The 144,179-nt window shown below is 36.7% G+C and overlaps 4 protein-coding genes and 1 non-coding gene across 8 annotated transcripts; all 5 read right to left on the bottom strand.

The window, feature by feature from the left end:
- Positions 1-33,448: 33,448 nt before the first annotated feature.
- Positions 33,449-85,990, bottom strand: LOC580814 (histone-lysine N-methyltransferase EHMT2). 4 transcript variants are annotated; one of them, XM_030997990.1, is made up of 24 exons: positions 85,925-85,990; positions 65,125-66,481; positions 63,914-64,021; positions 63,109-63,191; positions 61,953-62,048; positions 61,158-61,246; positions 60,469-60,523; positions 59,624-59,931; positions 58,634-58,755; positions 58,124-58,190; positions 57,289-57,371; positions 55,825-55,979; positions 55,178-55,252; positions 54,657-54,758; positions 53,802-53,906; positions 52,136-52,263; positions 51,548-51,586; positions 50,711-50,878; positions 49,171-49,315; positions 48,290-48,367; positions 47,202-47,404; positions 45,909-45,987; positions 44,703-44,878; positions 33,449-34,295 (listed from the first exon to the last, which is right to left on the bottom strand). In XM_030997990.1, the coding sequence occupies exons 1-24, from the start codon at positions 85,970-85,972 to the stop codon at positions 34,133-34,135; spliced, it is 4,032 nt and encodes a 1,343-aa protein (XP_030853850.1). In that variant the 5' UTR covers positions 85,973-85,990; the 3' UTR covers positions 33,449-34,132. The 4 variants fall into 4 exon arrangements, with proteins under 4 accessions (XP_030853850.1, XP_030853851.1, XP_030853853.1 ...); XM_030997991.1 differs by having other exon boundaries at positions 58,634-58,752; XM_030997993.1 differs by having other exon boundaries at positions 63,109-63,170; positions 85,925-85,989.
- Positions 85,991-89,146: 3,156 nt separating this feature from the next.
- On the bottom strand, positions 89,147-89,228 carry TRNAS-CGA. The gene has a single exon. It is a non-coding gene; the product is annotated as a tRNA-Ser (tRNA).
- A 6,317-nt stretch (positions 89,229-95,545) lies between these two features.
- On the bottom strand, positions 95,546-100,295 carry LOC100892740. The gene is made up of 6 exons (XM_030997069.1): positions 99,473-100,295; positions 98,824-98,949; positions 97,925-98,067; positions 97,346-97,426; positions 96,576-96,814; positions 95,546-96,063 (listed from the first exon to the last, which is right to left on the bottom strand). The coding sequence occupies exons 1-6, from the start codon at positions 99,903-99,905 to the stop codon at positions 95,928-95,930; spliced, it is 1,158 nt and encodes a 385-aa protein (XP_030852929.1). The 5' UTR covers positions 99,906-100,295; the 3' UTR covers positions 95,546-95,927.
- A 14,493-nt stretch (positions 100,296-114,788) lies between these two features.
- Positions 114,789-123,381, bottom strand: LOC762429. Its single transcript, XM_030997829.1, has 6 exons — positions 122,120-123,381; positions 119,250-119,375; positions 118,045-118,187; positions 117,598-117,678; positions 117,102-117,337; positions 114,789-116,475 (listed from the first exon to the last, which is right to left on the bottom strand). The coding sequence occupies exons 1-6, from the start codon at positions 122,835-122,837 to the stop codon at positions 116,373-116,375; spliced, it is 1,407 nt and encodes a 468-aa protein (XP_030853689.1). The 5' UTR covers positions 122,838-123,381; the 3' UTR covers positions 114,789-116,372.
- A 4,083-nt stretch (positions 123,382-127,464) lies between these two features.
- Positions 127,465-135,603, bottom strand: LOC105444623. Its single transcript, XM_030997828.1, has 6 exons — positions 134,851-135,603; positions 133,683-133,808; positions 130,195-130,337; positions 129,489-129,569; positions 128,979-129,208; positions 127,465-128,406 (listed from the first exon to the last, which is right to left on the bottom strand). The coding sequence occupies exons 1-6, from the start codon at positions 135,527-135,529 to the stop codon at positions 128,154-128,156; spliced, it is 1,512 nt and encodes a 503-aa protein (XP_030853688.1). The 5' UTR covers positions 135,530-135,603; the 3' UTR covers positions 127,465-128,153.
- Positions 135,604-144,179: the final 8,576 nt, after the last annotated feature.

Below are 144,179 nucleotides of genomic sequence, written 5' to 3'. Positions count from 1 at the left end.
TAAGTTGAATTTGATGATGTAGATACCTTTGTGTCAATTGTGTATGATTGATGTTCTATTTGTATGTATCTTCCAATGAGCCAAAAACAATTTAAAGATGGGTATTAAAGGAAATGGAACTGATAATCCTAAGTAATTAAACAATAATTCTTAAAAGTGTGTGGCGAGAACCAGAAGGGCGTTATCTCAAAAGTAAAGTGACATGGGTTGACGAGCACCCGTTTGCCTCCCAAATGCAGAAAAAGTGGGGCTTTACCCCCCCCCCCCCCCACTCAGTGTTATTTAGGGTACGCATATGCATGTTCCCTTCTTTTGAAAACACCCCCTAAGTACGGTGTGTAAAATCAATACTGGCCGGATTTTTGTGTAATACGAGTCGGACTTTGGTGCGTGAAAAGTACCCCTTTACCAGACATTTTGGTAACACACATGGTATCCCTCCGTTCACGGAGTGGGGAGGGGGGGGGGGGGGCTTTCAGACAACTTGATTTGGTTACAACGTTTCATCAGTTTGGTATTTCAAAACAAAACATAAAACCAATGACTGTACGATCAACAATTCAGAATGACATTTAAAAAAAAACGGTTTCTTTCGAAAAATGGTTCCACACAACGACTTGTGACACGAGTTATGATACATTTAATCATGTCACAATACAAATAGATCTCGAATTTCATGCAATAAGCGCACACTTTCATCATGCACCTGGCCTAATCACTAGAATTCTCTGGTTAACTATTATTAAAACTTTTATCCAGGCCGTTCGGATTTTTTCCCTTTCCCCGTCACTATAGCAACGGCATGCGTCAAATTATTCACATAGACAAATACAGGCAAACAATAGTGTTGTTTTACAACTACGCCTTGCCTCTCACCCTTTCACTGCTTACATCATTCTCTTTTTCTTCTCCTTCTTCCTCTTAAAACAAAATCTCAATGTGACCTACATATAAAAACACGATAAAGCCTCTGTGACGTCATCATCAATATAACAGGGATTAAGATACTGTATTTTCGAAAGTCTTTTTAAAAGAATCAATATGAGTAATTATAATACTGATAATAGTATTGAAATTTGTATTAAACGCGCCATGTCTGTCAAAATTGATACTCCTGAAGCGAATGGGAGAAAATGGTATACATTATGTGGGCATACGTATGTAAAGTTATTGGAGATAAATAAAGCAAAACAAGTATAGTCCCAATTGTTCTTTATCAGCATTTCTCTCTAGATCTATGCAAATGGGAAATTCAAATATAGCTTATAATAGACTTGATTAATGTATCAAAGTTGATTTTTCTCTATATTGTGTTCTGAAGCATGTATTATTAAATGTGGAAAATATAAAAATGTTTCTTTAACTTTGTGTATGTGAAATTTTATATGCATTTTTTTTAAAGAGAGGAAATAATATAAAGTTACAAAAACAAAAACGGAAAACCACCTCTCTAACAGTAACGTTAGTATTGAAGCAAGTCCCTTTCCTCTAATCGAATGGCGAAAAAAGAAAAGAGAATCGAAAGTAAAGACTGGGATCAAAAGAAGTGGAAAGGCGGAATGCAACGTGAAAAAGGTGATACGATACCCACCCGTATCCTCCCCTTACTCGATCGCCTTATTCGCTCGCATTTTCTCTACCTAGTCCGGTCCGGTCTGGTTGAGCATATACGCAACGCCTCTGTGTACTATTCAACGCAAACCCGGATGCACTAACACACTCTATTCAAATTATCCAATGTTCAGACGGTAATAAGTAAACAGGGTCGCAACTACCTTCGAAAAATTAATTGAATGCAATCTCAACAGCTCCGCCCATCACCTTTTGAAACATGTGATTACATAATCAGAACAAGGTTCCTATTTGATTTACAATTGGGTACTGAAATTGCCCCTGGATGATTTATCGAAAGAAGTTGCGATCATGTGGGAACATGCTGGGGGTGATGACAACAAAAATAAAACAGATAAAAAAACGACAAGTAAAACAATTGAAAGTGGTATATACTGCAAGATATTCAAGGAAAACATAGAATGAAGTAGTTATCAATCCTCTTTTTCAAATAAACAAGGCCATTGTTTGTTTACCTACATGTACATACTTTGTTTGTTGTTTTTGTTTTTTCCGTAATAGAATACAAGAGTAATAACCTACATAATTGAATGTGCGTTTCAAATACGGCGGATAGCCCATTTCATCTGTTAATGGCAGAGAACAGCTGTCCTTCCACCTTAAGTTTAGCATCACCGTGTAGTTCCAGTAGCCACGCCATTCTAGAGTTCATTTCATATTTTTCATATCATTCTCAAATCATAGAGCTCAGTCACAAATATAATCACATTACACTCAATCGCATGACACGCGTCAATTGCATGCATACCCAGCGGTTACCCGTATATTTGTGACAAATAAATCTAATAAAGTAACTAAATCCCCAATATGTTTTTGATCGTCGGGGCGATAAATCAATAAACAGACTATGGGATTGAGCAAAGCTTGAGATTTCCAATATTTGCCGGACTGCGTGTGAATGCAGCAGAACAGTGAATGATATCTATCATATTCCACAGATATTTTTCTCTCATTCGCAGTACAGGGTGAACAAACAAAATGAGATACTTACTTTGGAACTATAAAAGCTGTCAACTGTAGCCAATGAATCATACACTAAGCTATTTATTAATGAAAGTAGACCTATGCCTCGTCTTATAAACAGTTGCAATTAATCGCAACTTATTTGCGCTTGATATCAATCGGAATTATGCACATGAGAAATAAACTTGCGATGAATTCGACTGATTCGGATCAATTGCAAATCTTTGTATAAGACGGGGCCCATGTCTTAGATTTATAGTGAGGAGAGTCATGGTCGGGAGATAAATACATGTATATAACTATATAGGACACAAAATTTCATTGACGATAACTGCATTCAAAATAAGCGAGATGTATTTTCACCAGACCTCAATGTAGATCGCAATGTATATCAGACGTTATTGATGGAAGTCATGCACTGATGAATCGAATGATGTGTGTGGTTGAAATGAGATGAGAGGTGAAGAAATGATTACAAAAGACCATCAAACCAGGGAAGGATGAAATTAATTCAACGCCCTTCTGGCTCTGTAGTTTAGGTAAAGTTGTTCAAAACTTTGCGGTTTAGAAATTATGAGGAGTTGCCAAGGGGGTGACTTATTTATCGGGGTTGTGTTTTACTACTTCTACTTTCAGTAGAAGTAGAAGAAGGATTCTTCGTATCATCTCGATGCATAATTCATAGCAAGATTCAATCATATTAAAACTTTAATCTACCGTGCTTGGAAAGACAACTTGACAAGGCAATTAGTATTCAATTAACACTGTGAACTTTCCTCAGCTACGAGAGTAGGTTGAAATTGATTTTGACACAATGACGATCTCCCTCCTCACGTACATTCATTTAAATCTTCGCCTAGAATGAAATTGGAATGGTTTTCTGTGTAAGCATTGTCCAAAGCTTACGCGTGATGTTGGTGCAGGGAGTGCAAATTAGATAAATTATTTATGCATCATAAATCATTGGAAAATGTTTGGGGTATCAAGATAAAGTCTGGATGCAAATATCGAGGGAACATGCATAATGATATTCCTATGTCTGAAGTTTCCAACTTTGTTTTTAAGAGCCTTTTTAACAAATCTAAGATCGATTTATCCCTACCATAATAAATTTTACTTCCAATAAAAAGATAAATACTTTTAAAGAAGATCAGACCATACTAGTCGAAATGTCGCGAATCAAGAGTTCATAGCGGAGCTCCCCAGTTCTTTTCAGGGCTCTTAGTCCTTTACCTACAACTTTACCTACAATTTTAAAAATATACATGTTAAACAGTATTCGTAACTCCTCGTGCAATACAAATTTTAATTGTGGGAATGATTCAATGAGCAATTGATGAAGACCATCATCTAATCACATCTTAAGGACGAAACGTAATTTTAAGATTTACTGGAGATATCCCAGAGATATCAGACAACCACTCGTGTAAGATCTATTCCTATATGTATACGTACGCATTCTGCAGATTGCCCGCCGTCGTCTATACGGAGCCTTGTGTTTGAAACTCGTCAGCTGATCTTCCTATTCATACCAGACATCCAAATAAGATCAAGTATCCAAGACAATGTTGATCCTAACAAAAAACGATTTCGTGATCCTCAATCTACTTCAAAGTGAGTTCTCCGACTTCTAGAATTCTTGTGTATTCCTAAAAGGCATGGTAACTATAAAACTGTGCTCCGGTGCTTGTTTTTGTCATGTTTGTGGCGGAAATTGCAATGTCAAATATAACCCATCTTTGAATTTGGTTTAAAACTGTTTCTTGTCTTCTGCGAAGTTCATATCAGTTTATGCCTGAGAAGTGTATTGAAACACCATATTGCCAAGGTAATGTTTGAAATAATCACAAACGTGATGTGATGTGATGTGTATTGGGTTAGGATCCTGTGTTCAATTACCTTTGCTCGAACAAAGAAATGCAAAGGGTTAATTTTGAATGATCTCATTATCTGCGCTGTTCCATTGCAGACATTTCGATTGCACCTTCTGGCAAGGGAAAAGTACACGTAGCTTCCTTCTCACACCACAGATCTGTCCTTTCCCCGCAGATTCAGTTTTGCCAACAGAGCGTTGACATGTCTCAAATATTATTCAGCATTGACCGTTGCCTCAGGAAACAAACCATAAAACCACGATGATATACAACTGAATAAAGACATGTGATATGTAGAAAGCATCATCATCAGTATTTTGTGGAAGAGAAGGTCTACTCCTGTCAAAGTTCCCGTTGCTTCTTCTTAAGGATGACAGAGTAATTTACTTGGAGGGCTGTAAGCGAAAGTGGGATCACGCGTTAACATAATGTTAAAGATATTCGCATTACGAAGTTGTATCCATTAAAGTATATATCCTTTTTCACATCAGTACCACGCCAGGCTAAGACTCGAGGCATGGACAGTGATGGGCAAATTGATGGAACCATGTCAAGAAGAAAACACAGAACCGAGGTCCGTTAAGAACTCTGGAAGACATCGGTACTACAGTAGTAGATGCACCATGCGGTGAGCTATACGCAGATCACTTTGGTCTCTAAACACATGGTCACTCCAATTCGACCTTTGCCAAGCACTTGAAGAAGAATGTCCACTCGATGCCTGGTGCTACTAAAACAGGATAAACCACAAAAATTGTCAGATTCGAACAGAAATGATCAAAGATCATATACTACTTCTATCTTCAACCTAAAGATATCACATGTCTAGTAGAGACTGGTATAGTATATATAACGTATTCATTAACCCCAGACATACCATGGAGAAACAGACTAGGACGGTCCTTGAGCTTTCGATTCCAATCATTACTGGGCCTCAACACAGCTTGAAAGGAATGCATTGCCGTCATTGCAATCGTCAGCGTGTAAGATTGTTACGTAATTTCAATTAAGTATGTAAATAACATTAAGTGGCAAGAAATGACAAGGTTTTACTCCCCTTCTTTCACTAATTACTCTCACACACGACGTGTTTATATACCGTCCACTTATATCATTAGTTTTTAAAATCCGCTTACTGGCCTGGACCTATACCAATTTCAATTAACACTCTTGAATAAAATCTTAAGTGATATATTTCCTTTATGCAAAGTAATTGTCTGTTATATTTATTTAAATTGTTACGCGTAGTACCTGGAGAAGTTGTTATTGGCTAACTTCCGAAGCTAACCTGGTAGCTTTCCAAATAGCAACAATAAAGGAATGCGATTTATCGCGGAACTATGGAACAAAAATTATTGTTAAGAAGCTCTGATTCACTTCACTACTTAAGCAGAGGAGAAGAAGCATGACCAGTTTACTAACATATTCAAATTCTATGCATAATTTTTAACAAAGGTTGTTATTGACAAGCTAAAAGCTTGCCCGAGGGTTTGTCCGACATAGCAACATACAATGTATGTAGACTGGATTCGCAGAATTGTAGTTCATTCATCAATAACCGGTTATTAAAGGCCCACTGCACTACTTGTAGCTACTTGCGCCCTCTATATAACAAACAATGCATAATCGGTGACCATTGGTCCCCCATGATCCTCTTTTTCTTATGTTAACTGAGAGCTGAGTTGATGAGATAACCACCTGTCCAGTGACCTTGCAGGGCAGTCTAATCCCTCCTGTAAACTATGGCAGATAAGCTTTAAAATGGCTCGTCACTAGGTCCCCAGGAAAGAAACATCCATACATTTTAGCATGTGAGTAAACCAATCCCTCTTTAGTTTTAAAGCATGCTAAACACTGAGAAAAAGAATGTACAAAAATAATTATTCTTGAACCTCCTCAATAATTGTTAGGAATCCAGAAGTATGTAGCAAAAAATATTATATTACTTTTTTACTGGACAGGTTCGTCTAGGTGTATATATGTAAATTAATGTCTTGTCAAAAGACAATAGTGCCGCGGCGGGACTCGAACCGCCTACCATGTGATCCACAGTCAAGTACGGTGACGTACCTACTAGATCATGACACATCTACTGTTAATACTGGTTTTGATGTTTAACTGAACATAAATGTAGTAAGGTTCTTGATTGGAAAGGCCTCTTGTCTCGTGAATTCCAAGAGCCTCTTCACATCTGATGATTATTCGCTATCAATCGCCATTAATATCTAGTGCAAATCATACCGTAAATATACAGCTAACAATATAATGGATGAAATGTAGATTATTCTGTACACTGGTTACGGCGAACTTGGTATCAAATTGCAACATCTCAAATCGGATGCAATCAATGTCAATGTCAAATGTCAATTCTTGACTTTAATTCAGCTTAAAATAATATACACGATTCAATGTCAATTTGTCCGGGGATGTACTGTCCGAGGGGTATAGTCGTCTATGGAAAGAAGTGTTCAAACAATGCGATGTGTTAAAATACTTTGCATGACAAATAGTCTAAAAGAAAATGTTACAATCCATACTATCTTCAACTCCTCTCATTTTAAAAGCGCTTTGCGCCTATTAAACCCCTTTCCTATTTGTCTTATATATCAGTTAGATATGTTTATAGGAATGTAATAAGTGTATTCTGGTATTAGCTCAAACTGATCAACGAGCCCTTGTTTGAAGTTCTCCCAACCAGCGAAAGACCCGGGGAGCAGGTGGGGTAGACTCATGGTGATCAGGGGGTCTTCACACCCTGAGTTCATCAGTGCTTTACTGTGTCATCTCGTAACACACTCATCTAACTGAATATAAATTTAGCGGCCGCTAAAGCTTAGATAACAACACTAACTCTGGGTGTATGCACTTTGTGGGGTAAGTTATGATTTTCATTCATGACGCACTTGGTATAGAGAGAGAAAGAGAGAGAGAGAGAAAGGGAGGAAAAGAGACAAAGAGGCCAAGAAAATAAGAGAGGACAGTGTAGAATGGACTGTATATGGAGAGAGAAGGGGAAGAAAGAGAGAGAGACAGAAAGAGAGAGAGAAAGATAGAGAAAAAAACGAGGAGACAGAGAGTGAGAATGAATTAGTGAGAGAAAGAAAGAAATTAGAAAGGGAAGGCGGAGAGAGAGAGAATATAGATCAGAGAAAGAGAAAAAGAAAAAGAACCATCATGAGAAAGAAAAGTAAAATTTTTCGTCTCACATCGAGAAATATTATCAACATTTTTAAGCAAAGAAAGATATATTGATTAGTGTGCCATAATATAATTTGTCTACATTATTTTATAAATTAAATATCACGTACGGGCGACATAAAAACTACTCAAATACAAAGGGCTAACATTAATGTCCTAAATACGGTAATTTTCTAATATTTTTATTTACCCTTTCAAACAAGAATAATTATGCTTGATTTCAATTCATTCACTTCATGTAATCAATTAAAGAAAAATCAACTGCATTGCTAACATCAAAACAATCACGCTCACACAAACGTAATAGATACTCAGTACGTTCATGTTACCTAAGTATCAAATTAGAAACATATCGTCTTGACTTTTAAATTTAAAAAATAAAATTGTGTCACGTCTTTTGCCTCTTATTTTGTAATATTTTGATTTCATATTTTCTTATTTTCTAATTTCGTTATTAGATTATAATTTCACGATCTTACATTTTATAATATTTTCTACATAATGTAGCAATTAATTTACCACATATTTTTTCCATAGGTGTACCAACTTAAACATAACGAATAGGATGACAATATAAATATTACATGAGCAACTGTAAACAAATGGAAGATACATGTATTACAGTTTCACTTCACCGACGGCCCTTAGTCAATTGCCGACAGCAAAAAAGTACAAACAAAAACGTTTTAGTGTAACATGTTTCATGAGTCAACATCATTATAATTCCCCTAATGAGGGAAATATTCAGCCTCGAAATCGAATAAATGCGCATAATCTGAGACAAGAAGAAACGAGAGTGAAAATGATTATGATGATGTACAGAGTGCATTGTAGAAGGTGTATGGTAAAGCTATTGAAACCATTATCTCAAAGCAGACAAGCAATAAGACGCGTGAGGCTATTCTCAATTTATTTTATTAGCCCCCAAGAAAGTGGGTTAGACCTTACCAAGCGCTATTGTACTTTATAAAAGGCGACGCATCTTGAATCGAATAAAACGTGGGAAGCTTTAGCTGTCAATCAACCCAAACCCCCTCCAGATACTTGGTATAATTGTGTATGTTGATCCATTATGTATTACTTGACGTTCTTAAAGTCGTTCCTCTATACCTTTTGTCACAAACACGTAATTTGATAATCTTGTTATCCTTTTTTGACTCGTCCAATATAAAGAGAAAAGGGAAATTACTCGCTCAATATAGTACACGGACGTGAAACATGATATGTTATTGTGTAAAACAGGGGTTGCACCATCCTATTTTATGCAACAAACATCCCTCGATAAAAGAATATTAAAAATAATTATTTTGGGTTTCAATCCACTTCTTTCTTGTATTTCTAAAAGGCTTTCCTCCCCGAAGTTTCACCATTGTGATAACTCTAACGAATATAATAAACCCATAGAGAAGAGAGAGAGAGAGAGAGAGAGAGGGAGAAAGAGAGAGAGGGAGAAAGAGAGAGAGAGAGAGAGAGAGAGAGAGAAATGTGACAAATGGCCTGGGATTACCAACCGTTTCCATGGCAACACGGAGAATGGAGTTCATCTATATTTTTTTTGTTCAAGCCATATAGTTACGCAAGTAAGGCAGTAATTCGGGGACAGAGCATGTTTGTCTGGACTGCATGATTTGGACGAGTAGAGGGAGATGGAGAAGACGGAAAGGAGGAAGGAGGAAGGATGAGGTGAGGAAAAAGAGAACAAGGGAGGGGAAGACAGGAGAGGAGAGAGGACGGATAGGGAAATGAGGAAGGGGAGATATAGATAGAAGTGGAGGTAGCGAGAGAGGGAGGGAGAAAGAGAGAAAGGGGGAGGGAGAGGAGAGGGAGGCAGAAAAGGGAAGAGGGAGTGAGGGAAAGGATAAGGGATAGAAGGAAAGAAGAATGGGATAAATGGACCGGATATGATGTAGCGAGAGAATAAGAGAGGGGGAGCAGAGAGGATAGGGATAGAGGGAAAGAAGAATGGAAGAAATAGACCAGATATGATGTAGCGATAGAAGGGAGAGAGAGAGAGAGAGAGAGAGAGAGAGAGAGAGAGAGAGAGAAGGAAAGAAATAGGACATGTCGTCAAGAGACCAACAGAATAATGTGGTCATGTGTCGACTAGGAGGAGAAAGTCCTGTTAGAATCATTAATACAATGTGTTGATGAGATCTTCATGAGTAGCTACTCAATTAGCTGTAGTACCATCAGATTTATCTCTTGTTAGAAAACCATCTGCAGACGATGGTAAAGGGTTAAAATATTCCTCTCATATCTCTCTGGCATACACTCTTTGCTATGGATCTATCTCCAGTTTTGGTATGGCATTCATCGGGTTATATAATATGAAGAATACTAAATCATATCGCTTAGATCCTCCTGATGTGGTATGAGCTATCAAGTGTGTAGTTACTGCGCGCGCCAAAATGAAAAATCTTTTTTAAAAGCATTTGGAAAAACCCAAAGATATCGTCTAATTTCTATTCATGTGCTCACTAAAACGCTCAAGCCAACTAATAGAATGGGAATAATGCAATTAAATTTGTGAAAATCGATTTGTCCTGATTTATGTTTCTTGAGAATGTGACATATTAAATCTTACATCTAAAAGTATTCAACCAAGGCAAGAATTCAGCCAGTCCACCTTTTATTCCTGAGTTACGAAAACACCACAAAAACTAACTGCATGTTTATATCATGTAAATTATGTATACAAATACTATTTAAATACACAAAAATATTTCCTGGACTACCACTACCACTCCCAAAATTACAGAATGTAAAATTATATCATTCGCCCTTAGATATTTCAATGGCCTGGTGTAAAGCATGATGTAATATGTATACAATGTTGCAAATCTACAAAAGAAAATCCTTTTGTGTTGGACTGAGAAAACACAGAAATGGACCTTAATACGTTCTAATCCATTTTCCGCCCACGACACGAAGAAGTATATCACCCTTTAGCACACTGGGGACTGGCTTTCTGCAATAGACAAAAAATAGTATGTGCAGGAATACGTCATCATCACGAAAAATTGATCAAAAATTATCTTTAATCGGTCACAGGAGTATGCGATTTCATAATGTCGTCCTATTTCATCTAATTCTCCCCTCGAGCGCTTCTAAAATACCTAATTCGATCATTATGATATAACAAAAATTTGATGGCTTACACATGGTAACCCCCAAAACAATCAATAATTGCATGTTTTTTCAAAACGTGACTAAAAAGGCAAAGTTTAGTCTTAACATTATCAATTTATGCTAGAAAAATGAAGAGTAACAGTGCCTTTTATTAGTGTATAAAACAAGAAAGATATATAGACCGAAATTACGAAAGTGTGCGACTCACTGCATGGAGACCGTGTCGAATCATTTAGGGCGTCATGATACACTATTGAATGCAAGACAGGATGATATCCACGTAGATGCTAAAGAAATATTGATAAATTAATCTTATAGGGACAAAAAAATACAAACAGAGAGAAAGAGATAGACAGAGACAGACAGAGACATACAGACCGAGAGCCGGCGAGAGAGAAAAAGAGAGACGTACATACAGACAGACAGACGGACAGGGAAAGAATCTTTGTTTTAAGTATTCTTAGTATAAGAAAATCAAGGATATAAGAAGCCATATATAATTATACATGACTTTATGTTCCCAGAAAAATCAGATCATGAGCTTGGGAAAGATTCTGCGTGATTAACATGGAAGTGAGGATTGCATAAAGCAACACCGTTACTTTTATGCAACGTGATTTGTAGCATAAAATCATAACGATATTTCATAAAACTTTCTTTTTGTCCAAGTTTGGATGAGCTACTTGCGCAGTTTGGAGTTCGTGTACATGTATGTATATGTATCGGGGCAACAACAACAAAATATATATATATATATCGAAAAACACCCCCCCCCCGAAAAAAAAACAAAAAACAAAACAAAAACACCACAACTAAGAGGTTGAATGTATTAATAATTCCTTAAATGTTAAATGTAATTTTTTGGGGTAAAAAATTATGTGCTGAATTACACGGTCGTCGAATATAGCTATAAGATTAGATAACATTTGTTGGTTCGTCGCTACTTCTCTCTCGATCTGTCATTCGCTGCGGGATCCAAGGAGGAGAAAAGATGGAATAAAATCCAGCTGTGATGAGGTCATACGTGTAATTGCTCTCGACATCGCTTCTGTAGCTCATTATGAAGCATATTAAAGCTTGCTTTTTTTCGTATCCATCAAATGAACTGCATAAGAATTACACACAATCGACATTATTACATTCATTTATTATCAATAAATTGTATAAAGAGATTAACTTATTTAAAAACCTGTTAGTGTGATTTTTATTTGCCACGACGAATGCTGTTGACATTTATCACATATTTAAAATCTAGTCGGCCATGTTGGTTGTTTACGAGTGATTGATAATTGATTGTGTTTCATGGAGAAGCACCTGTCTTCATCTCTTAACGGAAAGAAATTGAACTTACCATCGCTGTCAACCGTCGACCCCCGCCCTTCCAGTAAGTTCCCGCCATTTGCAAACTCCCATGTGCTGGCTATAGACGATCGTCTGCTGTGTCTTATCACCGGCGTCCTCATACTTCTGATTTTAGGCGCCAAACCAAACAAACTTTTCCGCGCGAAACAAAAACATCTTACAAACACGATTTAATATCGGGATTATACGAGCCCCTGCACTACGCGATCGGCGCTCTCCGATAGTGATAATTCCAGTTTAGATATATCCATAAATCCATAAGGCAACGGAGTCGAGAGATGTTGTTGTGAAGATGTATTGAGATATAACTCTAATGAGTTACCGTGCTTGGTTGGTAGATGGTGCGGCGTAAAGTACGATTTGACTACCAGAGTGAACTGCGCATGCTCGTAGCAGACGACATGACCAGCCAGGTGAAAGCTTGACAACAATGACGCATTGTGGGAAGAGTAGTCTTAATTATCAAGCCTGGCTAGTTAGCTGTTGAAATGTTCAATCACATTATCACTCAAAATGCAAGGCCACTAAAATTTCATTTATTACGGGTTGTTTCCTTTCTGAGTATTAGCATGGATTTTGCAGAACAAAAACTATTTTGGTTGTATCCAATCAATGAAAACAATTCGATATTCATACGTCTGGTGCTTAAAACATGCTAGCTATGGTGTGACGGAGAAGCAAATCGCTGCTCAATTGCCAGGGTTCAATTAGACTACAAATCCGTCGACAAATGAGTGTAAAACGCGGCAGGGAATAAAGAAAAAATATGGCGAGTGTTCGAAAGAGAGAAGGAAAAAAAAAGGCAAAATTAATGTTATTCACTAGCCTAATTACTAGTGCGACAAATGATAATACCACTGATAGCTTATAACACAACGACCTTGGTTTGTAATAGTGAATTTAGTTTTAAATAGTAGCCCTCATCTCTCTTCGATACAATAATTTTGTTGATGCAAAGCTTTTGAATGAGAGCGCAAGTGCATATAGCTGTTGCAAACATTGGTATAAGTATGAGACGAGCCAAACACAAGAAACTAGGAACCGACCAGCAGGTCAAGTTACCTCAAATAGGAAGATGTAACCTTGAAGGGGAAGAGAGAGAGAGAGAGAGAGAGAGAGAAAGAGAAATAGAGAGAGAGAGAGAAAGAGGTGGGGGAGACAGAAATTCGATGATTTGAGATAAAAGATGGGTTGCATTATTCAGTGTTATTCCATTGATACGCTGGTAGAACCACAATCCAATTCTGTTCTAAACCGCAGATTGGGTTTTCTTCTCCCCACATCTTCCTAACACAACGTCACCTGAATCTGCTAACCGAAAGGGATTCTTGTGTATATTTTTCTCTCCATCACGAACCTTTTCCATCACAATACAATGTATATCACGGCTATTCAGTAAACCACCTTGTTACCTCATTCTCGCTTCAAATTCCACATTAAGGTTCTGTATTGTTGTTTGTTTATCCCTCATGATTATAACACGTCCTTCTGGCTGCAAACTTTAGTGCAAAATTAGTGACAAAAAAGTTAAAACTCTTTAAATGTAAATAAGAACCACCGAGTACAACCATGTTAACTATGATTGTGGAACATATTGTTTCTTTTATTTTATTTTTTTGATTTATTTATTGGTTTTTGGTAGTAGGTGTTTTTTGATGCATTCTTCATTTACTCATCTCTGTTATGCATCTAAACATATAAAACCGTTCTCTAAATCATGAATCCCTTTGTCCTTATAAAAAGCAAACAAACCTTGATCTCTCTCCGTTTTTTCTTCTTCCTCTATTCGATCTTTTCCTCTCAACCTCCTCTTATCACGTTCTTTAACTCCTTCTCCACCTCTTTCACTCTTCTTCCTACTTCTTCATCTAACTGGAATCAATCACAATTGTAAACAAGTATTATTAGCATTCTCTTCTTTTTCTATTCTTCATTTCTTACCCTCTCCCGCTCCTCCTGAACCCCTTTACTTCCACTTATCTTTAATACTATTACCCGTCCCCTCCTCATATCTTTCCAAACTCCACCCCTTCCCATTATTCTCCCCCTTCTTCCCTCCACTCAATAACAATAACGAGCAAGGCAAAGAACTCTATTTTTAAATCCCTCTTCTTTAACCCCCCCCCCCCTATTCCTCATACTCTCCTCCTTCAGCCTCGCCTACCTCCTTCTATACTTCTTTGATCTCCTTCTTCTTCTCTTCCACTCAATCACAATACCGAGCAACGCAAGGCACTCTATTATTAATTCCCTCTTCTTTCAATCCCCCTATCCCCCCACCACACTCTCCTCCTTCTTTCCTCCTTTCACCTCCTCCTCCTTCCTTCCCTTTGGATTCTGGTCATATTGGTGAGCAAGGCAAGGCACTCTATTATTAATTCCCTCTTCTGTCAATCCCCTTATTCCCCAATCTCTCCTCCTTCTCTCCTCCCTCCTTCTGTCCTCCTTTCATCTCCTCCTCCTTCCTTCTCCTCGGATTCTGGTCATAGTGGTGAGCAAGGCATGGCACTCTATTATTAATTCCCTCTTCTGTCAATCCCCTTATTCCCCAATCTCTCCTCCTCCTCTCCTCTCTCCTTCTGTCCTCCTTTCAATCTCCTCCTCCTTCCTTCCCCTCGGACTCTGGTCATAATGGTGAGCAAGGCTGGGCACTCTATTATTAATTCCCTCTTCTGTCAACCCCCCCCCCTACTCCCCGATCTCTCCTCCTCCTATCCTCCTTCTTCCCTCCTCTCAATCTCCTTCTCCTTCCTTCCCCTTGGATTTTGGTCATAATGGTGAGCAAGGCAGAGCATTCTATTATTCATTCTACCACCTGCCTCAGTCTTCGCCTAAATTGAATGTCCACCATGGTTACAATGTCCCATGTATTTTGCAGCTGGCGTGGAGTAAGGGGAATTAAAGAAAGATTCTAGTGTACTTGACACATTGGCTTAGAGGGTGCGATTGTTCCATATCTACTCGAGATGCTGGTTCATTATCGTTGATGATGGGTGTGGGGTTAATACTGGGAGTGGGGCGGGGGGGGGGGGGGCTGGTTCCTTATCGTTGACGATGGGTGTGAGGGTAATACTGGAAGTGGGGGTGGGGGGGGGGGCTGGTTCCTTATCGTTGATGATGGGTGTGAGGGTAATACTGGGAGTGGGGGTGGGGGGGGGGCTGGTTTCTTATCGTTGATGATGGGTGTGGGGATAATACTAGGAGTGGGGGGGGGCTGGTTTCTTATCGTTGATGATGGGTGTGGGGATAATACTAGGAGTGGGGGGGGGGGCTGGTTCCTTATCGTTGATGATGGGTGTGGCGATAATACTGGGAGTGGGGGGGGGGGGGGGGCTGGTTCCTTATCGTTGATGATGGGTGTGGCGATAATAATGGGAGTGGGGAGGGGGGGCTGGTTTCTTATCGTTGATGATGGGTGTGGAGATAATACTGGGAGTGGGGGGGGGGGGGCTGGTTTCTTATCGTTTATGATGGGTGTGGGGATAATACTGGGAGTGGGGGGGGGGGGGGGTCTCTTATCGTTGATGATGGGTGTGGAGATAATACTGAGAGTGGGGGGGGGGGCTGGTTTCTTATCGTTGATGATGGGTGTGGGGATAATACTGGGAGTGGGGGGGGGGGCTGGTTTCTTATCGTTGATGATGGGTGTGGAGATAATACTGGGAGTGGGGGGGGGGCTGGTTCCTTATCGTCGATGATGGGTGTGGGGGTAATACTAGGAGTGGGGGGCTACTCGAGATGCTGGTGTCTTATCGTTGATGATGGATGTGGGGATAATACTGGGAGTGGGGGGCTACTCGTTTATTAGGTTTTAAATGAGTAATGCATTTTGAGTTAATAGTATTTGGGGGAATTTTTTCTGTATTCGATGCAACACTTTCATAGAATGCAGTTTACTTCACCAAAACCTTTCCCAAGCAATCTAATTTGATTCTCATGGTTCTGGAATGAACGTGATGTTATTTTGTGTCCTTAATTTCCATGTTTAATTGTCATTTCCAGGTGTGACGTATAGCATTGTTTTATATTTACACTAACATTTCCGATGATTACATCAGGAATACACCTGTTTACTGCTTAGGGCCAATTGTAGAACGATTTAAGACGCCCTTTTGGGAATTCTATATTCAATATTTCTCAACAGCAAATTAGCTTTTGTACGAATCGAAATGAGGAAAACATCGCGCGTCATTATTGCTGTAAAAAGCTCTGTGATTACGATAAAAGCAAAGTAGTGATCACGTGTTACATAAAGATCTTTTAGATCGTCACCACACTACCTAAAATCATTCATCCTCTATAGAGGAATCTCACTCCTTTAAACTGTGATAATAATCATTTAACTACACCCCTTCCAAGCCTTTCCCCTCCCCGGTATTCTCGAGAGTAAAATACCCTGGATTATACACTACATTTAAATGTCATCGAGATTAGTTCCAGCAACGAGAATCAGAAGGAAAAAAATCATGGCATATTTCATTGATTATCAGAAATATTTGTCATTGTACGATTTGTGCTCTTCCGAAAAAATAAGTCGCATCCTGTCCATATCAGTCTCTTTATGGCTCTCTTTCCATCTCTCTCTCTCTCTCTCTCTCTCTCTCTCTTTCTCTCTATCTCTTTCTCTCTCTCTCCCTCTCTCTCTCTCTCTCAATCTCCCCCTCTCTCTTTCTTTCTCTCTCTCCATCTTTTCACCTTTCCACCTCTCTCTCCATCTATCTCTATCTCTCTCCCCAACTCTCTATATATATATATATATATCTCTCTCTCTCTCTCTCTCTCACTCCCTCCTCTCTCTCTCTCCATCTCCCTCTCTCTCTTTTTTTCGTTATCTTTCTCTCCCTCTTTCCCAATCTCCCCCCCCTCTCTCTCTCTCTCTCCATCTTTTCACCTCTCCACCTCTTTCTATCTCCCTCTCTCTCTTCATCTCCCCCTCTCCACCTCTCTCTATCTCTCTCTCCATCTATCCTCATCTTTCTCCCCAACTCTCTCTCTCTCTCTCTCTCTCTCTCTCTCTCTCTCTCTCTCAATCTCCCCTCTTTTTCTCTCTCTCCATCCCTCTCTCTGTTTGTCTGTCTGTCTGTCTCTCTCTCTCTCTCTCTCTCTCTCTCTTTCTCCGTCCCTCTCTCTGTCTGTCTCTCCCTCCCTCTCCCTCCCTCCCTCTGCCGCCCTCCAGAGGCTGACATTCTGATTTGACATTTACAACTGCAGGAATGCGATCAAGGGGATTCATACGTTGATATGATATTCAAAAGTGAAATTGTTATTGGTGCATTCACATCCACTTACGTATTGATAAATAAATATTAGGCGTAGCAAGCTGAGCGCGAGGGGTCGGGCAAGGGGCGGGGCGGCGGTGGTGTGTCGAATTTACTATTTACCTGTATTTAAAGATAAAGAATTATAAAATACGATCAGTATCAAAAGTGTTTAATAATAGAGAATAGAAGTATATTTTTATCCATTTTTCCTGCATTTTTCCAAATTCAATAACTGAAAAACAGAGAACATATAAACGCAAGGTATACTAAAATATGCTAACAATGATAACTTCATGGCAAAATATGATTGACATACATATGATAATGAACTTCATGTTTCTATAAAGCTATTATGAATTTAAAGTATTATGCTAATTTCCTGTGGAAAAAGTGCAGGAGACCGCCATTATTAGCTAATCCTTGGAACTATCTGACCATGCTGACTGTTCACTCAAAATTTAAAAGATCTAGAGAACACCCGAATACAATATGTTGTTCTCGCATTGATGTTGCTGTAAAGGATAATGCAGATATAAGCAAAGTACGAACACAAAACTACAATGAATCAGTGTTTTTTAACGTATACTTCACGTATTCAAGTCAGCAACACATTATGATAAAGCATGAACCCAAACAATAATCGATCGTCAAAAACCTTGACGTAAAACGGTCATCGATTATGTAGCTTTTCCCCACTGACCTAGTTTCCGAGGATGACACAAAGACGAGGATTGCGTCGGGATGGGACGGTGTTTGTTTTAGCCTCATTGCATAAGGTCAAGAGCACTTAGATGCTAAAGATGACGAGACGGACTTACCCAAGCAGCTTATACGATAATGTGAAGCAGAAATAGAGAGAGAGAGAGAGAGAGAGAGAGAGAGAGAGAGAGGGGGGGGGGGGGGAGAGACGGACTTACCAAAGCAGCTTATACGATAATGTGAAACAGAGAGATAGAAAGAGAGAGAGAGAGAGAGAGAGAGAGAGAGAGAGAGAGGGAGGGAGAGAGGGGTGGGTAACGGAGAGGGGGAGGGATGGGTATCGGAGAGGGCGGATGGGTAGAAGAGGAGGGGGTTGGGGGGGGGGGGAGATTGGTATAGTAGGAAAGGGAAGGAGAATGGAGAGGGTTATTGAGATAATGAAAGATAAGGGGCAGAAGAGAGAGAAACAGAGACAGGTAAAAAGGTATAGTATATTTGGATTTGATTTTTGATTTTATTTTATTTTCTTCTGCATTCATATAAGTACACAGTTTTTCGATAAGAACAGTAATATCAAATACAATAAGTATTTTCTGACAGTGAATCATAAATAAGCAAATTATATATCAATTGTTATTTTCAAAAACGAAATGATTAACTGTCATAAATACTAAATTTCATCAAACATTGTAAAATTGTTGTTTGCTGAAGAAGGACCGTCATTGTAAGCAGATTGCTTGAAAATAAGACACCCCAGACAAAACTCATAAAATAGATTAACAGCTTTTTATTAAGCAGAATAGATAAGTAATTGAAAATACACATTATAATAATAATAATAATGATATCGAATATTTAGGAGCGCTAAAAACAAAAAGTACCATAGCGCCTACAAATACAAATAAATGAAAAGAGGACAAAAAAGTACAGTACAGGAATCACATAGATCATTGGGGGGAAAGGGTGAGTTTTGAGGGATCTTTTGAAGGTGGCAAGACAGGTAATTTCCCTTATGGAAAGAGGGATGCTGTTCCATGTCTTTGATGCAGCTACTGCAAAGCGTTTGATGATGGTGATGATGATGATGATGATGATGATGATTTGAATGAAGGAAGATGATAAGGATTGAAGAGTTGATACAGAAATTTTACCTTGAAAATTCTGATAATAACATCGTTTTAACTTTGAGTAGAGGGAGCAACATTATTTAATGGATTCTGGGAGAATTTAATAGGATGGGAGGGGAACGGGGAATTATTGTTATCATGAAAAAGAGGGGTACAGTAGAGAGATAAAAAGAGAGCAGTAAAAATAGAAAGACATAGAAGAAAAGAGAAACAGTGGCGAAAGACTTAAGGATAAAGTCAGGTTGAAAGAGAGTGTGTGTGAGGGAGGTAGAGAGAGAGAGAGAGAGAGAGAGGGGGGGGGGGGTGGGTGGGGTTCGTAGGAGTAGCTCAGATAGTAAATTCGATGTTGATATGTAAAATAGATATCAGTGATAAAGATAGTAACGATTTATGAGGTGATTGGAGAAGGACTATAAGTTGATAGAGCGTGTAAATAACGAGGTACGATTTACCAGATAGCTCTTTAGGACATCACTCTCGTTATGCTTGAGGTTGATATAATAACTGTCTTAGATTCATAATCATACTGCTCTCAAATGAAGCCTGCACACTCAAATTATGATTCCAAATACTTATTCTTATATAGAGCTTCTTTATTTTATTTATAGAGAAACCTGATTTCTCTGGGGAGCTTTTAAAAGGAAAGTCGGTGAAATATTGAGGATGTATTTATAATGTACACAAACGATTTAGTTTGCACCTGCCTTAAGGTGTACGTGACAGAGTATACCACCCCTCCTCAAGCCCTCCTTCTCCTCCAACCTCCCCCTCTCTTGCTCTCTCTCTCTCTCTCTCTCTCTCCATCTCTCTCTCTCTCTCTCTCTTTCTATCTCTCTCTTTCTCTATCACTCACTCTGTCTCTCTTTCCCTCCCCCCCTCTCTCTCTTTCTCTCTTTCTCTGTTTCCTCATCTCATTTTCTTTTCAAAGCTCGTAAACTGAAAGAGCTTCCAAACCCTTCATCCTGCGGTAGTATACTCCCTAGTGTGTTTTCACCCCTCCCAGCCATCTAAAACTCAGCCACATATACTGCGCTGGAGTCCGGTCATGACGTCTCAAACTTCATACGACCCGCTACCTGGGGAAATACCGTCAAATAAATACGCGGGACTGAAGAGAAAAATAAACTGTCATGATTTTGTCCGAAAAGCAAAATCTATGGCGAGTTATGACCTAGATTTTTAGAAGATTACGAACCATTAGGAATTGCAGAGAAGAGTGAGGACTTTTCGGTTAATATTATTTTGGTGCTGCAAGCGATAATTTACTTTTTTTTAATCCCTGTTATTATACATCCCACAATTTGTAACGGTTGTATCTGAGTTTTGGTTCAAATTAAATACAAATGTCAAATTAATCGCGTGATTTCTTTTTCAAGCATAGAATAACACAAATCAATTATGTTTCATCTTCTAGCTCATTCTTATAAACGCATGATGAGATAAATTGTAAGTTTTGAGCAAACCTGAAATTCAATACTTTTAAACATCGAGATATCTATCAATACCGCATTAAAAACAGTATTTCACGTCCTACCCGAGAGGACTGGCTAGAATAAAGAGTGAATAATGCCATTGTATAGAATGTAAGAGTAATATAACTGTATACAATCGCAGTGGTAGAATTTTTTAAAAATAAAAACATACCGACTAGTCTTATAAATTGTTTGTGTTGTTTTTGCATACAACACGTATCTGTTTTGTGCAGATTAGATTGTAAGATTGTACGTGTGTTATACTTGTAAACATGTTTTTTAGTGGTGAACTCACACCCCAGAGGGTATCGAAAGGACATTTCATAATTTTCGTTGATTACAAGTATAATATAAATATAAATGTTGCGTCAAGTTACAGAAAGAAATCGTTCACCTGCTCAATTAAATTAATGAAAGGAACTCGATTACCGCAAACTCATTTCCATCAGAGCTAGAGACCAGATTCATACATACCTTAGGGCATCTATTTTGATGGTGAAATGAGGAAAGTGAAAACAGGGAAAAAAAATCATGACTTTCTAGTATTAAAGGGAGTAGTGGCATCGAACTAACTTCAGGTTATGGGTATATAGGGACAATCAAACCAGAGCAATTAGCCCTTTAGGATACACAATACAATTTTATAGCTATTGTAAACTCATTCAAAGTCTTATTCAAAAACTCACCTGTTCAAAACTGCTTTTTATTAATTCAATATTTTCGCATTTCATCTTTGTCATTCAAGTATATTCCTTTAGTGTATCTTTAATGTATCTGCAATGTACTCTCTTTTACTCTTTATTACATCGTTCGAGTATGCTGTTTCGCAATTTACATTCAATTATATATTTAATTTTTATTTACACTGTCATCGACTTTAGCATTTTGCGAAAGGATATGACGTTTTTCAAGTACTTATTATTATCATTTTTATTATTATCATTATCACTATTATTATTATTATCATTATTACTATCATTATTATTATTATCATCATCATTTTTATCGTTTTTTAAATCATTATTTTAATCATTATTGTACTTTATAATCAATAAGGGGTAACCAGCTCCTGTGCCCCACCCCTCCCTCGAATCGTCATCCCTGTATGTGTTAGCTGAGCATAAGAAAGAATAGGTAATTCGTATCAGACACGTCGATGGTTAGGAACGTAATCAAATCTAGAGTGAATTGAATTAGAAAACATGAATACCATTATCGGGATGGTGAATAATCGAATCAAACTGTAACTGTAACCGGTGATCAAGAGAAGGGATATCCTGTCGTAGCTCATTTCTTTATTCACATTGATCTCCCCCTCTCTCCTTCTCTATCTCCTTCTCTCTCTCTCTCTCTCTCTCTCCTTCTCTCTCTCTCTCTCCCTATCTCTCCTCTCCAAGTTAGGGGAGACGGACGGAGTGAGCGTGAGAGAGATAGTGGGAGAGGGAGATATAGAAATATAGATAGGGATATATAGAAATATAGATAGAGAGAGAGAGAGAGAGAGAGAGAAGGGGGGGGGGGAGATGGAGAAATTGATATATAATATAACAATAAGCGGGAATTGTAATGTCATAGATGGTGAGGATATCACGTTGACTGAGAGGAGAATAGCAAAATAATAGAAGGAACAGAACTCGATTAGCACAAAAGCCATTTCCGGTTCATCAATCGTTTCATACTTTGCTTTGTATACGTCACTATATAATAATAAGGTACGTAGTTATGAAAGTAAGTAAGCAAATGAATACGTAAGCAAGCAAGCAAGAAAATCAGCTAGCGAGCATGAAAGCAAGCTATACAAGCAAGTAAATAAGTAAGTAAGTAAAGTAGGTAAGTGAGTAATTAAGTAAAGTGAATGAGTGAATAAGTAAGTAAGGAAGTAAATGAGTACGTTAGTAAGTAAGTAAATATTAAATTAAGCATGCAAGTAAGAAAAGTAGGTAAGTAAATAAGTAAGCAAGTAAATAAGTGAGTAGAATACTTAATTCAGTAAGTAATTAGTAAATAACTAAGTAAGCAGGTAAGTAAGTAAATAAGCAAGTAAGTAATCAAGTAAGAAAAGTAAGTAAATAAGTAATTAAATTAATTAATACAAATTTAGTAAGTAAGTAATTAAGTAGAGTAAGTAAGTAAGAAAGTACGTAACAAAGCAACGAAGGAAGGATTATAAAAATACTATCTTTAAATTTAGTCATCAACAAGTCGACTGCGACATATTATGCGGTAAGTAATACTTACCTCTCTTTATGAACAAAAGTGATATGGAATGATGATAAGAAAACTGCATTTCTACACGGGCTGCTTTTAAGCAAACGAGTTATTTCCGAGAGGAAATTAAAATAAGTAACAACTACTTGGGACACTGTGGTATATTGGTGAAGACTTTAAATCGACCCTCATTCGAGAGGTCCTAGGTTCGATGCTTTACAGCCATGGACAAGGTGTTTTGCCCACATTATGTCCCTCTTGAACAGGTTTCAAATGGGTAAATGGCAATGATCGGGTAATAATAATAGCAGGGCCCTCAAGAAGAGAAGTATTAGTAATGACGTGGCTACCCTTAGTAAATAAGACGAAATTGTTATTATGTCTTAGAGCTTGCTAAAAAGTCGCTGGCAAGAACAATGAACGAATCGCATTTCATCATGTGAGACGGAGTGTTTTTCAATCGATAGGAACGACTATCTTGATATTCATTCTGTCATTACTCTGGTATTTCAAATTTTCTACCCAGATTGTTAAGCAGACATAATAATTTGATGATAGTCATGACAATTTAGTTAAATGTTTTATGAGAATAAGGTACCGTTAAGACCAGAAGTGAAAGTACCCATTAACTATATTTGTTTAACTCTCTATCTTCGTTATGAGCTACTGTTACAATGATTTTACACATTTAGGAAAGATCTATAAGACGCCCGAAGACATTCAAGGATCTCCCAAGACTGGTAGACAGAAGGTGGAAAAATAAAACGTGGTTGTCTGTTGATAACATGTAAGAGGACGGTTCAGAAGCATCTAGATGCAATGGACCTGAGCTGGGAAGGTGCAAAAGCTCTTACAGAAGACTGCAGAGGATGGAAAACCTTTGTCGCTGCCTAATGTTCCAAATGGAATAGGATGAACTAGGTCTAAATGTAAGTATGAAAGGTCACCTACAGATATAACTTTATTTTGTTTGTCAACGATAAAAATAGACAACTGCATAATTTTACCATCTCTTAGCCATGTCAGCCAGCTACCTACGTATATAGCCATTAATATCATGATGTTAAAGTAATACAGATGAATATATTCCGCGTCGAGTTTTTCCCGCTTTTAAATGTCGCTTTTCCTTCTCCTCTATACCTGGGTCGTATCAAACCAGCGCGTTACCATAGTGATTTATTCTTTTCATCTTACCTTCCCAGATCCCTCTAGATTCACAGCTTGACAACATCCAATCCATCAACGGATTTTAACATGCATTTTAGACTTGTAAAGAGAAATACCACACTATACAATAACGGAAATCAATATACACACAAAGTCCATATCTTGATCGTAAGGGCTATTCATTGTATTTCCGTTAGGTTCATCTCTACACAGAAATTATACTGTTCAAATGATGAAGGAACTTCCTGGGCGTTCCTCGAGTGTCAGCGAGAGATCTAGAAGAGGATTGGATGAAGAATAAGAGGAGGAGGAGATGGGGAAGAAGAAGAAGAAGAAGAAGAAGAAGAAGAAGAAGAAGAAGAAGAAGAAAGAAGAAGAAGAAGAAGAAGAAGAAGAAGAAGAAGAAGAAGAAGACGAAGAAGAAGAAAGAAGAAGAAGAAGAAGAAGAAGAAGACGAAGAAGAAGAAGAAGACGAAGAAGAAGAAGAAGAAGAAGAAGACGAAGAAGAAGAAGAAGACGAAGAAGAAGAAGAAGACGAAGAAGAAGAAGAAGAAGAAGAAGAAGAAGAAGAAGAAGAAGAAAGGGAGAAGAAAAATAGGAAGAAGAAGAATAGAAAGGAGGATGAATAGAAGGAAGAAGGGAGGAGTAGGAGGAGATGGAGGATGAATAGAAGGAAGAAGGGAGGAGTAGGAGGAGATGGAGGATGAATAGAAGGAAGAAGGGAGGAGTAGGAGGAGATGGAGGATGAATAGAAGGAAGAAGGGAGGAGTAGGAGGAGATGGAGGATGAATAGAACATGATAAAATATTAGATTTGTGATCATTTGAAACCCTGTGGAAGATCGGTCACCTTTATAGCAGAACTGTTAAAAAGAAGGGGGAAAAAACAAAAAATATGATTTTAAATGTATATCGTGAAAATAATTGTATTTCAAATTTATCATACACAATTCTATCACATCAAATGTTTCCTTATCTTATGGTTCCTTGAGAACTCATGAGCGCAACCTATAAGAAAATATTGTTACAATAGTGTAATATGATCAATCACCGTGCTTTAAAACAAAACAAACCAAAGAATTAAACCATCCCTCGTTCAGTTAGAACTGAAACCATTGACCCTGATTGGTGGACATCAGATATGTTGCATTTAAATGTAAATGTTCTAGCCAATCAAAGCCTACCATCGAGTTGAAATAATGTTATTGATCAGAATTAATAAATGAGAGAAATGTTAAATTCAATCGTGTATTGTTTATTAATCAAAGTTATGATTGATATCTCGTTTGTGACAGGGGCTTTAGCACGGCTACCATTACAGTGATGGAGCATTATTTTAAAGGAATTAATTCCTGCCGAGTACCAGTTTATCTCTACTGGGTGGACTGTGGCCAAAATGTAGTTTAATCGCTTGCAAAAGGACATTAGAGCTGCGACAGGGATTCGAACCCCGACTCTAATCGTTCACAGTCCGGAGACGTATCCACTGGACCACGACAATGGAATAATTATTGGAACAATTACCGGTAGGTAATAAATTTCACAATCGAGTCTTATAATAGGTCTCTCATCACCTTCTTATATATTAACGAAACAGACACATTTGACTACCATTTTGTCTTCAGTACACCTCGCATTATTAATGACATTAGAGAACAATTCTGCCATGATCACCACATTGGCACATCGTATGAAAATCTCTAGCTTAGACTGAGATACAACAAGCAAACCAACAAGAGAAAAATATTACAACATAAATACCTCAATAAATTATTGACATATTCAACTCTGTGTTTTCGTTTCGAGATTTCTGAATTCATTGATTCCATTAAAACATAACATGTTTAACCAAGTAGAAAAAGAAATCCCATGCCAACAAGCAAACTAGAATAATATAGGGGTTATGATTTGCGATTTGAAGTTGACTTTATATTTTCCGGCTCAATTCTCACATGCGATCTATGGGGATGATATTATACTGGTGGAAGGTGAAGGAGAGAGAGAGGGAGAGAGAGAGAGAGAGAGAGAGAGAGAGAGAGAGAGAGAGAGAGAGAGAGAGAGAGAGAAGGAAAAGGAGGGAGAAGAACTGAATTACGACTCGATTCGATTCGCCTCACTGCACAGTATCAGAATATCGGTCAACCAGGCGAGACGTCGGGTTACGGGAGGCAAAGGGCGGGGCGGTGGATCATGGGGTTATATCATCGCAGACGATAAAGAGTGATGAAACGATAGTGAGATTGAAAGAGACATTGACGGAGAGAAATAGAAATGCAAAGAAAACAGAGAGGGAAATTTATTTCATATGAGTGTATACGACGTCAGTAGAAAGTCGCAGAGAAAGAAAGAGAGAGAGACAGAGAGACAGAGAAAGAGAGAGACTGAGACAAAATAGAGAGCAAAACAAGACATGTGGAGAAGAAAGATGAATTGAGTTGAGAAACGGAGAGAAAAGTTATAGAGAGGATAATGATAGATTTATAAAAAGAGAAAGATTGAGGAAGAGAAAGAGGGAGAGGGGGAAGGTGAAGAAAGAGAGACTAGGAGGATGAGGAATGGAAAGGGGAGGCAGAGAATGAATCAGTTTTGAATAGGATGTCGCAAAATGTCAAACATGAACCCTATGCCAATTTTCACATTTACCGACGGGCAAAGACTGTCGAAAGATGTATGATGAATGATGTATGAAGTATAATGAAAAAAGAAAAAAGATGCAGAAACCAATAAATCAAATCAAATCAAATCAAATCAAAGAGGTTTCGAACATATTTTTAAGGCATTTTTTGAGAGGGCAATATAAATTCTAGATTTCCTGAAAGATATTTTTGAACAGAGGGGGTGTCATCTCATACCCACCCCCAACCCCCTCTTACCTAGCGACGCCCTTTTATCCGAGTCATGATTGCATCAATCCTGCATTCTACAGGTGCTACAGCCCTCAATCTGGCTCGCCACGATAAACTCTGAATATTGACTATTCGGGCATGAGGGCGATTGAGATACGCAGACAGGGTGCAACGAAAGGCCACTACGGTTGAAATATTCAACATGCGACACTCTTCCTAGTGCATGTACCAAGCAATCTAAATTATATTCACTTTCCAATTGATTATAATTATTCCACATTTAAATAATGACAAGCGACTATCATTTTTATCGTGAAGGTGTCTACTCATAGAAGAAGAACAAAATGCGTTGTGGAGGCAAAAGCACCCCCCCCCCCGCCCAGCAGTTGATGCTTTGGTAGTGATGAAATAATAATAATAAACCAAAAAAAAGCATAAAAGAAAGGAATGAAACTCAGAAAAAATGGTAAGGGAAGAGAGAGGGAGAGAGAGAGAGAAGGGGTGGGGCCGGGAGAGGAGGCAGACAAGACAGAGACAGCATGATATCGTTTGGAGGGGCTCTCAGTGTGTACACCATTTCATACATGTAACTTTGAAAGGAGGTGACGAAGGAACATCAAGGTTTACCAGTATCCACAATGAGCGAGAGGAAATACATGATGAGGGAGCCGTGGGGGGGGGGGTGGAAGAGAAATGTGCGATGTGATGATTACCATAAACTGCCCTTGGAATATTGACCACGCGGGTGTGAGAGGGGACGAGGGGCATTTTGATAGCAAATTATCGGCGAGTTCTGCTGAAAACCTAGAAAAACAATGTGAACCTCCCTTTATGTTGTTAATGCATTGCAGTACATGGTTGAAGTGTGAACAACCTGAATTTAAAAGGACATCACCCAAACCTGCTGAAAATCACATTAAGAAGAGTATACTGCCAGAGACGTTCCACAGAGAGAATTCGTCCTCCATTGACAATTCAACCGAGATACTCATCTCCCTACTTATAAATACTGTACATGTATAGACAAATGAGATTTTAAAATCCAACTTTGGAAATTATCATTTACTTAAAAATCAGGTTTCGTTGAATTCTGTGTAATTAATTTCTTGCCTTTGTCAGGGTGTATCAGGAGTGCTCCGGTCGCTACGGTTTGATCTTGTAATTGTAAGAAAGCCCAACCTTTTCCATCCATTCCAAAGAATTTTCCTTATGTAAAAAAGGGAGAGTATTGCTAAAAACGCAAACTCAAAGAGAAACTAAGCTAAGCAAAGCACCCGGAACTCTTAAGTTTGCTAAGCAGAGAGCTGAATAAAAGCAAGAGCCCAGAGCAATTATGAATGTATTCGTATTGAAAAAGTGTTCCCCGACATGCTTTTAGGAAGGTTTAGCTTAAAAATGGAATATATATTCCACTAATCCTAACAGCTAACACCACCGAGTCTGCCGCGGCTCTTCTTCTTTCCTTTTCTTCTTTCTTCTTGTTCATCTTCTTATTCTACCCTTTGTCCTTCATTCTCTTACTTGTCCTCTTCTTGTCCTCTTGTTCACTTTGTATTTTGGTAAACCAACAACAATTTATGCGATTTGGTAGCATTTATGCTAGTACCAAATTATTTAATAAATTGCCATGTCTTTCACGTGATGAGCAAGATTACAAACAATTTGTTACAGCAGTTCAATATTACGGAAGAGATCATTAATATGCCATTTAAAAAATGTTTTGTTGTAATGTTTGTAATGCTTTTTACCCAATATTATTGTGTATTGTAAATGTTGTATTCCTTTCGTTCTATCTTTTACTTTCTCTTTTGTCGCCTTTCCTTATTTAGTTCTCTTCACTTTGACTGGTAGCCTAGTCATATCTCTCTTTCATATTTCTTTTCTTCTGCTAAATGTAAGCCTCTATATAATTAATCATTCATTGATATGTAATGCCTCGTTTTTAAAAATGTTTGTACTGCATGTATTTGATCCTTGTATGGTAATTTTGTTGGCTAATTCATTTGTGTAATACCATACACACGGACATACTGAGAAACAGCCTTTTTTGGCTGAAAGTGCGTTTTATACCGTGTCTAAATAAAGTAAACAACAACTTCTTCTTCTCCTTTGTTTGTTCTTCTCATTCTTCTTCTTTTGGTCCTTCTCCTTCATGTATCCCTCCCCAATATATTAATATCTTATATGACGAAAGAGCTGTTCTTTTTAGAACCCTGATATGCTAGTCTACTGTCAAAGTTAGTTCAGACCCTGCAAGTAGTTTTACTCTAACAAGATGTCGTGTCTGCAAAGAAACCTCCAAACCACATTCAACCTTCTCATACGTAATCCTCAATCATATCCAGAAACAAAACCACACATAAAGTACTTTTTCAATGTGTCTTTTAATCGATTGTTATTCAATACCTACACATATACATCGGTCACTTAAAAAGCAAGTCGCACTCAAAAACAAAGTCAATATTACACAATTACTATATTCTTTCAAAGCACGACAAACGGTGGCATTTAACTATTCTATGATACACCTATACACACCCACGGGTTATCTTCTACAACACATCTTCATAAATAGACTGAAAATTATAAACGGGGGCGAGGGGGTGCACAAGACGCATGCCTGTCAGGCCGGGGTATGGGTAGAAAGCAACAAGTGTATTCTCTCCAAAAAGTGATCCCCTATGCATATGACATTTCAAAGCGTAATCCTTAAAGGCAAATTATATTACTGTCATGAATAAATTTAACTCACCAGAGCTCCTGTCAAATATACTGCTTTTAGCGTCTTAGAGCAGAAAGACAGGGACAGAATACTAGGGTACGGCAGAGAATATTTAAATTATCTCTTTATATACACAATGCAAAACAAGTCATTTCTCTGTCTCTCTTTCTGTTGACCTAAATAAGTTTTTAATTTTCATATTTCAAATATTCTCCAGAGGCACGAGCTCCATAAATCTTATGGTACCCTTCCATGTATCAATCTAGCTTAATGATACAGGTAACAAATAAATTATTCATACCCCTTGTCAATTTGATGTATTTTGTGTTTTTCATGAACAAAGAAGGAAAGGTGGACTGGTTGGAATAAGGCCTTTTTCAAATTTCAAATAAAAACAAAAGTCATACAAATATTGTTTTGATACTAAAATGTATAGGAAGTTAGGAAAAGGCCATATTTTATCATTCTCAATACAAAATAAAAGGATAAACAATTATCAATAAAACCCATTATGACATCTTTAAACAACTCTTCACCATAAGCAAATACATGTCATCTTACATATCGTGTTGAAACGGCTTTGCAGTTCACAAGCAAAATATACAACTCATTTTCACAGAGACAAATACAATCTATGATAAAATAGTAAACAAGGTATTAAAATTGTTTTTTACAATCAAAGATTGAATGGTCATGAGTAAAGTCTCTTAGAGCTTGAAGGGGTTGATTAAGAGCAATCCAACCATAGTAACAAGTTCATTTGTATTAAAGTGGACAGATTAGAGAAACAGAATGGTGAAAGTTGAAATAATAAGGGAGTTATGAAGGTTTTAAATACGAGATCACTAAATCACTGTGAATCTCAAATTGGCAATTGGGTTAGTGGATTATGATAAACAGCTGTAGTCATGTACAACTCTCCAATTTGACATGGGTAAAAAAATATCATTATTTTCTGTTTTTCTCCATAGTGCTTTCTCCATTACTTCTCATCACATGTTATGGATAGTTTTTGATATAGGTCCTTAGGTCCTCTAAAAAGAAATATCCTCCCAGAGCCATAAATTTTAAGACACATCATGAGTCGAAACAAATGGGAAAGGTGTCTAGCACTCCTTTACAGTGACATTACCGCTTCAGCCAATTCGAAGTGCAAATACATATTGTGATAATAACTTTCAAAAATGTGTTACTTGATTTTTTTTCCTTCAGTTCATTCAGACTTTCACCAATCTGCATTTTAGATTTTTCTGCTTTCTTTTAGAGTAGTTGACTATTAAAGAGATTTCCTTTCACTCTCTCATGGTTGGCAGCTGACAAAATGGACAAAAAATGTTGCATTTTCAGAGGACTGATGTTAGACTGTAAATTCATCATGAGCACATAATGAGCAAAGCATAGCGTGTTCATTTTTGTCTGCTGAAAGCAAGAAGGTCATTAACTCTGTATTGAGAGTAAATGAGTTAACGCCCTTCTGGCTCCAAACATAACATCATCTGCTACATGTGGGAGCCTGAAGAGAGTAAATTAATAGCATTTTAGCAAATTAAATGCCCTTATGGCCGTCAGCAGACAATAAGATGTTTCTCTGAATGAGGAAGGAGGGAAAATTGAGCACAAATAACCCAATTTGCAACTGGGAATGAAATGTCAGAATACATTAATGCAGACAATGATGACTGATTTCTCAGGTGGTGAAGCAGGTTTGGATAAGTAATAAGGAAGGCACTTTATAGCACGTAAATGACTGGAAGGATGAATGGATGACAATTACAAAACAAGTGATGTGATCATTCTATGTTCATGCAATGACAAACTGGGAATATATTATGAGAAAGAAGCTCTGCCAGTAGCACGATGCAAGATGTTACACAAATTAATCCAAACCTGTGTACATTGAGGCAAACGTACAAGATAAGTTTGAAGTAGCCCTCGTTAGCCTGATGTTGTTGTTATACAAATGTGAGATATAGTCATGAATACAATCTGTAGTTATATATTACACTGTACTTGTTTAACAAATTACTTGAAAGTCAAATCTAAACAAGTGGACAAGTGTAACATACAATTCTTGAGAGTAAATCCAATATCAGACTGAAAGAAATCAGTACCAAAGCTCATTTGTGACTTACTCTCTCAAACAATTAGGAAATATGACAGCTATAAAAAAGCTACTTTTGTGAAAACTCTTGTGAGGTAGTGTTGATGGAATTTCAAAAGTCTATTTCAACACAAAAATGCCCAGACCACACACAACATACACATGTTCATAATTCTTAGTCATGCACACATAAGCTTTACAAGTTACACATTGTTGACTATACATCTGACAAACTCTCCATCCTTCATTCCCCCCTCCCCCTATTCCCTCCGTTCAGTATTATTTTGTCAAATGTACTCCCAAGTTCAGAATCAATCATAATCTTTCAAGATACTACAAAATCATACAGTGAAATAATATACATACTGGCCTTAAACCATAAATATACTTGAATTAAAAATCAGTTTTCTTTGTTTCCAGCCTCTCATGTAAGGTATTAATTTCAAAGGAGTCAAAGACTTGGGATAATCATGTTAAAAATTTGCAGCATGATAATTTTTTGAGGAGAACCACTTGATAAATAGTATAGTACACGGTAAAACTTCAAGAAAAGTAGCAGAATTTGTCACCAATTCTTTACTTATCCATGAAATGTATGGAAACTGCCCAAAGTGGGTTGAGATTTATTTTATTACAAAATCCTGAATAAACCTACCCACTCCCCAAATGCTGTCTTCTGTTCCAGCTTTACTCAAAGAATACAATATCTCTTTGTGCAACACGACATACCACAACAGCCCGACAGTCCAGCTAACAGAAACCCTTAAAACAGTGCAACCAAAACACATCATGATCAGAACACTAGAACAAGTGCATGGATGAGGACGTCAATGGTATTTAATAATACGTGGTTCCATATTTACAAAGTGTTGTAGATTTTTTAACAAAGGTTAACATCAAAATCAAATGTGTCAATTCATTTCATATTTGGTCTGAAATAAGCACTAGTAAGGCTGTTGACTTGATACAATTATCAGATATATTAAAATCTGATCTGAGATGTGCTCAGTATCGTATGGGAGAAAATAGCTTGGACTTGACTTGACTACAGATAAACAAAATGTAACAGCCATATCTTTGTGGTTTTCAAACAAAATGATGTATGTTTACTTTGTGAATAGCTTGATTGTGATTTCAGTCATTTTGTCGCTGTTTTCACGAAGTTACGGTAGTGAAAAAAAATTGCATCCACTTTGCGTGACGATTTTCCTCACTACCGTCACTTGGTGAAAATAGGGACGATTTAACTTAAATGCATGAGGTAAGGGCCCACACTCTTCCTGTCTCAATCTGAACCAGTTGTTATGCCTGCAACAACCGCAATTTTTTGTTCTCATTTCTTTCAGTTAAATCAAATACCATCCAAGTTCACTTTGTTCCAGTCTTCATGCAGATTTCCATAGTAAAGCACTTTTTACACATACAACCAATCAACAATCGATTTCAGAGAATAACAACACAATTACAAATATTACAATTAAAATTGTCAGTAAAAATCACTTTCAATCATTCTCGATCAATGTCAACGAATTTCTCATGGTTTAAAATGACTTAATAACAGGTAATAAAAATATAGGACTATAAAAAAAGAGGCATCTTTGATTAAAATGCTTCATGGGCTCTTTTTCTTTTACAGAGCTTTTTTAAAGACCAAATTCGATATAAATTTGCCAGTATCATCTCTGTCCCCTTCAACGATTTTCCACTCTGTGGTATTAACTGTAAAAAAAAACTGTTCTTATCTACATTTGAGCTTTCTCTATTCATACAGTAGGATAAAAAAAATAATATCAAATATTCATTTATGCGAGTCCAGCTCACAAGATTCTAACTAACTTCTTTGTCTACTCAGTAGATTTGACACCATCCTCCCAGAATGTTTTTATTTGCACCAAAAATTTCTTTTTCATGAGCTACAATGTTTTAACTATGTATATCTAAAGTAACTATTAAATGGGAAGTATTTTCTAGTAGGACATTATTCTATTAATTCATTAAAATGATATTAAAAAAAAAACACTTTGTTATGATGACAAAGGTAAAGGATAGTGAAGTGTATTATAATGAATTACTCTGTTACGTCACTGCTGAAGAGAGAATCTACTAGGCCACTTGTTCTTGTATGCATTGATGAACTTTACATAGCTCATAATCATCAAAAGCTTCCTAAATTAAAAGTACGTAGAACCTTGGAATGGGAAGGAGTAAGGAAGGGCGTGGGAAGGGGCGAGTGGAGGGGTGAGAGAAGGGATGAGGAGAACAAAGGGGTTGTGGGGGAGGGAAGGGGTTGATGGAAGGGGGGAGACTGGGTGAAGGGAACGGTGGGTAGGGTAGATATTACATATTAAATATCACCCATGTATAGACTCTCCTCATTTAGAAGAAGTTGGTGTTGCCATAGGAGTTGCTGTAGTGGTAGCAGTCATGAGGAGGTTCATGTGCATCTTATTCCCTTTATGCTTGCAGATCGCGGCTCCACAACCACACACAAAGTATTTGGACTTGATCGCCCAGAACTTGTCACCATAATCAAACCTGCACAAAAATAAATAAGAAATGAATGAAAATAATGTTAATAATTATTATATATAATTGCATGAATGGCAACATAATTGAATAAGAAATAAATAAAAGAATTAAATGCAGAAAGAGAGTAAGAGAGAATAGGAGAGAAAGGGGAGGGGTGAATTTAGAGGTATATGACAGGAAGGTCTGAAGAGGATTCATGGAAATATGCAGTGATGTAGAAAGAGGGAGGGAGAGAGAGAGAGAGAGAGGGGGAGAGAGAGGGGGAGAGAGAGAGAGAAAAAAAAAAAGAGAGAGAAAGAGAGAGAGAGAGAGAGAGAGAGAGAGAGAGAGAGAGAGAGAGAAAGGATGGACTAAGAGATTTGTCACTTTTTCAAAGACATCAAATCTGTGTTAAAATATATGGGTTAATATCCTCCTGGCTCCAAACATACAACATGAGAGAAAGAGGGATTGGTACAAAAAGGATTTATGGAGAGAAGGCAGGAAGGAAAGAAGAGAGAAGGAAGGAAAGAAGAGAGGAAGGAGGAAGGAAAGAAGAGAGGGAGGAAAGGAATAAGGAGGATGGGATAGCATAGAAAGAAGGAATAAGGGGAATAGAAGCAAGGAATGAGGAGGATAGGAGGGAGGATGGGAGGGAGGGAGGGAGGGAGGGAGGGAGGGAGGGAGGGAAGGAGAGAGGGAGAATGTGTGCTTTCGGATGGTAAAGATCACAAAAGAGAGGATTATAATAAGATCATGAGGTGTTGACTCTCCTGTTTAAGGTCACTCCTCTCTGATGGCACAGAGCAATGAATGACAGCCCCGTGGATGTGTGTGCCTGTGCAAATCCTCCACTCATCCTTAAATGTAATTATCACAGTACATCCCACCATATTTGCTTTTCACACTGTCATAACTCAACGAGCCAAACAATCATGCCATCCAATAGAAAGGGGAAGGAAAAAAATCAAAAGTCCCTCGACGTGGGAGTAAAAATTGAAGGAATAACATGGAGAATCAGACTCAATGCACCAATCCTACACTAAATTTCCCCTGATGATATTCCCCACATCACTATGGTAGTCATGGCAACCAATGACACAGACCCCCCCCCCCCCCCTCCACAATTCTCATCAGGAAACTCTCTTTCCCAGGTACTTACACAATCTTTATTTCTTTTTCTCTCTGATTCTTCAGCTTTCTTTAAAAATCCGTGACTCCATGTTATAATATTATTAAAATATATTTTCATTATTCTGAAAGGCTTTTAGATACCATTCAGTATTTTGGAAGTCATATATTATCAAGTTTTGCAGTTACAGATCCAATAAAGGATGAAAAGCTTCTTGCAAAACCATCAGAATCAAGGATTTCACCTTTCCTACAATTATAGTCCACTTAAAAAAAAAACATTTAGAGAAAACAAATAGAAATATGCTGCATATAAATTTTCTTTCATAAAATAAAATACATATCACTTGATCTATTATATCTAGCTGCTCACAACACCCTATGACTGTATTGAAATAATTTCATTATAAACAATATAATCGTTGCGATGATTGAAGAAGAAGTGCTTGATATAAGGTATATATAATGCACATTAAATACGACTTATTTGCGGTTCAGTGGTTGTGAAATTCAATATCGAATAGAATTCATAAAACTTGACAAAGCTTTAAGATGACTAAATTCATCATTCACGTAAAAGGTCGACATCCAATGTATATGCTATCTAAGTATGATGTTATATTATCATGATTATTAAAGACAAACTTTTAATTTTTATATTTCACTGGTTCTACTGCAGGATAAACAATCCAGAGGAAATCATAACAATTTTTTCTCAAAATAAGATTCCCATAACAGAGCTCAAGATACTTTAATGCAAATGAATGTAGCTAGAGCTTAAAGCAGAAAATTTCTTCTGAGCTGAATTCTACGTTGAATTTCCCCGCAAAGATCACGATGACCCGTCTTGGGAAACTGACCCATCACCAAAATGACCCATATATTTTCTAAGCACACATCCCAAGTCATTAATGGATCATATAACCCTGGAGTTGTAATCTATACACATCTGATATCTCTCACACACACAAAGGAGAATTGTCTGTTTGGCGCCAGAAGGGCATTAACTTGCATACTTCAACAGATCTAATGCCCTTCTCGCTCTCAATAAATGAAATATCACAATCACAGCCAGAGAAGAGAAGGCATGGGAACTCTCTCTCTCTCTCTCTCTCTCTCATCTAGTCGAAATCTTACTCAAGCGAGACAACCATTTACCAATCCAAACACTACAATAACTTCCCATCATGCCGTAGGACTCACAGCAGAGAAGACGGCGGCCAGGGATGGTTTCATATTGTATGACTGTGAGAAACATGGCCATACAACGCAAATACCACCCCACACCGGATCAATATCGACGGTAAACACGGGTCTGGCGTCGGACTGAGCGCCGCTGCCGCAACGAAGATCAAGAAAGCAGCGGATTTGATGTCTAGAAGTACAAGGAACCTTGGGCTGGATCAATGTTGGCTCTTGGGTGTCTTTCACATTGCGTTCTGTTTTCATGACTAAACCGATCTCTTTATCTGAACCCAATAGAGAGTTAGAATTCCCTTTATTATTTCTGGGTTATGAGTTTAATTCTTTGAATATTTCCAATATCCTTTACGGTTTGCACAAAAAGAAGAAAAGGAAGAAACAATCCATGTAAATTTGAAATCACTGATTTAAACATGTTTTTTAAAAACAATGATTTATATTGCATTTTTTCTAAATTGATTTAATTCATAAATATAATCCAACAAATTTGAATAAATAAAGTATGGGTAAAAATGGGTCAATTTTCATTTGTGAACCCTGCCTTCAAACATACAGGGGGAGGGGGGTAGAGGACGATGCATAGATTGACCACTTTTTCCTCTCTGAAAACCCCATTTAAAACTTGGGTAGAGACTAGAGAGTGTCAAATATGTATAATGTCCTGCCGAGGGATGTTGGCGCCGGACTAGGATTCGAACTCTCAACCCTAGGATTGAGAGTCGAGTGAATGAACACTTTACCACAACACTTCCACAATAGAATTGTAACATGGGCGATACGGGTATTCATACATATCATTAACTATAAAGATCATCATCATCATCCCTGCTTTCTTAATTCACATGCTCTCGTGGAATCAAAGCAATCTCGATCTCAATTGGAAAGTTACTATAACCCTGATTTGTTTGAGCATTCATTCAAAATGTTTCTAAGACACTGTCAAGAAACTGCCGCCCACTGTTTGTTTAGCATTCAATGACAAGGCTTTAATGAACGATTTCCAATTAAAGAAATCAATCTCAATCCCATTGATTGGAAAGTTACTATAACCCCTGATTTGTTCGAGTATGGTATTCTGTCCAGAAAGTCAGAAACCGTCGCCCATTGTTTGTTCAAGCATTCATTGACAAGGCTTTCATGAATGATTTCGAACCAAAGAAACCAATCTCAATCTCATCGATTGGAAAGTTACTATAACCCCTGCAATTTTAACCCTCTGTTTGTTTGAGTATTCATTAAAAATTCTTTCTAAGACACTGTCAAGAAACCTTAGCCCAATGTTTGTTTAGCTTTCAATGACAAGGGTTTCATAAACGATTTTCCATTCATGATTAATGAAACGGAGAGTGGAACAAAGAGAATCATTTTCACATCAGCAATATGATTCACTATAATCCTCTGGATAGCCACAGAGAATGGGACTCTGATGTATCATTGCCATCTTTAAAGATAAAGTCGAGTTCTGGTCATGTGATTGCACTGTGAAAGAAACAGTGTGGAATCTATCAGAAAAGGTTGATCATCTAGTATATAAGTATTTGTGTGTATTGCAAGGTTCTGGAATCATCAACATGATAAGAAATTTGGCCAAATCTTGGCAAAGTTACAAGCACTGTACACAGAATGATGTATATGGGACTACACAAGCACATGGCGAAAAAAACCTACCCCCCGATTTTTACTATGTTTCATGTCATATTTAGAATATAAAGGCATTTGAATAGCCATGCTTTTCAGGGAACAAGTTTAATCTGATGTTCTTCCACCCTTGCATAATAACAATAATAACGCTCACAAATTATTTTGTACCTCTTCCCAGAACTCAACCTTCACTTTAAAGGTCCTCAAGCAAAGGTTACATAGATCCTTGAATTTTTTCTCCAACTATCTTCGACATGAAAGACAGGAGATCTATACTGATTTAATCTTTTTAAAAGACATATCTCACTAATTGTGGAATATGTGGAATCTTTAGATTAATCATGTAATTTATTGTATAATTGATTGTTGTAAAGCGCTTGGAGAATTTATCATTATGCGCTATATAGACTTTATTATTATTATTATTATATGACAAATTTAACTTCCCCATTGACTGGTCTTCTCAAAGTCACTTTAAAATTTATTTTAAGGACAAAAATGTGGTATTCAAAGTCCTAGCACTATCCCGTTACAACAGTTTTAATCAAGCTGAAATGTTGAATATTGGATACCAGGATACAACTCAAAATAGACAAAGCATAAAGGTTTTTGCACGATTAGTCCCCTCCCATGATTAGACAAAATAATCCAATGAATACTGATTTATAGGCCATATGGTACATGGAAAACATTACTGCTACTGTGAAAAAGATTTCACTATACAACAGCACAACCTACACTTCAATCTTTCAAAACCAACAATTGCTCAGGGCTTTTAAAGTCAATGTTCGGTCATTTCCATTCGTAAGAAAAAAATAAAGTAAGAAGATAATAGACAGGACACAAAACAAGATTCCTATGAATAATGAAGGTCTTCTATACAGCTTTCAACCTTCATCAATGCGAGGAATTTCCTGATACAGGGAGAACAGAGAAACGTGACCAATTGAATTTATGAAAAGGTCACCTTGCAAACAACCCGATTGTGTACAATTTAACTGCGCATCATCACAGCTTTAACGGAGGGATGCATCTTTTAATCTCGACTACATCTAAGAAAAATATGATGATGGCAGCCAGAGGCGGAGGAGCCGTGGGTGCCCATGTTTTCCAACCTCCCGCTATTTGCTGTCCGCCTCTTCATAGAGTAAGAATAATGACTCTAGTGACTTGGCAACATCATCACGGCGGCGAGGTCAAGCTATAGGTTACCATGACAACAAGGTGCACGCGCTGGCTGCAGACGATGGAGGAGAGGGAGAGTAAGACCCAACTGTGCAGTCACCCGGGGTGGAAATCGTTACAAATGATGATGTCATCTCATTATACCACAATGTTCCCCTGAAGACTGATGCTGGTTTGTCACATCCATAGATGCAGTACTTACTAATCAAAGAACCTCTCTCTCTCTCTCTCTCTCTCTTGTAAATCTTGGGCAAACAGAAGCAAGCATGCCCTCAAACTACTTCCCTTCATGTCACTAACCTACGCACAATAATCAAATAGCATTCAAAGTATGTTGGAAAAAAACCTGTGTGTACTATTTTGTGAGAATACAAGAAATAATTGACAGTGGTACATTTTCCTTGCAATTATGTTGTGCAAGAATTCCTTTTTTTAAAACTTACTGCCATTTCTTGAAAAATATACCACATTTTAACATAGTATCTTTCATTATATTAATATTAATAGTAAGAACTTAAGAAGCACATTATCTCAACAGTACATGGTTTGAGCAATTTTTATATTTCAATATTATTCCAATCTGGATTTCAAATTTGTTGTTGCATTGATATGCCTTAAATGATGTTAAATTGCAATCGGAGGAACAGAAACGTGAGAAATTGTAAAGAAGACAATGACAAATACATGAAAATGTACATTTCTAAAGCTTTTCAATGACAAAAAAAGAAGATTTGTTTTAAAGAAAAGAAAAGGAGAGAAGGATGGAGATAAGGAGAGAAGGATGGAGATAAAGAGAGATGCAGAGTATTTGGTGCGACACATTTAGAACTAAGTCAACTTTAAGGAGTGTCATAAATGAAAGGTAAAAAGATGGAAATATGGTTGCATAAAAAAAGAAGGAAAAAGGAAGGAAAAAGAGCAGAATAGAGCCCAAGGCTACGAATCCCGGTCCATATGGCGTTCTATTTTCTCACCACACAAACAAATTCCATGCAAGGTTTGCCAATGCTTCACACAGTGTACGGAGGTGACTATATAATGAGACAGAGAAACTGCACAACAAAATTCATCACAAGATTAGGTCGCTATGGTAACCACTAATGCTTGAATTTCAAATTTGAAATAATCTTTCAAGATTTCTCGAGGTAAACCCAGTTAATTGCATTGCACATCAGTCAGGATTTGGAGGCATGATAATGTCGTTCATAAGGCACTACCTTAACTTATTCATTACACGGCCCAAGAACGATGGAGTTGGGGTATTAGGAAGAAGATGGGAATATCTTCTTGACTCCATAAACTAAATCCATATAAAATGGCCATAATACTGTGGTCCCACTGCCAACATCCCAGCAAATTTAATTCCTGATAACTTATAACCTTTATCTTGAGAATACAGCCAAAACTGTCTTAGTGGCCACCTCCCTATGAAGACCATCTCTCTTTTATAGTGGCCATGTACTACGGCTGTGCATAAGCGTGAAATGATGTACTCGAGTACACTCCTAGGCTTACAGGCGAATACTCGGACGGCATGTTTATAAAAAATACTTTGAGTTGCAGTTGATGGCGCAGATTTAATAATAATAAGAGAAACAATGCTGTTTTTAAAACCAAAGATGACAGACTAATTTTCCTCCGAGTCCAAACAGAAATCCGGACAGTTGGTCCCAGCTTCTGACAGTGATTGAGCTTGGAAACATTTTTACCCACGGTACCATGCCGGCACTCTCCCGGGCACGGGTAAGCGTCGGCCTGGACAGTGCCAGGTGAACAGGGGAAGAAAAAAAAAAGGCGGCAGAGTATTCAAGTACAAGAAATTGTACTCGAGTAGTTGTCAACAGTGCGAGTACTCAAGTATTTGTGTACTTGTCACAGCCTTATGCTACGGTCACAAAGGTTCGTACGAACGATAATTTCGTACGAATCTCCGTTTTTCAGTTCGTAATGGCATTTGTGACCGAGGCTTTAGACAACAGTGGCCAAGTTTTCTGTTTCCCTAGGGTAACCTTAATAAACAGGTTTGACTTTTTACAAATGCCCTTACCCTTATAAAGCATGCAAATTTTCAATCACAACTGGAAATGTAAAATAAATATAAAACAATTAAAATGAGCATAAATCATACAAGCATGTCCTTGGGACCAAGGGAATCACCTTGTTATATATCAGGGTAAAAAAACAAAAGAATATAAAGGACCTGGGACCAGCTAAATCAATTTGTTATAACAGCTACCTTGTTACATCAAAGCTCTTCATAATAAGGTTCTACTGTATTTGAATACTAGAGATTATTTCTATTTCAATCATCCATTTTAAATGTTTTTAATTTTCATCCATACTCTTACCAGCATACAGAAAGTTTAAGATCTTTCTCATATCAGTAACCAAAATCGAATTCATTGTCCATATTTTTGTCTGAAAATTGTAAATTTTATATCTACACTGTAACTTATAAATCAAGACTCAATATGGATAGATGGAAACTAAACATATGTACATGTAGTTAACAGACCTTTACATTTTTGTGAGCAGTAGATTATTTCCATACAGCATTTACTATTACATCATTGAAAGTTAGCATTAATTCAGGCACAAACGAGTGAATAGTTTTTTTGCTTTAATCCACATTATATTTTTTGTTATATCTAGCACACACTCATAATGCAGTTTGTGCACATTCTGGATAAAAGAGATCATCTCCTCATCCATTCACATTGACATGCAAATATCAAATATAATCATTGGTGTGCAGATTTCTACAAACATCACAAGAATTAATTGGGTAGAATTATAAAAGAGGTATGAATTTAACCCACCTTCTACACAATTTTTTTACCCCCCCCCCCCTCCCCCCACAAAATAAGAAAGCATAAATAATTGTACAGAAGCGTATACACTTCCCATTCATGTGTGTGCTATTCATCTAGAGTTTTAAGCCATGGATACACTACTTTCATCTTGAGTAATTACATATAAAAATTACATGGACACTGCACATGTATTAAAATAAAGAAAGAAAGAAAGAAAAAACAGGAGTTAAAGTGAAAAAAGAAGAGGAAAAGGAGAAGGCTTGGAAAGAAGAGATAAGGAGAGGAGGGAAGAGAAAGACGAGAAGGAGGAGAGGGGTACACATGTAGGAAGACAGAAAACATCAACAAAAATTGTCCAAGAAAATGAGTGGTAAATCTTAATTACCGAAGAAAGACTTACAGTATAAGTGTATAAGTTCCAAGAGCAATATGTTCCCAAACCAAAAGGAAAGGGCAAATTAAATGTAGCCTCTCATTAAATCTAGCTATTCTTTGCCAGAGCATCACATTCAGCAATGCTTTTCATACAAAGATTTAAAGGAAAGTTGGATTCAACTTCCAAGAGTGAATTTCCCTTTCTTTCTACACAAGACTGTTTTTCCAGAGATTGTTGATTTTGAGACAGATGGTCATTGACCGTCACCTCTCATCTCCTACTGACTGGGGCCGTAGGGGTTAATAATAAACAATGAACCTTTCATTACCAGCTGGATGAACTAGATGATAGATCAGAATCTAACCCTTTCAATGCTATCATAAACTGGGCCGGAGTTGTTTCGGTTTGTGGGTTTGCCCAAAGTTTTTCCTGATGTTTTAACAAAGTGCGACTATATTTCCAATGACCTCAACTAAATCATGGCAACAAATATACTTTGCATTAAAAATGTTTGTTATAATTATAATGTTAATCTACATCTACACAGTTCAACTTTAGTTGATGCAGTTAAAAACGATTGAGCATCCCATTTGGCTTTTCATATTTAAGTCATTCGTAGAGTCCTGCGTAACTTTATGAACAGCTTTATGAACCCACCCCCAGGTCCTGTCTGTGACCATAGGAGCCAGGACTTAATTTCTCTCATCCAGTGCACTGATTTCTGTGCAAAATTTGTACTGTTGTCTCTCATGTAGGAACATTTTGGGGCCCGACTGGTTTTAAGCCATCAGAACTGGTTTCCAGCCATCGGGACAGTTTTTTTTTTTAATGTGACAATTAGAATAAATACATTCAATTAAAATACATAACAAGTCAGAATTTAGCAAAGACAATATAATCTGGAATTGTAATGGGAAGTTATTCAATTCAGCATGGTGAATTATGGCTAATATCTCATGGAGGAGAGGAATCTATGTAATAGTGATATATTTTGTTTTCAGTTCACTGTGTTCCTGCTCTAACCGGTCAGCAACAGAGTGGGAGAACTGCTGTAAGCATTAGATGACAGATTCGAATTCAACTACTCACCCCTCCATAATACGGTAAACACAAAATTGCTGTAGAACAAAGCATTGATGTTTAACAAATTTGTACTAGTGCATGAAAGAGTTATGCTTTCAAAATAGCAACGAAACAATAATGAGCGCACATGTGCGAAGCGGGCACTCAATTAGTCTCTTCACGAGACTCACTAAGTAAAATTTGACTCATTATGAAATTAATACAATACTGTATACAATACTTCAAGGCTGTATCAGCAATTTGCAACCCATAAGATGAGCTAAGAACCACAATCAATCTAAAAATATTTGAGCAGGAGAACCGCAAACCCTATTACCTTATGATCATGGTATTTAGAGGATATTTTGTCTTGTGAAAACAAAATTAATCACATAGACACAGAAATGGCAATTCACATACATCCTACATTGAGAATGTGTTTCATTTTAACTCTCACAAACTTAAACCTGTGCGAGTTTGATGTCAATTAAAAAGCACAACTAACAAACTTCTACTTCAAAATCCTATGGTAGATTTTTCCAAATTTGTACTCTATTTCACAAGTAGAGTATAACTGTTGAAAAACAATAAACCGAACAAAATGAATAAGAAGCATTTTTGGAGCTGTGAATCAGCTAAGTATCAAATCTACTTCATTTTCACTCTCGTCAACAATTTCATTATCATCAACATCCCCATCATTATCATAATCACACTTATCATAGCCATTGTCATTATCATCATATTTAACACCAATATTACCATCCGTGTCGTCACGACTACTATCATCACTATCACAATCGTGATCATCATTAGTACCATTATCCCTGTCATTATTACCATCACAATCATTATCATAAACATCAACACCTTCACCATTACATTTAATTAAGATCACTATCTCTCTCAGATGCTTTAGCTTTTTTTTCATGATCTTTCATCATCATCATCAATATCATCATCCTTATTGTCAATTCTTTCTTCAATTATAAACCTAAAAGTCAATGACAGGTTTCCACTTACCCTAACTCCTCATAAGCCCTGATATCCCTTGAAGCAAAGAAAGCAATCCTTGGGAAGCGAAGATCCTGATGGTCAATAAACACTCGTACTGGAACTATGTTGGGATCGCATCGATGGTTGATGAAACGGCTTACGTTACCATAGAAACGGGCATCGATGCAGTACACATCACCCTCCTGGAATGAATCATTTTCATAAAAATTCTTTGAATTTGATGAAGAATAACATGGTAAAAGATGAAAAGCATGCATGATCGCTTTGATGAACGATATGAGATGTGCAAGTGTTGTATAAGCCAGGCTTTATAGAGATACCATAATGAACGCATACATCACAGGTTTGTGCTAGTTTGGGGCACTACAATAATCATCATTTGGGGCGCAATACATAAATATCCAATAAGATAATACAATAATCTAAACATATTTCTATACAGAAATATCAAAGAAATCCTACTTTACTATTTGTCATAAATTTAAACACATTTTTTTCATGCACTGTAAATGAAGCCAGTTAAACACATTAATTTTGTTTTATGGTTTCAGACAGACAAGAATCAATTCCTCACAAGCACGCTGTTTTCGATACACAATGCCAGGGGGGATTCCAGAAGTTTATTCATAAGAGACATTGTACTTTCTGCTGTTATAATTTGATAATTTAGATGGATGGTGAAGGAATTTCTTTTCTTCATGTTAGGTAAAATTTTAGGTACGTACAAATTCAATGCAAATCTGTACTGTTGTCTCATATGTAGAATTTTTTTTGACATCAAGGCCCGACTAATTTCTTTTATCTTTGAGCCATCGGGCTTCAGGCTACAGCATAGTTGCTGCAGAAGCAAGTTGCAGGAGCAGTGTCATACAACCATTGCTGGGGGTGTTTCACAAAGATCCTAAGTTGAACTTATCTCTCAGTTGGACTTAACAATTATGGAAAGCCGTTAACATCTTTGAAAATATTTTGTAAAAGTTATTTTAGAAGGCATCAAATGTTGATTTAAATCATTCATATTTTCAATTATCATGGGAGATTTCATGTTCTTGATGGGGAATTTATGAAATGTCTAAAATACTTCAGTTTTTGCTTTTGAATATATTTTATTTTAAGGCTACAAATGGCTCTCCATAAATTTTAAGTCCAACTTAGAATCTTTGTGAAACACCCCCCCCCCCCCTGGTAACTGTTGAAGAAGAGATCACTTACCCTGTTATCAAGGTCAAAGAGGTAGGAATCATCTTGTCTTTGGTCTGCATCAGCATCGGATAAAAGCTCTCCTGCATATCTGGACAAACATACATAAAACAAGGCAAAAACAATATTAAGCTAAGAAATCCTTGATTTCATACAAATACCAAAAGAATTCAATAATCTATTACTTGACATTTTCACAATGCAATCTTTGTCCTGGTTTGTGCTTATCAACACTGACTTCATTGGAGGAACCTGCGGCTCCATATGTTTTTTAAAAACAGAAGTATGGCTCCATATCAATACCGTGAATCATCATCACAATTAGTTAACAGCTTATGTGAACATTACCATAAAATAGACCACCAATGAACTAATGAAAATCCCAATATTTGTAAGAGAAACCTACTTCAGACAAACTAAGAATAAACAATTTATGGATGGTATTTGGTATGGTTAGAAGATTCTTTAAAACAATTTGTTCTTCTCTTTTTCCCCCACATTATATCTTTTATTTTATCTAGCACACTCTCATAATGCAGTTTGTGCACATTCTGGATAAAAGAGATTAACTCTTCATCCATTCACACTGACATGCAAATATCAAATATAATCATTGGTGTGCAGATATTTACAAAAAATGAAAATCGAAAGCCCCCTCCCCCTGCAATATAGCAACTTACAGAAGCGTATATACTGAACGTTCATTAGACATGGGTACAAATGTGTGCTATTCATAAAGAGGTTTAAACCATAGATTAAGATGCACTGCTTTCATGAATTCAGACCCATTGACTGAAGCTTGTTGCCTCACATCAAGTTACAGCGAGTTACATTCTTCTTTTAAAGCAGGACTGCACTACTCGTAGCTACTTGCGCCCTCTATACAGCAAACAATGCCTAAGCGGTACCTGTTGGTCCCCCATGATCCCCTTTCTCTTATGTTAATTGTAAGCTGTTTGATGAGATAACCACCTGCCAGTGACCACACAGGGAGGTCTAATCCCTCCTGGCCAAAGTAGTGCAGACAGGCTTTAATATCGATCAATAACTAATTGTGGAGCGCCAGGCACAGGCGACACCGAATACTTAATAATTATTATTACTATTATTATTTATATACCGCGATTTTCCCAGAGCGGCCCAAAGCGCTTACAACAAGAAGAATCTTACAAAAAATGAAAATGAAAACTTACAGAATCCTAGAAATCTGGATTACAAAAAAGGAATGTTATAAGTCCCTTTTTGAATATTAACTTTAATATCATGAGCGCTATATAAGAACGCACTATTATGATTATTACTTACTCGCATATAAATGATCCCCTAGGCACATCCTGCATGACCCGTACAGCCCATCCCATTGAGGGACTACGGAAGACCTGCATGTGCTTCTTGAGACCGTTCTGGACGACGCGGTTGCGGCAGTTCCTCCAGCACCTGCAGGCTCTACTACATTCAAAGATCATGGGAGGCTCCTGGTAGTTGAAGTCTGGCATCAGACGCCCATCCTAAAAGATAATAATAATAGTTATACTAGTAGATAATATTTATAAGGCACCAAATCTACTTAAAATCAAATGCTCAATGTGCACTAGCACAAAATGATGAAAGAAATGAAAACATCCCATTTTTGGGGGTCAAGAGCAAGAAGGGCACATACAATTTGTCATCCTACAGGAGGGAAATTAAGGAATTGAAAACCTAGCACTAGCTAAAACATTTGTCAAATCTAGAGAAATCCAGGTTCAAATATCAACATTTACCATCAAAGAAATGTGTCAATGTTTTCAAGTCCTACAGATTTGACCTACAGAGCTTCACATTTTTGTTAGCAACAGATAATTTCAATACAGCAACATTTATTATTACATTTTTGTAATCTGTACTAAGTAATCAACAGGTCAAAGTTAGCCATAATTCAAATACAAATTAGTAAATTTGTATTTGTTTTTTCTTCCACATTATATCTTTTTTTTCTTTCTAGCACACTCTCATAATGTAATTTGTGCACATTCTGGATAACAGAGATCAACCCTTCATCCATTCACACTGACATGCAAATATCAAATATAATCATCGGTGTGCAGATTTCTGCAAAAATCAAACCTTGCATAAATTAATGGGATTGAATTAACAAAAGAGGTATGAAATAACCTACTGTCTAAACCAGTCAAACTGCCAAACCAAACCCAAACCGACCAATGCTTGGCCATACAGAATTATTTCATTTTTGCTGTCCTGTTGAGGTAGTGCTGATCTTATTGGTATGAAAAGGATATTTTAAACAGCAGATATTCAAACCTAGTCAATATGACCTGCATAATGTAAGTCAACCATTCAAATGGTTTTGAAGTGATTAGTCTAATTGATTAGACTTTGAAGAGAAATCTTACCTTATCATACCAGCACCTAACACTACTCCGACTACAGGCACACGCTTCACTGAAGCAGTCATCAGCACAGTTACAACCCTGTATGCAGACAATGAAAATAAAGAAACATCAGTTTGGTAAACAAAACAAATAACAAGATTGACAGCTTTTGTTTCCATTCTTTAAAAAAATCTGTTTCATTCAAAACTTCACCAAATCCATGTCGAGACTTATTTTCAGTTTCTATCATGAGGATTTTAGGTCAAAATATTTTGCCATAAATAAACAAGAATTTCTGTTACATGGGATGATGGGATCAGAGTTTAGATTATCTTAATCCCATAAGAGACATCGATCATGTATTAATCTTGCATGGAAATCCCCCTCCCTTGGCCACTGATATGACCAAGCAAGGTCTACAGGCATGCTTCAGTATACTTGATGTAAGTGATCACAGACAAGTTACACAAGCAATGTAGTATCACATATGATGGAAAAGGCCAAAAAGAGATAGAGAGAGAGACAGAGTGGGAGGAAGGTGAAGGGAGAGAGAGAGAGAGAGAGAGAGAGAGAGAGAGAGAGAGAGAGAATGAGGAAAAGAGAAAGAGAAAGAGAGAGAGAGTAAAAACTAGATGGATGTTCGACTGCACCAAGGCTAGGACAAGTCCTCAACATTTGATCCACAGTCCAGGGGCCTGTTTCATAAAACTTGTTATCTATAACAACTGCTAAATTTCTATGACAAATGTGCTCTCAGCCAATCAGATGCCATGATTTCAGTAGCTTATAACAGTAGCTTGTAACATGTTATTGATATCAAGTTTTATGAAACAGGGCGCAGGAATGTATCAACAAGACAAAACTCTTTTATTATATGAAACAAAATATAATCTAGTTCTGACCTGCATGTGTTTGATGTTTCTATCTATGTTAAGTCTTGACGTCTCACAGTTGTTTTTGACGTAGAGAAAGTCTGTTGGGACGCCATCGTTGTTGACTGAATTCACGACAGGGATCGGGATGTTCTCCAATCCATGAGCTATATCTCTGTTCAAATAAAAACAATATATTATTATTAGTATGTATTTGGCATCACCTGAGCCTGGGAGGCGAAAATCAAACTGAATCACTGTAACACTCGGGTCTCTCCTCTTGGAATAACTGATTGGGATTTTGCAGGTGGACCACTACACCAGGGTTTCCCCATACTACTCTTATAAAAATAGTACAGTGAGCTCATAACGTGCAAAGGTGACGACTCTCCTCTTCACGGGGCCTCCATTTAACGTCCTATCCAAGGGACGGATATTGATATCATCACAGGTGATGGACATGAAAAGGCAGTACATTTTGAGTTCATTTCAGTGTAGGGGTGTCATAGTCAAGTGGTCTGATCACTTGACTGGAGGTGCAAAGGTCGTGGGTTTGATCCCTGATCCCTGTATGACGGTTACCGGGTATGTCCCTGAGCAAAGCATTTTATCTAATTGCCTATGCCCTCACGGCGACCTTATGGTAGGAATACTCCCCAGGGAGTGGAGATGGTGCATATTGTGCGTGAATGGATCCGATGACCGGGGTAATAATATTTGTAAAGCGCTTAGAGATGATGTACCGTAGTAAGCGCTATATAAATCCAAAATATTATCATTAAGCATGTGCAATGGCTAAATTGGCTGAAATGTTCCCTAGGGAAGTAGAGCGTGTGTCTACTGTAAAGTGCAGACTCATAACAGAATCAAGTGACCAAGATAATTATACTGTAAACACTTTGGTCCGTTACGTTGTGACTGGTAAAGCGATTTATAAGAAACAATTGTGTGTCACAAAACCATATGGATACGACAAATGCAACTTGTATTATATAACTAATACGGTATGTGGTGGAATATTTAACGTCAATAGGCCAGAGTTAATCTTCTTATTTCCAAACTGCCCAGCTTAAAAATGGATGGCTAGGAAAGGGCATGATCCAGTCGTTCTCAGAATATAACAATTATTTCTTGATACACTTATGGTCAACACAAACGAATCTTATTTCCAAACCTTCCAAACCGGTCGACACTATATGGGCTCCAAGATTTGTTCATTGTTAGTGAATTCACAGTAAAGCTCGCAGAGAGTCTAGCTAGCTGTGCCTACCTCACAGACAATCAGACTTTTGATTATTTATTGCTTTGCCTCACTATTTATAAAGGCAAAAAATAGAACTGAATAAATACTGAGAATCAAACCCACAACTACAACGCTCTATTACGCTGTCCTTACCAATTGAGCTAACGATGGGTTGATGATAGGTGGGTTTGCATGATTATTATAACCATATCATTAACCCAAACGGTTACCATGTGCACATTCGCAGATTTAGCTAGCTAGCTAGTATTAATGAAAGAATCTTGAAGCCCATATAGTGTCAACCTCCCAAACACTGCCCTCACATACCTTGATAGGATGACCTCTGACCTGATGTTTCTCCTCTTGATGGCCATCTTCATGCGGATATTAGCTTGGATGGCAAGATACACATCAGACTTTGGTCTTGAGCAATCCAGAGCAAGCTCATTCTCATTGTTTTTAATCGTCACATCTGCATGGCGTACCAGCAGTTGCCTGCATGAAAACAGTACACAGTATTTAGTACATGGGACTGGTTTGTAGTTGTGGAGTGTATCAAACATTTAATTTACCCTATGCTTGAGGATAATTATACATATGAATATACTCTATTAAGCTTTACTTCACCTTTATTAATCCTATTTCAGAGTAAGACTTGAATATGACACATGAAAGAGCTGATTATTTTGTTGCATCAAATCCATGGTTCAATCTCGCACACTCTCATAATGCAATTTGTGCACATTCTGGATAAAAGAGATAAACTCTTTATCCATTCACACTGACATGCAAATATCAAATATAATCATCGGTGTGCAGATTGTTTACAAAAATAAAACCTTAATCTGATATAAACAGCATTTAGATAGAACCCTTTCTCACTGGAACCAAAATAAAGCGTACTACAAAAATCTCAATCAAGGTATAAAAGTACAAGTAGTAAGAAAAGCAACGTCATTCATACGAAAGGTGAAAATTTCCTAAGGACTGTTACTCATTGTAACAAAAGATTTTTCATTCCTCAAAAAAAGTTTCAGATTATAAGATTTATTCTAACAGAATAGTAGAAAATATTGACAGAATAAGGAAACAGCAACAACCATTTTGGATGTAAATTTCATAATTTTGAACGAAACATGATTAATAATCTTTACAGATACTTACATGGCACATCCATAGTGATTCTCCCTCGCTGATATATGCCTGTCAAAGGAAAGGAGACAAGACAGATACAATCATTTCATATCTTACAGAAATAATTGCTCCCTAAAAATTACATTAAGACAGAGTACCAGCTGCTGTTGGCTGATGACAAATAAAAAAAATACAACTCTTTTTTTCTTCTTCATTTTCATAGAATAAGATTTTAAAAACTTCTAATCTTTGGGAGGGGGTACTGTCGTATGTTCTTTCAACCCCAAAATGCTGGACTTGAATCCTGCCTGATATTTTATTACCCCTAGAACCAAGTTGATAGTCAATCTTATTTTGGTGACCTTTCTATGGCATATCTTTGTATTGATCTGACACTCTCATAATGCAGTTTGTGCACATTCTGGACACAAAGAGATAAACTCTTCATCCATTCACACTGACATGCAAATATCAAATATAATCATTGGTGTGCAGATATTAACATACATACAGGAATCTAACAGGGAATACTAGTTGTTCAACTTGTTGTTTTGACTCAAATGAATGAAAGACTGACAAAAGTAGAGGTTAATGGGACTACATCACATTGATACTTACAGAGGTGTATCACCATGAACGTTGAGTGCATTGAGATGGTCCGTGTTATCTTTGTTATTATTCAAGAAGACTTCCATCACATCCTGGCATCCTGAGTATGAAGCCCAGTGAAGACCAATGTTCTGCTCCTATAAACGTTCAAATATAAACATGTTGAGTGAAGTTAGGAACATGAGTTGGTTTAGTACATATCAATGGCGCCGCTCAGTGGCTGCCGTGCTCACGATCAATTGGGCAAAAAGAATTTCTGTTTCGGTTTAATACAAATTTGGAGTGGACTATTAGGCAATTATTAATTATTAATTATTATTATTATTATTATTATTATTATTATTATTATTGTTGTTGTTGTTGTTGTTGTTGTTGTTGTTGTTGTTGTTGTTGTTGTTGGGCAAAAAGAATTTCTGTTTCGGTTTAATACAAATTTGGAGTGGACTATTAGGCAATTATTAATTATTAATTATTATTATTATTATTATTATTATTATTATTATTATTGTTGTTGTTGTTGTTGTTGTTGTTGTTGTTGTTGTTGTTGTTGTTGTTGTTGTTGTTGTTGTTGTTGTTGTTGTTGTTGTTATTGTTATTATTATTATTATTATTATTATTATTATTATTATTATTATTATTATTATTATTATTATTATTATTATTATTATTATTATATGAGAATCAAGCATGTCCGTTCCACCAAGAGCTACTTGGAAAATGATTGTACATATCTGAGAAATAAATGAATCAACTGTTAAGCTCTGCTACAGTCAACATTGATCTTATTGCCTCAGTCACACCTTTGCGTATTGCTGCATATTTATGGCAAGCCGTTTTAACATTTATTCCAATTTCTTGATATAAACAATTACCATTGCTTTAAGACAGAAAGTCATTTCTTGATATCAATAAATATGAATAAATGTTAGAATGGCTTACCATAAATACACAGCAACACGCAAGCCAAATATGCATAGGTGTTACTGAGGCATAACTCTCATGGAAATTGAATCATTCAAACAGTATATGTTCCATTTTTACTAACAGAAATATGGAACCTATAAATGAAAGGTAACTTACAATCCCTAAAACCCAGATAACAGTCAATCTAATTTTGGTGACCTTTCTATAGTTCACATGTTATATCTTTTGAATAATCTGACACACTCTCATAAAGCAGTTTGTGCACATTCTGGATAAAAGAGATCAACTCTTCATCCATTCACACTGACATGCAAATATCATATAAATATAATCATTGGTGTGCAGATATTTACATAAACAGGTTTCTTGGCCATTTGGTGTAATGTAAATAATTGTTTGGTTTGTTGTCGGTTTGGTGTTGGGCCTTGTTGGTGAAGAAGAGGAGAGGAGAGGAGAGGAGAGGAGAGGAGAGGAGAGGAGAGGAGAGAAGAGAAAGAGAAAGAGAAGAAAAGCGAAGAGAAGAGAAGAGAAGAAAAGCGAAGAGAAGAGAAGAGAAGAGAAGAGAAGAGAAGAAAGAAAGAGAAGAGAAGAGAAGAAAGAAAGAGAATAGAAGAGAAGAGAAGAAAGAAAGAGAATAGAAGAGAAGAGAAGAGAAGAGAAGAGAAGAGAAGAGAAGAGAAGAGAAGAAAGAAAGAGAAGAGAAGAAAGAAAGAGAAGAGAAGAGAAGAGAAGAGGAAGGAAAGGTGATTACCTTATCCCTGACGAAGGGATCCGCTCCATGTTCTAGTAGATACCTGACCGAGACAGCATTCTTATAATCAGCTCCCCAAATAACAGGTGTCCAGCCACCATTATCCTGCAAAGTGTTTGGAGCAATAATACAGACATTTGGAGCGTGCTCGATCATTTAATATTTCTATGCATATTATAATTATATTATAGAGTTAGCAATTTATAGCAGCCAAGGATGATTATTTGGCAATTCATGAATTCAGGTAAGCCAAGATTGTTATTACAATGGTTTTAAATACGTGACCGCTAAGAGAGCATGTGTGTGCTTGTAAGTAAGCAACCATGGGACCGACGGCTGTCAGTCCTCTCTGAGGGACTTGGTAATGAGGATTAATGCGTTACCAAAGGACTCAAGCTCAATGACTTGGTTTCGAACTGGGGATCTCCTAGTTATGAGACCACTGAGCCACAGATCCTCCATTAGACAGCATACCAATGCCTTTCCAAAGGGCACTAGCGCATCGACTTGGTTTCGAACCCAGGATTTCCTAGTTATGAGACCCCTGCTCTACCACTGAGCCATCAGGCCTCCATCAGACAGCATTCTCAGTATATATATCTGTAAGGCGCTTTGATAGGGCCCTCCTGAAAAAGCGCCATATAAGAAATAGTTATTATTATTATTATTATTCTTTACTTTAGTGGGTAAATTAATTGATGTCTTGGTACAGGACATTGTACAACAGTTTAAGTTTTTATTTGGACAAGTTGATCCATTATCAATTCACACATCTACTTCAATGCATTTTGTGATGTATTTATTTTATAGAGAAAATTCATGTTCTTTTGTAATATACTCAAGTTTTGTAGCTACCTGTAGATTGAGGTCGATCTTGTTGAGTGTGAGCAGATAGCCAAGCATGTCCATGTTGCCACTCTTTGTTGATATGTGAAGTACTGTGGATCCTTCATCATCCTGTTAAATCAAACATATTTTTTAAAATAATTGTTGTCTATTTGTGAACAAAAGCCACTTCAAGTATCAACACAGAATCGTTGACAGTCAGTCACACCAGCAGTCCTTGTATTAAAGGAGGGTCCAAAATAGGCTTTCAAATTGGTTCATTGCAGCTCAGATGATCCTATGTTTCATTAACCTATTCAAAAAACAAAAAATCACCTAATGAAGACAGGTTGCTCACCTGATAGACTCTAGACTTCAGATTCTAGAATAAGGATAAGTAAGTCAAATGATCTATTTCACATCCCTGATGCAATCTACACAATATTTGAACAATATTACACAGAAATAGGATTCGCATTGCAAGGATCTGATAAAACTCTTGATCTTTGTATAGTAGGTATAGGATGTGTATAGATACCGAGTTTTCTTACCTTATGATTGACATTAGCTCCACAGGTGACCAAGTACTGTACACAGCTGAGATTGGAGCTGTCTGCTGCTGCATGCTGTACATCAAGAAATGAAAATGGGAATTAAACAAGTTTGAAAAAAAGATGATAAAAATAATATATTCTGGCATTATATAGCACTTAATACTAAATAATGTCTCCAAAGGGGGTATCTAACTGAGCGGCGAATGCTTATGGGTGTTGTGAATTTGGATTTGCCAACTTTGGAATGTTGGCGAAAATCAGCAACTATTATTGACTCTAAGCAAATGTTAGTGACAGTTTTTGCGAAGATAAGCAACTATTAGCCAATCCTTTGCCACTATTTGTGTATGTGTGGGACCTTCTGTTAACTCCTGGTTCTCGATGGGTCGATGTTATATAGGAACCATATGGCAACATGGTTGCTAGCATTGGCGAATCAAAAAGAACTTCAGTGACACCGTCTTACAAACGTTTGCAAAGGCTTACGACTATTTTGCAAACAATTGCAAACGTTTGAGGAAAAACAAATAAACTTCATTTTGAAACCCCAAATTTGGTACGTTCGCAAGCATTCGTCGCTCAGTGAGATACCCCCTTAGGGGCTTTAGAGATATATTCCCCCTCCCTAGACATTTGATACTTACCACTGGTGTAGCTAGGTTTGCATCTACGGCATCAATGTTAGCACCAGATTGAAGTAGAAGACAGAGGATATCAAGGTGACCTTTAGATGCTGCGCCATGGAGAGGCGTCTCAAGGTTATGAGCTGGGAAGCGGTAGTTAGGATCAAATCCTTCACCTGTAAAACAACAACAAAACATGAGAATTCAGTTTCTTTCTTCTTTATATAAGGCAGGAAAAGTTCATATTTCACAGGTGTGTACATTACATCTCAAGTACAGTCCTGCTTTAGTGACCACCTGTCTGCAAAGACCACCTGTCTTCAAAGACCACATTTCTTGTTTCCCTTGAAAATGGTTTTTCATTGAAACATGTACTATAAGGACCTGTACATAAAGACCACCTGCCTACAAAGAACACTTTTCTTGTCTCCCTTGGCTGGTCTTTATAGACAGGTTTCACTTTATATACTTTGCATGCATGCTTAGATGCTTCTAAATAAAGCCCATTTCGGCATATTTTCTATTGAGGGCCAGAATAGTGTTATCTCATATACTTTAACACAGACGTAACATCCTTCTACTCTCAACCGGTGCTATATTAAAGAGATGGTTGAGTTCTGGGAAGAGGTGAAAAATAATTTGTGAATATTACTCATTCTTATTATGCAAGTATGGAAAAACATCAGTTAAGACATGTTCCCTGAAAAACATGGCTTTTCAAACGCCTTCATATTCTAAATATGCATGTAACATCGTAAAAATCGGGGGGCCGGCTTTTTACGCCACGTGTTCGTGTAGTCCCATATACATCTTTCTGTGCAAGTGTTTGTAATTTTACAAAGACTTGGCCAAATTTCTTATCATTTTGATGATTCCAGAACCTTGCAATACACACAAATTCTTATATGCTAGATGATCAACCTTTTCTGGTTGGTTCCACACCGTTTCTTTCACAATGCAATCGCATGACCAGAATTCAACTTCATCTTTAACTGAACATGTCAGTGATATACACATACCAATAATAACATGCTCTTTAAAATCCCTTTATGCTAATATTATCAAAGGGTTTACTTATCTAAACAGAGACGAGAAAGATATTATATTCTTCATTTTGCAAAGTTTAATCAGTGGTAACTGAAGATAGTGAACACTTTCTTCAAATGAAGGCACTTTATTCTAAGACTTTCTGCAGGCCTTGCTTGGTGCAACAGTCTTTGCCAGGGTTGGTCCTCCTGAGCTACGGACAGATCAAGCTTCTTGTTTAAATAGCAGATTTCAGGGTCTAAAGTTAAGATTTAGAAGCCTATGGGAGTGTTTCACCAAGACTAAGATCAACTGTAAGTTGGACTTAACTATGACAGGCCGTTCATGCCACTGGTTACTCTCACTATTGGTCTCTCAATTACGATCTTTAGAAAGGACTTTGAAGAACAATGGGGATATTGCAATATCCAGCAAACCTGTATAGGAGGGGCTACTTACTAAGCATTTGTAAGACTTTCTCCATTTCTCCATTTGAAGATGACATGTAGAGATTCTTAGGATGAAACCTCTGTCTCCTAGGGCTGCAAGAGTATGACAAGAAATTAAAAGGAGAGAGGGTTTAAAGCCTGTCTGTACTAGTTTGGCCAGGATGGATTAAACCTCCCTTCATGGTCACTGACAGGTGGTTATCTCATCAAATCAGCTCTCAATTAACATAAGAAAAAGGGGACCATAGGGGACCAACTGTCACCACTTAGGCATTGTTTGCTATATAGAGGACACAAGTAGCAACAAGTAGTGCAGTGGGCTTTATATTAAGTGCATTTGATGATAAATAAGTAACCTTGTGTCAGATTGCTTTCAAAGCAGTGTAAAATTGGTGCAAGCAATGCCAACATGGACAAATATAAGAATCTAAATACAAATTTACAATCCCTTCGCAGTTATTATCTTACACACTCTCATAATGCAATTTGTGCACATTCTGGATACAAAGAGATAAACTCTTCATCCATTCACACTGACATGCAAATATCAAATATAATCATTGGTGTGCAGATATTTACTGATACAGGATTCCTGATACGGATGTACCGGTAATGTATTTTTTTGTGGGTTTGGCATCGGTTTGGCGTTGGGCCTTGTTGTGATTAGTTATGATTCTAATGACAAATATTCTGCAGCTTCTAACGATAGATAACACTTTGGCACACAGTTGACACACTTCTAGTTAAGTCGGACTGAAGTCTTTAAGGTCACAAGTGCCAACATGTTGTATGAACTGATATAAAAACACCATAAGTGACCTGGTTTACAGGGTGTAGGAACTTACTTGACAGGGTCTAAGAACTCTAAAGCCTTCTCTAAAGTCTCCTGTGAGGGACCGTCTGGCAGTGATGCTGTTAAGAAGAAAAATGAGAAATACTAGAATTAAAATAGGTAAACACAGCAAAAGAAATTTAATTAGGGCAGCATTCACAAAACCATCACAAGTACAAGTTTCGCATACATCCCAATGAAAAGCCTGTACTAGATTTGGCACCTGTTTCAATGGGATGTCCACGAACTTGTACTTAAGAGTGTTTTGTGATCCCAGAAGGATAGAAATAGCTAATTTTGTGGTGAGTTTTCAGTTTCAAGAATTATACTCTTTTGTACTCCCATAAGAAAATTAACTTTTTTATTCACCATGCGTCGATACTGTGGACTGCCCCATCGTTCGGACATTAACATATTGGGCATGTGCCCTGTACATGTGACAAATGACTACTTTGGCAATTCACTGGTTGTTCCACTGGTCGACTTATACCAGTAAAGGGTTAAGAGAAATAAAGCTCTTTACCTGTGGAAATGACAATGCCATTCTTCAGTGTGAATTGCTTCATAGCTTCCTGACTTTGTTCCTCAACACCGTTCTCTGTGGGTTGTCCTTTGATCTTCTTATTTGATGAGATTCTTGCTCTGCTGATATGAAAACAAGATAAATGAAATATCATTAGGTGTCTTACAAAAAGCTTACACTGCTCTAGTCTTATGATATGCAACTTGTAGTGAACACCTTAGTGGAGTAAGCAGTTGTAGGTTCATCAAGCTCTAGCGAGCCCTAGGACCTGTTTCACAAAGTTTTTGTCAATGACATATGTCAAAACTCACAGACAAATCTGCTGATAACCAATGAAAAGCAAGGATTTCAGTAGCTTATAAAAAATCTGTCATTTGTCACAGATGACAACTTTAGTGAAATGGTGCCCTGGTGTTCAAGTAAAAATAATACAGGGCTCCACAGAAACTGTTTTCACATCAGGGTATGGATTGACATCATTAGCAATTGCACAGGCTCCCTGTTTAAATTGCAAATGTCAGGGCCTGAAGTTAAGATTTAGAAGCCTATGGGAGTGTTTCACCAAGACTAAGATCAACTTTAAGTTGGACTTAACTATGCCAGGCCGTTCATGCCACTGGTTACTCTCACTATTGGTCTCTCAATTGTGACCTTTAGACAGTATTTTTTCCTTCACTAATGAACTATCAAAAAATGTAAGTTCTGTAGATTTGTGGCCACAATTTATACGTCCCTTGAGAGACCAATGCCAGTAAATGGTGAGAACAACTAGTGGCATGAACGGCCTGCCATAGTTAAGTCCAACTTAAAGTCGATCTTAGTCTGTGTGAAACACCCCCCCCCCCCACAAATGTGTACTTGGCCTCTATCGGCATCAAGCCCTTCCTAATGGCGATCATGCTGGAAGACAGTTCCGCTGGATTAATTATTTCCCAAGCAGCAAAGTATTAGTTATATGTACAAGAATTCAGTTACCCTGGTGGAACATACTTTGGTACTTTGCTCCGGCCAGCTTCCATCTCTCCAGCCCTTGGTGTATTGCTCAGGACCGACCCCGAGATCCCCGTCAGCGTCTGCAGGAGTGCCCTGGGCAGCTTGATCTGACCGTAGCTCAGGAGGACCGACCCTGGTAAGGTCTTCATCTTCTCCAGCTCCGGTGTGGTGGGGAGTTTGACCTCCTTGGCGAAGGTCGCATCGTCACCGCAGTGGGGGCAGTAGAGGGTGCCTTCGATCTCTCGGATGCACTCCTTGTGGAATGTATGATGTATCTTCTCAATGGTGCATGACATGACTGTACCCTGGTAGATAAAAGTGATCAGGACAGAAGTATATTAACCCGTTGACTACTGACTTCTGTAATTTCGTAGCTTAATACAGGGAACACCCCATTCCCATGGAGGAACACCCCATTCCCAAGCAGGAACACCCCATTCCCATGGAGGAAGGGTTAAAGTGTATCAATCACCTGATGAAGAAAAAAATTGTGTGTAGCGAGAACGTCTAAAATCAACCTTAAAAAAAACCTTCCCTGGCATTCTACACGATAACAGTTAAGGACTATGAAGAAAATAAAGGATAACATGCAACAGCACGAAAGGAACCCAAGTCCAACTTGGTTTCATGCGCACCCTGTACACGTGCGTCAACTAGTCTACACAACAAGGCGTTTTTTTGTTTACAGAGATGCTGTGTCACATAACAGCACCAGTTTTCCAGTCATAAACATTTGAATGTGTAAAATGTTCCAGAAACATCATGGGACTACGACTGCAATATACAACTTCTTTGACTTATCAACTGTAATCTCCTTGAGATCTGGATGTAGGAGGACTTACCGTTGAACAGAAGCATCCACAGCCTGGGCAGCATTTATGTTCCAGCATCTTCCCTCTGTCAAATAACAACCAAAAAATAAGAATTTAAATCTTTCTGAAAAGCTATTTTTGACTGGTTATATCATAGTTGATGGATTCTTGGACAAGCAGGATAATGAACAAAGTAATGAAATCATTAACTGCAAAGAACTTTACAATGTGCATTATCACATGAATAGAGACTATACACTGTAGGTAAAGACTACTGGCTTGATTTTTATTATATCCCTTTTCCAATTATTCCACTATTATACATTTTCTACAAGAATCGTTTGGCAGGTATCCAATTGAATTTCATTTTTTTATTTTATCATCCAATTGCGGTCTTGAACAAACTTGTTTGATTTTTGTGAGAAATCATTTTCTGCCATCACCAGGACGCAAGACTATGTTTAAATCCTTGTTCAGATATGAAGCGATAAAAAGCTAGCATGAATTTTGTTTCTTTCATTTATAATTACATTAATTGAAATACGTTTTATGTTATTCTATCTTATGACAAAAAGCTCAGTAAATACGCATAGGGCCTTTGCTGTGCGCAGTTGCCATTACTTTACACATTTTTTTTGTTTAAACCGCTGCAGTTGACCTGCTCATATCTGAACAACCCTTCAGAAAGACGTTTCTCATGGAGACACGTGCTAACTTGCCTGTGATCAGGGCAGAGTGCTCTGTATGGGATTCTAGTAGATGGTCTTAATACAGTCATAGACTCGACCTTGTTCCCACAAACAGCAATCTATATAGAGAAGAACATGGAGAATATCAACAAGTGAAGAGGGTATATGAGGCTGTTCAATAGACCTGTTTAATAACATATTCAAATTTATGGATGACAAGTTATTCCATTCATCTGTCAATAATGAATGAACTGCAATACTTAGAATTCAGTCTGCATTCATAATTTGTTGCTAAGTTAGACAACCTTTGGGCAAATTTTCAGGTTGTCAAGAACAACCGTTGTACAAAAAGTATGCTTAATATTTGAATGTGTTAGTAAATCGGTCTATTATAGCACTGTAAAGGACCAATTGTTTATCTAGGCAAGTATTTTAGACAAGTCTGGCATGTGTACTTGCCGATACTGAGGAAAAAAGAAGATGACCGATTCTCATACAGTATATAACTAGCATTCTTTCAAGCATATCCTCTCACTGAGCCAAGCATAACTAAGTTAATAAACAGATAAATAAGTATTATGTTTCAATCATAATGATTTTTTTTTTAAACACATATTTGAAATTCAGCAGACAAAAGTAGATTTCAGCCATTTCATTCACCTGCTATGAATATTGTCATCTCTACGGATAGAATCAACTTTGCATTCATTCGTTGTTGCTTTGTTGGGCAATCCTCAGGCAAGCTTCATAGTTGTCATGAAAAAATTTGTTCAAATAGTATGCATAAAACTAGTAAACAGGTCCATTTAATCTGTACACGCTTACATTTCCTTTGACAACTTCTAAAGCCTCACAGGTCGTGGCTACCACAGTGGCAGGCCTCTGTTGCTCCATCTTGCAGCAACATAAGGGAGGTTCCAACTAGAAATCAATAAATACAATGAGAATGTATGAATATCTTGAAATTATCTTGCAGCAGCATAGGGAGGTTCACAATAAGAAGCACAAAAAATGTGAGCATATAGAAATATTATGAAGTTATCCTGCAGCAACACAGAGGAGGATCCACGTAGAAATCAATAAACACAATGAGAATATTATTTTTATTATTATTATTTATTCAGCATTCAGACGAAAAAAGAACATATAACAGATGTCCAGGCCCACGCTTACCCGTGCCAGGGAGAGCGGCAGCCGCTGGCATGGTACCGTCGGTAAAAATGTTTCCCAACTCAAGCACTGTCAAACTCACCTTTCAGAAACTGGGACCAAATGTCCAGATTTCTGTTTGGACTTGGAGGAAAATGGATTATTCTGCCATCTTTGGTTTTTAAAACAGCATTGTTTACTGTTATTCTTCTTATTAAATCAGCGCCTTCAACTGCCACTCAAAGTAAAATTGCATGCGTTTTCGGTGAGGGACCTGGGAAACTGCCGAGTGGTATGGTAGTGGCCAAAAAAAAAAAAAAAAATCAAAAATCAAAAAATTCAAAAAAAAATCGAAAAAATCAAAAAAACATTCAAAAAAATTCAAAAAAAATTCAAAAAAAATAATAAAAAAACATGGCGTCCGAATATTGGAGTATTCGCTTGTGAGCCTGGGAGTGTACTCGGGTACCTCATTACACTGTTGTGCACAGCCCTATTGCATTTCCATAATTTTTTCACTGGCTGCCTGCTGTAGCAACAAACAACACACTCTGTTTCGTTGACGATCAGCCATGCATGAAGTCTTACGACTTCTTCGTTGTTAGGGCAGACGGCTAGTTTTAGGGCTTGCATCTCAAAGTTAAACAATGCCTTTAAGGACGCCTCTCTAGCTCAAAAGTCCAAACAATATCTCCCTTGAAATAGACTATGCAATAATAGCGGCTTCACCTCCAGTTAGGTCAAAATTTCCATGACTGTTCTTATAATTCTAAGAACTTTTATGAGATTTTTGACATTGCTTTTACATTTTGACAGATGAAGATAGACTTACCCCACGTTTTGGATTGTCTCCGGCAGCATCTGGGAGAGTAAGAACAACTGGACCTTGCTTCTCTAAAAGATAATAGATAAGGTCTACAATTAATTATTATTCAAAAAAGTAAAAGGAGAGAGGGTCAAAGGGAGTGTAGCATGACAAGACTACGTGTCTTTCCCATGGCCTGGCCAATCAGGTATAAAACGACTACGGACGACGTAACCGCAGTATTCAAGTGCGTGCAACATACGCAAAACCGAAGCGTGAGGAGAACTTTAGTCTGTTTCGCGAACGCTAGCCTGCGCCGACCATTAATCAAGGTCCATTCGTTTACGTGCAGTTGTCCAAAAGAAGTAGTAGATGGCGTTAACCATTATTTGCCATGCTGCACCTCCTTTAAAATCAGGGTATTTGATGATAAATAAGTAACCTTGTGTCAGATTGCTTTCAAACCAGTGTAGAATTTGTGAAAGCAATGTCAACATGGACAACTATAAGACATCTAAATGAAAATTTACATTCTGTCATAGTTATTATCTGACACACTTTCATAATGCAGTTTGTGCACATTCTGGACACAAAGAGATAAACTCTTCATTCATTCACGAATGAAACACACCATTCCATGTTCCGACTTTCTTATAACTTTGATAACTTTCTTATGTTTAGTCAGATTTAATTGAAACTTTCATCAGTTTCTTCTTTGATTTTTCTGCTTTCTTTCAGGGCAGTTCTCTATTTGGGTGAGATTTCCCTTTACGTGTGGAGCCCTGCCTTTCTGGATGTACTTCCTTGATTCACAAGGTTTGAATGAACTCACCTCTTCTAGCATAGCTGTGCTCTGCCCCTGCTTCCATACCGTTTGATCGACGCATCCTCTTACCCCGAGCTGCATCCATGCTACTCTCTGATTGATGGTCTGTGGAATCTACAACAAGAAATAAGATTTCTTAAGAATATCATAATAAATTACAGGTTTAAAGGGATCTGGTAACTTTGTCTAAGATTCTTTAAAAAAATTCTTGATTTAACTCATGCTCCAATAATAATCATAAACCTTTAGGGCAGTCAGGAACCCCAGGGAATAATTTTCCTGGTATCGCATCGCAATTTGCTATGCATTTTTGCATGATTGCTATACAAAATATCTTTTGTGTAGCAGTTTTCTTCCATAGAAATGTACAGAATTTCATTTGAAATATTTATCCATCAGCTGAAATTGCTAATCAAAAAATTTGAGGAAAATTATTCCCTGAACCCCATGACTTTTACAAGCCGATCACCTGTCTGATTATCAAGATATTTATGATTGAAAATCAAAATCAAATTTTGTGTTTGCCAAACGGTTTTCATAACACTACAGTCTATAGGGGAAAATGAGTATGGTAAAACCAGTCACTCAAAGGTTTTACTTTTTGGAGGCACTTCTTGATCATTTTGAAGCGCAATTTGTGTAGGGCTTCAATATAACACTATATCACAGACGCTGATAACACGTAGGGCCGTGCATCTCATATTTAACATTGTTAAACGATCCCTTTAACCCGTTGATTCCTAAGTGTTCTCTTTCCTTGGATTTACACAGGAAAAAGAACAATATGCCTTTGTTCTATAACGTATATCACATTATGATGATATGTCTCCAGGTGCTTCAAAAGAACTTTGGATATCATTACATCGGCTTTAGCTCCGGCAACCTTAGTGCACAGTGAATTATTAAAAAATACAAGAAAAAAGGAAGGCATGTTCACAGAGGATATTGCCTTTCTTTCTTGTACTCACATAAGTATATCAAGGTCCATTTTGCACCTTAGGCAAAAGGAAAGTCACAAGTGCAAGGGGAAACGAGCATTATCAACTTATCAAAAAAAAATGAAGTTTTGAAAAACACTTTGCTTGGTACTTGTTTTCTCTGATGTCGTACACTTTCCATGAGAAATATGCTTTGTTAATATTAAACTTAAGTATGATCACAAATATGATCAAAAAGGCAAATCGATACACTAATCATCTGCAAATAAACATGCTTACCAGAATCTGAAACATTCTTTTGCCTCTTCCTCCTCGAGTGTTGTCCAAAGTGGGTTGGCTTTCGCTGTCTTGTACTCCGCTTCACCGACATTCCTTTAGCAAATGCAGCCCTATCTGGAATCATGGACCCAGCATTCCCAACTGGAAAGTCTGCGACGGGAGTGGAAGTGCCAGATAACGATAGATGCGACTCTGCTGCCGTCCCTGCCACTGGCTCACTGGCAGATTGGGTTTGAAGCTGTTCTTGATCAGACTGCTCGGGAATGTGTCCAGGGCTTTTGGCAGTAGAGCCGCTGGTTTTGATGGAGGCTTTTGCTTTGGTATGTGAGGTTCCTGCAGAGAGTGGGTCTACATGTACATCTACTGTTGATGTGTCCATCAGGGTTTTTCTGCTTGCAGCACCAATGTCCATGGCCTCCTCACCACCTACATGGAGTTGGACCACTCTTTCAGATTGAGATTTCACATTTTTAGCTCTGGCATTGGCAGATTTTTTACCATCTGGCTTGTCAACAGGCACTGATTTTCTGGCAGATTTACCTGAATTTGATGAAGGCACTGAAGAACTACTCTCTGAGCCCAAACTGTCTTCTGGTTCACTCGGGGTACTTCTTTCATCCACTGTGGTGTCACTATTGGTATTCCTATCTGGCAAGTCTTCATCCTGAGGACGCATATCAAAGGCATCTTCGCTCTCTGCTTGATCAGAGAGTTCAGGGGAGAGTTCAACATACTCCATTATGCTATCTTCATCATTATCAGGATCATCCTCGGCACTCATTCCTCTTGCCTTTTTGGATGGGAATGACTTCCTGGCTTTCATAATCCTTGCTGGGCTCTGTAAGGATAATTTGGGCATCTCCGCAACCTTGTCCTTTGCACCTGCGATCTCCATTCCATTTTCTTGTGGCGCTGGACCGGCTGCTTCTTCAGTGACCTCCATCTGCTTCTCTGAGGCATCCTGCAGAACCTTTGCATCTTTCACCATCCCTGGAGTTTCCTCCAAAGTTCCTTCAGCTTTCCTGTCCTCCACATCTTGAGCATCCCCCGTCTTCTCCCCACCTTCGTCTCCACTCTTCGTACCTTCCCCAGCAACCTTCGTTAGACCCTTCCTAGCTGACCTCCGTCTCTGACTCTGTTCGCTGTCGCTGTCGCTGTCGCTGGCCTTGTCATCGGATGGCTTGGGGAGAACAGGTGCTTTCTTATCTTGACCGCCGTCTCCTTGACCCTTCTCAGCTTCCACAGGGGTTGTAGTCTTTGTAGCTTCAGAGGCTTCACCAGGAGGAGCAGTCTTGTCGGGTTTACCGGACTTGGTCTCCTCTGAAGGCTGTTCACTCACCTTGGTAACCACTTCTCCCTGCATAAACAATAAATCAAATGACATCACGTTAGTAAGCTCAAGACAAAAAATTAATTGATATATGGCCACACATTCGTAATTGGTGATGGTGGTTACTTTACCTGACTGCTAAGAAAGCATAAATGCTTGTAAGTAAGCAACCAGACGGCCGACGGCTTTAGGTCCTCTCTGAGGGACCTGGTAATGAGGATTAATGCCTTACCAAAGGGCACTAGAGCACAGACTTGGTTTCGAACCCGGGACACAGGAATACGAGACCACTGCTCTACCGACTGAGCTATCGCGCCTCCTTCAGGCAGCTCACCTTAAATCATCCATAGTTAGGCCTGAAAAAAAATGTTGCATTGCCCTTTGTTTCCACTTCACCATACAACACGGAGCTACCTGCACAGCCACTATTCGCTACACAAACATACTAACACGCAAGGTTGCGAATACATGCACATACAGGTAAAATGGGGATATTCATCTTTAACTATGACATTGGGGATATTGGAATATGAGGTGTTTTTATAAAGATTCCAATTCTTTTATGCATGTAACGCCAGATAAATAAATAAAAGTACATTTTGTCAAAGAATACTGGTAACAAAAATTTTGCCTTCTGTTTTTATGTGAGTTTACTAGACGCTGCTTATTTATCAGAATTTTAAAATCTCAGATGAAACACAAAGTAGCGCTCGGAAATTTGGCGTCTTACTATGAAAATGTGGATGTCTAAGAACTCTTCCAGGAAATGGGTAGTAGACTCCTCTAGGGTCACTTTAACCAAAATTAGCACAAAGTAAGAAAGTAATCAACTGGGGATGTCCCACAGTTGCCAGTGTATCCCCACTAGGAAGTTATATACACATGTATATGTGATTATCCCCGTTTCACACGTCTCACTAACCCACGCACACTCGCACACAAAAATTGTTTAAGCACTTTTTCATTTTAAGTTTTACGCTAAAGGTATCGACCAGTTCTGGTCATGTGATTGCATTGTGAAAGAAACATTGTGGAATCAATCAGAAAAGGTTGATCATCTAGCATATAAGTTGGGGTGTAATGCAAGGTTCTGGAATCATCAAAATTATAAGAAATTTGGCCCAGTCTTGGTAAAGTTACAAGCACTGTACACAGAAAGATGTATATGGGACTATGCGATATCTATCCATTTCAGATAGATACAATAATTTACCAAATATATTAATTAGTAGGTGGTTTCCTGGCAAAATTTGTATCATCGCGCATTAGTCAAAACATATTTTTTCACATGATTTGTAATAAGTGCTTCCATTTCAATTTTGAGGGGGATGTTTCCAAAACTGGTCTATACCTTTAAGATTTTTTTTTTGAGGCCGCCATCCTAGTCAAGCATCGCTTATGATTGCAGTCACCTGCACTTTTTCCAACAGATTACTTTGGATGATACTTTACATTTGTAATAATATGTTGTAGAAATATTAAGTTTCGTTGTTGTATGTACATATATGTAAAATAAACTAAAAATTTGAAATGAAGTTACTATTGTTAGTATATTTTGTATTATACCTTTACGTTTATATGTTTTTTGTTTTTCAGTTACCGGTATTATATTAGGAAAATGCAGAAAATGAAGAAACAAAATCAAATATGATTACCCGGTAATTTATGTTTATTTGTTTTATGAAAGATACCCAATTAATATACCGGTATATTATGAACAATTTTAATCATAAATGGTTTTTCATGTCATTTTCAGAATTTGCATTTTATTAGAACAATGTAGCATTCAAAGAAAAATATTATTGTTGCCAATTTGAAGAACTTTATGTGATCAATTTAGCCTTAAAGCCATCCGTCTCCTCAACAGGTTGGCAAAATGGAAAATGAATTTGCCAATGTGGTCTGGCGCAAGAATCAAAACTTATATTAATTTCTTAAACCCTAAAAAATTATCACCCATCAAAAATTGTAAATGAAATATTCATGATGATCACATTTCAAAATTGTAGGAAAACAATTTTATATTGATTTCAATGGTAAAAAAAAGAAGAAAGATATTGCTCAAGAAGTCAGACATAATCATTTTAAAGAGTAAAAGACTACTACGTAGGCCTACAAGACAAAAATCATGATCATATGTATATATTAATATTCATATTACATGTAAACATAACTTAAAACTGCTTTTTTATATTAATCAAATAGTAACAGACAAGTGTTTTGCTTTAGAATAACTCCATAGGAAGGGTAACATAAAACAGCAGAAGCATACAATATATTCTGCAAATGTATTCCAAAAATACATTTGCAAGTTTGAATTTTTCTTAGCCCAAACTGGCAATGAATGCAAAGAGGAAATGCTTAATAATATATGCACAGAACCTTGAAACACCTTTAAATGCCTTCCAAATGTTAACATGTATGGCTTTTTCTTCAATATTGACCTGGCTGCATAGATTAACCAAAATAGTTACTCACAGAAAGTTAATTCATTCATTCAAAAAGAAAATCATGCAATACCCGGAAGATATTTAAAACATATCTGCTATACCATATTCTATGTGAATTATTGCAATAAGATTTAGGTATACATGCAGTACCGGTACTTTTACACTGAATCCCTACAAAAACAACTGCATCTATCTTCAAAACCATGGATGTTAAAAAGGTTCCTCTATTCCAAGAAAACATAAAACAAACCATGCAAATAACTCCATTAATAAGCATTCAAATATCAACACACCAAACACACAACTGGTCAGGTGGATATTAACTATGGAAATAATATGCATAAATTTGCATACATACCACATATCTGTAAATTCTACCTCTTGTCTTCATTCTGGATTCATAAATTTACCAGAGGGACGGGACGACTGGTCTCAGCTCACTTCAAAACGGAGCTCAACACTTTATTCTCATGAAATTAATGCTAAAACAAGCAAAGGTTCAGCTCCCTAAACCAGCTCCAGTGAACATGAATGAAACTCCAAGGGCAGGCATATGGATCACAATACTATAGTATCTTTCCTCAACTGGCGGGACTTTTATTTTATTTTGGTTTTACAATAGAATCTCCCACATGTATTGACCCAGCTAAGTGTGTGTGTGCCCAGGCTTTCACACACACTCACATGCATACACTGTACAAAGGGATACCACTCAGCTGCTCTCATACACCCCTACACACACACACACATTCAGTCATTCATGAAATGCACCACACAGGGCAACACATAGCCTGGGAGTTAGCTATAAAAGGCAGCTTCCCCTCATACAACCCTGGAAACAAAGAGGACAAGGAAATTGCCAATTTAAGGAGCTGATCACTACTCTGAGAGGAGACTTGGCTCCTGTTTTTGTCTTCTGGATGAAAATGCAAGACCAACAGAAGATTAATTCATATATATGATAATGCAAGTGGGTTGCAGAACACAGACACTTGAAGATTCATGGTAGACAAATACATCAAAGTCGATTATTTAGCTGAAAAACTAGGGTAAATACAGCCTAGGGGGTGAATGAATCCATTACTGTGACAATCTGATGGTCTCTCATAGTTGCAATCAGCGGCTACTGGCAAATTTAAACAATGTCATACTAAATATAACTCAAACCATTGAAAATGCTGAAGTAAAAGAAATTTTGCCCATATCAAATATGGCATATCAATATGTTCATGTACCAGTACATGTATTTGTATGGAAATGAATAGAAAGAAGGGCAGTTGGAGGGGAGAAGTGAAACTTCCATTTAATACCAGTTTCAAGGCCATGAAGAAATGAAGATATTTTTCAATTCAACAGATAATTGTCGGTATAGCCATTTTCTTTGCTTTTCCCCCTTACAAGTTACTATCATGTTCACTTGGTAGCTCCTCGTAGGAAATCAGTAGTTGTACTGCCCTTTTTTTCCTTAATTTCTATACTGTATGAAAGGGAACGTCAAGATCTTGAGTGGAATTACAAGACGCTCAAAGTCAAGGCCCCGATACAACAAACATATACTCTCACTCATGAACCAAAGCCAAGTCAAATTGGAAAATGGTTGCCCCATCACCTCAACCCCACAACACAAAGTTGATTCAGTACCCTTCTGTTTTGAGTTTTTAAAAAAGAGAATATTTCTAAAAATTAGAATTAATGAGAACAAGAGGGACAAATTCATTAACCACTATATCATAGGTCATAAATAGTGCTGAACGAAAACACAGATACTAAAACCAACCGATTGTCTTTCTCAACTGGAACAAATATGATACCTATGAGATAAAGAGGTGATTGGTACATGTACGTAGTGTAAAATCAATAAAATAGAAACAAAAACGGACATACTTATGAATTTTTTTCTTGCCCTCATCAAAGTAAATCGCAAAACTGAACAGAAAACAGAAATCAGACAATAAAATCGGTACAAATGTAGCTAAAGAAACAAGCGCACAAAATTTTACTCCGATGAAGGCAAGACAAAAAAAAATAGTCAGTTTTTGTTGCTATTTTAAGATTTTACACTACCAATCAACTCTTTATCTGACGGGTACCATATTTTGTTACCATAGAGAAATAGAGAATCAATAAAATGAATATAATTTTTTTTTTGAATGAGGGAGAATCAATAAATATATGAAAGAGATGCTCTGTATATCAAATTTGATTTCAAGCGTCATCAAAGTTTGCGCACACGCTTATATACTATGCATGCAGCGATGTACTGATGTATGTATCCGTAAGCTATTTTTAAGTTCCTCCATTTTTGTAACGACAGCAACGAAAAACAAGAGAAAGATACTCCAAATCATATCGATGACAAGACTGAAATAATGGACAGTCCTTCTTGAAACTTTGACAAAATGATGGGCTCAGGGAAAAAATTAATATGGGGGGGGGGGGGGCTACTTTTCAAGCTTGCCTGCATATAACACTCTTAAATTTGTTTTGCATTGAACTTCATGCAAATTTACGGGAGCTCTTTTCTGATTTTCGGGGGCTCTTTTGGGCATTTCAGGGCAAATTCGCCCTGAGCCCCCGTGTATTTTTTTCACTGAATGGGCTTAACTTTAGAATACCCCACCAAAACGTAGTATGGCGGATGGTCAAACCCTATATTGTAGTCCCATCCGCTTGTATTTCAGACAAATTTTCGCACTTGCTGCTGAACACTACTAAAGAAAACTGATGTTATTATTTTGATGTTTCTACTTGCTCTTGCCCATCACAACTCAAAAATATCTTATTTTTATTATGTTCAACAATATCTTCATATGTTTTTCATAATGATTCACTCTTGAAATCGCTGGAGAATGGTGATCAATCACTGTGATTACTGTCGCAAAATAAAGTACACACACTGTATGCACAAACGACACCAGCATACCTCAGAACTGAAAAAATCTTCTGTGCGGCATACACAGCACTTGCGTTACCAAGTTACCTACAGTTCATTTAAAATTGGGCCTGAATATAACATACAGGTATTGCATGACCAGCACTTTAAACTTTCTATTTCCATTAAAGGGGAAGTCTACTCTGGTATTAAATTTGTTTTACTAAAAGCCGAAAAATGAGAGAAACAAATCAGTGAAAGTTCATTTTTAAATAGGAAAGTTATTAATTTTCAAGTTGTCATCAGTGAAACACAAATTGGCAACACTGTCATGTATCTTGCTTGCTCCTTTCCAATTAGCTCTATACAAAAAATGTAATAAACTTTAATATTCTAAATTATTAATGACGTAATAGATTTTTTCTTACAGGGGTTGTATAAAAGCATATTTGTAATAGTTATATTCAGGATGAATATATCATTTACAATTTTCTGTAAAGAATTCATAACTTTTTTTTTAAGTTTTAGTACGATACGCACGATACGTCACAGAGTTCAAAACTTTCTTATTTTGAATCATTTCTTGCTCAGACTTTCACTGACCAGTTTCTATCATTTTTCTGCTTCTATTAAAACCATCGTAATAATATCAGTGTTATTAAGGGTGCATATTATGTGAAATACAAGCAAATTCATGACTTCACAAATCAAATTTGGTTTAGAGGACATAATTATTTTATCATCCCCATCATCATTTATCAATGTCAGCATTTTCCCTCTTACAAGGGGTTACTGACTTTCACGCCAAGATGACACTTCCTCCCTCCACTTCTTCTTTTCTCGAGCATATCCTCCTCAGTGAGACAAAACTGACTGCTTTCTTTTTAAAGCATATCTTTCCATGAAATCTTTGGCTTGCAAATCCTAGACAGGAGTTTTTATATATATTAAATATTAAAATCTAAGATTCCCAAAGCTTTTCAAAATAGAACATTAATATTTTAATGCAAACCACTTTTGAGTGTAGATAATAATGGAAGTACGGTTATAGAACGATGAGCACCAAATGCCCCCTCACTCAAAGAAGTTGTTTTTAATGGAAAAAGGGAAAAATCAGTCCAACAGATTTGTTATATTTCAAGTTGGGAAAAATCAAAACTTAATATAAAATTGTTATCTTCAATAATGAAGTTAACAATAGAAGCAAAATGGCAGGTCAATAATGAGTTTGTATCATCATTCTAACTCTTCTTACAAATTGCATTAATGCATTGCATACTTTTAATATAATTTCCCATATTGTCCCCGAGAAGGTTATTTCCTCATGCCTTTGCCCAGTTTAAACTGATGCAAATGCAATTCCATGGGTTCATCACGTTCTTCATATATTACGAGTACCAGTACTACTTTTTTTCCTTAACCAAGAAACCAAACAACCAACTAATATACAAACAAAACATTATCATTCTTGGTTTGTTTATTCATAAATATATAAAGGTCTGATTTAGATAAAATTAGGAATTTCCATTTTTGCATGTTTTGGAAATAAAGATGTTATTATAATAGTGCAAACATGAAGAAGCATATCCCCATCAATAGACTTAAAGGAAACCTGAACTCAAGAAATAACTGTGGTTAGTCTAAGATCTATATGTATTGTATTCATGCCTCTTGACAGGGCTGGGACCAAAAACCAGGTCCTTCCCGAGAGTCATCGGTCCCAAGTAAAAAAAAATTAGACACACGTTTCCAGAAATTAGATTTCAATGACAAATATGCCCCTTAAATATCTCTTTTTCAACAACAAAATTACACATGCATATCTGGGCTCAGATCAGTATATTCTCTCATTTAACATTATTTTCAACCAATTTTGGAGATGTTTAGTGCTAATATCACACCCTAAAATGTCAAAATCTGGTGTAAAAGTAGAAAGAGAACATGCAAGCGGCCATTTTGAATCACTAGTGCATAAAGAAGACCAAAGACTTGATGCATGGCTGATCGTCAACGAAACGGAGTTAATTAGTCTTTTATCAACTGTTTGTCAGGCAGCAGGTGAAAACGAATTTGTTAATCAAATTATGGAAATGCATACATGCCAACATTTGAAAATCAGAAATCTGTACAAATTATGCTATTTTCAAAAAAAAGAGGAACAATCCTAACTCTCTTATTCAATACTACAGACAAATTTGTACAGGAAGAGGAACACCTGCATTAAAATGATAATTATCTTCTCCCAAAAAGAGGAATGTTCCTCTTTAATCTGAACAGTTGGCATGTATGGAAATGCAAGCATTACTTTTAACCAAAAGAACTTTGTTATTCCTGGCTCATTTTTCCTGATTGAGGTGTCATATGAACGGGCAGAAGATGAACCTTTTAGAAATTTGATTTTCTTCTTTGTCAACTCTGCTTGTTGCTACGGCAAGCAGCCAGTGAAAACGAATTCATTTAGTCAAATTATAGAAATACAAGCATTACCTTAAACAAACAGAACTCTGTTATTCCTGGCTCATTTTTCCTGATTGAGGTGTCATATAAAAGGACAGAAAATGAACTTTCTAGAAATGTGATTTTCTCTTTGAAATTCAGATACCGCCCTAAAAATGACTTTTAGTTTCCTCTCTTCAAATTGTTTTTAATCACTCATGCATGAAATCTGCATCATATGAGTTGCATCAAATGAAAGAGGAGAATCTAAGCTTTACAGATATGTGTCTCTTATTAATTATAATTGTGATTAAGACATTTATGACAGTTATGATAAAACATCAATAATTCTCAGTTTTGTTTATTCTGGGACGCACTGTATACATGATTGTACCAAGATATCATTCAAAACAATGGAAAAACATCGGAAAAGACGACAACTACTAAAAAATTTCCAAGTTATGTATCTGCTTACGGTGATTTTGAGTAGTTGTTGTCTTTTCCATTGTACTTTCACACTTTTAAATAATTACTTGGTACGAACACAATTTGTTTGGGTCCGTTTCGGCACACATTGCAGCTAATGAGGCATGTCATCCCCAGCCGCTATTTCTGATCCTGGAAATCCAGATCACGAAATAGCGTACTATTTCCTTGGGAAATCTTCGCAAGATATCTTGGGCTAGTTTGCAAAATACATGTAGCCCACTTTTTGTGGTCCCGTCCTCACTAGCCCGAAAACTGGGGAAGATTTCTCGATCCCCCATGCATAAGAAAATCTTACTGTTTCCGCTTCCTGTCGCTAGTTTTTTAAATGAACAAACGCTTCACGTGCGATCAGCTTTTAGCCAGAAAATCTGCTTGTATACACTGCTGTTTCAACTGCTGTGTGCGGACTTTTAATTAATCATAGTAAATTATTCATTGTTTTATCAAAGATATGTCAGTTAATTCTTTGTTATTCCGTTTGATTATTTAAAGTTGAACGTGTTAGTACCGTATTGTATTACGTAATATTATGTCTCACTGGACCGAGGAGCAGGCTGATATTTTAACAAACTTTTGGAGGGCAGACTCGATTTTCGACACTGCTGCAAATACAACAACAAGGACTAAAAAGATATACCAAAATATAGCTAGCACGCATTAGCAACTTTTACTGCCATGCATGTTGATCGCGTGGCTCGGAGAGCTAGCTAGCCGCCTTCGCACAAATTTCTATCGAACAAGGCGCAGGTAAATTTTTGAAATATCGCGTGTTAATTTGTTAGCTCGGAGGGTCATCTCACACTATGCATGCACAAACACTGAGCAAATTTTTCAAGCTTGAGCTTTGGGCTGATGAAGAAGCGATTTGTAACTTCAGGCTAATTTATCGTATCACAATATAGCGCGCTAGTTGGCCTACTCGGGCTGATGAAGACAAACGTACTAAGTGTACTGCGCATTCCTTCCGTGACTAGTCTCAACTTGCCTTGCAACAGTGATGAGTATCGAAACTTAAAGATGAAGTTGAGTTCTGGTCATGCGATTGCATTGTGAAAGAAACGGTGTGGAACTGACCAGAAAAGGTTGATCATATAGCATATAAGAATTTGTGTGTATTGCAAGGTTCTGGAATCGTCAAAATGATAAGAAATTTGGCCAAGTCTTGGTAAAGTTACAAACACTGTACACAGAAAGGTGTATATGGGACTACACGAACACGTGGCGTAAAAAGCCGCCCCCCCCCCCCCCCCCCCCCGATTTTTACGAGGTTACATGCATATTTAGAATATGAAGGCATTTGAAGAGCCATGCTTTTCAGGGAACATGTCTTATCTGATGTTCTTCCACACTTGCATAATAAGAATGAGTAATGCTCACAATTATTTTTCATCTCTTCCCAGAACTCAACCTTCTCTTTAATTGTTGTGATTACTAAGTAAACATCAGCTTTTAAAAAAAAGCATGCAGTGTTTAGAATCAGAGAGAATATAATATTTTCTCATAAAACATGTTCAATCTGCATTTTTTTAAAGAAGAATTTTTAGAAAGCCGTTTTATTATTCCAACATTGTTTTTAAGCCGGATTTTTTCATCCTGCATGAATCAAAATGGCGGCTCGCTGGTTCTTTTTTCTGTTTTTGCCCCATTTCTTGACTTTCAGAGGCATGATAATGGCACTAAACATCACCAAACATGGATAAAAAATAACTTCATACAAGATATTCCAAAGGTATGCATGTATATAGTGTAGGAATATGTGTCTAGAGAAGATCCAGCAGATGTTTTTTATGTATCATTTTCGGGTACCCACCCAAAATTTTAGCTGGTACCCAAATTAAAAATATACCCTAAAATGTCCAGCCCTACTTCTTGATCAACATCATTCCCCACCAAAGTGTATGAGAGAGGTATAAAGCAAGATATATTCTTAGACAGTGTGATGTAAAGTTTCTCAACCAAAGGGCATCAGCATTTTATTGACAACGTGACGTACTAAGTGAAGTCGTTATCGAGTAAAAGTGTTTCTTCTGGAGTGAAGTTTTGCAGCAAAATGAATGGATTTGTCAACTGCTATATTTTTTTAATTATTTTCCAGTAATTGAGTTGCAATTGTTCCCCTGAAACTGCACCAGGTGTGTCAACTTTGACAGACATGGCATATTATAAATGTATACTATTATTAGTATTGTATATTTTTTACCAAATATTATGCTTACCGTACCCTTTTCAGGTATGATTTTCCCTCATTAAAAAGTATAGGTTTTGCTATTGAATTATATGTCGTTCCAACTAAAGATTGGTGCATGATACATGTACAAGTTTGCCTTTTACAGTATGTTGCATTATCAACAAAATGGTTGTGCCCTTGTCATTATGTCATGCCAAGAATATCTTCATTTATATATATCTGATTGTATATTGTTAGATCAATATTTAGGAATAAAATGTTTCATCTTTCAGCATACATCCATTTTTTTTTTTTGTGGGGGGGGGGGGGGGCAAAGTTTATTTTACTAAAGGCATGAAGAAGTCACAATCTTGTGGAAGGAGGGATATTCTTATATTTTTCATATCCATATGCAGAACAATCGATGAAGAGAGAGGGAATGACATCATACATTTATGACCGAGTTGCCAATTCGTCTCTATTCAGTTCAACTTTTTATTCATTCTATTCACTTTGAAAGTTAATATTGTTCTTATCATTTGTTCAATCTTCATCAAACCTTCATTTTGTTTCTATATATTTTGTTTATATATAAATATTGTGAAGTGCGCAATTTAATTTTTGAGTACAAATTGATGATTGCTTTGGAGCACACTGTAATATTACATTATTCATATATCTTTCCAGGTCAGTGACATCACATTGGACATTGCCAGAACAGTCAGTGACCTACAGACAGAAATTTTGCTTATTGAAGAGGAATTATTTTCTGCTCTGGCAGATATTCTTATCCTTGATGGGTTAAGGCAAATTCAAACATCTTTAGAGGGCAATCCAACCCTTGGAACAAGTTGATTTGTATGAAAGCAACAAAATAACAGAAACAGAATGGAAAAAGTTTGAAATGAATCGTACTAATAGTAAGGAAGTTATGAATGTTTGAAATCACTAAGATCACTAAGTGATTGAGATCACTAAGTCTATGCGAATCTCAAATGGGTAATTCGGTCATTGGACTGTGATGTAGGACGTGGATAACGCTCCCATTTGCTGTGTACAAAAAATATCACTTATTTATGTTTTTCTCGTAATTTCCTTTTCTCTTGGAGCACTACTCAAAATATATTATAGCAAGCATATTGCTGTAGGTCTTCTAAAAAGAATAGACCCTCCTGAGCTATGAATTTTTGAAGAAAAAAAAAATAGTCCTGCACTACATCACATTGACATTATCGTTTATACAGCCAATTTGAAGCGCCCATACATATAGTGATTTAATATCAATTTCAAAAATTCATAACTTTCTTATATTTAGTCAGATTTAACTGAAACTTTCATCAGTTTGCTTCTCTAATTTGTCTGCTTTCGTTTGAAGTAGTTGTCTATTTGGGTTGGATTTCCCTTTAAGAAAGAAGTTAAGAATTCATACTATCAGCAATATCTAGTATTTTGGGTAAAATATGGTACCCCTGTGGCTTTCAGACAAAAATATCCATGATAAGAACTAAATGATTAGGGTATGTTATCAAAGCGGGTTTAGTTCACTTTCAAGAATAAAAGTTTTAAGGAGTATACTGTATATTTATAGTAAGTATCAGCTACATGTCTAATTACAGCCCAACCTGAATTGTGCATAGCACAAGCACACAAATCCATGTATATATAGTAAGCCTGTACAATACTACAGCACTCTAACCACACAAACTCAGTTGGACATACACACACAGAATGAGGACATGCATGTATAAGAGGTCACCATTCATTCTGTAGGTGAATGGAGTCCACGCTTATCCTATTGATCAGCAGTGCAAAGAACAGAGTGCCAATTTGAAGAGCAATCACTATGGGTTACTGGCCATGGAATCTAAAAATCAATGTGATTATGGTTGTTTTACAATGTTTAGGGATTATATGTTTGTTCCCTGGAATCATACTGATCTACATAATTCTCAACATAGCTAATAGATGCAAGAGTGGTAAACCTTCAGGCCTAGTTATTTCATTGTACATATGGCAGAGAGATAGACTATGAATAACTGTGAATATATACCCATTCACATTTCTGCTGCCACATCAAATGAACCATAAATGATTTTGTCCTCGATTTTCTACTAGATCATACTCCATCGTCTTTCAAGTGTTGAATTCAATACACAACTGTCAAAAAAGGAAATGTGTGTCTTCTTGTTACATGTGTCAATACAAATATGGCAAGATGACTTTAATATCAACAGGTTTCAGCTTGCCATGCCAAAATGGCTACTTCCTTCATAAAATATGACCTACAATGCATTATGTAAAGACTAGTTATGATCAGACCATTATTTAAAAGGAGTCAAAATGCAAATTTTGTTAAATTTACTACATGTATAATTATTAAATAACTACCCGCCCCCCCCCCCCCCCCCCCCCCCTGGTGCAGTGATACATTGCGACTGCATTTTCACATCCCTGGATTTGTCTCTACTTTTAAATTCTAATCTAATTGTATCCATGAAAATTGTACTTGGTTTTCAAGTGCATCAAAATTAAATCAACCAGTTTCACAAGCTTTCCTAATCAATCAACTGAGCTAATCACTTTGGATATTTTTTGCTAATTTTCATTCTTTTGTAATGCATTGTCACCATTGGGGTAAAAATTAGTTGTATAACTCAATCTTGAAACTACACATATATGCTTTTGCACTGAAAATTAATTGTAATCTTACCTAAAAATGAAATCAATATAAATTAAAACCCAATACTTCTACTGCATGCAAAATTGAACTCTTTAAATTGACAACACTCTGGGACTGCACAGGTCACGACCTCTGTGCATGATACTATTTTACTCCAAAAAGCATATTTTTGGTTGTAACATGCAGCTGTATTGCAATGGTACTTGCCTGCACAGCTCCATGTGTCCCAATATGTCTGAAAGCTACTGGCTTTATACATTTGTAATTGGAGATCTGGCTCTATAAATCTTCCTTTCCTGTAAGTAAGGTGATTACAAAATTCACAACACAATTTGATTTTTTGCTTGGACTTCAGCAGATATACAGCCGACTATCATGAATATTCATACACCTGTAGGTACATGTATGTACTAAGTACGAATATTTAAGCGTGGTGATCTTTTTCCTTTCAGACAATAATACCGAAAGCAGTTTATTTTCAATCTAATGCCTAAAATTATGAAAGAATATGAAAAATATGAAGGAAAAAAAAAACAACTGACATTTTACATCTCAAGAATCTTAGAAATCTGAATTACTCTTTCTAAATTTCCTTATCATTACCTCACTTCAGGATGGAACAAAACAACTTAAAGCAGCTCAAAGTGCCAAATATGACTTAAATAGCTGAGTGACACATCCCTCCATGATTCATTCACAGTCACATTACATCTACATGTATGTAAGCCTACTACCAGTACATAATATCATGAATAATATCATGAAATATACATGTATGGAAAAAACTTATGCAAAGATGAAACTGATGAGCAGTTGGAATATATAAATTTAGTTTCCATGGCACGATAATCCCATAACCCTGGATCAACTATATAATCCTCCAAACAGAAAGTGAATTAATGCAAATTAGAAAATAGAGCTTCAAATATTACTTCCTCAGTGACCAGTAAAGTGTCTTGAGTAGAGTAGTTAACGCACTTGTACGCACTCGCTTACAATAGGCACACACAGAACCCAAGTCCAACTTGAGCTCTGTTGAAGCCTAAATAGACACAAATCCTTTATTTTCTTCATACTCCCAGCTGCCGATAGACTGCTACGTAAGTTTTTTAAGGTTGAATTTAAACTTCCAGGAGTTCCAGCTTTATATAAACTTTTTTTCAGGTGATTGGTACACTTTACATGGTTCACAATATTCTTGTTTGTCAGATTTTACCCATCAACCATTACTATCCCATTAGTCAATTCCAATATAAAGTGAAACATCGGGGTAGAATGAAACTAAATCATCAGATAGTTCAAGATTTTTGTTATAATTCTGATGATCGAAAATAAAGTCTAATTGAAAAGTATCTGGATGAAATCATGAAATCGCTTGTGATAACAAATTAAAATATTAGTACATGAAAGGCAGCTTCATCTACATAACACGATACATTTATTTAAAGTAATAAAGATTAAAGAGTGTTGCTGATGAGGCAAAATAGAATCTTATTTCTAATCCCAACATGCCTCCTCTTTTTAGGTTGATTAATAGTGTTTTGAGACCATCTTCTTATTGAATTGTTTTGTTTTGACATAAAATAAACAATTTATCGAAATCTAGAAAGCATATCAATTTAAAAATCCGGATTCTACAACTTGACCTTTACAATCATTCCTCCCTCCTCGTCAAAAATCTGGGTACGAACTTGGGAATTGATTTTAATTTGTCTTACGTAAGTACTGTATAATAAAGATAATATTTGCACATGTCTTAAAAAGGACTTAGGACTTTAAGAAGTTCTACTTGTGCAAATGTTGACAAATTGTTGTATAAATGTATGATTCAATACACCTAGAGATTCATCAATGCTAAACATTTAATTTTAATCAGTTTTTTCACCAGTATTTGGTTTTGACATGTGGGAAAAAGTGTTTCATAATAAAATATTAAAAAATAAAAAGAGGACAGGAAGAATGATCTCCACTTTTGTCAAATAACTTAAAGGTAATACAAAGTTTTGGGAAATTTTGAAAATTGGGTGGATAGTGATTCTTTACAATATTGATATTTGGATGCCCCTGAAGATGTATTATAAGCACTAGAAAAATTAGCCCCTGAAACACTTCTGCTTTCGAAAAATATTGAATATAAAAATTTACCGGTGCTCCCGGTAAATTTTGATAAATTTCAATTAGCGCCTACTGCCGTACAATGGTAGCTGCGACCATGAAAATCTCAGAATAAGTAGATGTGATATATAATTTCCAAACGGGAATAGCTAATTGGTCAATTTTAGTCAAGAAACATCGTTGTATAACTTAATTAATATATTGACCTTGAGAGGGAGCTATACAACATAACAAGTGTATTATTTACTAGGCCTGAGTCATGTCGGGATTTTCATTAACCGGGTCCCGACGGCCTTGCACCGATCGGGACCCGGTGTCCCGAAATCAGCTCGCAGGATTTGTCACTTGCCTCTATAAAAAGCGCATATCATCAGTATGTCCCTTAAAAGTGACGTTTTTTATCAATCAAATAGATCAACACATGCATACCTCGGCTCAGATCGGTATATTCTTCCATTTGACATTATTTTCATCCATGATTGGCGATGTTTAGTGCCATTATCGTGCCTCTTAAAGTAAAAAAACTGGGGCAGAAATAGAATGACAACATTCGAGCCGCCATTTTGATTTATGCAGGTTGAATAAATCTGGTCAAAAAATATGAATGTTAGAATAATAAAACGGCTTTCTAAAAAATTCTTCTGTACAATATACCGATCGTACAATATTTTAAAGACAAAATAAATATTTACCTCTTATTTTAAACATCGCATGCTTTTAATTACTTGGTAATCACAAGAAGTTTCGATACAGATAGCTGTTGCAAGGCAAGTTCAGACTAGTCTCGGAAAAATGCGCAGTGCTCCTTGTAATAAGCTGTAATGCGTGCCAGAACGAACCCAAACAAAGACGTGATCGTAACGAGAAAAAAATCATTAAAAACTACGAGAGCACAATGGGAAAGACAACGTCCACTGCTCAAAATTACCATAATCAGATACATAACTTGGACAAAGAATTCAATAATCTCCCAAGAAATGCCACAGAAATTGTGATAATCGGGGAGTAACTGGGTACATTTTTATCGCAAGGGGCTAGCTGCTGCAAATACTCAAATCCTTTTGTTATACTGCTTTTTACCGTAGAGGGCGTTATTTGGTTTCTAGCCTCGTGTTCAATTTAAACACGTGTAATTCGGATAACGCAGTAGGCCCTTCCGATAATGATTGTACCTATAGTAACTCCTTAAATATCACTATTTATGTGGCTTTTCTTGGACAACTATTGTATTCTTCCTCCAAGTTATGTATCTGCTTACAATAATTTTGAGTAGTTGTCTTTCCAATTGTGCTCTCGTAGTTTTTAATGATTTTTTTTCTCGTTACGATCACGTCTTTGTTTGGGTTCGTCCTGGCACGCATTACAGCTAATTACGAGCACTGCGCATTTTTCCGAGACTAGTCTGAACTTGCCTTGCAACAGCTATCCGTATCGAAACTTCTTGTGATAACCAAGTAATTTTCAGCTTTTAAAAGAAGCATGCGGTGTTCAAAATCAAAGAAAAAAATATCTATTTTGTCTTTTAAAAATTATTCGATCGGTATGTTGTAAAGAAGTACTTTTTAGAAAGCCGTTTTATTATTCAAACATTAATGTTTCTTTCAACCTGATTTATTAATCCTGCCGAGAGTCCCGGCCAGTACAGTAGCTAGCTAGCAGCTACATGTAGCTGGCAACAACAACCCCTTGGGTCGAACTGCTTTGCAACCCATATTTATATCAGCAGTTCGGATTGATTCAGGATGAGCTAGAATATGATTGGTAACAATTAAATACTTAAGTTTTAAGGTGGATTGATTTTAGTGGTGTGCAAAACTGCAATTTCTTACATATTTCATTATTTTTTTCGGAGCGTCGGTTCTCAAAAAACGAAACCGGGACCCGACGGCAACGGTCGGGTCCCGGTGTGATCGACCGTACCGACTCAAGCCTATTATTTACAATTTCATAACTTTAGACTCGATTTCAACTTCGACAACGATCATTGAATATTCCAGGATTGCATATGCTTCCAATATGTTCATTTAAACCAAATTCATGACCCCATACCAAAACCTTGTATTACCTTTAACCCAATCATAATAATGGTATTAATAAAAATATTTATAATGTCAAGACTTGTTAGATTTTCGCTATCAATAAATGAAATCTGTGATTTTGAGAAAATTTAGTACAACATCTGCCTGCCTTGGACTTCCTGCTTGATGAAGGGGTATGCAATCATTGTGTATATACTCGGGTGTTATGTCGTAACATAAATCTGTACCATGTGGCGCACATTGTGTGACTTGCTCAGTGAACATGAAGGATTTGAGGAAAATAAGACGGGAATAAGAAATTTTGTATTTAGATTGAGATCACTTATAAGGCCAAGTAACATAACTTATGAGCTTATCGTCCCACGCCCGCCGCCTCCTTTTGTTTACTATTTTATTTACTATTCAGAAGAAAAAGAAGAAAATTAGCACAACACCAAAAGGCTGTGGTGTACAATTAGTATAATTAGCTTCTATATCTAATTCAAGCTGAACTCTTGAAACTTGCTTAAAGCAAGTGGACTAAATTAATACAAATCATTTGTTTTGTCCTACATTGCATCAGTATACTGTACTCAAATACTGAATAAATATACCTTGGCCAGCCATATTTAGCATGGCGGCCATCTTGAAAAAAAATAGCAAAAAAATAGCAAAATAGTAAATAGTAAAGCACTGCCTCCTCCTTTTTTTGAAAAAGTCTGGACGAGAAACTTTTACTTGGCCTATTGGCGATCCGTAATTAGCAATTGGGCCATGATGCATGCCAGCTAAATCTAAAACCTTTTCTCCATGTTCATGTTTTAGACGTATTCACACTTATACCTCAAAACAGTCAGAGGCTCCAAATAGTCGAGATTACACTTTGTAAATGTTTAGGTTCTTTGAAGTTCTTCTTTTGCTTAGATGTACTCAGATCTTTTATTTCATGGCAGTACTTAGCGGTTCTGGGGGATTAGGAGGGGCTAGAAGCAGCCCCCCCCCCTCCATTTTCGCAAGGCACATGTAGAAAATGAATGCAAGAACCACTAGGCACTATAAAGCTCCCCCAATCATATGTTTAGAACTGATTCTGCATATATATATATATATATATATATAGTCTATATGGAAATACTCAAAATAAAAAATGGGGAGGTGGGCTTAAAAAAAGGGGCGGTAGGGGACAAGAAACAGAGTCAATTTCACTTTAAAATGCAAATGAATTTCCTTGGGACTGATTTCATCTGTATGTCAACTAAGAAAGAAATAGGAACAATTGTTTCAACAGCATGGTTTAATATGGCAAATTCAACCACTTGCAGTTTTAAAAAAAGGAACAGGCCGCATTTTATCTACTTTTTCATTCTCATTCATTCACTCATTCATAAATGTTTTTTAAAAGAATGAATAAAGAAATAAATAAAATCACTAGTCAGTGGACAAAAGGCTCATTAAATGATTAATTTATTATGCAAGCAAAATTAGTACACACATCACTCTCCCCGAGTCTCCTCCTTATTCTCTCAAGCAATAGCAAAATAGCAAAATGACGACAATTAAGCGCAAAACTGGAATTACTTACAAACAAGAGTAAATTTAAAAGTCACTTGATGAAACATTCATTTAAGAATTAAGTTAATGAAACATGAAGTCATGATAAAATAATTTTTTTAATAATTTTTTGTTCACTTAAAAAAAAAAGAGAGAATCTAGGGTCTATTGATGCCTACAAAGTAAACAAAAAAGACCAAAATACTTTTTAAAGTAATTTGGTGATGGACTTTTGGTTAGCTTCCTGCAGATCACACTCTTGCTAAAATTCGAGGTCCGGATGCATGACGCCTATATGACCAGGCATCAGTACAAACTACATTACAGTCAGTGGGCGAAACTTCACAGGTGCTGATCAGAGAGCCAGAGAGAGAGAGAGAGAGAGAGAGAGGCGTGACGCACGCCATCCGACCTTTGATCCGCTGCTTCACTATTATCATCTTCACCATCGCTCCACTGCACTGGCTTTGCGACATGCACACCACGTCAAAAATCACGCATGCTCACGGGCAATGCCGATACGAACCCACTGGTCGTACGGCACAGATTATAACAAAATTGCAGAATAACACCTCACACGATACACCCATACAGCACCATTAGTTATTGATCTACGAAAAGATATAATCGTTTGTCATGAAACTCATGCATTAGCGCAAAATATGGATTTTTATACCCTAACTACTCCTCACCTTTTCGTTCGTCGCCATGTTGAGCAAAGCAAAACCGATATCGCGCATGCGCAACAGCAGCTTGGATTAAAACTTTACTTTGAAGTTTTAGAAGTTACCCCCGATAGCAGGTGTTTTATTTATTTTCTCTAAGTAGGCCTAATACCATGATTGTCGTGACCATGTAAACGATCAAAAAAGTAATGTCAGTGTTTTTATTTTGAGGAAATGGGAAGAAATATAAGAAAGCGCTCTAGTAATCGACAGCAAGAAGAAGAAGCATAAACAATAATTCCACTGTCACATATAAAATTTTAAAAAATACTAAATGATAGAGAATAGACTTTTCGAAATTAAGACACTTTGCAAATTAAAAGTGTAGAGCTATATTTTGAACAGAACATGGTACTGTAGTATGTATGTAACCATCCTATCTTCCCATATGTTGTACATTTGTATCCCTCTATCATTAATTTTTCATCACATTCCATCACCATCACCATTCCCTATACCTTCTCTCATCCGGTCATGCGATTGAATTGTGAAAGAAACGATGTGGAATCAGTCAGAAAAAGTTGATCATGTAGCAAATAAGTATTGATTTGTAATGCAAGGTCTTGGAATCATCAACATGATAAGAAATATAAGCACTGTACACAGAAAGTGATGTAAACTGGACTACACAAACATAGTATGGCTTAAAAATGTGGTCCTCGTTTTTAAGCTGTTACATCTCATAATGAAATATTATGAAGGCATTTGAAAAGCCATGCCTTTTCATTAGTATTATACTGATAATACCGCGCTTTTTCCATAAGGCCCAAGGCGTTAACAGTAACAATTACGTATATATAAAAAGAAAAATAATCTTACAAATACAAACAAAAACAAAAAATGTGTTTTCAAGGCCTTTCTGAAGGCAATAACTGAGTGGTAGATCATTCCAGTATTTGAAATAGATAGACCTACAGTAAATGTATGTGCGAGTAACTGAATATACGACACAAAGAGGCTCACTGACTGACCTCAATGCCCTGGTAAGGGGCGTCGCTAACGGGGCGGGTGTGGGCCGTGTGACACCCCCCCCCCCCCCCTATCAGGATATTGTCGGTAAAATTGCGCTGCCATCGGGAAACATGAGAAAAGGCGGGAGGGAAAAATGAGAGGGAAAGGGAAAGAAAGGAAAGAGAAGAGAATATCAATTAAAGAGACAATAATCTCATATAACAGCATACAGTGTGTAGTATGTACTCTCCATTCCAAGTTGTTTTAGGGACACTGAATATAAACTGATGAAATGTATTATGTTTTGTTGTAATGTAATGTTTACCATTCCAACTATTTCTTGCTTTGAATTCAAAGGTTTGAATGAGCATGTTTTGGGTATGACAGTAACCAAGCCCTAGTAAATTCTAAAGTGTGTAAAATGCATGTTCATGGAAGAAAGTTTTAAAGAGATCTCAAAGTGTATATCTATACAAGTCGTGAATATATTCTCTAAGATCAGTAGGTATTTACGAGGTAAAATTTGTACAATGATGGTATTTAATGTAACATATTGACAAGAAACAATCAAGTAAAGAGTAACAATTTGAAAATAATTTACTGGTATCACTAATATTTTGCCTTTAAATTTAGTAGATAATGAAACACTGGGTCTTTGCACGTCCAAACCTATATGGACGAATTATTGTTAGTTGTTGGGTGGTTTAAAAAAAAGACCGTTGATTAGCTTGATTTCAGAGTGACAGATTTAGTCTGTGAAAGTCTTTGGATAAATACAAAGTTGATCATTAGCTCTACTAACACCTTCAAAACAGATCATAAAAGTAGAACAATTCTTGTGATAAATCATGCAGTTGAATGAATAACCAAAATCATGCAATAGCTTATTTGAAAAAGGAAAAACATGTGTGTGATCTTGATACATTACATAGGACTATAATAGAAACTCTCCTAGAGTCCGAGTAAGATTTGTGGGTACTCAGAAAGAATTACACAGGTGGGCAGGTCGTGTGTGTGCGCGAGTGTGTGGTGGGGGGGGATTCCTCAATTAGTCCATGTTATGGCTAATTGGCATTCACACAGATATATAAGTTACACAAATTGATCTGGAAAAATTACAACAGAATTCGTGTATTTAATTTTTTTGAGGAGGAAAGGAAAATATCTTTAGGTTCTGAAAGGGTAAAGTCGCAAAAGGTCATGATGTAATTGAAAAAAAAAGGAAGTCCAAATCCTTTTTGCATCGTCAATTACCAAAAATTTGTTGTGAACTGAAATGGCTCATGTTACAGAAAAAACTAAGTTTGACTGACATGGATTATTCGTTCACTTATGGTTGGCATGGCAACCAGAAATTATGTAATTGTTATTTCCCGGTAGAATGTGATTAAAAGGCAAAGAAAAAGACTTATCACAGTGATCTGGGCACATCATTGAATTTGCCCGGGGTGCCCCTCGGGCCCCGGGCTTATAGGGTTCAAGTGTGTTTTTCTCTCCGATGTTTTTCCACACTTGCATTATCATAACAATGAAATCGCTCATAAATTATTGTTCACCTCTCCCCAGAACTCAACCTTCTTTTGTTCCTCCTTTCATGTTCATCTCATTGTTCAGTATGATTGGTTAAGCCCTTATTTAATATTCATAGCAGCTCACTTATATACACAGATATCTATGTACATTCATGTACCTCCATTGAGTCCTTTCATTTACAAGCTCTGTTATTTGAATATTTATTATTTACAGTTGTGATACAAATGTACATATAGATATAGTTATGCAAAATGGCCCTGGGGTTGGGAGCATGCATAATCCCAGGCAGTCCCCCACAGACAATCAAGGATTAAAATATTGGTTTCTTGTTCTCTGCAAGTTAGAGCCACGCCTTGCCTTAGCCAGTCGCGGATCCAGGATTTCTCAGGGGAGGGGCCCATTTTTTTTCCCTCGAAAATTTGCACCCCCCCCCCACAAGCTAAAAAATCACGTGTTTTTACACGTTTTTTCAGGGGAGGTGGGGCCCCTGGATCCGCCACTGGCCTTAGCTGTATAGACCTCTCTACAGAAGTAAGACTTTTAAATTAATTACATTTCAACAGCTGAGCAGGATTATTTTTGTTTTTTTGGTAATAGTGTAAAGGGGCAACTTGTAGGAAATATCAAACGACAAATCGCAAGACTTTACTGCAGGACCACAACAGGAAATTACATTTTATCCCAATATTGAAGGTCAAAAATAATCGCTGCGAGCAGGGTTCGAACCTGCGCGGGGAGACCCCATTGGATTTCGAGTCCAACGCCTTAACCACTCGGCCATCGCAGCTGTATAGACAAGATATAGTCAATGAGAACCCTACTATCAAACCGAGTAGAAATATGAACAGGTTTGTTAGTTTGAAATAGACATTTTCTTCATGCAAGACTTTGTTTTCGAATTCACAAATGTATTCAAGGTTTATAAAGGCCTTTGTATTAATAATTATTTGAGACGATATTTTTCAGAGATTAAATATAGCAACAACATAAAAAAAAAAAAAACTCGTCCAAAGAAACTCAAACAAAATGACATTCACAATCAGTCGCTAATAACATATTTCATCTTTTAAACAGAACTTAAAAACAAAATATATATATACTTAATGAATGGCCACCTCAACATCTGATTCAAAAGATAATTCATTCTCCAAACAAGACGAGGATACACCGTTTCCATTCCTACATGACCACCTCAGTATCATTAAACAAACAAAAAATGAAGTATTCACTGTTGGCATTAACGAAAGCATTTTGCAATATTTCGCTTTTGACTTTTCCCCATTTTCAGATGTATTCTGCAAATTCCATGACTGCTTAATCATAACAAATGGGTGTCATTGTAAAGGGAAATAAGAAGCCTTTTCAATATAACATAAACGTATGATAATATAGTAACAAGAGAGATAATAATAATAATAATAATAATAGTACATTTATAGAGCGCAGAAACTATCCAACATTAGGTATATATACTGCGCTACAAGAGCTCCTGATATGCTTAGATTTACGGTACAGTTAATTAAAAAGAAGTGTTTTCAGTTTTGACTTAAAGACGTTTACAGACCTGAATTGCAGAACTGTTTTTGAGAAGTTTTATTAAAAAGCACAATTTCATCGACGAGGGCGTTGTGGTAGCTAAGAAGCGTTTATATACAGTGTGTATGAAAAATGTACCCAATTTCACTAGCTTGTAATTAAACGTTATAACATAATGTGCCCTTCAATAATTTCAACTGATACTCTGTTGGCCTATATTGATATATTCATAATTGTGCTGCTATGCACGATTGACTGAGCAGCAGGCTTTTCAAAAAGTATTGTCAAAATCCTCTTGTACCAAGTTTGGGCTGAAGCAAGGAATGTGGGTCAAAAGTCATCATGTTTTTTTTAATTTTTTTTCCATTTTAAAAACAATTCTTCACTTTTTTACATTGACTATTAGGCAGTTGAAAAGAAAAGGTTTTAATATCAAACTCAAGGAAATGCTTATCTAAAGTTAACTGTATGATATTCTATTCGTTATGATGATTACAAAATGTTGACTTCATTCGCACTCATTGAGTGATACAAAATGGATTTTAAAAAAAATTAATGAAATTTTACTGTCAATTCCTTCGATACTTTTCATGTGAGTATAGTAAAATTTGAGTTTTCATTCGCTATTCGAGATAAAAATGTTATGCTCCTTACGCGTGTGAAATGGCGCAACGGACAGAGAGAATTAATTTTTAGACAAGAAGTTAGTAGGCTGTTCAAAATAATCAAAGGTTATCCTATTATGGATTGAAACAAGTTTCTGTGAAAGCTGTACTATCCACTGCATCATTCATTTTTAAACAATGAAGTAATGAAAAGGATTTAAGACCAAAGAAGCACATGCATATATAATATGATTTGACCCACATTCGTTCCATCAGTCAAAACTTGGTACAAGGCGATTTTGACAACATTTTCTTTTCAAGACCCTGGTGCTAAGTCACCCCTGTCAGAAATATTTTGAATTTGGTATCATTTGACAGAAAACAAGTTACTCGTTATAATGAAATATATTTCAAAGTCATTTTGGTTATTACTTTTTAATTAGGAGCTACCAAAGTTGAGTACACTTTTTTTTTGTATACGCACTGTATGACATGACACCCACCTCATACACATTTCATTTTTTGAGAACCAGAACCAAAAGGGCGTTAAAGGTAAAGACCAGTTTTGGAAACGCCCCAATTTCAAAAAATGAAATGGAAGCTCTCATTACTAATCATGTGAAAGAATATGTTTTGACTAATACATGATGATAAAAAAATTTGCCGGGAAACCGCCTACTAATTCATATATTTGGTAAATTTGTTTTTCTCATGGTTTGTGAGAGATATAGGGTAGTCCCATATACATCTTTCTGTGTATAGTGCTTGTAACTTTACGAAGAATGGGCCAAATTTCTTATCATTTTGATGATTCCAGAACCTTGCAGATGCTAGATGCTAGATGATCAACCTTTTCTGATCGATTCCACAACGTTTATTTCACAATGCAATCGCATGACCATAACTGGTCTTTACCTTTAAGTTTGTGTTGAAGTATTATTTTAGCTTTCAACAGACGATTTACAGTAATTCCAGACAGTACATTATATCTTGTCAGTTATGTGTATTCGAAATCTATAACAAGAGGGAAATCATTAAAAATTGTGCCTGTCAAAAGGATGGGGGGGGGGGGGGGGGGAGGTCAACGGCTTGTAACCATAATCACGTGATTTCTTGTTTTTCAGACAATTAATGCCACGGGGAAGATGGCCCTTACTTATGTCCCTTTTGTGTTGTTGGGGGGGGGGGGTTACTCTTTGCATTTAAAACACTTACCAATTCCAAATGAGGAGTGATAATAACCCTCGTACATAACTTCTTTTTTGGAAATCCCCACGCATATTTTTGTTTGGCTATCTTGCTTGATTACCTTTATTCTTTGTATACAGGCCTACCATTACTCTATATGTACAGTGTATGTTATCGTATGATATTATTCGCCTGGATACTGAATAAATAAGGTATAAGATTATTGAGTGTGTGTGCGTTTACAAAATTATTCCTGCCTTTTGTTTAAAGATTAATTAATCAATAATTGCAAGTTATATCGAATGAATATAATTTATCATTTTACAGAATATCACAGACTTCGACAGTCAGACATTAATTTGTGTCAGAAAATGGTAAAATATTACTCGATAAATCAAGACATTATTTCTTTAATGGAAACAAAATTGTAATGATAATATTATATTGCAAAAAGCACTGAAACATGGAGTTCTGTATCGACTTGTATTATGATAGTAACATTTTATGAGATTTCATTTCATTTTATTGGCTTTTAATGGTTTTCGCCATTAAAAAAAAAATCCTGTTTGATCGCTTTAAAACAAATATGAAAAATTATATATGAGAGGGGGAGGGTAGGATACAATCTAATTTATAGATTACTAAGAGTAAGCAATACGTTAAAGGAATACAAGTGTCACGTGTAAAGCACATTGTATTGGTTTTTATGTTTATTTCAACGCATGAGCTGGGGAAAACCACAGGGGAAAACCCGCTCTGTGAGTATTGTTCTAGAAGACAGTGCTGACAATAGCAAATATTTCTATTTACTACCAAACAAGTTATATTAGCAACGCCTCCGTAACATTGATAGGCTATTGATGCATGCAAATGTACACGTACCTATGCATAATTATGCAGCTGATAATTTATAGCATATAATCATAGTTGTCAGGAGATCTGTCAAAGTGATTGTACAGACCTTAAATGCTCCATCTAATTCTATCTGGATGCAACTCTCCCCTCTCTATCCTCTCTCATTCTTTCTCTCTCTCTCTCTCTCTCTCTCACCCCCTGTCTCTCTCTCTCTCTCTCTCTCTCTCTTTATTTCTATTTTTCTTTCCCCATTTCTCATTTGTTTTTATTTGTTTGCCTTTCGCTTTCCACTTTACATTGTTTACATAGGTATATTTATTGTATGAACAGTTTATTTATGATGAAGACATCAGTTTAAGCTGTGCTAGACGACCCCTATTATGTATGACTTTATGAGACTATGCATAATGAAAGTTTGTATATGTAATATATATATATAAAGATGAACATCAATCAATCAATTAATCAATGCCAATGCTTCGACGCACTAAGGCATTTTCCTTCATTTGACCTACCCCACCCCTCTCCCTCATTATTGTCATTCAGTTTCAGTTCGGTATAGTTTCCAAATTTCACGCTATTTATAATTGCAGACCGTCAGTTTTGTAAACCAAAAAAAAAGTATAATTACAAGAATAACACATAGGCATTTTGAATCAACACAAGTATTTATTAAAAACAAAAATATTACATCACACTAGTTTGCTTGTAGATACTTACAAAATAATGAAAGACTAGATTTAACAAAAAAATGAAAATGAGGATATTAAGTAAGGTAAAAGCCTTGTTTTTTATGTAGGCTCCAGGGGGTAAAACAATATTGTAAGTATTGTATCTCAAACGCATGATACAGCTATATACTATTTTTTAAACAATACAAATGTTGGTATCTTGTTTCATGTTTATAAGAAAATACGTTATGCAACAGAGTTCCATAAACAGTAAAAAAAAAAAAAAAAAAAAATTAAGAACTTATACATGAAAAACGTTCCTCCCTCCATGCATGTAATGAGAAACTTAAGCAAAAATAGTATATACAGTACTTTTCGTGAAGGCGACCATAACAATGGTCAACACTATAGCTGTAAGTACTGACGTTACACAGGAATAACATGTCCATTAACTAAATGATGACATCTTAGAACAACATACCCGATTATAAAAGACACGATATGTTCGATTTCATTATGAAAAAAAAAATCGTTTAATAAGAGTTGTAGTAATTGGGTCTTATATACCTAGGGTAACAAGCGTAGTATCAATACTGCTCTTCTCGTAGGCTTATGCAAGTATAATATTACCCCGGCAATTTCCAGGTACCCATTTACACCTGGCTGGAGACTGGAGAGTGATAAATGAGAATTAATGTCTTGCTAAAGGACATCAGTGTCTGGATAGGACTTGATTCCTCAACCTTGGATTGAGAGTCTCGTGTATTGTATTGTATTTTATTTATTAAACTTCATTGATGTATCTGTTTATAAACATTTATGTCATATAAATCAATTTACAACGCAATGTCACAAATCAATAAACCAACTTACCACGACACTTTCAGAGCATTTTAGTAAATGCGGACAAAATATATTTTCGAATCAGTCGAAGTCTCCATTGTACCATGTCGTAGAGTAATTACTTCTAAACATCTTTTACGTTTTTTTTCAAAATGCCAGACCCCTGAGGCTCGTTCAGATACGACGCGGCAAGTGCTCGTTAAGCCCACGTACAGTACGCTACGATCTTGTTACGATCTGATCGCAGCTAGGGTACGTCGACGCCCCCACAAAAACAATAAAAGCAAAGAAAATGCAATACATTTTCAATAATTCATTGCATTTCCCCCCGACCCCCAACATAAAGAAATCTTCTACGTGGGCATGCCTTGAACCATAATGCATGGCCCTACATAGGAATTTTTCCTATTGGGGACTGGGGGGGAAATGCAATGATTTATTGAAAATTTATTGCATTAAGTTCTTTGTTTTTTTGTTTTTGTGGAGGCGTCGACGTACCCTAGCGCCCGCTGCGTACCGTCATGATTCTTTGGCTAAGCAATGGCCTCATTACTGTGAGCCACCAGGATCAAAACCATGTCGATTGGCTATATTAGTGCCCTTTTATGAGGCATTAATCCCCATTACTGTCAGTTATGACTTAAGGACGCAGGTCCCCTTGTTGATTAGCATAGTAGCACACACATGCTTTAGCAGTCACACAAAACAAACACTCCCCAATTGTCATTCAATAAAATCTGAGAATGTTTACTATTATCTAGATCTATTAGGAATAAATCATTGTCAAAATCATTCAATAAATTGGGGTAAAAATAATTATTCCACCATTATGACCAACAGTGTAGATCGTATAGTGTGCGGTGTGCTTAACACGTAAGAAAAACCGGGGTAGCTTTTTGCGGCAGTTTTCCGCGCCATATCTAAACATGCCTTTACTTGTTTTTTTATTCCATACAGTACTTAAATGCTTCGTTATCAAACATCATAATATTGTTGCAGAAAAAGTAAAGCTTAAAGAATACACACTATATTCTCATTGGTATTTTAGTACAGAGTACCACCTGACAAAGAGAATGTAATACATAGTAATCACTATAATCAAAATGAGAATCTTTACCTGTTTTTTAGGAGAATAAATATATTGTAAGGTAGTTTAATGTCTATGTCTACACATAGGCAAGACGTTTGGTTTGAATATATTCCAAAATTCTGACTCGTACAAACCATGGATGATAATGAGGTGAAAAAGATATGAATGCAATGATGACGCTGAAACACATGTATTAAAGCATTAAAAACTGAGAAATATCGGCCAAAAGAGGGCGGGGAAAAAAAAAAAACATTCAAATCTGAAAAATATCGGCCCAAAGAGGGCGACAAAAAAAAGTTTAAAAAAACAAAACTTTTCCGACCGACCGACCCATGTTTTGGCACCCAAAGGGCAATGCAACAAGTTTTTATTTTAGGCCTTATCATCACCTCTTAATGTACGATTATGTACATGCTAACGGGTAAATTGAATTGACTTATTGATTTCTCTAATGTCGTCATCTTCTGACATCTTTTCCCCGAACATTATGCATGTGCATTAATGTGACATTTACATTCGGTACATTTTTCCAATACAATATATGACATCATATATAAAAGTATTAAAACACGATAGTAATAAGCTAGTCGGCTTGTAACCCTCTTTATCTAGTTTTATCGTTTTGTAAATACATTGTCAGACATTATTATTGTGTAATATGTTACAGTAACCAATATACATGTATATTTTTACACATTTTACTCATTTAGACGGATTTCGCGATCGACAGCGTTGATGCCATGGTAACTAATTTGCTGTCTGTATTTCAGGATGTTGTTAACGGTTTTCTTGCAAGCCCACTTGAAGTAATCCTGCCAAATAGGTGTCATCATACTATTTAACAAAATACAAAAAAAATTGTAATTAATGAAGAAGTTATGGTTAATCTCGTAGATTTTCTGTTGTAGAATACAGGTTTAATGATAATAGTAATAATAATAGTAATAGTAATATAAATAATAATATAATAATAATTATAATTATTATTATTATTATTATCATCATTATTATAATCATAATCATTATCATAATAATCGTTATCATTATTATAATAATTGTTATTAGAAGAAGAATGATAATGATAAAAACTACACCTGCTCATGTTTTTTTTTTTAACCTGAATTGAGCCAGATTTCCAGAAAGGGCAAACACGTGATAATGGATAATTAGAAGACCGATCACATAAAATAAATTTATTGCTCATTCTAAGTTTTGCACAATCCTATAAAGGAAAATGATTATACCTGTGTTATGACATTCCGAAAAGTATTATGGACGAAAATTCGATTAATTCCAAATTTTTAGAGAAGAAACAAATAAGAGAAAGTATGGAACGAACACATTACCTGCTGAGTTTCAGGTAGAGGCTGGGAACCAAACACAATGCATCAGATGCAGCATAGTAGATCATCTCTTCTGTTAATGGTCGACTCTTCCAGATATCTGGTGTGTGTCGCATCTTCCGTTTAATTGCATCATCGTCCCTGTGAGGGGCTCCCTCTCCGAGAAGCTCCAAAAGAGCTTTGAAACCAATTCGGTAGGTTCGGTACCGGTTTAATTGTTCCATCAGAGTGGTCATCGCAATCTGCATGTAAACATGAGGAAGAAATAAGCAAGTAGAGATGTTTTTTTAATTTAATAATTAATTCTACAAGATGACAAACATGATTTTAATTTTGAACATGCAAACGTTCCGGATCAATAAGTGCTTAGATCATATTTCTTTGTAGTGTCTTCACCTGTAAATGTAATGGAACTGACTCTAAGGGATGGGTACAAAAGATACCGATACCGGAACCTATAAGAAACAATTTATTGAGACTATGGACAAGTAGGAAAACCCGTTCCACAAGGAAGTATACGAGGGCTTCATAGTTCGTGTTATAGTGTGTTGTATTGTGTTTACCTCTTGAAAATGGACGAGCGGTATAATGAACTTGTAATGAACAAAATTGTGGTTTCTATATGTATGAACTGAATTGATATCATATGATATGAAATTATTCGATGTTATTCGATATCATTTGATTTGATTTGATTTGATTCGTTTTCATTTGATTATTTAATTTGTTTAGTGTGATTTGATATGATTTAAATTGATTTGAAAATGACTTACCGACGTATCAAACACGTTCTTGAGTATGACACCAAATTCATTGTGCAGTGCATGGGTGTCGCATTTGCAGTCGTGGATCACCTGAATAGAATGAAACAAAATTGTACTCCAACTATAACCTCATTCTGTTACTTGACCATGACGTCATTCACTGCCATGTCATATTTTAGTCTAATTTGTTCATCACATTTCACGAAAAGAAACGATGGCGTAACAATTATAAACTTGTTTTCAACTGTAGTTAATGCTCAGGGCTTTAAGATTGTGTGTTTTCTCTCTCTCTCTCTCTCTCTCTCTCTCTCTCTCTTTATAGTAACAAGATAATTATATTGAATGAAAATAATCAATACTAATAGCGCTTCGTTCAATAAAAGTAAAATCGAAGTTAAAGAGTGAAGCTAGATTTGTATTATATTTTGTTTATATATATATCTTTCTTTTATCTGTATTTTTAAAAGTAAATTTACTGAATGACGTCACATGAAATGGTATAAGCAAATATTACATCTTACAATCATGAATGACATGAATTATGTGACTACGACAAAAATAAGATTTCCTGATAGGATGACGGCATACCTTAAGGATGCTGTTATGTTCTAGTATCTTCTTGAGACTAGAGTTTCCTTTGAGAAGCTGAGGGTTCTTGAAGGCGTCAAAGAGGAATGCTTTCCCGTCCCAGGTCGAGATCTGAACAAGAGTCAGGCATCCTCCACGTTCCCCTGTTAAGAAGGACAAATCAGGATATAACAGCCCAATAAAGTATGTTCATATATAAGACAATCCAAATTTTGTAAAACATTGATTTGTATGGAAGCAGAAACAACAAAATCGACGAAAATTTGAAATAAATCGGACCAATAATTTGAGAGTTATGAATGTTTAAAATATAAGCACACGAAACGTTGGTCAGTGAACTATGACATAGTCACCGACAAGTATTCTATTTCTCGTGTACAACAACAAAACTTATCATTAATTTCTGTTTATCGTCTTTGTCTTACTTCTAGCGTCGATTGCTATCAAGATAACTAAAAACGGTGTATAATTTAAGATTTCTGAATTATCAAACTGATAAAACAAAATTGACTAAATCTTGCTGGAAAAAACATAAATAAAAATAACCTCAATAAAAAATGTTTTCAAATAAAAAGGAAAAAGAAGAAGAAAAAAAACATGATCGAAAAAAATATTTATATATCTAAGGTCCCTAACCCTAGAATCGCCACTGATGGACAACTGAAAAGCCAATGACGAGACATACATGCACCAAAAAAAAAAATACCTCTTTTTTTTCAATTACATGAAAATCGGACGTTTGCGAACTCTGAGTTCGATTAGCTATAAAATAACTCCAAAACGAAGACGGGCACATTTGACACACAGTAATCCTTGCCTGAAAAAAAAAATCCATTATGCTTTTTCGAGTAGTTTAATAGAGATTTGTGTGAAATATAATTACAAATACGTGTACATACCTAAGTTGACACCTTCACAATCGAGTCCAATGACCACACTCTCTCTTCTAGACTGGTCAAGGATCGGATCAAGAACTCGATTACAGTCCCTCATTGAATCGATAATTTGGGTTTGACTGAGCACATCTGAGAACAAATATTATTCGCTTTCTGCTTAGAGAGGACATCATTTAGAAACATTGAGCACCCGCCCATGATCCAAGTCCCATGATTTTTATCGAGTAATCAATGTAAATATCTCAATTACATGAACATGAAATAACATTCTTCATGGCATAACCACTCATGAAACAAATAATAATAATAAACAAATAACGAGATGATGTATTTGTACATGTTAAGTGTACCCCCTCTCCCCCCCCCCCCCCCCCCCCCGCCAGCAGACCCCTATATGAATGTAGGGATTGAAATTTATATGTATGGATTGAAATTTATATGTATGCATTAAATCATCAAACTCGATGCTTCTATTGATACACTACTACACGATACCATTATCTTCAATATTAATTGGTGAAGGGATAATAGGTTTGGTGACAGTGTAAAATGTGTAAAAATTAATATGTGGACCCAACTGTTTTAGAGTGAAATTTATATCTAAAATAAATTTATCAAATATTAAGTACGAATGTATTTTAGGCCTACTTACGAAATAAATCATTTGGTACGCCCAAAGCGGCAGCAGCCAAACCTTTTCTCACATTACTTGAAGGGTGTATCTCCAACGCTCTCTTTCTAATGGCTGCATTGAAAACATCCTCCGCAAAGCTATTACCTCTTCTCACATGGCTGCCAGAGATTGTGAAGTACTGAGGCATACTTCGGATGAATCTTTCCAGATCGTTACTAGTTGCTAAATAGAGATCGATGTTTGGTATGCTCTCGACCTTATTATGTGAGAGAACGCGAGGAAGGAGCGATGATAAGGATCTGCAGGTAGAGATGACCTCCAGGACTGCTGAAATGATGCGCCCTGCGATCTCCTGAGGCACACCGCTAGGGCTTCCTGTATCCTGGAAAAATTGCTCTGGACCTAGATCTAGAGACTGAGCGACGTCCCTCCTGCTCAACATGGAGTACATCGTGATGATCAGCCGAGGGTATGGAGAAAACTCTTATCAGGACTTTCCGAAGATGCGCGGTACTCCGAATGCCGTTGACTTTCAGAATGCGGGTAACTTTTATTCTACTCTGACATTGTGGCTTATTTCATAACACATTCTGATACACCAACCATCATTCACCAATATGACGAAACATTACATTCTAGTACCACCCAACACCGACATATTTCGTAACTATTGTCGATTCAAGTTCATTAGTCCATATCATTTCCGTCAATTACTTTTGTATAGAAAATCACACTGTCATAGACTGGATATTATGATGTGTCATAATTAATGTGATGTCGAAATGTACGTAGGCGATAGAGTATTCATGTCTTCACAAGTTTTTAATCCGTTTTTTTGGAAGTCCGCCAGAAAGACGAGAGGAAAAAAAGGTTAGTGAGTGTTTAAGCAAAATCCGTCTAAACATAAGAAAGCAATGAAAATTTGAAGTTGCAGTCTATCACACATAATAATGTTCACCTCTGTGTCTGTAACGTAGCTTACAAGGTCCCATCCCATTTGCTCTGTACTTAAAAACATCAGAAATTTCTATTTTCCTTCATGACTATTTTCCTTTATGACTATTTTCAATCATACATGCACTCTCTACGTATTATTGCAAATATGTTTCTGCATGAAACGAATATATTCCGTCATCAATGACTAAGAAAATTAACGTTAATGAAGTTTTCTGTACAGAACAAATTGGAGAGGACCTCGCAAGACAGGTCACAGTGTTGCCAATTTGAGTTTCACTATTGACGATCTCAACAATTCATAACTTTCCTACTTTTAATTCGGTGATTGCTCAAATTTTTAATAATTATTTTGTTAATCTTGTTTGTCTGCTTTTATTAATATTAGCTAAATATCAGGGTGGAATTCCCCTTTATTGTTTTAACAGCGTACAGAATTATGCTCTATACAGATCCCGTGCCAAGGAAAAGAAAATTAGATTAACACAAGTTTCGGCTATGGTTTGCACAAATGAAACACTACAACCAATTTTAAATGCTAGAACAATTAATAATTCTGATTAGGTTGAGACTAGTAAACTGTTATGTATGGTCTGTCCTATTTTATGGAGCAGAAACATGGACAATAAACAAGGCCATGGAAAATAGAATAACATCTTTTCAAATGTGGATCTACAAAAGAATGATGAAAATATCCTGGAAACGAATGAAAACCAACAATATTGCACATGGCAGGGCGTAAACAAATTGCACTAGTAGGATTAGTTAAGGAGAGAAAAATCAAATGCTTTGGTCATGTTAAAAGGCACCAAAGCCTCTTAAAGGATGTATTGGAGGGAAGTGTGGAAGGAAGTACACCTAGAGGGAATCAGAATCAACTGGGAAGTGAATGTCAAGAACTGGAGTGGACTAAAACTGCAAGAGTGCACCAGAATGGCAGAAGATAGAGTGAAATGGAGAGATGTTGCAATCAACCTCCTTTTAAAGATGGAGACAAGAAACACACAGATCCATACAAACAACTAGGCTGCAAACTCACCTATACAGTGCGTCCCGAAAAAAAAACTATACACTTTTGAAATGGCTGCCGAATAAAAAAATATATGATTCTGGGGGATTATTTTTATATGTATAGCAAGCCTATAAACTCAGCTTTCATATGACACCAAAATGTTCGAAAATAATTCATGCTTGGGTGAGCACTGCTCACTTTTGTAAAGGGTATGAAAATTAGGTTGCGCAGGAATTAGCCTTCCAATTTGTGAGAGGTAAATCCTTTGGAGCTTACGGAATTGAGGATGATATGACCAATTTATGATCAATTGTGATGAGTTTGGGTTTGCTGAGTGAAATTTGTAGTTTATGGGATTAACATTTTATGCATGAGTGAACAGGAATTGCATTTGTTATTACCGTATAGCAATGTAACTTTCCATGGTAGACTCAGTGGAGTTTTCATGGGAGTCAGGACGGGGTGATGGTACATGGTGCAGGGGAGGTGAAATGTAGGGTAGGACTTTGTTTGGTAGATGGGATTAGGGTCAAGAGGACATGTATGCCCCTCCCCCCCCCCCCTCTCTCTCTCTCTCTCTCTCTGCCTGGGTGTGCTTGTGCATATCTTGACAATCCATTACATTCAGCTATCAATCACTTAATGAACAATGAACGGTATCAGTCAATCAGTCAATCAATTAATCAATCAAGCATTCAATCACCATTCAGTATTTCAACCAATTTAATCATTCAATCATAATTAATCAATAACTCAGTCAATCACTCAATCTATCAACCAACCAACCAGTCATTTTAGCACTTGAGTTTCTGTAAATGGTAAATGGGTAACCTTAAGAATAAGTAGCCAACATCTGTGATATTCCTCTTTTCAACAAACCGTATTTGAATAATCAATTTACAATAATTTTACATAATCCCCATCTGGTTATTAAGTAAATTAATGAGATGTTCAACTAATCTTACAATAACTGAAATGTGGGGTGAATGTTTTTATTCAAAGTCACAGATGTAAAAAATAACAGTTTGTAAGATGGAAATTACAACATGTACCATCACCCCATCCTGACTCCCATGAACACACCACTGAGTCTAACAGGGAAAGTTAGAATCCTACAATAAAAAATAAAATTCCTGTTCACTCATGCATACAATTTTGGTTTTATAAACCATGTAATTCACTCAGCAAATCATGAATGTATCATAATCACCCTCGATTTTGTAAGCACCAAAGGATTTACCTCTCACAAATTGGAAGGCTAATTCCTGCGCAACCTAATTTTCATACCCTTTACAAAAGTGAGCAGTGCTCACCCAAGCAAGAATTATTTTCAAACTTTCTGGTGTCATATGAAAGCTGAGTTTATGAGCTTTTCATACATATAAAAATTGTCCCCCAGAATTATATATTTTTTTATTCGGCGGCCATATCAAAAGTGTATAGTTTTTTTTGGGACGCACTGTATTATCATCACCTTTTAATGTACGATTATGTTCATGCTAACGCGTAAACGTGATTTATATTGACTAATTGTAATTTGAATTGATTTATTGATTTCTATAATGTCGTCATCTTCTGACATCTTTTTCCCGAACATTATGCATTTGCATTAATGTGAAATTTACATTCGGGACATTTTTCCAATACAATATATGACATCATATATAAAAGTATTAAAACACGATAGTCTTAAGCTAGTCGGCTTGTAACCCTCTTTGTCTAGTGTTATCGTTTTGTAAATACATTGTCAGACATTGTTATTATAAAATATGGTACAATAACCAATATACATGTATATGTTTACACATTTTACTCATTTATAGACGGATATCGTGATCGACAGCGTTGATGCCATGGTAACTAATTTGCTGCCTGTTTTTCAGGATGTTTTCAACGGTTTTCCTGCAAGCCCACTTGAAGTAATCCCGCCAAATAGGTGTCATCATACTATTTAACAAAATACACAAACTATAATCAATGAAAAAGTTATGATTAATCTCGTAGATTTTTTGTTGTAGAATAGATGTTTAATAATAACAGTAATAATAATAGTAATATTAATGATGATAATAATGATAGTATTAATAATAATTATTATTATTATTATCATTATTATAATCATAATCATAATCATAATAATCGTTATCATTATTATTATTATTATCATTATCATAATGATAAGAAGAAGAATGATAATAATAAAACCTAGACCTGCTCATGTTTTTTTTTTTTAACTGAATTGAGCCAGATTTCCAGAAAGGGCAAACACGTGATATTGGATATTTAGTAGACCGAACACATGAAATAAATCAATTGCTCTTTCTAAGTTTTGCATAATCATATAAAGGAAAATGATTACCCGTGTTATGTTATTCGGAAAAGTATCATGGACAAAAATTCTATTAATTCTAGATTTTCAGATTTTCAGATAGGAAAAAGTAAGAGAAAATATGGAACGAACATATTACCTTCTGAGTTTCAGGTAGAGGCTGGGAATTAGACACAATGCATCAGATGCAGCGTAGTAGATCATCTCTTCTGTTAATGGTCGACTCTTCCAGAAATCTGGTATGTGTCGCATCTTCCGTATAATTGTATCATCATCCTTGTGAGGGGCTCCCTCTCCAAGGAGCTCTAAAAGAGCTTTACATCCAATTCGGTAGGTTCGGTACCGGTTTAGTTGCTTCATCAGAGTGGTCATCGCAATCTGCAGGTAAACATGAGGAGGAAATAAGCAAGTAGAGATTTTTTAAATTTCACAATTAATTCTACAAGATGACAAACATGTGGGCTTTGGGGGGGGGGGGGGAGATCCAAACGTTCCGGATCAAACTCAAAAGTGCTTATATCATATTTTTTGTAGGGTCTTCACTTCACTTCCCGACTCTATGGGATGGGTACAAAATACGGGGAAAACGGAGAATTACCTTTATCGAAACCTTTAAGAAACAATTTTTATTGAAACATGGACAAGTACGAAAACCCATCATAAGGAAGTAGACGAGAGCTTCAGAGTTCGTGTTCAATTGTGTTGTATTGTGTTTACCTCTCGAAAATGGACGAGTGGTATAATGAACTTGTATACTTATGTGTATATTGGTAATAATCCAAAATTGTGGTTTCTATATGAATGAACTGAATTGATATGATATGACATGATTTGATTTGATTTGATATGATATGATATGACATGATTTGATTTGATTTGATTTGATTTGATTTGATTTGATATGATATGATATGATATGACATGATTTGATTTGATTTGATTTGATTTTCTGTGAAATGATGTGATATGATATGAATTTATGTAATAAGATATATTATGATTATCTTTCCATTCTGGACTATTTCTTCGTTTATGGACTATACAAAAATATACATAATGCCATCAATCCCAAATTTTTCACGAACATTTAAAAAAATTCACTTATTTTGCTTTATAATAACGTAACAAAACTTTCGGTAAAGCAATATTCGGAAGAATTTCTATGTCAGAGTATATGATGCATTATGAATGTAAACTTATTTTGATTCTTCTAAGGCAAAGACGCGCTCATCCCGTGCAGGGCTCCAGTTTCCAGTGGGACGTGTTCATCGGTCTATTACATCAGTCTATGGAGACTCAACTAATTACACGTTATGAAACAATGTTATTCAACGTTATGATTCTCTGTATGTTTGTAAATGTGAGCAAAACGAATTTCCAATATTGGACAATAAATTGAAATTGAAATTGAATTGATTGAATTATTGATTGGTAGAAACATTTGGAATCGTTTCTTTTTTCCCTATCTTTTGTAAGAACAAAATGATATTTCTCTCAACCTCTCTTCATATGACCATGATATATGAAATTATTTGATTTGACTTGATTTGATTTGATTCGTTTTTATTTGATTTTTTTAATGCGATTTGATGTGATTTAAATTGATTTGAAAATGACTTACCGACGTATCAAACACGTTCTTGAGTATGACACCAAATTCATTGTGCAGTGCATGGGTGTCGCATTTGCAGTCGTGGATCACCTGAATAGAATGAAACAAAACTGTACTCCAACTATAACTTCATTCTGTTACTTGACCATGACGTCATTCACTGCCATGTCATATTTTAGTCTAATTTGTTCATCACATTTCACGAAAAGAAACGATGGCGTAACAATTATAAAGTTTGTTTTAGCTTTATTTAATGCTCAAGGATTTAAGGTTGTTTTTTTTTCTCTCTCTCTCTCTCTCTCTCTTTAATAACATGCCATGCAGGCTAACAATATTGTGATATTGAATGAAAATAATCAATACTAATAGCACTTTGTTCATTAAAAGTAAAATCGAAGTTCGATAGTAAATTTCGATTTGTATTTGTATTATTATTTTCTTAAATCTTTGTTGTGTAATTCTAATTACTTTCTGTTATTTGTATTCTTTTAAATGAATTTACTGAATGAAGTCACATGAAATGGTATCAGCAAATCTTACATCTTACCGGAAGATCAGGGTTTTTATACAACGACAAAATAAGATTACTGGTAGGATGACGGCATACCTTCTTGATGCTGTTCCGTTCTAGTATCTGCTTGAGACTAGAGTTTCCTTTGAGAAGCTGAGGGTTCTTGAAGACGTCAAAGAGGAATGCTTTCCCGTCCCACGTTGAGATCTGAACAAGAGTCAGGCATCCTCCACGTTCCCCTGTTAGGAATCACAAATCGGGATAGATCAGCCAAGAAAATATGATTGTTAAAATGTTGGTAAATTCATTGCAAAGCAGTACAAGGTTCACCTCAGACTTGTGGAAGTTCTGATTCAGTAGCTTGTTGTCACAGTCGGCAGATTAAAGTAGTTTAGTTTTGTTTCTCTTATATATATAGGTGTTCCCCTCTTATTTTTGTTAATTGTTTATAATAATAATAATAATTATCCTTGCTTATATAGCGCCTAACATTGCAGCTGATTACGCGAGCTGCGTTTCAAGGAATTAATTCCTACTACCGGTACCCATTTATATCTATTTGTTAATATGTCAGTTTTTATAATATGTTCCTCTCTATATTGTTCATTGTTTATATCTACTTGTAAATATGTTATATGGACCTCGGCTCTTGCAGCTGAGCCTGGAATAAGGTCTTGAATTGAATCGAATTTAATTTAATAGTCTCTTCACAGGACAATCAAACTTGATATAAATTGGACCAATAATCTAAGAGTTTTGTATGTTTGAAATATAAAATCACTAAACTATGCGAATTGGACATTTTAATAGCCAGTGGACTGTGACGTAGTCACCGACAATTATTTTTTTATCCCGTTTGTCGTGTACAAAAATATTATTAATTTCCGTTTATCTCCTAACCACCTTCTTCCTTTCAGCATTACCTAAGATTTATTACGACTAGCAGGTCCTCTAAAGAAGAATTTAGTAAGTTTGTGTGTTGGAACAAACAGGAAAGTTGTCCGGGACTACATCACAGTGGCATTGCTGATTCAGTTATTGTAAAGTGCCCATACGTATAGTGATTACAGCTGTCAACAATTTAGAGCTTTCTTATTTTCCGTTTTTTTCTTCTTCAAAGTTTCACAAGATTGCTACTCTGATTTTTCTGCAGGGGTGGCGGACTGTTTTCCTAAGTAGGGGCACCAACAAAAAAGGTTACTTTCAGGGGAAATTCTCGTCATGTTTTTAATATGAGGCTATTTGAAGAGCGATCTCTGTTAGGAGAATTTTTTGGTGATATTTTTTCTTCTTCCAAACTGACATAAAAAGAATGAGAAAGCTCACAAATTATTTGCTTCACTTTTACCAGAACCAAACCTTTTTAAATTCAAGTAAGAATCACTGCCGCTAACGATAACGTCTGCATAATAAATGGCCGTACACTAAATTATATATATATATATATATATATATATATATATATATATATATATATACTTAGCGTGTTAAAAGACTTCAGTTTTGAAGAGGTGGCGGGTATAAGTTTTACTATAGAAATTCTATTTGAACTTTTTATTGATTAAAATCTAACATTATAGGATATTTCTCAATTTTTGTATGACATTGGATAACAAATTTCAAAATTATAGTGTAACATAGTTAAAGATACATTTTTTTTTCTTTCCAAATAAAAAGGAAAAAGAAAAAAAAAAGAAAAACATGTTGGACAAAAGAATATATATAGCTCCCACCCGTAGAACCTCCACTGGTGGACAACTGAATAGCTAATAACGAGGCATACACTGATGAGAATTGGACATTTGCAAACTCTGTGTTCTTTTGGCTAAATAACCCCAGGCACTGTTTGAAAAAATGAAAAAAATCCATTATGCTTTTTCGAGTAGTTTAATAGAGATTTGTGTGAAATATAATTACATATACGTGTACATACCTAGCCTTACACCTTCGCAGTCGAGTCCAATGACCACAATGTCTCTTTTAGACTCAAAAAGGATCGGATCAAGAACTCGATTACAGTCCCTCACAGAATCGATGATTTGGGTTTGACTGAGCACATCTGAGAAAAAATATTATTCGTTTTCTGCTTAGAGTGGCCATCATTTAGAAACATTGAGCACCCGCCCGTGATCCAAATACCAAGATTTATATCGAGTAATAAAATCAATGTCAATATCGCAATTATATGAACATGTACGGCCAATGACAGTCTCCATGACATAACCGTATGCAACAAATACCAAGACAATGTATTGTACATGTTAAGTGCAGGCGCGTACGCAGGAGGGGGGGGGGGGGGGGGTTGGGGTTAAACCCCCCTTTAGTTTTTTTATCTGTGTATTTTTGAGCAAACCCCCCCCCCCCTTTTGCGGATTTTTTTTTTTTTTTTAATAATAAAAAAAAAATTATGCCAATGGCTGACCTAAAAAAAGTGAGCTTACCCCCCCCCCCCCCCCCCTACGGAGCAAAATGTCAAATTTTCAAATTTCGAGACCAAAAAACAAAAAAAATGTCCTCTTACCCACCCCCCCCCCCTCCGCTTATTCAACGGCTGGCTGAGTCGTTGCGAAATTTTTGGCCCGATTTCAAAATGTTAACCCCCCCCCCCCCCTTGAAAAAATCCTGCGTACGCCACTGGTTAAGTGTCTCCCCCTCCTCATGTCAGCAGACCCCATAAGTATGTAAGGATCAAAATCTATATGTACCAGGGGCGGCGATTTCTTTTCATAACCGGGGGGGGGGGGGGGGGACGAAATGCGAGGGACGGGGGAGCAGTGGCGTATAATGAGCAAAAACTTTTTTTTTTGGGGGGGGGGAGAAAAAAATGTCCGCATCCCCACTCTTACATGGTACATGCAGGCCCCGCGGAAAAAGTGTGTGTGGGGGGGGGGGGGCTTGAGTGTTTTTGATCACTTAGAGCAAAGCGAGCGAAGCAAGTGAAGCGTAAATTGGCGTGGGGTCCAGGGGCAAGGCCCCGGCGCGGCGGCGGCGGCGGCGGCGGTGTTCAAGGGGCGTAGCCCCATGAAGCTCAGGGGTTTTAGGCATTTAATAACGGTCATCTGAGCATCCAGGGGCCCGCCTTAAAGCCCCTGGTGGGGGTCCAGGGGGCAGAGCCCCCGGAAGATCAGGGGTTTTAGGCATTTAATCACGGTCAGATGAGCAACCAGGGGCCAGCCTTAGGGTCCTTGGTGGGGTCCAGGGGGCAGAGCCCCCGGAAGCTTAGGGAAAAACCATGCCATTCCAGCAACATTTGAAAATCACTGTTATCGAGTTAGACATGAATCAAGTTTGAATTTTAGTTAGGGGGCAACTACCCCCAACCCCCCCCCACCACTACGCCAGGGCGAAGGAGCATAGTGAACGAGAGGGTTGAAGGTGACGCAAGTGAATACCCCCCCCCCCCCTCACAGGTTTTGGGAGTTTTGTTGTATTAACAAATTATAAAAACAAGCAATATACCCTTTTCACACTTCACTTTTCTAGAATATTTACTGTACACTTTGAAGAATATTATGCGATGGAGCGTAGCTCCCGAGCGAGAAGATTTTTGCATTTTTACTTGTCTAAACGCTGCACTCTTGGGCCCTCCAGAGCATAACAGTTTGTTGCAGTCTTTAGTCAGTATCTGCTATACACTTATTTTTTTCAAATCTTCAGGGGGGCGATCCCCCCCCCTAAAAAAAAATGAGGGGGGGGGGACGTGTCCCCCCGTCAACCGGTATCGCCGCCCCCGATATGTAGGCATTAAATCATCAAATTGTATTATTTTATTGTTACAGTACTATACAAAACCATAATCTTCAAACAATTAAAAGCAATCAATATTATATTATTTGGTAAAGGGATAATATGTTTCGTGGCAGCGGGTTTGTAAAATGTATAAAGTGTGAAGGACCCAACTGTTTTAGAGTGAAGACTTTATATTTATTAAAAAAATGATAATAATAAGTACGAATGTATTATAGGCCTACTTACGAAATAAATCATTTGGTACGCCCAAAGCGGCAGCAGCCAAACCTTTGCTCACATTGCTTGAAGGGTGTATCTCTAACGCTCTCTTTCTCATGGCTGCATTGAAAACATCCTCCGTAAAGCTATTACCTCTTCTCACATGGCTGCCACTAGAGATTGTGAAGTACTGAGGCAGACTTCGGATGAATCTTTCCAGATCGTTACTAGTTGCTAAATAGAGATCGATGTTTGGTATGCTCTCGACCTTATTATGTGAGAGAACGCGAGGAAGGAGCGATGATAAGGATCTACAGGTAGAGATGACCTCCAGGACTGCTGAAATGATGCGCCCTGCGATCTCCTGAGGCACACCGCTAGGGCTTCCTGTATCCTGGAAAAATTGCTCTGGACCTAGATCTAGAGACTGAGCGACGTCCCTCCTGCTCAACATGGAGTACATCGTGATGATCAGCCGAGGGTATGGAGAAAACTCTTATCAGGACTTTCCGAAGATGCGCGGTACTCCGAATGCCGTTGACTTTCAGAATGCGGGTAACTTTGATTCTACTCTGACATTGTGGCTTATTTCATAACACATTCTGATACACCAACCATCATTCACCAACTGAATATGACGAAACATTACATTCTAGTACCACCCAACACCGACATATTTCGTAACTATTGTCGATTCAAGTTCATTAGTCCATATCATTTCCGTCAATTACTTTTGTATAGAAAATCACACTGTCATAGACTGGATATTATGATGTGTCATAATTAATGTGATGTCGAAATGTACGTAGGCGATAGAGTATTCATGTCTTCACAAGTTTTTAATCCGTTTTTTTGGAAGTCCGCCAGAAAGACGAGAGGAAAAAAAAGGTTAGTGAGTGTTTAAGCAAAATCCGTCTAAACATAAGAAAGCAATGACAATTTGAAGTTGCAGTCTATCACACATAATAATGTTCACCTCTGTGTCTGTAACGTAGCTTACAAGGTACCATCCCATTTGCTCTGTACTTAAAAACATCAGAAATTTCTATTTTCCTTCATGACTATTTTCCTTTATGACTATTTTCAATCATACATGCACTCTCTACGTATTATTGCAAATATGTTTCTGCATGAAACGAATATATTCCGTCATCAATGACTAAGAAAATTAACGTTAATGAAGTTTTCTGTACAGAACAAATTGGAGAGGACCTCGCAAGAAAGGTCACAGTGTTGCCAATTTGAGTTTCACTATTGACGATCTCAACAATTCATAACTTTCCTACTTTTAATTCGGTGATTGCTCAAATTTTTAATAATTATTTTGTTAATCTTGTTTTTATTAATATTAGCTAAATATCAGGGTGGACTTCCTCTTTATTGTTTGAACAGCGTACAGAATAATGATCTATACAGATCCCGTGCCAAGGAAAAGAAAATCATGATTAACACAAGTTTCTGCTATGGTTTGCACAAATGAAACACTACAACGAATTTAAATGCTAGAACAATTAATAATTCTGATTAGGTTGAGACTAGTAAACTGTTATGTATGGTCTGTCCTATTTTATGGAGCAGAAACATGGACAATAAACAAGGCCATGGAAAATAGAATAACATCTTTTGAAATGTGGATCTACAAAAGAATGATGAAAATATCCTGGAAACGAATGAAAACCAACAATATTGCACATGGCAGGGCGTAAACAAGTTGCACTAGTAGGATTAGTTAAGGAGAGAAAAATCAAATACTTTGGTCATGTTAAAAGGCACCAAAGCCTCTTAAAGGATGTATTGGGGGGAAGAGTGGAAGGAAGTACACCTAGAGGGAGACCCAGAATCAACTGGGAAGTGAATGTCAAGAACTGGAGTGGACTAAAACTGGAAAAGTGGACCAGAATGGCAGAAGATAGAGTGAAATGGAGAGATGTTGCAATCAACCTCTGAACCGGGAGAAGATACAGATGTTACAATCATCTCGTGATTTATTGGCAATTATTTTCTGCTATTGCCTTTACATTTGTCGGAATAGGGAGAGGGACAATGGGCGGAAACACATTTTAGTCAGGGAAATTGAGGCATATATTATATCACTGGACCTAGGAGTTGTGTAGTTGGCGGTTCGAGTCCTAACTCGGCACGAATGTCCTTGGGTAAGACATTAATGTACATTTACCACTCTCCACCCAGGTGTTTAATGGAAAACCGATAGCATGTGAACGTTAAAGTGGTTGGATTGGCATATGATCATGCATGTGCCCTTGCAAAATAACTCTAGATCGAAATATTTTCCAGGGAGCGAAGCGTGAGCGTGACCGGGGTAAAATTAATTACAATGTAAAGCTCTTCAAAATGTAGTACTAAGCGATATACAAATGTAACTATAAACGGTAGCGCCTGCAATGGGTAGGCTAAAACCCTCAACATGGATCACGTTCCCACTCGATTTACTATCAGCCAATGCAGCATAATGATTATCATTGTATTATGCTATCAAAGTTATTATTATTAATGTTACACGTGAGCATCTGCATGTCCCGAGTGCATAGTTCATCATGAGTTAGCTAAAAAAATACCTAGCTATTTTATCTGCAATATTTGATAAGCACGTGCATCTTGGTGCTTCATAGATTATATTCATCATCTGTATATCATTGGATTTGATGCATGGCAGTTTCAAACAAAAAACAGTTGGGGAAAACCCAATGGAAAAACCCAGACGGATAAATGAAAAACCAATCCACTTAACAGAACCAAGAAAACAAAATTATAAAACGGGGCCAATATTGAGGAGTAATATTATACAGTCTTTCTTTACAATCATGGAGCTGATAAAAAGGAAATCTACTCAGGTATTAACTTGGTTTTATTAAAAGCAGTAAAATGAGCGAAAAATATCAGTGACAGTTTGAGCAACCATCGTTTAAAATAATAAAGTTATGAATTCTTGAAGATGTGATCAATTGAACACAATTCTCTGACGTATCTAGCGAGCTCCTCTACAATTTGATCTTTACAGAAAATTTCTTAAATTGTCATTTTCTTAGTTATTGATGACGGAAAAAATCTTTTTAAAAGAGGGAAGTATTAGAACATATTTACAATAATTATATTTAGGGTGAATGTATGATAACAACATTTTCCTAAGGAAGAATACCATTTTGAAGTTTTTAGTACAAGGTAAATGAAAGGGGACCAAGCTTGCAAGATAAGTCACAAAGATGCCAAAATGTGTTTGATTGACCGCACTTTTATAAATTCATAAATTTCTTAATTTTAATCGGTTTTTGCTCAAACTTTTCACTGATCAATTACTCTCCAGTTTCTGCCCCTATTAAAACAAACCTTATATCAAAGTGGATTTCACCTTTAAAGACCGTCAATACCACTGGGTCAGAGGGGATTAGACCACACAGCGAGGTCACTGACAGATGGCTATCTCATTAACTCAGCTCTCAACTAACATAAGAAAAAGAGGATCATGGGGGACCAACAGGCACCGATTGGGGAAGTTTCCTATATAGAGGGAGAATGAAAATCTAAAATAAATGTTAAAACTTCCGGTCCTAGAGGTGAACATTTACAATCTTATAAATTACGATTGAATTCCAATTGCCTTTGCACAGTGTTCCGAGAATGGGTTGATATAAAACTTGTTTTAACAAAAATCCTTAATATTTAATTTGAGAAGCAAGTTTATGTCCATATAATGTACACATTATTGCCATGTATATTATGTGTTTTGCTTGTCTATAAGTACTATGTAACATTTTGATATTTTAGAATGTCAACAAACACGTTGCTTACTGTACATAATTGAATTTATTTATTTATTCACCACCATTGAAAACATTAAAACAAAAGATAAATGTACAATGACAATGTCAATATAACATAAATGCATGACATGAATTATAAAAAATACATGTTCTACAGCGATATACATTTACATTATGACAAATATAAAGTGAACTTTGCTTCAAGAGTAAAACAATAAATGACTATTTACAATGAGTTTGTGATTGATAGTAAAAAAGAGTAAAAAGTAGCGCATGTGCTAGTCGAACCTGACTCTCGTTATCTAAAGCCTAAAATAAAGTTAATTGAAAAATGCATGATGGGTTTCCAAATCTTATAAATAAGATTTGTGTATAATATTAAAATGATACTGGTTACTATATACAACTATATAGTTACAAGGTTATGATTCGTGGTTTTCACTTATTGAGGAAGTTAATCACCACTGCTTATTGAAATATTATAATAGTATTATGGTATACCATCTATTATATTAACTCGGCTCCTTCATCTTCATCTCCTCCTTTCCTCATCAACTCCTCTTGATTATTCCTCCTTTCACTCTCTCATTTCTTCCTTAAAGCCAACCAATCATGTTTCTCCTTCTACATATTGAATTAATAGGCCTACTTTGTATTATCTTCTTTTCATAATCTCTTTGTTTATTTTATTTATAAGTATACCACTATTTGCACGTATATTCGTTCTTTTATATATTGTGTATGTGTTTTTATTTATGCACGGACTTGTAGAAGAACAGCCATTGGCTGAAGCAAGTGTCTCCATGCTGTAATTTAAAAAATGAGACAAATTTAATCTATATTATTTGACGCATGGACAAGATTTATAATTTTATCTGTTTTTCTTGGATTAGGACAATTATCTCAACATCATTTTTTGGAGTTACTTGATAATTGTCTCAGCATTTCAAAATGTAGGAAATGGGAATTCGATTCATACCAAACAGACATTATAATATGTAAGTTCAATATAGGCCTAAACATACTTTTTAAATAAAAATGATACATTTTATACAAATACTTGTCTTTTTAAACATATTGCTTTATCTCTGCAGGTAACTCTAAATAAACATGATTATTAATCCCAACTATTCCTAATGCTACCTTTATATCTAACTCATTTCTTACACACTGCTACGATATGAATCTATTTTGCTCACTCCATAGTTTCGACTATCATTCAATTTATTGTTTGTAATGCCTATAAATAACAAATGGAAATTTGATTTTCTTACATTAACATGCGTAAAGAATAAATATTAAATAGAGAATAAATGACAGTTTAAACATTATTTTTGGCTGTATAAACATAAATTAATCATGACTCAATACATGTATTTACCATCAAAGCTATCTTCTGTTCTCACTGTTTCTCCGCTTCAAAGATGCATAATGAATTTAAACCACAAAAAGTACGTAAATACAAGCTAAATTAAGGTCAGATGAGCATTAATTAATACAGTCCCAGCAATATAGTCATTTATTGTTCGGCGAATGAGTATCTACAAAACTAAAAAGTATAACATCACGTGTTCACATGTTCAGGAAAATTATTCTGCTAAAATTTATCACTGCGACTGCCACAGAAGCATATCTTCATATAAATTGTTGATAATTTAAAAATCAACCTGAACTTGAAATGTATTATATAATAGTAAGCAACACATAACAATAGGTATTTATTAATTAATTAATTTCTGGTATTTAGACAGGGTGGCTCACTATCACCAATAATGGTGGTCTTCCATGAGGCCCAATGAGGAACAATAGTTCAACACACACACACACACACACACCAAAAAAAAAATCATGAACATAAACTCATAACAGCAACAAAGAATAAGTAAGAACATGTATAAACATATGTTATGTATGTTTTGTTTTGCTCTGCTTTTTCGTTCAAGAAAAATGTTGTTGCATATTTATAATATCTTAATATAACATTATAGTCCTTATAAATAGTTTTACACCATAACATTAAGGATAAAAGGAATCAGAAAATAGCATGAATGCCAATAGAGTCTGGTAACTGCGGACATATAAAAAAAAAAACATTGTTTGGGTACAAATTTGAAATGTTACATGTATTGAAGTTAATAACAAACGAAACTATACAATTGTAAAAATGTATTGAAAAAGTCAAATATCAAATACGTAGCAGTTTATAATATTTTACTCATTTAAAAGAAACTCTATAGATGCTTTCTTGAAGAAAGAAGTGGATGGCTTTGTCCGCACTGAAAGTGGGAGATCATTCCAAAAAGATCTGTCTACATAATCATGAAACTGACATGATTTCCTTTGGTTGTTCTGACCTCGGGTATATTCAAGTTATTTGAATTCCTTTTGCCTTATAACATTGAATACAATTGTAGTGATTTTAATCTAAAAAGCATCACGTAATTCTTATCCTGATGATTTATATTCCGTTGGGACAGCGGAAGTACCAATAAATTGTCTTTAGGTTGCAGCCATCCTGTTTCTAATTTGAAATCACAGTCCACTCGTGTGATGATTTCTATTTGAGAGTTCTTTCCTGTATCTGTATGGGCATAAAGTGCATTTGATAACTTTATGCTATATAATTTCGATTTGATGAGATTTAGAAGAAGAAAAATCGTCGCTGTCGTCGCTGTTGTCGTCTTCGATGTTAATTCTCCGGTTTTCACTGAAGAAAGTGAGCTCCACGGTGGTTGGGGTTTGAAAGAGCTGGTCTGGTTTCAGATGTCACCTGTCAGTTGCCTTGGTAACCTCCTTGTTGTTTGCGTTTCTGGATGCTTTCCATGGTGTCTTTGCAAGACCACGTGAACAGGTCTCGCCAAAGTGGTGTCAGCATTCTGCAAAAACAGTAAAATGCAAATACAGTTACGTATTTCTTAGTGGCCACCTCTGAAATTGAAATATCGATTATCTGGATTTTTTTAATTGATAAATTAAACAAATATATATGTGTGTCTGAAAACTAATAGCTCTCGCATAGTGACCTTACGAAAATGCTCCTAAGAAAAATATCAACTATGGTTACCACGTCAGATATCTACCCACTAAGAACAAATTCCCCTTTAGCGATAGTTGTTGCACTGAACTTGAAGTCACAATATTGGTTGTTTCAACTGATGAAAACATGTAATTTACTGCCCTACTCCTGTTGTGTGCATGTTTTTCAAATGAAAAATGTTCGTTTGTGTATCTCTATGTTATAATGAAAAGGCACCGATAAAGCAGCTATGTAATAGTAATGGTGAATAATCAATATAAGACAGTGATAAACGGATGGTCAATTTCGAGATTAGAAATGAAAATCAACACACGTCAACCTGAAACATATTAGCCAATATATATTTCATGAAAGATGAAAAATGCGATGTCTATTAACCCCAAATCATGTAGTCGTCACAAATGAGATGGGAAATATATGCCAATTTGTTTGCCAAGTGAGCGAGTAATTATTGTTTAAACATACCCGTTGAATTTCAGGTATATGCTGGGAATCAAACACAATGCATCAGATGCAGCATAGTAGATCATCTCTTCTGTTAATGGTCGAATCTTCCAGAAATCTGGCGTCTCAAGCATCTTCTTCACGAAGTCATCATCTTTATGAGTAGCGCCCTCTCCGAGGAGCTCACAAAGAGCTTTAAAACCGACTCGGTAGGATCGGTACCTGTTCACTTGCTCCATTATTGTGCGCATCGCAATCTTGACGAAAATATAACAAATATATATGTTTTAACCACTTCTCGAATTGCTATACTGCCACTTCACATTAAATTTTTAAGGTTTCAAAATATGATAGCAATAACTTGCAAAGTAGATTTGGCCCGTTACATAAATTTATATCATATCTACATGTATAATCAAATAAGAGTCATCGGAATGACTGAATGTATGAAATTCATTATAAAATCATGGATGAATGTAGTTAGTTTTAATTGGATATAATAGTGATGTTAGCTTACCGACGTATCAAACACGTTCTTGAGTTTTACACCGAACCCATGATGCAGGCCATAAGTGTCACTTTTACAATCATGGATCACCTGCAATAAATAATACAAATTGTGTTTATTGCCAAGGAACATGAATTATGATGATAAGTGTTGGGTAAATTTTAGGCTAATATTCACAAAAGTAAATAGCAAATAAACAGCATTAGCACTATTTACATTATTCTATAAAGCGAGTAGATTTTTGCTAGATGTTAGATATTACATACCCATGCCTTGATTTCCGTTTCAACCATACAGAATATGATTATTGTCTACTTTTACAGACTTTGTATTGTACGAGGATAAAACATCTCCTTGCAATATATTAAAGGAAAGAGGGAAGTTATATATAATTTTCTCTAAATTCAGCTTTATAAATAATTCCATTACAATCAAGTTATATTCACACAAGTCTACCTTCAGGATGCTGTTATGTTCTAGTATCTTCTTGAGACTTGAGTTTCCTTTGAGAAGCTGAGGGTTCTTAAAGGCATCGAAGAGGAATGCTTTCCCGTCCCACGTTGAGATCTGAACAAGAGTCAGACATCCTTTCGCTGTCCCTGTACACAAAATAACGAGAAATGACAAAGGTTCATTAATGTATTATGCTTGACGTTGGTAAGTGTCTTGGTATAATGGTTTATCCACATATATTACTCAGATTTGGTGATCGTTAAAAGGCAATCAAGCCCTTATAATATTAAGTTAATGTGTGAAAGCAGAAAAAACATCAAAGTGTACGCACCTTTTCTTATTTGTATCATTTGAAAATTTCCTGTAAAATTTGTTCTTAAATTATTTATTTCTGCATACGTTGTACTTTTTAAGAGATGTGAAATTAGTGAGTTTTAAATTTTGAATTTGATAAGAGAAAGAGAATGGAGAAAGCTTAAATCAAATCTGACCAATACTAAGAGAGTTATAAGTATTGAAACATGATATAACTATAGCTATACGAGTTTCAAATTAACATTAATAATAACAAGTTAGTGGATTATATTGTATTCACAGCATGGACCTAGGTCTATGACAATTGACACATATCCTGTTTGTCGTGTACAAAATATTTTCTCCCAAGTGCCTTCTTCCTTGGGGCACTACTCAAAATATATTATGGGTAGTATATTATTATAGGTCCTCTGAAAAGAAAAGGCCCCCGAAGCATACATTTTGACGAAAAAATGACACTATAGTCATTTTGTCTGTTTGAACAAATAGGAAATTTGTCCGGCACTACATTACAGTCACGTTACTAATTCAGTAAATTTGTATTGCCCATACGCCTGATACGTAATGTCGATTACAATTTTCAAAAATTCATAACAGTACTGTCTTATTTTTTTGTCCGATTTCGTGCACACTTTTATCAGTCTGCTTTCTTTTGGTAGGTGTAGAGTTGTTTGCTCTTAGATTAAGGTCGGTTTTTCCCTATTGCGATCATTTTTAGCATTGACTTTTGATTCACGACCTGCACGCAACACTACGCAACTATACGTATGGTCCGGTGTGAAAGGGGCTTAAGTCAGTCAATAAAATGACGCATCGTGTGTAACTTGCTTCCATGTCAAACTGCTATTTAATACAAACTATCACTGATGCATGACCTGCATTAATTCACTTACCAAGCCTTACACCTTCGCAGTCGAGTCCAATGACCACAGTCTGTCTTGTAGACTGGTCAAGGATGGGATCAAGAACTCGATTACAGTCCTCCACAGAATCGATGATTTCGGTTTGACTGAGCACATCTACAGGGAATGAGAGTAGAAGTTTAGTATGTACACTAATGACAAGAGCAGTAGTAGTACACTCTAAAAACTGAAATGTTAAATGTCAATTTAAAAGGGCCGAGGAGTGACCACTCTTTCAAAATGTCAGATTGTTTCTTTTAACCTGCTAGATTCAACCTTTATAGTGTTGGATCCAGCATGTTCAAAGTTGTCACTCCTCGGCCCTTTTAAATGGTGATTTAGCATTTCAGTTTTTAGAGTGTAGTAGAAGTAGTAGTAGTAGTAGTACTGAATATAATGATAAGAAAATATATACAAAATAAATACAACATACGCGTAAAATACATATGAAATATTTAAAGGGAACGGGGATTGTTCAGATTCAGATACAGATTATTGTTATTTTTGTATGATTGATCATATTTGTGTATTCCTTTTTTTACCATGACGGCGGTTATAACCTCTACTCGAGGTGAGTTTTATCATGAACCTAATACATGAACCTAATGTATTTGGTTCATGGTTTTATACTCCCTTACAGTAGCGTACGCAGGATTTTTCCAAGGGGGGGGGGGGGTTAACATTTTTAAATCGGTCCGAAAATTTCGCAACGACTCAGTCAGCCGCTAAATAAGCGGGGGGGGGGGGAAGGGTTTGGGGGGTAAGAGGACACTTTCTTTCTTTTTTTTGGTCTCGAAATTTGAAAATTTGACATTTTGCTCCGTTGGGGGGGGGGGGGTAAGGTCATTTTTTTTAGGTCAACCATTGGCATAATTTTTTTTTTAAATTAAAAAAATTACAAAGGGGGGGGGTTTGCTCCAAATTACACACATAAAAAAAACTGAATGGGGGGTTCAACCCCCACCCCCCCCCCCCCCCTCTGCGTACGCGCCTGCTCCCTTGAGACCATTCCGTTGATTATTTTATCCAGTGATCACTGATAATTATTGGTTGTTCGCTCCCTTAGATATTTGATTATAGTTTGTATTTTGTGTGTGCCCGAACAATTCATACGAACCTTAATTACTTGTGTTGATTATCTTTATCAAATTGTTGATATTAATTGTATAACCTTGTTTGAAAGTGTGGTTTTTCCCTCGTGAGATCGTAAACTTAAAGGGTATACAACCCCTGCCAGGGGAGTTCTATACATCATCTATAAATAACCTAAGATTTCTGATCGATGTTCTGATTGATCAAGAGTCATATATACTAATAATAATAATAATATAGAATATTTCGGAGCGCTAAAAGGTACCATAGCGCTTACAAAATTAGAGATATATGAAAAAAGGACACAAATTTACGGTCTCACAGAAAGTAGATTACATAGATCAATGGGGAAAAAGGAAGGTTTTGGGGGACCTTTTGAAGGTGGCAAGACAGGTAATTTCCCTAATGGAAAGGGGGATGTTGTTCATGGTCTTTGATGCGGCTACTACAAAACATTTTTCAGCTGCTAATAGTTTAGATTTGGGGGTTATATCGATAGATTATTGATCTATAAAGTTCGGAGAAGGTATCTCAACTTTTTTTATCAACAATAAACCATATTGTCACAACACTTCACAACGAGTGGTAAAGAAAAAATATATAACTTTAAAGTAAAGAAGGTTTTTTTGATCACGAATTGTGTTTTTTTTTAATACATGTAAATGAGTAATCCTTAATAATAACTTAAGAAAAGTATTAGTCTAAATTTTCATTGGATGATTGGAAATCATTTTTTTAAACAGGCCAAACATCATTATAAACCAGTTTTATCTCTGAAAAAATGCCGACTTAAAAACTATTTAAAGGAAAATATAAACGTATACAGCTTGTGAGAGTAAATCAGCTTGATATCGCGTCGTATGAATTAAAAATAGTACGGTGGTAAGGGGACAAAACATAACTTTAAAGGTAATACAAAGTTTTGGGAAATTTCGAAAATTGGGTGGATAGTGATTCTTTACAATTTATATATATTTGGATGCCCCTGTGGATGTATTATAAGCACTAGGAAATTTAGCCCGTAAAACACTTCTGCTTTCGGGGAAAATTGAATATAAAAATTTACCGGTGCTCCCGGTAAATTTTGATGAATTTCAAATAGCGCCTACGGCCGTAAAATGGTGCTGCGACCATGAACATCTCAGAATATGTAGTTCTGAGATATAATTTCCAAACGGGTATAGCAAATCCGTCGATTTTAGTAAAAAATATTGTTTTATGGCTTAATTAATATATTGACCTTGAGAGGGAGTATACAACATGAAGAGTTTATTATTTACAATTTCATAATTTTAGACTCGATTTTAAACGCGACAACAATCACTGAATATTGTTGGATTGCATATACTTCCAATATGTTCATTTAAACCAAATTCACGACCCCATACTAAAACTTTGTATTACCTTTAAGGGCAACAGTATAAAGAAGTCTGCTTGTTTAAACGCAAATTGATACAAGTTGATACATGTATATGAGCAATCTTTTAATTATAATTTTAGAAATATCTTAGTCATAATTTGAAGTGGTTTGATTGGAAATCCTTTTTTTAAAGCAGGCAAAAAATATTATCCAATATATCCATGAAAAAAATGCCGCCCAAACAACTATATGAGGGAAAACATAAACGTATACTCAATCTTGAGAGATAAATTATCATGATATTACGTCTAAAAAAATAAATATATATAGAGAGAAATAGAGCACGGGGCCTTATCTAAAGAAATGTATTCCTATTGTTAAAAAAAAATAAAAAAAAATGATCAGTTACCTTTGAAATCAACAGGGTCACTAGCAGCAGATGCAGCAGCAGTCTGTCTTCTCTTCCCTGCAGTGCTAGGAGGTTGTATCTCCAGGGTCTTCTTGATAAGGGCTGAATTGAAAAATTCCTCGCTAAATCCACAACAGCGCTTCACAACACTTGATGAAATTGTGAAATATTGAGGACAATTCAGGATGAATCTTTCCAGATCCCCTTCTGTCGCTAAATAACGGCCGATATCTGGGATCTCCTTGACTTTGAAATGTGATTTTACGAGAGGCAGGAGCTTCTGTAGACTTGTGTTGTTAAGCATGAATGTGATCTGCAGTAGTGCCGAGATGATCCGGCCGACAGCCTCTCGTGGCACACCACTGAAGCTACTGACGTCTGTAAAATACCTCTCGGGAACGTTGAACTGACTTCCTTGCGGCGCTGGTTCAATGTCTCTCTTGAAAAACTTCACTTCCCATTGAGAATTTCTCCTCACCGTCTTCCGAAAGCGTTCCGGAATCTTTGACAGAACCTCCTCAGACATTGGAACAACTCGAACCTTAACCTGGGTATTGATTTCTAGAATGTCACGGACATCATCAATATACGAACCCGTGATACGGCGAGCAGCCGACGTATCGAGGCGAGCATTACCGGCCCGACCTGATACCGAAATATTCGCAAAATTTCTGTCGATTCGCACAACGCGACCAGACAATTCGTCATTCTCTGCCATATTGCTCTCTACTCAACGTTCCACAGTTGTAATGAAAATATGTGCTCTGTCACTAGTAGCTTATACTATTGTGTATGCATATCTGTACCGTAGCTCAGCTAGCTGTAGCTGTGGCTTCATGGTTTCATCGAGTGGGGAATCCCCATGCATAATTGCTCGGAAGTGACGCGTGAGAGAATTAATAGTCTACCCTTTCAGACTCTATGTTCTTGTTTTGTATCAGTGATCAATATAATGGTCAAGTATTATTTGTGTTCGATGTAAATCATGCTTTCTGAGACGTCGGAACTCAAATGCAACTAAACATGATAAAAATTGTTCATATTATCATATTATGTTGAAAACCATGGAATCGTCATCGAAATCAACAAAGTTCAATGAGTGATTTAAAGACCGAAAAAGTAGGCTACTCGGTGGATGTAAGCAATCTCAGAAAGTACTGTGTTCTGTCGCAACCCCTGCTCCAGTAGTTGCAACATAGGGAATAGCAATATTCCTCTACCCCCTTACCTCGGAGAGAAAGAGTCAACCTTGTTTTCTTTAATCAATCAGACCATGCGGTTTAATCGCAGGATATCTACAACCATTACAATGTTGTTGTTTTGTTTTAAAGAAATATTTCATATGTTTCTGTTTATCCTGATCTTTGTCATTTCTTTCAATTAGCATATAATGTGATGTACTAAAATGTATATGATGTATTTATCAGTTACCTCCCATCCTATTCGTTATCAATATAGTTATATCCGTTCAATATGAAATGAGAATCATTCATCCAATTTGATAAAAAACGAACAACCTATACAAACTAACTATAAATAACTCAAAACCAAACACGGGAGCGTGACGTTTTATTCATGCCGCGTGTATTTGATACAAATCTGAAAGGTTAATCATGCATGTAGACAAACAGAATTCTAACCGAGCTCGCAAGACAAAGTCCATGTTCATAAGATGTACAAGAGCCAATTACTGGGGAATACCACCTGCAAAATTCCAGTGAGTTCTATAAAATAATGGCAGAGCCAGGATTTTCCAAGGGGGGGGGGGGGGGGCGTAAAGTGTATGAAATTGCGAGTTACCTGCTCTATGGCCAATTCTGAGGTGAAATTCTGAATGCGAAAACTGAACATTTATATGAATATTTTTTAGCTTTTTTCCTGCATATTCTCCGAAAAATCAATCAAAATGACTTCAGCATTGGCGAAGTTTTAACATAAATTTCCAAAAAACGGGGGGGGGGGGGGGGGGGGGAGGGGGAGGCATGCGTCAGTTAAAGGGGAAGCCCTCATTTCATTTGCATATGAAACTACGTGTTGGGACCATTTTTTTTTTCTCGAGCAATATAAATTAAATGCATCTTTTTTAAAATATGAAACGGGAGATATTTGTTCTGCAAAAAAACTGTGAAATTTTGAAAAGATGTCGCTTAGGACAATAAGTTAGTGTTTTCCTCCTTGACCACAACAATATTATTTCCCCTTTGAGTCCATGGGATGGGATTCGTAAGTCGTAACAGCATTAACCACTGACTAATCAGAGACAAGAAATAAGACGTAGTAAACTCACGTCGACCAACAGAATGTGCACCTAATCAGGTTACGATCTGACTATGAATCGTGTCTCTCCCTTTTTTTCTTTTCTGTTTTAGTCTCTCTCCCTCTATCTCTATATCCTTACTTTTTGGAAGGAAAGAGGGGGTGCGTGTGCCTCCCACGCCCGACCCTAGATCTGGGACCCGTTTCACAAAGCCCTTTTTCAATGACAAATGATAAAAATCAGTGACAAATCTGCTGACAACCGATCAGAAGCAAGGATTTCAGTAGCTTATTACAAAGTCTGTTATTTGTCACTGATGACAAGTTTTGTGAAACGCCCCCTGGCCCTGGTTGATAAAACAAACATTCTTAGATGATACAATGATTAAAGAAAGCAGTCACATTTATACAGCGTCATTAAACGCTGCGTTAATGGTGCTTTACATTGTAACTATTATGATCGCCATTATTATGAACGCAGTCCCTTTTAATCGATCATTTTCAACTAAAAAGAATGGAACAATAATGAATATATAACATATACTTTATTTTAATATTCATGTACATTTCGTAGACGTTTGCATCACGTTACTTCAGGCATCATAAACCTAATGACCACAATGACATGAGAAAGTATTATTCCCTTTACGAACTCTATGTCATGATTCAATAAAAAAATATATACTAAGTGAGTTGATGGATATTATACTTGATCGAGGATATAGACTGTTCTGGCATTGTTTGAGTTGCGCTTCTCTAAACCTGTAATGATAAGTTTTTCTAGGTTTTATGATTCTATGAAAACTAATTTATTTCAGGGTGGACTTCTCTTTTAACTCGCTTCGACCGAACCAACACTATCGTGATCATTGAGAATGGAATTCTCAAATAAATGTCAAAGCTTCCGGTCCTTGAGGTGAATATTTACAATATATTATAATTAACGATTTAATTCCAATTGTCTTTGCCCAGTGTCTCAGGAATAGTGTGATTTAAAACTTGTAAAAAAATTATTATCCAAACCTACGACGATATTCAGCTGTATTAACGTCGGCAGTCGAGCTAGTACGGGGTGGCGAGCCCATTTAAATACCCCGTAGTCTGCACTTGCGTCGCCGTGCGGAAAGTCCCTATATAAGGAAATGGGAATCGCTATAATTTATCTTTCATTGTAATTAATTGATTCAATTCATACCAAACAGTCATTATAACCTGTGGATGCAATATAAGCCTATACCTACTTTTTCAATAAAAAGGATACGAAATGAATAAGCATTTCAACATAGGCTTATCATGATAAAACTTTTTTTAAAACATATTGTATTATCTCTGCAGGTAAATCCAAATACTCATAATTATTAATCCCAACTATTCCCGATGATACCTTTATATCTAAGCCATTTCTTACAAACTGCTACAAAATGAATAAAGACAAGATATGAATTTATTTGCTTGCGCTATAGTTCCGACTATCATCCAATCTATTGTTTGTAATGCTAATAAATGACAAATGGAAATTTGCTTGTCTTACCTTTACATGCGTAATATTACATAGAGAAATGACAGTTTAAACATAACGTTTGGCTGTATATATATAATTAACTATGACTAAATACATCTATGTACCATCAAAGATACCTTTTCTACTCAATCTTTCTCCTCTTCAAAGATGCATTAAGAAATTAAAAAAAAAAACTGATAGGTACGTAAATATGAGCTTTCATAACATTTTGAAATGCACATATTTAATTGAGTCAAACGATGACATCAACAACTACCACAGTGTCACATAGAGTGATAGAGAGATAAGAATACGAATAAAATATATGCACTATACGATATGTTATTGATACGACGCCTAAACATACTAAGAAAAATGACACACAGAATTAGATCCAATCTTTTTTTGCGTATTATATAAGTCTTGAGGAGAGATTCTCTCATTTTATCAAAATCTACATGTACAGTACATACAATTATCATTGAGACTAAACATTATCTGGTTAAGCAAGGCTCCCACTTAGCCGAGTTGGAGCCTCGAGTTGTGGCGAGCGGGCGCGAGCTTATGACAAGCCGTTTTATCAATTCTTGATATCAAGAAATATGTTTCAATGATAAAACGGCTTGCCATAAGCTCGCGCCAGCTCGCCACAACTCGAGGCTCCAACTCGGCTAAGTGGGAACCCTGCTTTACAATCATACAGATGTAATTTATTTTAAAAATTGTACTACTAAAGACCCAGCAAATATACATTATTCAGTAGAGTTATTCATTGTTTGACTAATAAGTATTTACAAAACTTAAAAGTATAACTGACAATTATTCAGCCAAAATGTATTACTGCGACTGCCACAGATGCTTATTGTCATGTACATTGGCATAATTTAAAATTGTAAAATGAACTTCAAACTTACTATCCAATAGTAAACATATAACAATATATATATAAAACTTTTAAAACTAAAACATGAAAGAAAAAAAGGAAACAGTAAATAGCATTAATGAATCGGGCCTGGTAATTTCGAACCATGCAGGCGCGTACGCAGAGGGGGGGGGGGGGGGGGGGGGGGGGTCAAACCCTCCCTCAAATTGTTGTAATTGTAAAAAAAAAAATTGTGCTGACGGAGGCCCCCCAAAAAAAGTGTTTCTTCCCCCCCCCCCCAAAGTCACTGAACGAATTATCTGACGATGTAATTTTAAATTTCCGGGGCCAATTTTTGTTTAAAGTGCTATAACCCCCCCCCCCCCCGCTTATTCAGCGGCTGGCTGAGTAGTTGCGAATTTTGTCCTCAAAAACTGGACAAAAACAAAAGTGCTCTTCCGCGTATGATGGATGATCCTGATGATAAAAGTAAGTTATATTGGTCAGAAAACATAATAATTTACAAAATATGCGTATCGTTTTGCACAAAAATAATGAATAATCATATTGTTTCACACTATACAATCTTGTGGTTTCACATTTCAGTTTAACATTAAAAAACATAGCATGATACTTCTGTATACCCCGCCCGCACAGACGATACGACTACCAGACCGACACTATAAATGGAAAGAGAGAGGCCTAGCCCCTCTCTCCCCCGCCGCTCCGTAGTCGGCCCGGCTGCACCGCCGGGGCATAACGCATGATATAATCTGACCTTTTCTATTACATAATAGAACATAGTACATCAAACACATCACAACATGAATAAAACAGTAGTACTACTACTATAGACCTAACACTAACTAGGCCTAGTAACAATTAAGTAGTGCTGGTAGTATAGTAGATCTAGATCTAGTCTACTAAAGTTAGATCTACTAACGTTAGATCTAAATTTATCTAGATCATAGATGTAGACATAGTATTAATGTATGAACTTTGAGATGAGGTTGATTTATCAAATGACAAGGATCCACGTCATTATTTAAAAAAACAAATAATACACATGGCTTTGTTCGGGCATTAGTAAAAAATTACCCACACTTGGTACCTTCGAAAAAGTTCAAACAGCTATTTCAGGAAATGTAAGTGCCGGTTTAAAGAAAAATGGGGCACTATTTATATGCTGTGAATCTCCATCATTAACACCATCACCATAATCATTTTCATGACACTGCAGTGATTGTGAAGCTATCCCTGTTTCCTCCTAATTGGTAATGAGTTCAATCTGCTATCATAACAAGCTAATCATGCGATGAAACACATCTCTTTAAAGAGGCCATTTATAATTGATATGGTAATAAAATGAATATATGAAATAAATCGTTTTCGGGTGTGATAAGATTTAATAGTAATCACCAATCGCTGTCGTAGGCTCCGAAATAATCATCGTCGCTGTTGTAGGCTGGGAAAGGATCATCGTCCCCGTAGTACCTGTAGCTGTCGTCGCTGTCTTCGATGTTAATCATGAACGGTGGTTGGCGTTTCAAACAGGTGAGTCTGGATTCTGATGTCATCTGTTCGTTGCCTAGTTGGATGTTTTCCACGTCGTCTTTGCAAGACGATGTTATCAGGGCTCGCTGAAGCGGTGTCAGCAGTTTGCAATAACTATACAATTCAAATACAGAAACATTTTTCTTAGTGACCAATGTTTAATTTGCTTTAAAAATATATATAAATAGATCATTTAAATGTGTGTCTGATATTACTAATAGCTCTCGCACAGTGATCTTATGAAAATACTCCTATGTGAGAAATCTACCAGTGTTACCACATGAGATATTTACCCACTAAGAACACATTTTCCCTTCAGCGATAGTTGTTGTACTGAACACGTCAAAGAGCTAGTTGTTTCAAATGATGAAAACATGTTATTTACTGTCCTACTCCTGTTATGTGCATCTTTTTCAAAAGACAAATGTTCGTTTTTTGTAGCTCTATGTTATGCAGCAATGTAATAGAAATAATGAATACATCAATGTAAAAGAGAGTGATAAACGAGTGGTAAAAGTCGAGTTTAGAAATGAAAATCAACACACGTCGTCATGGACATATTAACCAATGTATATTTCAAGAAAGATTAAAACATGCCATGTCTATTAATCCACAATCATGTGTTCGTCACAAATGAGAAGTCCCAATTTTCTTGCCAAATGAGCCTAAATTTGGTTAAAACATACCCCTCTAATTTCGTGTAGCCGCGCGGAACCAAACACAATACATCAGATGCAGCGTAGTAAATCATCTCTTCTGGTAATGGTCGAATCTTCCAGAAATCTGGCGTCTCACTCATCTTGTTCCAAAAGTCACGATTTCTGCCATACCCGCCCACTCCAACAAGCTTACAAAAAGTCACGAAGTTGGAGTGGGTAATCATGTTCACTTCCTCCGTTAGTGTGTTTATCGCAATCTTGACGGAAATATAACAAATACATATGTTTTTACCACTTCTTGATTTGCTATACTGTCACATCACATTGACTTTTTAAAGTTTCAAAATTTGATAACAATAAGCTGCAAAGTGGATTTGGCACATAACATAAATTTAGATCATATCTATAATCAAATAAAATTCATCATTTATTCATTTGAACGACCGTGAACGACCGAATGTATACAATACATTATAAAATCAAGGATGAATGCAATTAGTTTAATTGGAGAAAATAGTGATGTTACTGTTAGCTTACCGAAGTATCAAACACATTCCTGAGTGTTACACCAAACCCATGATGCAGGGAGTATGTGTCACTTTTACAAAAATGAATCACCTGAAATAAATAATACAAATTATGTTTCATATAGGGAACATAGGGCCGGATCTAGCTATTTGCTAAGTGGGATTTGACCCAATGACGATGCGCTACTTTGAACCCCCGTAAGTGATGTTTTCCTGGCATCTTTTTACTAACACAATGGAGACGCTTTTTTTTAACCCCCCCCCCCCCCCCGTAGATCCGCCCCTGGAACATCAATTGTGATGATAAGGGTTTAGTAAATTTTAGGCTAATTATCACAAAAGCAATTAGCAAACAGCATTACCACTATTCAATATCCACTATTCTATCTATAAACCAGGTAGATTTTTTAAAATTGATGTTCGATATTACGTAACCCATGATTTCCGTGTAAACCATGCAGAATATGATAATTTTCTATCTTTTACAGACTTTGCATTGTATGAGGATATAAAGTCTCTAAAGGAAAGAGTGAAATGGGACGTATATATAAAACGAAATACATAAATAAAACCATTAGGTTTTACTACTGAGGCAAATAGCCTTCTTTTTTAAAGACTATTTTTGCATTGCTCCGTGCCGCTATTTTCTCTAAATTCAAAGTAATAAATCATTCCATTACAATCAAGTTGTTATTATTATAATCACACAAGTCTACCTTCAGGATGCTGTCATGTTCTAGTATCTTCTTGAGACTAGAGTTTCCTTTGAGAAGCTGAGGGTTCTTGAAGGCATCAAAGAGGAATGCTTTTTTGTCCCACGTGGAGATCTGAACAAGAGTCAGGCATCCCTCCTCTTTCCCTGCACACAAAATATCGAGATATGAACTTCAAAATGACAAAGGTTCATAAATGTATTATGCTGGAGGTAGGTATGTGTCTTGTTATATATTTTGTATTATATTTTTGATCAATGAAATCCTGTTCAGTGATTGGTCAACGTAGCATCATGTGACCAAACATAACATTGCTATGATGAAACCGTGACGTCATCCATGGTATAGTGCAAACTATACCATGGCACTATACCATGGATGACGTCATATATATGCGATCGATCAAGATCAATGTGCTATCGGCGGCGGTCACGGTACTGTCATCTGCCATATTTACGTAACCCATCAGACTAAAATGCTTATGTGTATAAAAACTATCGTAACCTACTCACAGAATTAATTCGTAAAGCAAAATCTCAGTATTTCCATGACAAATTTTTACTTAATAAATCTAATGTAAATCGTACGTGGCAAACGATCAATTCACTACTTAACAAAAGTAAGCCAGCTGAGAATTCTGTATTTAATTATAACGGGGACATCGCTACAGAACCGGACATTATTTTGAACTCCTTTAACGACTTCTTTACAAGCATTGGTCCATCTTTAGCAAATAAAATCCCAGGTACCCAAACGAATTATTTACAGTATATGAATGATCCACCTGTTGACTCTTTGTATTTATATCCTATTAGGGAAAACGAAATTTGTAACATTGTTAGTACTTTTGGAAACAATAAAGCTGCAGGTTTGGACGAATATAGTCCAAGAGTCATTAAACAGGTCATTATGTACATCTGTAGACCCCTATGCCATATATTCAACCTTTCATTATTAAACGGAATTTTTCCAGATGAGCTACAGAATGCTAAAGTAACACCAGTGTTTAAATCTGGTGACAAGCGTGAATTTACAATCTATAGGCCCATTTCTGTACTGTCAGTCTTCTCTAAATTATTCGAGCGCATTGTTTATAAAAGAACTATTGAATTTCTTGACAAACATTCTAGTCTCAATAAACATCAATATGGTTTCCGTAGGGATTATTCAACATGTATGGCTCTTACCAGTCTTTCTAGTAAAGTCATAGACGCCTTTGAGGCAAATGAATTTGCAATTGGATTTTTGTATAGATCTATCTAAGGCATTTGACACAATTAATCACAATATTTTACTATCTAAACTATATCGTTACCCGGCCCCCACTCAGTGTTATTTAGGGTACGCATATGCGTGTTCCAACCGACCCCCCCGCCCCCTTTTCAGCAAAAGTCCGGTGTGTAAAGTCAATACGGCTCGACCTTTTTCTTTTGTTACGAAAAGGACATTTTGGCAACACGCATGGGGTCCGTCCGTTCTCGGAGTGGGGGGGGGGGGGGCGGTATCGTTATGGAATACGTGGTGTAGCTCTTAAATGGTTCACCAGCTATCTTAACAATCGATTACAATGTACCAAATATCAATCTTCTATTTCGGAGTTTAGGACAATAACATGCGGAATTCCACTGGGTAGCTTGCTTGGGCCATTGTTATTTATATTATATGTGAATGGTGTTTATAAATCTGCTAATGAATTCCACAGGGTAGCCTGCTTCGGCCTTTGTTATTTATATTATATGTGAATGATATTTATAAATCTGCTAATGAATTGTCTTTTATACTGTATGCAGACGACACAAACATATTTCACAGAGATTCAAACTTGAAGTCTCTTATGGATACAGTAAATGCAGGTCTTGCATATATATGTGAATGGTTCAAGTCTAATAAATTATCTGTAAATGTAAAGAAATGTAATTATATGATTTTTCACAATGGAAAGAATGCAGATTTAAATGATTTCAATATTGTTCTTGATAATGTCATATTGCCAAGGGTAGATAAAGTCAAATTTCTTGGCGTTTATTTAGATAGTTCCTTGTCTTGGAAATACCATATTCACGAAGTTGAAAGTAAGGTGTCCAAAAACACTGGCATTATATCCAGACTCAAACATCTCTTGCCCAATCACATTCTACGTATGTTATATTGTGCTCTTATACTTCCATATTTTTCTCACTATAATCTTGTTTGGGCAAATTCCTGCAAGTACAAAATACAAAAGCTTACACTATTGCAGAAGAAGATTATTCGTATAATATCCGGAATGCACTATCGTTCCCCTACTGGTCCCATATTTAAACAAATCGTTTTCTTGAGATTCAGTGATATCAACTTGCACCAACAGGGTATTTTCATGTATAAAAGCATGAATAACATCTTTTCATCACAATTTAGTGATTTTATCAATTTTCAATGCAACTCGGAAACCCATACGTATAATACGAGAAGCGCTGCCAACATTCATCTCCCTAAACATAGAACCCGAAGATTTCAATTTGACATTCGATACTCTGGACCAAAATTTTGGAACATCTTACCATCTATTCTACAAAAATCGCTTTCCTTACAGACTTTTTCCCGTAAGACAAAATAGTATTTAATTGCTCGATATTGATACCTCTCTTGTATTTATGTGTGAAATGACCTCTTGTGGAATTCAATGACATGTTTGTATTTTGATCACTTACGTACATGCCTCAGCTGTCGCTAGTACCATATGTATATTCCCAGGACAATGCTGTCGGATAAAGCTGTTTGTCTGTTTAATGATTTTGCTTGTTTGTAATGATAATGTACCCGCTGTCTATTTTAAAATTGTAGTACTTCGTTATTTGTATGATGTAATCACAGACACATGCACAGCCCAATTGAAGTAATTTTCTCTGTATAAGTGAACATGCCTTCCTATACTTAATTCTCTCCTCATTTTTTTTCTTCTCTCTATTCCATTTACTATTTTTGTTCTTTCCTATCAACTTTCTGTTATATAAAATGTAATTTTCATAATAATATCTATAATGTTCTCTCGGCTCTCGGTAACTGTGTTAATTTATTATGGGCGTTCCCAACTCAAGCTATGCTTTCCGGGTTTTCGCCTCATTCCGTATCTGAATTATTTACTGTATACTCTATGTTGAAATAATTGTTACATATATCATGTATATATACACTGTACATTGTGTTTCATATTGTACTGTTGAGAAGGAAATAAATGTTAATAAATACAAAAATACAAAATACCAGAGCTCAAGATTTGCTTTAAGGTCGGTTTTCCCTTTAACCGTATTACTTAAAGCAATGATGGCGATCATTTAGCATTAACTTCTTTACTGTGTCACTTTTACATGGCTCGTCAAAGACTAAGCCAGTTGCTGACGCAGTTCTACTTCAATAAAATGACGCATCTGTGCAACGAGCAACTTGTGCCCATGTCTCTTCTCTTTAACTTCAGAATATCACTGATTCGTGACCTGCATCAATTCACTTACCTAAGTTGACACCTTGACAATCGAGTCCGATAACCACAGTCTCTCTTCTAGACTGGTCAAGGATCGGATCAAGAACTCGATTACAGGCCCCCACAGAATCGATGATTTCGGTTTGACTGAGCACATCTACAAGGAATGAAAGTAGAAATTTTATATGAACACTAATGATAAGAGTATAGAAGTAGTAGTAGTAATATTATAATACTATGACGGTATAAATAGTGATGATGATAAAGATGATGATGGTTAAGATGTTGATATTGATGAAGATGATGATGAAGATGAAGATGATGACGATGATGATGATGATGAAGATGATGATGATGAAGATGAGGAATATGAATATGATGATGAAGATGACGATGATGATGATGATGATTATGATGAATATGATGATGAAGATGACGATGATGATGATGATGATTATGATGAAGATGATGATGATGATGAAGATGATGAAGATGATGACGATGATGATGATGATGAAGATGATGATGATGAAGATGAGGAATATGAATATGATGATGAAGATGACGATGATGATGATGATGATGATTATGATGAAGATGATGATGATGATGAAGGGACTCAATGTTATGTTATTATAAAGGGAACAAGAATGACTATGGGAAGAGGACTTGTTAAAAGCAGAACAAAAAGATGGCCTAAGATTTCCGATTGATGTTCTGACTGGTCAAGAGTTATAGATATTGATCTATAAAGTTCGGAAAAGGTATCAACCATATCTATCAAGAATAAATCATATTGTCGCAATCGCTTCACGAAGAGTGGTAAGAAAAAACATATATACCTTTATTGGCAACAGTTTAAAATAGTCTGTTTTTATCACGAATTGTGAATGTTGATACAAGCAAATGAGAAATCCTATAATAATAATTTTACAAATGTCTTCGTCTTAATTTCGTTGGTTTGATTGGAAATCATTTTTTAGAAAGCAGGCAAAAAATATCAACCAATTCTATCTCTGATAAGAAATGCCGTCCTACTGACTACGTGGGGAAAACATAAAAGTATACAGCTTATGAGAGATAAATCAGCATGATATTACGTCTTATAAACTAAATATAGATATAGAAAATAACCACGGGGCCTTGTATAAAGAAATGTATTCATATTGTAAAAACAGTAAACAAAAATTATCAGTTACCTTTGAAATCAACAGGACCGCCAGTAGCAGAACCAGCAGCAGCCGATGAGCTAGAAGCCGATGAGCCAGTAGCCGATGCGCCAGTAGCCGATGCGCCAGTAGCCGATGCGCCAGTAGCCGATGCCCCAGTAGCCGATGAGCCAGTAGCCGATGAGCCAGTAGCAGATGAGCCAGTAGCCGATGCCCCAGTAGCCGATGCCCCAGTAGCCGATGCCCCAGTAGCCGATGCGCCAGTAGCCGATGCGCCAGTAGCCGATGAGCCAGTAGCCGATGCCCCAGTAGCAGATGCAGCAGCAGTCTGTATAGTCTTCCCTGTAGTGCTAGGAGGTTGTTTCTCCAGGGTTTTCTCTGGAACGTTGAACTGACTTACCTGAGGCGCTGCAGCTGGTTCGATGTCTCTCCTGAAAAACTTCACTTCCCATTGAGAATTTCTCCTCACCGTCATCCGAATTCGTTGAGGAAACTTTGACAGGGCCTCCTCAGACATTGGAACAATTCGAACCTTGACCTGAGCATTCATTTCCAGAATGTCACGGACATCATCAATGTACGAACCCGTGATACGGCGAGCAACCGACCTATCGAGCCGAGCATTACCGGCCCGACCTGATACCGAAATATTCGCAAAATTTCTGTCGATTCGCACAACGCGACCAGGTAATTCGTCACTCTCTGCCATATTGCTTTCTACTCAACGCTCCACAGTTGCAATGAAAATATGAGCTCTGTCACTAAAAGCTTATACAATTGTGTATGCTGCGCCGAAGCTATTATACTATACTTGCTTATGAGGAAGTTAGCTAGCTGTGGCTCGTTTCATCGAGTGGGGAATCCCCGTACATTATTGTCTGGACAATCGAAAATTGACAATGACAATGATTGACAATGATTTTTGTTATTTCTTTAACCCTTACTGTACTGGGGGGGGGGGCCTGGGAGGCCCCCCCCCTCGACATTTTCGGAGATTGCGCCGCAACCGCTTGAAATTTTGAATTGTCGTTTCATGACTTTTTTCCCTCAAGTCTTACGCACGTTTTGATACCATTTTCGTCGCAATCGGATATACCTGTGAGGTGTTACATAACAATTAGTATGCGCATGTCATCAAAAATATGCTATAATTGCATATATTCATGTACAAGCAGAAATGTGAATACAGGTTTAGATGTATTCCTTCCTAAGTGGGTAATATGAATTGATATCAAATTGCTTTTATATGTTTCTCAAAGTAACTTGATGTATTCCAGAACAAAAGAATACATAAGAAATAAAAACAATAGATATAATAAGAAATAAAAAAACAATAAAATACATAAGAAAATAAATATTTGAAAATCGCATCAAATTTGCATAAATTATCATTATTAATTACATCCAAATAAATATTTTGTGTTAGAAAAGAAGTTTCATATGATGATATAATGAGTTTCAACGTTCAAAAAGTGAAGTTTGACACATTTTCTGTAAAATGCATAAAATTAGCATTTTGCATAATTAATTAGGCTATAACGACAAAAATTTGCATATTCGCAAAAAACTAATTACACCATCTTGTTCGTTACGTAAATATCTACAAACATGCAAATTTTCGTGTTCATCGGACATCCGACGGCAGAGATCATGGGGGGGGGGGGCCTCCCAGGCCCCCCCCCCCCCCCAGTCAGGAGGTGCTCAAAATAGCCCAGTACAGTAAGGGTTAAAGGTACTATGTCCCATTTGCAGGCCAAAAAAATGAAAAAGTTAAATTCCAACTGCATTTGAAAGATAATACTAATTTAGAACTTCCCTAAAAAGGTGGGGCTTGGAAATGTCTTCAAGTGGGAAAATAACGACTATTAGTTGACAAATCGACTTTAGGGCTTTAGAGCCCAAAAGTAATAGTCTTGATTTTCAGACAATTGTACCGAATGGTCATACGTTTTATGCTGCGAAAAGATTCAATCAGTTTAATTTTGGCCATCACAAGAAGTGGGTTATTGATGTAGACAAATGCTCATGTACCCTTTACAACTCTTTTCATGTATGTTATTACCAAAGAAAAAAAAAAGCCAGTCAGTCACTCAATAGTGTCTAACAGTGAAGTCTAGCAAGTAAACGGGTTTCCTTGCATAATTTGAATATGAGGACACTGCTAACGTATATATTTCACAGATAGGAAATACATTACATATTCATAATTGCTGCAAAGTTCTACAGAATTTGAGGTTGGCTGCAAAAGGGACATAGTACCTTTAACTGCCCCTTCTGGGGCATGGAAGAAATACAGCGGCACCAATGTCCTTTGGCAAGACATTAATCTACACTTGCCACTCTTCACCCAGGTCTTAAAAGGGTACCGGTAGGAAGGATTTCCTTGAATGCTGTGAGCGCCGAAATCGGCAGCCTAGCATAGCCGGGTAATGTTGGAGCGCCTTGAGCACCTTGCAAGGTGGATACGTGCGCTATATAATATAATGTTCAACAATGATTTTTGTTGTTTTAACACACAGAAAATCTTTAAAACACAAGAAAATCTTTGGCAGCGAACTACAAATGATGCCAAACTTTAAGATATACGTTAAGAAATACATAATACCCTATATCTCAACTAGCAATGCCAGAGGCGGCCCTCCCGGGGGGGGGGGGCAGGGGCGCGCAGTGCCCCCACAGTACCCCCACTTTTTCAAGCACCCGAAAAGAGCCCCTTTTTACATAAGAATAGTGCCCCTTTTACTTTGAAAAGTGCCCCTATTGATTTGTAAAAGTGCCCTTTCCCCTTTTCAACTCTGATATGTGCCCCTTTTATTTGGACACGTGCCCCTTTTACTTCGACAAGTGCCCATTTTCCTTTGTAAGAAATGTCCCTTCCCCTTTAAATAACTACCCCCATTTTAACTCGGATAAGCGCACCTTATATTTTCACATGTGCCCCTTTTCCTTTCTAATAAGTGCCCCTTTTCCCAGTGATAAGTGCCCCATTAAAAAAGAACCCCATCCCTTTCTCAAAAATGCCCCTTCTCTGGTAAATGACCCTTTTCAGGTACGAGAAGTTACTCCTTTTCACTTCAGATAAGTACCCCCTTTACCTCCGATAAAGGACCCTTTAAAATCTGATCGGTGCCCATTTTCTTTCAACTAATGCACATTTTCCTTTATTATAAGTGCCTCTTTTTCATTCACAAAAGTGCCCCCTTTCATATCTGGTCATTGCCCTTTTCAGGTGCGATTAGTGCCTCTTTTCACCTCTGATAATTTCCCTTTTAACAATGATACGTGCCCCTTTTCTTTCTAATAAGGGACCTATCCCCTTTTCATAAATGCCCCTTTTCACCTCTTATAAATACCCATTTCCTATTCTCATGACTGACTTTTTTAATCCCTGGTGAGTCCTTTTTTTTTTGAGGTTGTAAAAAGTGCCTCATTTTCACCTCTGATAATTACTCTCTGTACTTTGACACATGCTCCTTTTCTTTTCTGATAAGTGTCCCCTTTTCCTCTCATCATTAAACGCGCACCTAATTTCAAGCGACTACGAGCAATTTCCCCCAAAGCTCGCTCGCTAGGCTCGCAAGGATCTATAGATAATATGTTACTTATCAAAGTTCTTTTCAGTCTTCCGTTATGAGAATGTGCTTTTAACCCCATCAGGATTGGGTTTTTTCCTCTTTATAAGATGTAATTTTTCGCACTACGACATTATAAATCTTTAAAAAATTTCTCGCTCGCTCCGCTCACTCGCAAATATTTTTTTCAGACCATTACTCCCAACTGCGAAGCATGATGCTTAAGCAATATCTTGTATGGTGTATACAGTGAAACAAATATTGAAATCATCCCTGATAATGTAATCACAATGTAGGGGTATATACCAATGTCTAAAAATTGTATATTTTCGCTTTGAGATCTCCCTTTGTAGGTGCCCCTTTTTCCAGAAAGTGCCCCTTTTTCTTGGTGTCCCCCACCCCCCCCCCCTTTGGAAGTCGCTCGGCCGCCCCTAAGCAGTACAAATACTACTATATATATGTATGTACACTATGATACTAAAAACGACAACACACATTAAACCAAAAGTCTAACGTATTAAAAAGGACAACAAAAATTATCCAAACTTAGACATAATGATCTTACAAACTGTGGAAAGGTTCTTTAACTGCTTAACAGAATTTGAATTGAATAACTGATGAAATTTGATAACGTTAGGTCTACTGTTATAATATTTCTTTACACACTGCTTACGAAAATCATTGAATGCTGGGCACACCAGAACATAATGAACTCAAGAGGTTGATCAGACAAATAACGACATTTGGTAACTTAACCGGCAGCTTATCATTACCACAACGAAACTTACAAAGGGATATTCTATCATGCACCTACGTCAAATTTCAACAAATAGCTCTCTAAACCACCTTCCTGTTTAACGAGCCTATAATTAAAGCATACACGATTTCTTAAAAACTTCATTATGCCAATTTTGCCAATCAATATCATTTAATCTAAGGTCCAAAGATAACTTAACCCAACCTAAGTTCAAGAGGGTATCTTCAACCCACAAGTTTGAAATTCCACTCTTGTCTAGGATACTTTTAACTTTCACAATCCACCTCGATTCGAAATCACAACTTTCATGTAGCTTGCGTAACAGACTATGATGCCGACGGTAGCGGTCACATAATATGTTATGCCTAGATTAAATTTGTCCAGGACGCCGTAGGCCTAAGATAAATTGGTCTACACAGTAAAAACGCTGCTTAAAAAAGTGATGTTCACTTACAGTTGTTCTGAAATTGTAAACAATGTTGCTCGAAACGAAAGTAATTTTGTTAAACATTCGCAGTTTAAAATTTAATGACTGCTATATTTACTATACAAGAGCCTTTAGACAGTGTTGTTTACATATGACGTCATGTGTCTTGTGCCAGTTGGCTGAAAGCTTTATTTCACATCATGGCCGACCAAGCTACCGACTTGGTACTTGGTTGTTGTTCCTCCAAAAGATTCCTAGTGGAATTTAAACTGGAGGTCGTGGTGGCAGAGGGTGGACTTATTTCGGAAGGAGTGCTACTTTAAACTTTGCTGAGTCAGTCAGGGATACTAATATCGAATCAAGATTATTCCATGCTCTGGTTTTGCGTGGAAAAAAATGAGTTTTTTATACATCTAATCCGGTTAATGGTATTTCGAACTGACTTGAGTGCCCGCGTCTGCTACGATTTGGTTTAGGTTTAATGTGGGTTTGGGCATCTATGTCCAGCTGGCCATGTAACATTTTGTGGAAACAGCTTAGACGGTGAGCTTCGCGTCTGTCTTGGAGAGAGTTCCATTTAAGAAAATTTAGAAGGTGGGTGACGCTTGCTTCTCTCTGATATGTGCTTGTGACAAAACGGGCTGCCGACGCGCTTCTAAGTGACTGGGGATTCAATGGCTTAATTGAAATCATTTTTCTATTAACCAATTTGAAGTTTTTAACTTATAGCGTAAGTTCACAGTTAAAATTTTCAATATCTGTACGCAAATGTCAGAATATAGGTAGACTTAAAATCGTCGCGTCATGCATTGCGGCACTGATCGCTCACTCGGTTACAAAGTGTGCTAAATTTCTTGCTAAATTTCATCCCTATTATGCAGTTTATACGTACGTGCGTGCATGCGCGCATATGCAAAATAGGCACTGTTTTGGCGCTAATTCATAAATTGCAGAATTACCCTACCATGTTGTTAGTCTTCATATACCTATATAGAGACCCAGAAGTTGTAGTGAACTTATTCAGAGTATCAAACCCAAATTATACCCCATTATACATCCCTTTTATTGTAAACAACCCCCACTGAACAACAGCTACTTTTTAAACAACCGTCTTTAAACAACACCGGTTGTTTAAATTGTGATTTTAAACAAGTTGTTCAAAATGCTGATCAACTAAGTGTTTAAAAAACTCGAGATGCTTAACATTTTAAACAATTCTCAGATCAGGTCACCCGTTAATCTAAAGTTGTTTAAACTTTTAAACAACATGTTTACAAAAAATTTAACTGTGTATGATTTTTCGTGCGATTTGGGGGGCATCGTAGGAGGCTAGGGGCTACGATGTTTGTGTTTACATTATCTACGAGCATCGTGCCATTCTTTTTATTGGCCCTCGGGGGCAGGCCGGGGCGCGAAATTTGTATTACCAAACAGGTTTGCCAATGCTAATATTTCCGGTCATCTGATTGGCTGATATGTTACGTCATTAGCAATGACGTAACCGTTAGGGTGAGTGATAGGGTTATAGAAATCATGCAGAATCACCTTTCATTAACCCATCGTTGGCTCAATCGGTAAGGTCAGCGTAAAACAATCTTAGAGTTGTGGGTTCAAGTCTCAGTTTATTCAGTTTTTTTGCCTTTATAAATAATGAGACAAAGCAATAAATGATCAAAGTTTAATTGTTTGTGACCTCTTTCCAAGCTGCTAATGACGTAGAACATATCAGCCAATCAGCAGAACGGAAATATAAGAAATTGCAAACTTGTTTGGGAATAAAAATTTCGCGGCCGGGGCAAATCCGTAGATAGGCTGCTCGGAGATTGTATGGAAATCGTGCAGTAGCCGTGCAGTCTCCAGACTCTCCGCACGGAACCCGTGCAGATTCCTTGCATAGGTTGCGCGGAGAAGGCGCTGTGACCGTGCAGCCGCCGTGCCGTTTTGAGCATTTTTTTTGCCCCCATTTTTATCGAAAAATCGTGCGATGCCCGCGTGGGGATTGTGCAATGCCACCTATGGAATATCTATGGGCTACGGGCTTACGATTTTTCAAATTTGTATTACTTCTCACGAAACAAAATCGTATAGGTCACGAGGCCCGTGAATCAGTACAAAAATCTCACGGCCGCCTCCTGCCTCCGCACGGAGGCCGCATGGAAAAGGGGATACGGACTCCGTAGACTCATCGCATGCCAAATGTATTCTAGGCATTAGGGTTGCCGCACGGCGCATTTTGAATTTGTAGAGAGAGAAAACCTACGGCTGCCGTACGGCCTTTGAAGTTATTACGCACGGCCGCCTTAGGTCGCCCCTGCGGCGGCCGTAGGTTTTTGACAAATTTTGTTCAAAGAAAATCACAAATATGGCAAATAACGGTATCACTATAAACTGGTAAGCTCATGGCCATCGTACAAGTTTTAGGTCAACTACATATCAGGTGATTTATAAAATACAAATAAAACCACCACCATAGCATCTGGGATATGCGAGAGATTCGCCAGAAAAGAAGACACACGATGTTTTAGTGCCGTCACAATATGAACCAATCCTGCCTAAGCAGACGACATCCCATAAAGAATGAACATAATTTAGTGTATATAAATGTGATGGAATTTTACATCATTCAAAATGGGATATGAAACCGATTCTGGTAACGAAATTATTTTGTTTGTAAATACACAGGATAGTGGTTAATGAACAATCAAAGAAACCACACTTTCATTATTGAAAACCCCCGGTATGATACCATGGGCGGTATTTGTTCCCTCTTGAAACGCCGAACATACCGCTGTGTATGCAGCTGAAAGTACAACGGCGTCTTATGTTGTTGTCAAGCGACGGATTCCTTAGATTTTTTATCCGTGCATTTTTTAACAAAATAATACCATGCACGGGGTTCAGAGTGAGGCAATAGATTAAACATATAGCCTGAGGGTTGTGAAGTAAGAGAAATAACTGAAGAGAAGATCATGAACAGGCACTGAAAATGTGTGAGATGTCATGGGACATCGTCTGCTTGTGCAAATCATGTTCAACATGTGACGTCAGTCACGTCACACATCTCAGCAGCGCTCGGAGAGCTTTTCAGGTGCTATGCCGCGGCTGTAAGCGTTTTTAATTGGTAAAAATCATTACTTCGGATATTTCCAAGCATTGAATTTTGATAACCTTGTCCAATCAAAGTTTCATCTTTGCAATAATGACAATAAAGTTAGTTTTTAAAATCAATGCACCTTCTCTTTTAAGGCTGACCTAGGGCACCCGTGGAATTCTTGCGGCCATCGCAATTTCTTTGGGGTCCGCAAAAGTAAATTATAATTCATAAGCGGCACGGCAAACGCAAGGCCATCGTACGCGCGAAGTATGGTCGCCGTGCAATCGAACTGCTCTCCGGTATGGCTACGAAGTGTCTAATCGCTACGGTGAACCTAGAAATGAAAACAGTTATAACTCCGTGTTATAATCCCACGGCGACCCGTACGTCCTGTAAAGATAGGGATACGCCATAGGGTGACCCTGAGGCCACCGCAGATTCTCTGCGGCCGCCACAAGTATCTTTCGATTTCGGGGGCGTACGGCCACCGTCTCCTAGCCGTAGAGCAAATGTGACCTAGGCATAAATAATGTATAAAAGCTTTGAGTTTTTACCCTGACAAAATTCTCGCCCAAAAGTGACGCAATGAGAGGTAAGTCTACCTTTTCAAACTCTATATGCTCTTATTTTTCAGCAGTGATGAAGAGAATTTTCAAACATTATTTGTGTTCGGTTTTTATCATGCTGTCCTTACGCAACAAAATATTAATAAAAATGGTTTATATTATCATATGTTGAAAACCTTGAAATCGTCATCGAAATCAACAAAGATCAATGAGTGACTGGAAGACCGAAAAATTAGGCTACTCAGTGCATGTAAGCAATCTCAGAAACTGCTATCAACGACCTAGAACAGAAGTTGCAACATAGAGAAGCAATATTCCTCTACCCCCTCACTTCGTTGTGGAAGAGTCAACCTTGTTTTCTGTAATCAGAGACCATGCGGTGTTATCCCAGGATATATATAACCATTTCAATGTTGTTGTTTTTTTAAAGAAATATTTCATCTGTTTCTATTTAATCCTGTTCTTTGTAAATACTTTCAATCAACATACCATGTGATTTAGATTGTTGGTCATAATGATGGAATAATTATTTTTACCCCCAATTTATTGAATGATTTTGACAATGATTTATTCCTAATAGATCTAAATAATAGTATACATTCTCAGCTTTTATTGACTGACAATTGGGGAGTGTTTGTTTTGCGTGACTTCTAAAGCATATGTATGCTACTATGCTAATCAACAAGGGGACCTACGTCCTTAAGTCATAGCTGACAGTAATGGGGATTAATACCTCATAAAAGGGCACTAATATAGCACATCGACACGGTTTTGATCCTGGGGGCTCACAGTAACGAGGCCATTGCTTAGCCAATGAATCATGATTGTACGCAGCGGGCGCTAGATTACGTCGACGCCCCCACAAAAACAAAAAAAAAGCAAAGAAAATGCAATAAATTTTCAATAATTCATTACATTTTGCCCCGACTCCCAACATAAAGCA

Source organism: Strongylocentrotus purpuratus, unplaced genomic scaffold (assembly GCF_000002235.5).
Source record: "Strongylocentrotus purpuratus isolate Spur 01 unplaced genomic scaffold, Spur_5.0 spur5_scaffold_4, whole genome shotgun sequence".
In the NCBI taxonomy this organism is placed as follows: domain Eukaryota; kingdom Metazoa; phylum Echinodermata; class Echinoidea; order Camarodonta; family Strongylocentrotidae; genus Strongylocentrotus; species Strongylocentrotus purpuratus.
Note: the sequence above shows the minus strand (reverse complement) of the source record. Positions and strands in the feature narration are given on the sequence as shown.

Coding starts and splice junctions, on each gene's coding strand:
- LOC580814 (XM_030997990.1), bottom strand. CDS start 85,972: ATGCGCGATATCGGTTTTGCTTTGCTCAACATGGCGACGAACGAAAAG. Junction 62,049..63,108: donor GAGACAATCCAAAACGTGGG/GTAAGTCTATCT, acceptor ATTGATTTCTAG/TTGGAACCTCCCTTATGTTG. Junction 61,247..61,952: donor TAGAAGTTGTCAAAGGAAAT/GTAAGCGTGTAC, acceptor TTCTCTATATAG/ATTGCTGTTTGTGGGAACAA.
- LOC100892740 (XM_030997069.1), bottom strand. CDS start 99,905: ATGTACTCCATGTTGAGCAGGAGGGACGTCGCTCAGTCTCTAGATCTA. Junction 96,815..97,345: donor AGAACGTGTTTGATACGTCG/GTAAGTCATTTT, acceptor GTTTACATGCAG/ATTGCGATGACCACTCTGAT. Junction 96,064..96,575: donor CTCTACCTGAAACTCAGCAG/GTAATGTGTTCG, acceptor TTTGTTAAATAG/TATGATGACACCTATTTGGC.
- LOC762429 (XM_030997829.1), bottom strand. CDS start 122,837: ATGGCAGAGAATGACGAATTGTCTGGTCGCGTTGTGCGAATCGACAGA. Junction 117,679..118,044: donor AACATAACAGCATCCTGAAG/GTAGACTTGTGT, acceptor TATTTATTGCAG/GTGATCCATGATTGTAAAAG. Junction 116,476..117,101: donor ATATACCTGAAATTCAACGG/GTATGTTTAAAC, acceptor CTGTTTTTGCAG/AATGCTGACACCACTTTGGC.
- LOC105444623 (XM_030997828.1), bottom strand. CDS start 135,529: ATGGCAGAGAGTGACGAATTACCTGGTCGCGTTGTGCGAATCGACAGA. Junction 129,570..130,194: donor AACATGACAGCATCCTGAAG/GTAGACTTGTGT, acceptor TATTTATTTCAG/GTGATTCATTTTTGTAAAAG. Junction 128,407..128,978: donor GGCTACACGAAATTAGAGGG/GTATGTTTTAAC, acceptor TGAATTGTATAG/TTATTGCAAACTGCTGACAC.